The sequence below is a fragment of the Lithobates pipiens genome, unplaced genomic scaffold (genome assembly GCF_037356315.1).
Source record: "Lithobates pipiens isolate NorthernLeopardFrog02 unplaced genomic scaffold, aLitPip1_a1.2 Scaffold_25, whole genome shotgun sequence".
NCBI classification, from domain to species: domain Eukaryota; kingdom Metazoa; phylum Chordata; class Amphibia; order Anura; family Ranidae; genus Lithobates; species Lithobates pipiens.
Genome location: NW_027507787.1, coordinates 186,051,845 through 186,196,023, shown reverse-complemented (window position 1 = coordinate 186,196,023; position 144,179 = coordinate 186,051,845). Strand labels below are relative to the sequence as shown.

The following is a 144,179-nucleotide window of genomic DNA, read 5'->3' as shown; positions in this document are numbered from 1 at the left end:
AAGAACGAGGAGAGGTATGTGTAAACAAACCTCTCCCCGTGCTTCCTACTGAGCCTGTCACTGATCGTCTGTTCCCTGTTATAGGAAAAGACGATCAGTGATGTCAGACGCCAAGCCACGCCCCCCCACAGTTAAAAAAAAAACACACACACTTAACCCCTCCCCGCCCCCTAGTGGTTAACTCCTTCACTGCCAGTGTCATTTACACAGGAATCAGTGCATTTAAATAGCACTGATTGCTGTATAAATAACAATGGTCCCAAAAATGTGTCAAAAATGTCCGATGTGTCCGCCATAATGTCGCAGTCACAATAAAAATCGCCGCCATTACAATTAAAAAAAAAATATTAATAAAAATGCTATAAAACTATCCCCTATTTTGTAAACGTTATAACTTTTGCGCAAACCAATCAATCGCTAATTGCAACTTTTTTTTTTTTATCAAAAATATGTAGAAGAATACGTATCGGCCTAAACTGAGGAAAAAAAAAATGTTTTATATCTTTTTTGGGGATATTTATTATAGCAAAAAGTAAAAAATATTGAATTTTTTTCAAAACTGTCGCTCTATTTTTATTTTGCAAAAAATAAAAACCGCAGAGGTGATCAAATACCACCGTAAGAAAGCTCTATTTGTGGGAGAAAAAGAACACCAATTTTGTCTGGGAGCCACGTCGCACGACCGCACAATTGTCAGTTAAAGCGACGCAGTGCCGAATCGCAAAAAGTGGCCTGGTCCTTTGGCTGCAAATTGGTCCGGGGCTTAAGTGGTTAAATACATTGTAATGATTATGAATTTAGATTATATATTTCTATTTTAGATTATATATTATATCTTTTTATTCAGTTTTTAGGAAAAACAAAGAGCAAAGATACAAAATCGCAAGCGAAAACAGTTTCTCATACATACATTTTGTAGAAACGGATCACATTCAGTGTAGCTTCCAGGGTCAAAGAGGGTCAGACACAAATGTGATTAACAAAACCCTAAGAGGGTAGTGTGAAAAACTAAAGAAAACTGGATACCCAGTCATGATGATAGTAAACTCATTATCGTCATCGTCCATACAATGATCGGTCTTTTTGGTTTCTAAATGAACTCCCAAACTTTTACAGTTAATACTGGTGCCCTGGTATAACCCAACAGCTAGTTCTGGAATTCTGGAGAATTCACGTAAGAAAGAGGCCAGGAAAAAAGAGATGAAAGAAAAGAATAGGACTGGAGCAGGTGTCTCGCATACCACCAAAGTGTATCAAATCCAAAATCCAAGGATCCCATGTCTTGTCGAACTTGGCTTGACTATTTTGGAAGGTGCATGTGAGTTTGTCATTGATCATAATCCAATTCAGTTTTTGTTTAACATAATTTAAATGCTGTTTTGAATTAAAAATATAATATTGCCAATGTGCAAAATTTTGTGATGGAAAAAGTTCAGTGCGTTTATGAATGTTAGGGGCTGCTATCCTCAAATGATATAAACCGTCCTCCCTGCCAGTGCCATCATGTCTTCTGATGGAAGCAGAATCCGAAGTTGCAAACTATCCCCCAGAAATACCTTCTTGATCCATTTAGATAACCAGACAATGGCATTGGATTGGAAAATTAGCCACTCTCTTACCCATAACTCCCTGTGGTCCAAAGCAAATTTGACATTCTAGCTATGACCTCTTATGCCCAATTTCTCAACATAATAAAGATAAATTCTGTTCAGGTTGCATTATTATGTATGGCAGGAATAAGACTATCTTAGACTAAGGTTGTCTTCAATCTCTGGGACCCTGGTGTGGAGATGCCTCCAACTTCAAAAACTGCAACAATCACTAAATAGAAATAGTGAGAAATATGAGTTTCTATTTCTGTCCTCCATCTGAAAATGCCAGTTGCATAGGCCTCCAATTTCAACATTTTGGGGATGATTTACTAAAACTGAAGAGTGCAAAATCTGGTGCAGCTGTGTATAGTAGCCAATTAGCTTCTAATTTCAGCTTGTTCAATTAACCGTTTCAGCCCCGGAAGATTTGGCTGCTGAATAACCAGGCAATTTTTTGAGATTCGGCACTGCGTCGCTTTAACTGACAATTGTGCAGTTGTGCGACGTTATACCCAAACAAAATTGACTTCCTTTTTTCCCACAAATAGAGCTTTTTTTTGGTGGTATTTTATCATCTCTGAGGTTTTCATTTTTTGCGCTATAAAATTTTTCCAATTTTGGAAAAAACACAATATTTTGTACTTTTTGCTATAATAAATAGCCCCTTTTTTTAAAAAGCAGATTTTTTCTCAGTTTAGGCTGATATGTAATGTATTCTTCTACATATTTTTGGTAATAAAAATTGCAATAAGTGTATATTGATTGGTTTGTGCAAAAGTTATAGCGTCTACAAAATAGGGGATAGATTTATAGCATTTTTATTATTATTATTTTTTTTTACTAGTAATGGCGGAAATCTGGGATTTTTATCTTGACTGCGACATTATGGTGGACACATCGGAGAATTTTGACACATTTTTGGGACCATTGGCATTTATACAGCGATCAGTGCTATAAAAATGCATTGATTACTGTACAAATGTCACTGGCAGTGAAGGGGTTAACACTAGGGGATGATCAAGGGGTTAACTGTGTTCCCTGCTATGTGTTCTAAATTGAGGGGGGGATGGGACTTGCTAGGGGAAGAGAGAGATCGTTGTTCATACTTTGTATTTACATGCAATCTGTCTCTTCTCCCCTCAGAGAACTGGGATCTCTGTGTTTAATTCTATGTGCTGGAAGCAAACCTCCCCTCCCACATTGTCTTTCTGGAATTGGTTAATCAATACAAATCTGCCTCTTTACTGAGCCACATATGCCAACAGAGGGTGCCCCCACAAATTCCAAAAAAATCTGGATACCTCCACTGCTGCAATGGTGACCAATTAATATACACTTATTGCGATTTTTATTACCAAAAATATGTAGAAGAATACATATCAGCCTACACTGAGAAAAAATGGTGACTGGGGTTGATTTACTAAAGGCAAACAGGCTGTGCATATCTATAGGGCTCCCTCTATAGGGTTGTTTTCTTGTTAAAGCGTTTGCTAACCCCAATTTAAAAAAAAAAATAGATCCTGTCCCTTTAAAGCATTTTATACAGCACAGTGCTTGTGATGTGTCGTTTGGCACCCTGTAACACGTGTAATACCTGCCAGATCCTGCCTGGCTATACCCTTCCCCCTGTAAACTGACCACAGTGTATCATGGCTGCTGAGCCCTGACACCGTGATCAGTTTACGTGCCTCCGTCAACCTATGTACTCCTCTGTCCTCCTTCCCTCCCTGCCTGTCTGCCCCCTGTCAATACCAACCCCCTCCACTCCTGCTGCGCTCATAACTTTTAAAATGTTGTATAAGTCCCTCTGTGTTCTAATAACAAGTTCTCCTGTCTGTGTGCTTTATTAAAAAAATGCCTCCTTTAACTTATATATCACAGTGGTTCCCTGCGATCACGTAGCGGCCGGCTCTTTTTCTCTCCTCTCCTCCTCATGTCTTGGCTGACATCAGTGGGGGAATCTTGGCCCGGCCCACTACATCTGTCAGCTGGGAAGAAAAAGACACAGCCGGTGATGTGATCACAGGGAACTGCTGTGAAACAAGGTAAAGGAGTCTTTTTAAAAATAAAACACACAGACAGGAGCACTTGTTATTGGAAAACAGAGGGGCTTATATAAAGTTATGGAAAGTGGGTTAACAACCACTTTAAAGCGGAGTTCCACCCAAAAATGGAACTTACGCTTTTCAGAATCCTCACCCCTTTGGTTTCACATTTGACACCTTTTAGGGTGAGGGGAGAGTAGATACCTGTATAATCTAGGTATTTTCTCCCACTTCCGGGCATAGATATCTGCAGGTATCCACGGATATCTATGCCATATCCAGTGCCCCCCCACCCCCTGTCTTCTGGGAGACACACAGGTCCCAGAAGACAGCAGGGACCTGTGGGATCGCGCAGCACAACTCGCGCATGCGCATTAGGGAACAGGGCTGTGAAGAAGCAAGGCTTCACTTCCTAATTCCCTTACCGAAGATGGTGGTGCCTCCACCCGAGAGCCGAGGGACAGATCGGCTTCGGGTGCCAACATTACGGGCGCCCTGGACAGGTAAGTGTCCATATTTTAAAAGTCAGCAGCTGCAGAAGTTGCAGCTGCTAACTTTTTAAAAAAAAAATTGTCAGGACCTCCACTTTAAGTTAGTTTGTTTGGTTGTTTGTGTATTGTTTTTTTTACTGTGGTCTCTTTAGTGGCTCTGGCCTTGTATGGGCGCTTTCGCAGAGTACATAGAAGAGGCCCACTAAACCTTCAAGATTTGAAGACTGTGTGAAACAATGGGCCAAAATCACACTCGAGCAATGCATTTGTTTCACTACTTTCTCACTACAGGATTCATCTTGAAGCTGTCATTACCAACAAAAGGATTTTGTACGAAGTAGTAAATACATTTCATTTGGCATGTTCAATACTTTTTCCCAGTGTCATTCCATTTTAATACGCATAACTTAATTTCTGAACGTATTTGTTTTGGTTTCTTTGGATCGCATGAGTTGTTACCGACATGTGATGAAAATGTGAATAGCACCTTTAGAAAAATATTTACCTAGAAAAGTGACGTGTTTAATACTTATTTTACCCACTATATATATATATATATATATATATATATATATATATATATATATATATATATATATAAATATAAATATATATATATATATATATATGCATACAGTATTCAGCATAAATGAGTACACCGCTTTTGAAAAGTAAGATTTTAATTAATATTTCAATGAACACAAGAACAATATCCACATTTTTGACAAAACTGAGTTTTATAGAATATTACATGAAAGAAAGGTTAATACTATAACTTGAATTACGAAATCTTCAGTTTTACACAAATTAGTTGATACAAAAATGAATATACCCCACAACAACAACTATTACATCTAGTATTTTGTATGACCTCCATGATTAGTAAGGACAGCACCAAGTCTTCTAGGCATGGAATGAACGAAGTTGGCGACATATTGCAACATCTATGTTATTCCGGTCTTCAAGAACAACCTCTTTTAGAGCCTGGATGATGGCTGGAGAGTGATGCTCAACTTTTCTCTTCAAAATTCCCCATAGGTGTTCGATTGGGTTCAGATCAGGAGACATACATGGCCGCTGAATCACTTTCACCCTGTTTTTGTTCAGAAATGCAACAGTAGCCTTAAGCCCCATACACACTATCAGATTTTCTGCTGATTGTTTCCTTCAGATTTACCAAAACCATATAATATGAGGTCAAACCTTAGGAGTTTCAATTTGTATGCAATCAGGCAGGCCCTACATGGTTTTGGTAAATCTGAAGGAAAAAAATCAGCAAAAAATCTGATAGTGTGTATGGGGCCTAAGATGTGTGTTTTGGATCATTGTCATGTTTGAAAAGTGCATGACGACCAAGGTCACGGAGTAATAGTAGCATTTTCTCTTTTAGTATAGAGCAGTACAGCTGTGAAATCATGATACCATCAATGAAATGCAGCTCCCTGACACCAGCAGCACCCATGTAGCCCCACAGAAGGACATTGCCACCACCAATAGGGTTGTCACCCCCATCCCTTTAAACCTGAACACATATTCATTACACAAGCTCTGAGACTAATTTAATGCAGATAAGGCACTAAGTAATTTAATTACCACCTTAATCAGCTACAGAACCTATATAATTAATATATGTTCGGGTTTAAAGGGATGAGGTGGCAACCCTAACCACCATGCATTTTTCTTTGTACTCCTCACCTTTGCAATGCCATACAGTTTTGAAGCCATTAGTTCCAAAAACATTTTATCTTGGTCTCGTCATCACTCCAGAGTACGGAGTCCCAGTAATCCTTGTTTTCAGCATGGGCCCTGGTAAATTCTAGACACGTTTTTTTGCGCGTGGGCTTTAGAAGTGGCTTCCTTTGTGGAGGACACCAATGCATGCCATTGCTCTGCAGTGTACACTGTATTGTGTCGTGGGAAACAATTACCCCAGTTTGGCTTTCTACTTTTTTAGCTAACTACAGTGAACTTGCATGGCGATTTTCTTCAACCCTTCTCATCAGAAGATGCTCCTGTAGAGCCAGGTCTCCTGTGAGAAGGTTGCAGTTCCATCCTTATTAAATGTTTGTGTCACTTTTGCTACAGTAATCTGACTGATAAGTAAAGTTTTGCTTATCTTCTTGTAGCCTTCACCTTTATTGTGTAAATAAATGATTTTCTTTATCGGGCCTTGTGACATTTCTCTTCCATGTGGTGCCATTGCCATTGCTGACAGCATGAAATGGGTAGGGGTTTTCTTTGTTAAGTAATGTCCTTTTACAAGCAACTGTTATCTGAGCACCTGTTTAATCACTTGCCACCCACCGTCAAATGACGGAGGGATGGTACAGCTCTCATTCTGGGAGGACTTCATATGATGGCTCCGCAAAACAGCTGCTGCCGCTCGCCGATTGTGGCTGCGCCGTGTTGCTAGGACACGGCATGACCCTAGCCTTTGTGAAGAGCTGCGGTCACAGCTCTTTAACCATGTGATTGGTTGTATCCAATCACAGCCAGTCACATGCAAATACATAAGTGCCGTGGGTCAGCTCTCCTCACCTCACACTGACAGAGTGTGTGGCGAGGAGTGCTGATCAGTGGCATCTCCTCTCAGGGGAGACATGGGCAGGTAATCAGGGCACTGATCAACAGCGCCCTGATTACAGAAAGCCCCAGCAGTCCCACCAATCAGTGCCCATAAGTGATGCCAGTCAGTGCAGCCTTTCAGTGCCTGCTCATCAGTGCCCAGCGCTGCCTATACATTCCGCCCATAAGTGCCGCCTCATCAGCGCCCATCAATGCAGCCTATCAGTGCCCATCAATGCAGCCTCATTAGCGCACATCAGTGAAGGAGAAAAATTACTTATTTACAAAATTTACTGACAGAAACTAAGACTTTTTTTTTATTTTTCAAAATTTTCGGTCTTTTTTCTTCTTTTTTTTTGTAAAAAATAAAAATCCCAGCAGTGATTAAATACCAGCAAAAGAAAGCTCTATTTGTGTGAAGAAAAGAATACATAAATGAATTTGGGCACAGTGTTATATGGCCGCGCAATTGTCATTTAATATGCGACAGCGCTGAAAGCTGAAAAATGGTCTGGGCAGGAAGGGGGTGAAAGTGCCTGGTATTGAGATGGTTCTAAAATGTAGCTTTGCTGCCAAGACTTTCATTGGGGTGTATTTATTTTTGCAACATGGTCTTGAATGAATTTGTTAGGTTAAATCCTTTTTTATGTGTGCAAATTAACAATTTTTTTTTTTGCAATCAATGGCCTGAATTTGGAAAGGAATTGGTATCTATGTATAAAAAGAAATAGGCCTACAATGGGCAGGTGAGCATTAGAACCAGACTCATTAAAGAACTAAAAGAAGTTAGCCCAATCTGATTAATTTAAAAATGCTTTGTGGAACACAACACCACAAATTATATGTGTTGAATTGGCCTCCAAATTCTCCAGATTTCAATCCAATCCAGCATCTGAAGTATGTGCTGGGAAAACAATTCTGATCTATGGAGGCCCCACCTTGCAATTTACAGAACTTAAAGTATCTGCTACTGTCTGCTTGGTGCAGTATACCATTGCATACCTTCAGAGGTCTAGTGAAATCTATGTCTTGATGGGTTATGGTGAGTGATCATAATGTTATGGCTGATAGGTCTATATATTTATTTATGCCTGCTCCAGTCTCAGCTTTACAAGTACAGAAACCTTGAAGATTTCTAATGTTTTGTTTTTGCTTGTTGATTTGTCTAGCTCTCCTACATCCAGCTGCAGCTTTCAAGGTCTTCAGACACATGATGATGTCAAGGTATTGCCACCATGATCCAAGGATCTGTTACATGTACTCCACGTACCACATTCAGCATCTGGCTATACACATTTACTACTGGTATATTTTTCAAAGCCAAAGAGCAATAGACAAAATTATGTGATTCTTAGCAGCCATTTAAAAGTCATCTGTCATTGTTTTGACTAATCTAAGCTGTTGAAGGATGAAATGTAATTTTCAGAGAGGCTCATATATTTGACCACTACTCCCAATCTAATGCCAAGTCACACATTTCCTACAGAATTTGGCTGAGGTTTCTGTCTTTTTCCATTTTGTTGCCAACTCTGTTAGGCTACTATGGCTGTGGACTTGTGGTCCCAAAGTGTCTTGAGATCTACAGCACTTATGAACTAAAATATTACATCCGTATACGGTATTCAGTACATTTATATATTGCATGTAATATTACTGTGATGACTTGCATCTTTCATAAACTCTCCTCTCCTGTCCTCTCCTGTCTCTGGCTGCCTGCTGTCTACTGGGATGGGCGTGCCGGCGACGCACACTACGGCTGAGCTGCAGGAGGCAGTCACGGTTACCTGAAGTCGGACGTCAAGTGTAATGGTCAGGTAGGTCAGTGCATGTCAGTGTGTGTCAGGTAGGTCAGTGTGGGTCTGGGTCATTGTAATGGTCAGTAAAGGTCAGTGTGTGTCGGGTAGGTCAGTGTGCATCAGGTGCATCAGGTAGGTCAGTGTAATGATCAGGTAGGTCAGTGTGCATCAGGTAGGTCAATGTAATGATCAGGTAGGTCTGTGTCGGTCGGTGTGCGTCAGGTAGGTCAGTGTAGTGTTCAGGTAGGTCAATGTAATGATTAGGTAGGTCAGTGTGAGTCAGGTAGGTCAGTGTGCATCAGGTAGGTCAATGTGAGTCAGGTAGGTCAGTGTAATGATCAGGTAGGTCAGTGTGCGTCAGGTAGGTCAATGTAATGATCAGATAGGCCAGTGTGGGTAAGTGTGTGTCAGGTAGGTCAGTGTAATGATCAGGTAGGTCAATTTAATGGTTAGGTAGGTCAGTGTGGATCAGGAAGGGAAGTGTGCATCAGATACAGTGTGGCAAAAAAGTATTTAGTCAGCCACCAATTGTGCAAGTTCTCCCACTTAAAAAGATGAGAGAGGCCTGTAATTGTCATCATAGGTATACCTCAACTATGAGAGATAAAATGTGGAAACAAATCCAGACAATCACATTGTCTGATTTGGAAAGAATTTATTTGCAAATTATGGTGGAAAATAAGTATTTTGTCAATATCAAAAGTTCACCTCAATACTTTGTTATATATCCTTTGTTGGCAATGATAGAGTTCAAACGTTTTCGATAAGTCTTCACAAGGTTGTCACACACTGTTGTTGGTCCATTCCTCCATGCAGATCTCCTCTAGAGCAGTGATGTTTTGGGGCTGTCGCTGGGTAACACTCCCTCCAAAGGTTTTCTATGGTGTTGAGATCTGGAGACTGGCTAGGCCACTCCAGGACTTTGAAATGTTTATTACGAAGCCACTCCTTCATTGCCCGGGCAGTGTGTTTGGGATCATTGTCATGCTGAAAGACCCAGCCACGTTTCATCTTCAATGCTCTTGCTGATGGGAGGAGGTTTGCACTCAAAATCTCACAATACATGGCCCCATTCATTCATTCTTTCACTAAATAAGTTTTTGCCCCACCGTAGATCAATGTAATGATCAGGTAGGTCAGTGTGGGTTAGGTAGGTCAGCGTGGGTCAGTGTGTGTCAGGTAGGTCAGTGTAATGGTCAGGTAGATCAGTGTGCGTCAGTGTGGGTTAGGTGGGTCAGTGTGGGTCAGGTAGGTCAGTTTTTAGTAGTCAGCATTGATGGGCACTGGTAAGCCAGGCAGCAACCAGCAAGTGAGCAATCTTTTGAAAAATAAATAAGTAAATTAATGCACATTTTTTGCAGGTATAAAATTTTTTTAATTTACAGTATATATTATTTTTTCCTAATTGTGGGAGCAGTCTCAGGCCCCTGCAGACTCTAAGCATAGTTGTCTGCCGCACTTCAAACAGGCAGGTAGGCAGTTAGTTGACAGCAGGAAGATCAGTGGGCTTGAAGATGCTCTCTAAAGCCCTTGTCATTCATTGAGAACTATGGGGGATTTTATTTATCCAGACATAGACTGGGCGGAGGGAACCATGCATTAGTCTAAGGCTCCCCAGTTTCTAAATGTCTTGCAGGACAATTTCATGGGTCAGATGGTAGACACACCAACTTTACTGGATCTACTGATTACCAAAAATACAGACCTGATCACGGATGTGGAAATACGGGGCAATTTAGGAAACAGTGATCACAGGTCAATTCACTTCAGTATAAATCACACAAATAGGAAACATAAGGGAAATACAAAGACACTGAATTTCAAAAAGAGCCAACTTCCCTAAACTACGAACCTTGCTAGAAGGCTTGAATTGGGATAAAATCTTAGGAACAAAGAAGACGGAGGAGAGATGGGTTTGCTTTAAGAGCATATTAAAAAAGGACATTAGCCAATGTATCCCATTGGGTAATAAATGTAACAAAAGTCCTGGATGGCTTAACTCCAATGTAAAAATGCATATAAAAGCAAAGGAGAAGGCCATCAAAAAATGCAAGGTTGAGGGATCTTCATCAGCATTCAGACTTTATAAACAATGCAACAAGAAATGTAAGGGTGCAATTAGGGCAGCTAAGATAGAACAGAAAAGACACATAGCGGAAAAGAGCTAAATAAATCCCAAGAAATTCTTTAAGTATTTAAACAGTAGAAAAAGGAGGACAGACTATATTGGCCTCATAAAAAATGATGAAGGACATCTGGTTACAAAGGATGGGGTGATGGCAAAGGTATTTAATTTATTCTTCTCCTCAGTCTTCATCAGTAACCAAAACTGTAGTGTTTATCCTCATGAAACATCACAGGAAGCACCTCTATGGTTATCAGAGGACAGAATTAAAATTAGACTTGGGAAACTTAAAGCGGAGGTCCACCCTAAAGTGGACCTTCCGCTCATCGGAACCCTCCCCCCCTCCGGCGCCACAATTGGCACATTTCAGGGGGGAGGGGGGTGCAGATACCTGTACAGTACAGGTATCTGCACCCACTTCCGGGATAGCTCTCTGCGGAAAGGGGCGTATATTACGCCCCTTTCCGCAAGTGCCCGCCCCTTTCCGCAAGTGCCCCGCTGCCTGCTGGGAAAACACACAGATCCCAGAGGCAGCGGGGACCGTCCTTATTGCGCAGCGCGGCTCGCGCATGCGCAGTAGGGTACCGGGAAATGAAGCCGAAAGGCTCCATTTCCTGATTCCCATACCCAAGATGGCGGCGGCAGCACCCGAGAAACGATCTACAGATCGGCTTCGGGTGCCGACATCGCGGGCGCGCTGGACAGGTAAGTGTCACTATTTTAAAAGTCAGCAGCTGCAGTATTTGTAGCTGCTGGCTTTTAAAAAAAAAAAAAAACGCGGAGTCCCGGCGGACTCCCGCTTTAACATTAATAAATCACCGGGACCAGATGGCTTGCAAAATACATCCCTAGGAATTACAGACCAGTTAGCTTAACATCAATAGTATGCAAGCTCTTGAAGGGGTGGATAAGGGACTATATACAAGATTTTAGTAATGAGAACAGTATCATTGACAGTAATCAGCATGGATTCATGAAGAATCGTACTTACCAAACCAATCTATTAACCTTCTATGAGGAGGTGAGTTGCAATCTAGATAAAGGAAGGCCCGTAGACGTGGTGTATCTGGATTTAGTAAAAGCATTTGACACAATTCCCCATAAAAGTTTACTGTAAAAAATAAGGTCCATTGGTATGGACCATAGGGTGAGTACATGGATTGAAAACTGACTACAAGGACAAGTTCAGAGGGTGGTGATAAACTGGGAGTACTCGGAATGGTCAGAGGTGGGTATTGGGTCCCCTAGGGTTCTGTGCTGGGACCAATCCTATTTAATTTGTTCATAAATGACCTGGAGTATGGGGTAAATAGTTCAATCTATGTATTTGTGGATGACACTAAGCTAAGCAGGGCAATAACTTCTCCGCAGGATGTGGAAACCTTGCAAAAAGATCTGAACAAATTAATGGGGTGGGCAACTACATGGCAAATGAGGTTTAATGTAGAAAAATGTAAAATAATGCATTTGGGTGGCAAAAAAATGAATTAAATCTATACATTGGGGGGGATAACCTTAGGGGGAATCTAGGATGGAAAATGACCTGGGGGTCTTAGATCCAAAGCCAAGCTGCTGCTAACAAAGCAAACAGAATATTGACATGCATTAAAAAGGGGATTAACTTCAGAGATAAAATGATAATTCTCCCGCTTTACAAGACTCTGGTCCAGCCACACCTGGAGTATGCTCTCCAGTTCTGGGCACCAGTCCTCCAGAAGGATGTACCGGAAATGGAGCGAGTACAAAGAAGGGCAATAAAGCTAATAAAGGATCTGGAGAATATTAGTTATGAGGAAAGGTTGTGAGCACTGAACATATTCTCTCTGGAGAAGAGACGCTTGAGAGGGGATATGATTTAAATTTTACAAATACCATACTGGTGACCCCACAATAGGAATAAAACTTTTTTACAGAAGGGAGTTTAACATGACACATGGCCACTCATTAAGATTAGAAGAAAAGAAGTTTAACCTTAAACTACATAGAGGGTTCTTTACTGTAATAGCAGCAAGGATGTGGAATTCCCTTCCACAGGCGGTGGTCTCAGCGGGGGTCATTGATAGTTTCAAAAAACTATTAGATAAGCACCTGAACGGCCACAAAATACAGGGATCTACAATGTAATACTGACATATAAACACACACATAGGTTGGACTTGTGTCTTTTTTTAACCTCACCTACTATGTAACTACAATCCATCAGCAGCAATTGCTGATGATACTTGTAGGCATTAATTCACAGGAAACTGTAAATGAATGACAAGGCCCTGTGGGCGGAGCCCCGCATTCCTGCGCTATTGCATGGCTTATACGTGTGTTGTTACCCAGTGCCCAGGAGCCGGCCATCATAGTATTTCTGCCTAAGCACTTTGGGTGGGTCTACAGTTGCCGCTATTAAGAATGGGACTCTGTTATAAGCCATAAGTTATCATATGTTACGACTATTCTAGTACTCCCACCCACTTATGTATCAGAAGCAATAAGCATGGAAAACTATTAACAGAGACATTAATGGTAACCATATGGCATTACTGTAGTATTTAATTGACTGCCGCGATTCAGTGTCACCTCATACTCAACCCACTATACTGTGCCAAGTGTTCCTACCTGAGATAGTATTGAGGGCTATTTTTACAGTTTTATCTTATATTGTCTCCATTTTAGGTCAGCCAATCAGAAGTGAGTAGTTGACTGGACATCAGTTTGCCTTTTCCGAATTTCGATTCTGGTAGGTTCAGGTAATGGTACTTTATTCATAGTACCTTCATCATCATGCAAAAGCCCTAATTTGAGCATGCATGCCCATGAGCCCCAGTCTATGATGTTTTGAGCTCTGGAAACCACATTTCGGGCCTGTGTAGTTCTTTTGATCTATGTGTGCAAGAGTGGGTCTGTAGGGCCTTGTGTTTGGCGCCATATGTGACAACGTTGTCATTTGTTTGTTTTTATGCTTGTGTGTGTCCTTGTGGGTGGTAACTTCCACCTTTTGGACATAATTTTTGCCAACATGTGAGTAAATTATACAATTTTTTCTATTTAAAGTTTTTTTCAATATTTGCACACTGTAGTTGTTCCTCCTTTTGCAACTCCTTACTAGAGTTACTAAAATGGTTCCTCATTGTGTTGTTCTTAGCTGACATGTATTAATTGTGGAGGTACCCCGTCCAATGGATAAATCAGTGGTCTGTTTACTAACATTCCCAGGTACTGAGTTCTAGGCCCCTTATTTGTCTTTAGTTTTATTTTTTCATCTGCAGCAGAGCTGCTCCTGTTTCTTGGTCTCAGAGTACACATATAGGCAGCAGCAAGAGCCATTTGCTGCTTGCAGTCCCCCCATGTGACCACAACAACTTGTCAGCAAAGATGCAGGACTCTGCCAGTGTGAAGGAATACAATGCAGGGCTTTGCTCTGCAATAAATGACACTCAGATCGGAGCATCATCTGTTGGCTGTCACTTTGAACATGCAGTAGTTAGTTGAATACCTGACTCTTTTTATTAGCATGACACTGCAGCACATTGCTGGAGTGTGTGGCCATTGTGTGTGAAAGCTGCATTTATTGCACACAAACAAGACAATCACATGCCCTGCTGTGTGCAATAGTAGTGTAGCTAAATGTACTCACAGTTGTACTGGAAAGAGTAGGCCTTGTATGCAGCCTGGGAGCCAAGGGGAGCCTGACACTGATATTGGCCCAAGGGTGGACTAAATTTCACTGCAAGTGACCACCAATGTGGTGGTGGTAGTGGGGGGGGTCATCAGTGCTGACACTAATGCTGGGGGTTATTATTGCGTACACTGACAACAATGTCGTGGGCTATTATTGCGTGCACTGACAACAATGTCGTGGGCTATTATTGTGTACACTGACAACAATGTCGTGGGCTATTATTGCGTATACTGACAACAATGTTAAGGGTTTATTATTGCGTCCATTGCCACCAATATCGGGATTAATATTACTGTCACTGACACCAATGCTAGGGGTTATTACTGTAGTCAAGGATACCACTGAAGGTGCTATTATTGTGTATCCACTGACACCAATGTCAAGGGCTATTGTGGCATACACTGACACCAATGTCAAGGGTTATTATTGCATCCACTGACACCAATGTAGAATGCTATTATTGCATCCACTGCCACCAATGTCAGGGTTATTATTACTGTCACTGACACCACCAATGCTGGGTGTTATTATTGCATACACTGACATTAATGTCAAGGGCAATTATTGCTTCTACTCATATAAATTTGGGGGTTAATATTGCATCCATTGACACCAATGTCGAGGGCTATTGTTGCATATACTGACACCAATGTCATGGGCTATTATTGCATCCATGAACACCAATATCAGGGACTATTATTGCATCTATTGACACCATGTTGGAAGTTATTATTGCATTCACTGACACCAATGTCGTGAGTTATTATTACTGTCACTAACACCAATGCTGGGGTTATTTTACTCCAACTTCTTTAGTGTGCATTGCACAGTGCTTCAAAACATGCAGCAGAACTGACATTTTTGGTCATCAGGTGCCTTATTACCCATTCAATTTGAACGGGCAAAAATGCACTGCTATTGTGGCCCTCTTTAAGTATCAGGGGCCACACTTCAGGTTGACCACCACTATACACCAATAAAGCCATACTACAGCTTTATAAATTTCCCCCTAAGTTGATGCTAATTTCCTGGACAAGACAGGCAGTGTTGTGACAGTAAAGGAAGATGTTATGTATGGTCATTTTTGACCAATAAGGTGTTTCATTCTGCCAACCTTTGCCTCCTGTCCTCCAAGACGTTCCTAGCAGGACGAGAGCTAATACCAGCCCTTTTTACCCCAAACATCATACACGGACAGGATGTGAGGTAAAATCCAAAGGAATGACTGTTTATTGAACAAAAATACAGGTTTTTTATACACTTGAAAAGTAGGTCAGTCACCACAAGAGCAATAAAACCAAATATTTACCCAAAACATCACACAGAGGTTTAGATAACGAGGTAGAGCTGACTCATGGCTAATCCTATCATAAAGCATCCTCCAAGAGTTAGTCTAATTATCCAACAGACAGAAACAATAGGCGAATGGGAATTCACACCTAGACAATGCTTTCATTAATCAGGAGTCCCAGACTGTCCGACAACAGAATTCAAGAATACCCATGACTGTCCAAATCTCATTAACCAGCTTTCTTTTCATATTCACAGAGTTTCCAGTTGGCAGAGACCATCATTGCTTCGTTGACTGTTAAATGTGGTAATGTCCTTTTGCGTTAGATAACAAAACATCTTCCTAAATACTTGTAGCTCCCTCAAATGCCAGGGCCCATAGTCAGTGGGTATTAGGCTTACCCCTAGTCCTCTCCAAAAGCCTCTGTCCTGGTTGGGTCTGTCACACACTAACTTTCAGTAATTGATGGAGGATTGTTATACTACCTGTTTCCCATATGTTGTGAAGATCCCAGATCTTCACATATACTTCATCCATTACAAGGGGGTTCAACTCTCCTGGATGTGTGATTCAGTTCAACTGAAATATTCTTTTGGGTGGACTGACCCTTTAACTGTACAGATGGCATTGGTATACAAATGAAAGGAGTATAAGAAATAAACAATCATAGAGATACCTGTGTAAGTTTAAGTGGTTGTAAACCCTCTCCTATACCCATGAAGTGATGAAACAAATCTCCCTACATAAGTTTTACATGTACAGTATCTCACAAAAGTGAGTACACCCCTTGCATTTATGTAAATATTTTACTATATCTTTTCATGTGACAGCACTGGAAAAATGACACTTGTAAAGTAGTGAGTGTATAACAGTGTAAATTTGCTTTCCCTTTAAAATAACTCAACACACAACCATTAATGTCTAAACCACTGGCAACAAAAGTGAGTACACCCCTAAGTGAAAATGTCTAACTTTGGCCCAAAGTGTCAATATTTTGTGTGGCCACCATTAATTTCAAGCACTGCCTTAACCCTCTTGGGCATGGAGTTCACCAGAGCTTAACAGGTTGCCACTGGAGTGCTCTTCTACTCCTCCATGACGACATCATGGAGCTGGTGGATGTTAGGCACCTTGTGCTCCTCCAACTTTCATTTGAGGATGCCCCACAGATGCTCAATAGGGATTAGATCTGGAGACATGCTTGACCAGTTCATCACCTTTACCCCCAGCTTCTTTAGCAAGGCAGTGGTCATCTTGTGTGTTTGGGGTTCTTATTATGTTAGAATACTGCCCTGCGGCGCAGTCTCTAAAGGGAAGGGATCATGCTCTGCTTCAATATGCCACAGTACATGTTGGCATTCATGGATTCCTCAATGAACTGTAGATCCCCAGTGTTGGTAGCACTTATGCAGCCCCAGACAATGACACTCCCACCACCATGCTTGACTGTAGGCAAGACACACTTCTTTGTACTCCTCACTTGGTTGCTGCCACACACTCTTGACACCATCTGAACCAAATAAGTTTATCTTGGTTTCATCAGACCACAGGACATGGTTCCAGTAATCTATGTTCTTAGTCTGCTTGTCTTCAGCAAACTGTTTGTGGGTTTTCTTGTGCATCATCTTTAGAAGAGGCTTCTTTCTGGGACAACAGCCATGCAAACCAATTTGATGCAGTGTGTGGCGTTAGGTCTGAGCACTGACAGGCTGACCCCCCCCCCCCACCCCTTCAACCTCCGCAGCAATGCTGGCAGCACTCATACATCTATTTCCTAAAGGTAACCTCTGGATATGACACTGAGCATGTGCACTCAACTTCTTTGGTTGACCATGGTGAGGCCTATGCTGAGTGGACCCTGGCCTGTCAAACAAAGGTATGGTCTTGGCCACAGTGCTTCAGCTCAGTTTCAGGGTCTTGGCTATCTTCTCATAGTGTAAGCCATCTTTACGTAGAGCAACAATTCTTTTTTTCAGATCCTCAGAGAGTTCTTTGCCATGAGGTGCCATGTTGAACTTACAGTGACCAGTATGAGAGAGTGAGAGTAATAACACCAAATTGAACGCACCTGCTTCCCACTCACACTTGAGACCTTGTAACACTAAAGAGTCACATGACTTAGGGGTGTACTCACTTTTGTTGCCAGCGGTTCAGACATTAATGGCTGTGTGTTGAGTTATTTTGAGGGGACGGCAAATTTACACTGTTATACAAGCTGTACACTCACTACTTTACATTGTAGTAAAGTGTAATTTCTTCAGTGTTGTCGCAGGAAAAGATATAATAAAATATTTTTAAAAATGTGAGGGGTGTACTCACTTTTGTGAGATACTGTATGTCTACTTTCTTGCCCTTTCTACACTCTTTGGAAAGTGCAGATCATGTAACAAATCTTGTTTCCTCATTCAGCAGTGGGTGTGGAGTCTGGGCATACACTGTGTGAGAGCAAATTGAAACAAAGGCACACACCCTCCCTCCACATAGGCAGAGGAATGAAGGGACATGCAGAGCTGCACTGTGAATAGACCAGCTCCCTGCTTATCTATCTGTAAGCTCCCTACCCAACACAAATTTACAGCTTCTGTTATCTCCTGTGTCAGAGAACTTGTCAGGGTTTACTTCCTCTTTAACAGGTTGCGATTTTGATGCGGTGTGGAATCCGCAGTGAATTTGCACCGCATTTTTTTTATTTTTTTATTTAACCACTTTCAGACCGGACCATTTTGCTGGTCAAAGACCAGACCACTTTTTGCGATTCGGCACTGCGTCGCTTTAACTGACAATTGCGCGGTCGTGCGACGTGGCTCCCAAACAAAATTGATGTCCTTTTTTTCCCACAAATAGAGCTTTCTTTTGGTGGTATTTGATCACCCCTTTGGTTTTTATTTTTTGCGCTATAAACAAAAATAGAGCGACAATTTTGAAAAAAACGCATTATTTTTTACTTTTTGTTATAATAAATATCCCCCAAAAATATATAAAAAAACATTTTTTCCCTCAATTTAGGCCGATACGTATTCTTCTACATATTTTTGGTAAAAAAAAATCGCGAAAAGCGATTATTGATTGGTTTGCGCAAAAGTTATAGCGTTTACAAAATAGGGATAGTTTTATAGCATTTTTATTAATAATTTTTTATTATTTATTTTTTTACTAGTAATGGCGGCGATCAGCGATTTTTATTGTGACTGCGACATTGTGGGGGACCCATCGGACATTTTTGACACATTTTTGGGACCATTGTCATTTATACAGTAATCACTGCTATATAAATGCAGTGATTCCTGTGTAAATGACACTGGCAGTGAAGGGGTTAACCAGTGGGTGGCAGTGTAGGGGTTAAGTGTTCCTAGGGGTGTGTTACTAACTGTGGGGGGGTTGGGCTTTCATTTAGTGAACACTGATCTCTACTCCAATCACATGGAGCAGAGATCAGCGTCACTAGTTGCTAGGCAGAATGGAGGAATGCTGTTTACACGGCATTTCCTCCATTCAGCCGTCCCGTGAGACGATTGCGGGGATGCCCGCGGCGTCGAGTCCGCGGGTCCCGCGACCGGACTCACGGGGGTCCCGACCGCCGCGGGAGCGCGCCGCCGGCGGCGCGCTCACGATGGCAGGGCGGCATTGAAGATTGGACGTACATGTACGCCAATATGCCTGCCCGTGCCATTCTGTCGACGTACATCGTCGCGCGCTGGTCGGGAAGTGGTTAAATAATCTTTATTCATTTTTTTCATAAGTACAATCTTTATATCATATTACATCAAATTTTGAACAATATAAGAGAACCAGCTAGATCACCAAGGGTACAGTCACTCCTTCATAGATTTAACGGTTATCTGACTTCACAGCGTTACTTCCCTTCCCAAAAAAAAATAAAAAAATTTGATCCTACAACGGATATCCCAACCTATCCATCCATGGCTTCCATATTTTTTCAAATTCCTTCAAATTTCCTCTTTTTATATATACTATCCTTTCCTTCCATATTGTTTCTGTTATTAATTTCGTCCATTCTATTACCGAGTGGGGGCTCTCTGCCTGCCACCTCTGTGCTATAAGCTTTCTTGCCTGAAACATACACCTCAGTATTGCTTTAGTTGTACAGGATGATCCTCCTATTCCCTCAACCAGACCCAGCACACATAGTCTGGGGTGTCCCCCTACTCCAACTCCGAATGTTTCATTCAGAGTGTGGATAATTTCTGCCAAGTATCGGAATAGTCTGGGACACCTCCAGAACATGTGTGCTAGGTCCCCAGTATCTTGACATCTTGGACACCTATCATCCTCTCTCTTCCCAAAACCCAACAATCGCTTGGGCGTATAATATGATCTATGCAACAGCATCAGGTGAGAGACCTTCTGCGCAGGCGAGATTGAGATAAAATGTCCTGCCTCCAATATCTTCCTCCATTGCTCATCCGAGAATACCCCAAATTCCTCCTCCCATTTCCCTCTGCATTTAAGTTTCTCTGGGTTTTCTATATTCCCTTCAGATATGTATGGGTATATTTCTGCTATAATTCCCCCTACCTTTTCTTGCGCGTTCAATCTGCCATAAAAAGGGGAGTTATTCCACACTGGCCCTTGTTTATTAAATTGTTTATCCAACGCATGCCGGATCTGCAAGTATTTATAGAAAGAATGTTTTGGTATGTCAGACTCTGCCCTCAATGCATTAAATGTTTTCAATATACCGTATTTATCGGGGTATAACATGCACCGGCGTATAACACGCACCCCAAGTTTAGGTGGGCATTTTAAGGTAAAAAATTTTAGGAGGGAAGTTTAAGGGAAAAAAAACGTACATTTAAATGCCCGTCAATGCAGCCTTATTAGTGTGCATCTGCAGCCTTGTCCATCATTGCAGAATGATCAGTGTCATTTGCAGCTTGCCCAGCGCTGTTTGCAGCCTTGCAGAGTGTCATTTCCAGCTTGCCCAGCGCCGTTTGCAGCCTTGCCCATGTTTAAATATCCCGCCGCCGAGACAGACCGAGCGAGCGCCGCCGAAAAAGACAGAGCGCCGCCGAAAAAGACCGAAGTGTATGTAATTTTCTTTGCTTGAATTAGTGCCTTACTGGTTCATGTGGTTTGTTGCCACCTTAGGGCCGGTTCACACAGCGATGCGATGCGAGGCGACACGGCTCGCCTCGCCTCGCTCCCGCAAGTCGCCCCCGTTCAGTACTATGGAACCGTTCTGAGAGGAGCGACTCGAGTCGCTCCGACTCAGAAAAAAGGTTCCTGTACTACTTCTGGGCGACTTCGGGGGCGACTTGCATTGACTTCTATACAGAAGTCCTCTGCAAGTCGCCGCTGAGATCCCCGCAGGTCGCGGCGAGGCAAGTCGGAGACGCCTCGCCGCGCCTCGCTGTGTGAACCGGCCCTAAGCGCCACAATTTTTTTTGTTTTAACTTCTTATAATAACAAACGTGTTCTACTTACCTAAATTGTGAAAAAAAACAATCAGCCCAGTATGGGTGGGACTGCAAGCCGAGCCGAGTACACAGTACAGTCGGCTCGGTCTTTTTCGGCAGTGCTCGCTCCAGAAACAGCAGGGACATTTCAAGAACTGTTAGATGTTCACTTGATGGACTATATATGTTAAATTAATTTTATTTACTTTAACCTTTTGTGTGCATGAGGTTCATGCACTCTTCCACCTGGAAGTAAGATCTCTTGATATATAACGGAATTTACACATATTTTCTTTTTTTGAAGTGTATGTAATTTTCTTTGCTTGAATTAGTGCCTTACTGGTTCATGTGGTTTGTTGCCACCTAAGCGCCACAATTTTTTTTGTTTTAACTTCTTATAATAACAAACATGTTCTACTTACCTAAATTGTGAAAAAAACAATCAGCCCAGTATGGGCGGGACTGCAAGCCGAGCCGAGTACACAGTACAGTCGGCTCGGTCTTTTTCGGCAGTGCTCGCTCCAGAAACAGCAGGGAGTCGGGACTACGAGCGGAGCCGAGCAGGCGGCTCGGTCTTTTTCGGCGGCGCTCAGTATTTTAGCCTCACAGACAGTGGGGATCGGCGTATAACAGGCACCCACAACTTTCCCCCGATTTTAAGGGGGAAAAAGTGCGTGTTATACGCCGCTAAATACGGTACTTCCTTCATATAATTGGGCCAATTTATCAATCCCCTTTATCTCCCAGGGTCTATATCTACCAATCAATTCCATTTCTGGCAAATTTAAATTGTTCCATAATGGGGTGTATTTAGTCAGGCCTCCCAGGCCTTTTATTGCCTTTACTGCCTTCCAGACTTTTAAAACCATTTTTATCGTGGGTATCCTATATTGAAATGAATTTGCCTCCAGAGCTTCCACTATTGTATTATGAGGGGACTCTGCTATCATCAATGCCTCATTTGTTCCTCCAGCCCCAGCTTTACTTGTCCCCAGATGCTGTAATTGAGCTGCTAAAAAGAATTTGCACCGCATTTAGTGTGAATCAAAGCTTAAGGATTTACTGAAGTTTTGAATGATTTGATCCTGTTCATTTCATTGTCCTGCTGGAATCTTCCAGCTTGCTCTACAGCCAGAGACCTTGATGTATTATCTAACTTGTAGGCGGTGGGAGAAAAAAAGTGATTGCTTTCTAGAAAGAAACAGTCCACAGCCTTGAAATGGTGAATTGTTACATAATTAAGTAACTTTTTATTGGGGAATTTGGCCATAGAAATAATTTCTATTCCAAGTATTTGTGTTTTTTATCATGCAAGGTCATGCACACATTGAGGTTGATTTACTAAAACTAGAGAGTGCAAACTCTGGTGCAGCTGTGCATGGTAACCAATTAGCTTCTAACTTCAGCTTGTTTAATTAAGCTGTGACAAAAAAAAAAACAAAAAAACAAAAAACTGAAAGCTGATTGGTTTCTATGCAGAGCTGCACCATTTTGCACGCTTCAGTTTAAATAAATCAAATCCAGTGCTGGTATGGACAGCAACAGACTGGCTTGGGTGGCTGAGAAGCTACTGATTGTAACTATAGTGGGATGACACCCCAGCTGTCAAGCTACATCAGAGCTGAACAAATGTACTTGCTGACACCTGCTGGCATTTGAACCGATCCTATCTCCCAAAAAGATGGATGGTGGATCCACTCCCTATCTGTCCGGCACACCAGACAATCAAGTGGAAACGTCCATCTGACTGCCCCATAGAGAACAGCAGGGCTGTGTCCACTTTGCATAGCGGAGCGGACACAGACTTGTCATCAGCCTGCTCAATGGGAATTAGCAGAAAAACCCCCTGCTAAGCAGGCAGATGCACTTTACAGAGTCCGCCCCATGTGAATGGGGCATTAAAAGGTCTACAAGGCTGGGTTTGCTTTAGAACCACTCTTTTCAAAGTGATTGGAAAGTCTTTTTTTTTTTTCTTCTTATAATAACGGTGTAAAAAAAAATTGGGGTGGACCCCCTTACAGACATCGCTACTTTCTGACTATGTTATTATGATTGAACCAAATGTGAGTGTAATTTTATTATTATTTTTTAATAAATTGGATGTTAAAACGGTATCACGCTATGCTAGTTTTCTACTTCCATGGTCTTTGATACCTGAGCCCCCTATTTTCGTGGGGTGAGCACTATAGGAGGATCACTACGGATGATTTCATGACCTGAAGACTTGCGGGAGATTACACACTAGATGTATGATTATCTGGTTTGCTAACCTACAGGCCCATATGACTCGAGAGGCGTAAGCCTTCCTCTGAGTCCACGTCATTTGGTAAGCCTCCTCTCCCCTTCTTTATCACGGTGGTGGTGGTATTATTCTACACATCAGAAGCAGAGGCGTACTAAGTAGGGGGCGGGGGGTGCGGCCCGCCCTGGGTGATGCACACTTGGGGGGGTGTCAGGCCGGCACCCCCCTCCGCGATTATAGTGGTGGCAGCGGCGCGCTGCGGACAGGGCCGCTGATAGGCCAGCCAGCGGGTCACGGCCAGCCATTCACAGTGCGTGCGGGTCACAGCCAGGCCAGCCAATCACAGTGCGTGCGTCTAGTAGTGCCGCCCCCCCGGCGCCGCGGAGTGATTCCTTCCTGCCTCTCCGCGTGTAGGAGCAGGAAGGCAGCGCCAGCGACTCACTACTCAGGCGAGCAGCGGATCTGGCTCTGTAGACTCTGAGGCATCGTCGGAATCTGTATTCTACAGTGCACACACAGGATCACAGGACACAGGACACACTCAGCATCGGGCGGCATCATCTGATCTGCACAGTGAGTGTACACAGTATGTAAGTTGAGTGTTATATAGGCTTTCCATCAACCCCCCCATTTGGCTACCAAAGTATAGGTTGGTCTAGAGCTATAACAAGATCTTTATATTATACAATAATACAGTTCACAAAGATAAATAGCCAGAAAGGATGCTTATGTACAAGAAAGTGACATTTTTTAAGCTAATTTGAAATTTACAGATACGTGCCAAAAAAAAATGCAACCCCCCCCCCCCCCCCCCAAAAAAAAAATCCTTCTCCTTAATGACAAATGATTATAATTACCGAACGTTGGTCGGATTTTCTTTAATGTACACCTGCTTGTAAGCCGCACAAATTCTATACAAAGCTCTATACCAGAGGCGTACTAAGTAGGGGGCGGGGGGTGCGGCCTGCCCCGGGTGATGCACACTTGGGGGGGGTGTCAGGCCGGCACCCCCCTCCGCGATTATAGTGGTGGCAGCGGCGCGCTGCGGACAGGGCCGCTGTCATCAGTGCCACATATTAGTGCCTTCTGTCATCAGTGCCAAGTATCAGTGCCATTTGTCATCAATGCCACCTGTCAGTGTCACGTGCCATGCCATATCAGTGTCACGTGTCATCAATGCCACGTATCAGTGCCATCTGTCATCAGTGTCACGTGTCATTGGTGCCACGTATTAGTGCCATCTGTCATCAGTGTCACGTGCCATCGGTGCCACGTATTAGTGCCATCTGTCATCAGTGCCACATATTAGTGACATCTGTCATCAGTGCCATATTAGTGTCACGTGTCATCAGTGCCCCGTATTAGTGCCATCTGTCATCAGTGCCATATCAGTGTCACGTGTCATCAGTGCCCCGTATTAGTGCCATCTGTCATCAGTGCCATATCAGTGTCACGTGTCATCAGTGCCCGTATTAGTGCCATCTGTCATCAGTGCCCCATATTAGTGCCATCTGTCATCAGTGCCATATCAGTGTCACGTGTCATCAGTGCCCGTATTAGTGCCATCTGTCATCAGTGCCCCATATTAGTGCCATCTGTCATCAGTGCCATATCAGGGTCACGTGTCATCAGTGACACATATTAGTGCCATCTGTCATCAGTGCCACGTATCAGTGCCATTTGTCATCAATGCCACCTGTCAGTGTCACGTGCCATCTGCCATCAGTGTCACATGTCATCGGTGCCACGTACTAGTGCCATCTGTCATCAGTGCCACGTATTAGTGACATCTGTCATCAGTGCCACGTATTAATGCCACGTGTCATCAGTGCCACGTATAAGTGCCATCTGTGCCACATATTAGTGCCATCTGTCATCAGTGTCACGTGTCATCAGTGCCCCATATTAGTGGCATCTGTCATCAGTGTCACGTGTCATCAGTGCCATATCGGTGTCACGTGTCATTGTCCTGGTGCTCCAGGGCCTTAAAAAGTGTAATAGTTAGTCAACAATTTAGATGTGTAATTTATGCTCCTAGAACATGTGATAGCGCTCCCTGCATGTTGGGCCTCTCTAAGTGGCCAGGCTGTGAAAAAGTCCCACACATGTGGTATCGTAATACTCAGGTGGAGTAGCAGAATTTATTTTGGGGTGTCATTTGTGGTATACACATGCCATGTGAGAGGAATGACCTATTACAATGACAATTTTGTGGAAAAAAAATCTTTATCATCTTTATCCGGCTCTTGGGACACTATTCCTCTCACTGACGCCAACAATGAATCACCATTCCTTCCATTGACACCAACAATAGGGCATGATTCCTCCTATTGACATAAATAATGGGGCACATTTCTTCCCACTGACATTAACGATGGGGCATTCCTACCACTAATACCAATGATGGGCGCTATTCCTCCCACTGACATCAATTATGGTGCACTATTCCTCCCACTGACACAACGTTTGGTGCCATTTCTTCCACTCACACCAACTACGAGGCACTATTCTTCACACTTATACTACTTATGAGGCACTATTCTTCCCACTTATACTACTTATGAGGCACTATTCTTCCCACTGACACCAGTTATGGGACACTATTCCTCCCACTAACACCAATGTTAGGAACTATTCTTTCCACGGACACCAATGATGGGACACTTTTTTCTCCCCACTAATACAATTGATGGGGCACTATTTATTTTCCTACTAACCATAGGTGCTACATATTTTTTTTTTTTTACTCCCAATGACCACCAAGCCTGAGGCACTGTTTACTCCCATTTTCTAACACCACTGGCCACAGCCCCTAAAGTCTGAAGGATAGTGAACCCTTCCTTTTCTTAGAAAGTTTAGAGACCCCCCTGCTCTACAGCATTCTACTGTGCTGGAAGTTTCTGATCCTATACAAACTTAAAGTGGAGTTCCACCCACTTTTCCAACTTTGTTTAAAGGAAAGACAACCCTTTAAAAATTTTAAAACATTGCCTATGGAGATTTTTAAGTACCGTCATTTGTCGCCATTCCATGAGTGTACGCAATTTTAAAGCGTGACATGTTTGGTATCCATTTACTCGGCGTAACATTATCTTTCATATTATTCAAAACAATTGGGCTAACTTTACTGTTTCGTTTTTTTATTTTTTATTCCTTGAAGTGTATTTTATTTTTTACACAAAATTTGCGTTTGAAAGACCGCTGCGCAAATATTGAGTGACATAAAATATTGCAATGACTGTCATTTGCTTAAAATATATATATGTTTGGGGGTTCTAAGTAATTTTTTTGGTATAAATACACTTAGAAGGATATTGTAAATTTAAGCTACTGTGGACCCACTTATTAAGTTAAGAGGGTTATGGAGGTCTGGAGAGTGCACAATTTGAGTATAAGCACCAAAAGTGCATGGGATTTTGTATTAAGAGAAGGAGTTATTTTCTAGTCCACCATGCACAGTTTGCTGGTGCACAACTGCACATGTTGAGATTTGGAAGAAGAAGCACTGGACTTTTTAGAGACATGTATTTGTGCTTACGTTCAAAGTATATTTTTCAGAAAACACCAATATGAAGCGAAATCGACCTAGTGGGTTTCAGCAACGAAAGATGAAGAAGGCAAAAGAACAGTCAGCTGAGGCAATGTCTGGATCCATTTTAAAATATGTCACACCTTCAACATCTACTGCAGTAGGAGAAAGTGCTGAAGGCATTCAGACTTTTGAATTCGAGAGAGAAATACCAGAAGTATCTTCTCAAGAGCATTCATATATAAAAAGGCAAGAATTGGAGAAGATCGACTTATCTTCAAGCAGTGAGAGTGATGTTGCGGAAGGAGATGCCAGAAGAAGCCTCCCCCAGCAAGACTCTGATGAAGAAGCAGAGCAGACTGATAAACTATCAGTTTATTCTGATGTTGCTGCTTGGCCAGTTCCAGTTCCAGATGAGTTAAGAGTGGACCTTATTAAGAGGGGAAGTGAACCTTTCCAAAATAGAGATGGGCCTTTCAGTGCTGTTGAAAGACGAGGAGAGAAATCGAAAGGGAAAAGTCGACAGCTCACCACTGCATGGTTCTATAAGGCTCTTCCAAATGGTGAGACAATTCTTAGAACCTGGATGGTGTACTCTCCATCAAAACAAAGTTTGTTTTGTTTTTGCTGCAGACTTTTTGCGCTTGATGAAAAACTAACTGTAACATCCAGTTTTGTTACCGGGTTTCAGTTGTGGTGGAAGCTGAATCCAAAGGTATCTGATCATGAAGCTTCTGAACAGCATCTTACATGCTTGGAGATATGGAAGACCTTGAGAACAGGACTGAGGCTACAAAAATGTATTGATCATGTCCACCAAACAACAGTGGACAATGAGAAAAAGAAATGGAGGGATATTTTGCATCGCCTCTTGGATATAACCTTGTTTTTGGCTCACCAGAATCTTCCTTTTCGTGGTCATAGAGAGATCATGTCATCAGTAAATAAAGGAAACTTCCTGGAATTGGCAGATTATTTCTCGCCAAAAATTCAAAATGAATTTATTTGTCTTCTGGGGAATCAAGTGAAAAAGAAAATAGTGGCTGACATCAAGAAAGCAAAGTACTTTGGGATTCTTTTTGACAGTACCCCTGATGTGTCACACATTGATCAGATGTGTGAAGTGATCAGATATGTTCATATTGAAGGTGATAATGTTGAAGTAAAAGAATCATTCTTGGGCTTCTTTCCTATTGCTGGAAAGACTGCTGCTGAGCTCACAGACAATATCCTGCAACATCTGGAGGAAGCTGGACTGGACATAAGCCTTTGCCGTGGTCAAGGATATGACAATGCTGCAACTATGGCAGGGATTCATGGTGGTGTTCAGGCAAAGATAAAAGAGATAAATCCCAAGGCTTTGTTTATCCCATGTGCAAACCATTCTCTGAACCTTTGTGGGGTGCACTCTTTTGGAAGTGTTGCTTCCTGTGTTACTTTTTTTGGAACATTGGAGAAAGTGTATTTGTTCTTTTCAGTTTCTACACATCGTTGGGAATTGCTGATGGAGAATGTAGGTGTGACAGTGAAAAGACTTTCCCAAACAAGATAGAGCGCTCATTATGATGCTGTGAAGCCAGTGAGGGCAAATTTTGAAAAACTTACTTCAGCCCTTTAAAAGCTGTGTGATCCCAAAGAAAATGTGGACACAAGAGGATCTGCTCAGATGTTGCTGCCTGCTGTATGCGATTTTACTTTTTTGTGTTATCTTTCTTTCTGGTGTGACGTTCTGGGAGAAGTTAATATCACACAGAAGTATTTGCAAACAGTGGGACTCACTCTTGAAAAGTGCATTGTGAAGCTACAAGCTCTAAAAGCATTTCTTGCAGGTCAACGAAATGAAATTGTGGAAAAGGCAATTCATTATGCAACTACCATGTGTGAGGAAATGGGCATTTCAATGGAGAGAAGAGGGCGAGTAAAGCTCCGGAAAACAATGCCAGGAGAGAAGGCAAAGGATGCTGGCCTCACATTGCCAGAGGAAATTTAAAAGGGCTATGTTTGAGTGCCTTGATCGGTTTTACCAGGAGTTGGAAATTCGCACTAAGGCAATTGAAAATATCCTCTCAATGTTTGCTGTTATTCAGCCAAACACTCTGGTTGTTGCAACCGAAAAAGATCTACAGAATTATACTTCAAAATTGACTGAGGTTTTTGATGAATTCTCGAATGAAGACATCTATGTGGAGATTGAACGCCTTCGGAGGCATTTGGAAGCTGCCAAGATCAGTATTGAAGAGGCAAAGAAATGGACGGTTTTGCAATTCCTGCAGTTCATTATTAAATGGGATTTTTGTGACTCTTTGCCTAACTTGTCTCTGTGTTTTAGATTCTTTTTGACTCTCTGTGTGAGCATTGCTTCATGTGAAAGAAGTTTTTCAAAATTAAAGTTAATAAAAAACGACTTCCGCTCTACCATGAGTGAGACAAGGCTGACAAATCTGGCCATACTTTCAATCGAACACGAATATGCAAAGACGATTAACTTTGATGCAGTCATTGATGAATTTGCAGAACTGAAGGCTCGAAGGCAGAGGATGTGAATGACTCCTTTCAATATAGACTGAGCGGTCACTTTGGAGTTTGGATCTGTTTGCTTAAAATAATCAGTATTATCTGTTCAGTAAATGTTATAAATAATTGAAATAAGTTTAAGTAAGTTAATAAGTTATTTTACAAAATTTTTTTTTTTTTAAGTTGATGGAACGTTTACAAATTTGTGCAATAAATATTCTCGAGAAAATGAAAAAAAGTTGTGGGTGTTTTTTCATTTAAAAGTTGGGGGGGGGGGTGACAGGTGTAGGATCCGCCCCGGGTGCCAAACGCTCTAGGTACGCCCCTGATCAGAAGTTGAATTTCACCTTTTTTTTACGTCACCTCAAGTTTGGAATTGTGATTGATATTACTCATTTCGAGGACTGTTATGCCGCGTACACACGAGCGGACTTTTCAACATCCAAAGTCCGACGGACTGAGTCCGTCAGACTATTCGATCGTGTGTGGGCTGCAACGGACTTTTGACTCGCCAAAGTCCGAAGGACTTTAGAATATGGAACATGCTTCAAATTTTTCCGAAGGAACTCCGCCGGACCCGGTCCCTTCGAAAAATTCGCTCGTGTGTATGCTACTCCGACGGACTAAAACCGACGCTAGGGCAGCTATTGGCTACTGGCTATGAACTTCCTTATTCGAATCCAGTCGTACGTCATCACGTTCGAATCCGTCGGAGTTTAGTGTGATCGTGTGTGGCCAAGTCCGCTCAGCCGAAAAGTCTGTCAGAACTCCGTCGGAATTCCAGCAGAACTCCGACGGAACTCCTTCGGAAGTCTGTCGGACATAAGTCCTCTCGTGTGTACGGGGCTTGAGATGTTCACTTGATGGACTATATATGTTAAATTCATTTTATTTACTTTAACCTTTTGTGTGCATGAGGTTCATGCACTCTTCCACCTGAGAGTAAGATCTCTTGATATATAACGGAATTTACACATATTTTCTTTTTTTGAGGTGTATGTAATTTTCTTTGCTTGAATTGGTGCCTTACTGGTTCATGTGGTTTGTTGCCACCTAAGCGCCACACTTTTTTGTTTTAACTTCTTATAATAACAAACGTGTTCTACTTACCTAAATTGTGAAAAAAAAACAATCAGCGCCAAAATAAATTACTTCCTCCTATTACAGGGTAAACGTGTGAAATCACCAATATATGTGATTGCACAGCTACTGAACACGTACAGTGATACGCCACACCAAATTCAGTATTGTTTTCTAAATAGTGCAGTGCTGTGTCTCTTTAAATAATAATATACATAAATGTACGTGTACGTGGAAGCATTGACACAGATGAACAGTTTTTTTCTATTTTTTGGCATCTTCAGTGTTTTTTTTTTATCATGAAATGTTTAATATAAATTTTGTATGCACATTATTTAAAGAATATCTAAAAGAGGACTTCTGCGCTACTATGATAACTAAATAACAAAAAAATGTGGAAATGCTGCAAAATCCAATGGTGATCACAAATCACATAGAAACATAAAAAAATAATATACATAAATGTACGTGACTCAGCGCATAACCTCAGTGATCAATCTGCTTCACAAAATATAAAGGTAATAAAATAAACAAATATTACTATAACCATATGTGAACCAAAAACATTACTTCAAACGTGTCTAGTAAATTAAGTGCATCAAATAAATAAAGTGCATCCATTAGTCCAGTATATAAAGTGCACTCCGCTAATAGCAGTACTAAAGTGGCAATCAAATAGTTATGTGCAAAATACAGAACTAATTAAAGTGCCAAATGGAAGATCCAAGATTTGTGTCCTTTCACACCCAAATCCAGTAGTGAGGGATGCGCTGTGAATCCAATAAAGTGCCCTTACCTAGCGCTCTAATAAATTACCGATCTTGTCCCCACTTCCATGTATATAGGTCAGTCAGTTCGCAGTAACAGTTAGGTATGGTAGATGAATATCAGCTTACACTCCATAATTGGATCCGCGTGTAAAAATAAATGTGTCTCCAATAGACTCAAAGTCCCTGATGAAGTCACAAGGTATGCAGCGTGACGTAATGCGTAGGAGGCAAAACCGGAAGTAAACACCACGAGGCGGAAGTCGCTACGACGGACTGGAAGTGGATGCCGCGGACCGGAAATAACGTACGAAGTGGCGCGGAAAGCCATTGTACTTTGAGTCTGGCCTAGTTTTCAGCTACTTACATGTAAGCAGCCATTTTTATTAATAAAATTAATGTTATTTGGGTAATGCACTATTGGAGACCCATTTGTTTTTACACGCCGATCCAATTATGAAGTGTAAGCTGATATTCATCTCCCATACATGTTACTGCCGAACTGACTGACCTATATACATGGAAGTGGGGACAAGATTGGTGTAATTTATTAGAGAGCTTTTCCCACACCTATGAGGTAAGGGCATTGAGAGCACTTTATTGGATTCACAGCGCATCCCTCACTACTGGATTTGGGTGTGAAAGGACACAAATCTTGGATCCTCCATTTGGCACTGAACTTTTTTGCACTTTAATTAGTTCTGTATTTTGCACATAACTGTTTGATTGGCACTTTAGTACTGCTATTAGCGGAGTGCACTATATGACTTCACTTCATCACTGGACTACATTGGATGCACTTTAGTATTGCTATTAGCGGAGTGCACTTTATATACTGGACTATTGGATGCACTTTATTTATTTATTTGATGCACTTTATTTACTGGACAGGTTTGAAGTAATGTTTTTTATTCACATATGGTTATAGTAATATTTGTTTATTTTATTACCTTTATATTTTGTGAAGCAGATTGATCACTGAGGTTATGCGCTGAGTCACGTACATTTATGTATATTATTTTTTTATGTTTCTATGTGATTTGTGATCACCATTGGATTTTGCAGCATTTCCACATTTTTTTGTTATTTAGTTATCATAGTAGCGCAGAAGTGCTCTTTTAGATATTCTTTAAATAATGTGCATACAAAATTTATATTAAACATTTCATGATAAAAAAAAACTGAAGATGTCAAAAAATAGAAAAAAACTGTTCGTCTGTGTCAATGCTTCCAAAACAATCACCGCTGTGTGTGTTCGTCCTCAAAAGGACCAATATCCAGTGCACACCTCCACCAGCTAAAGTGCCTGCTCACCTCAAAGATAAATGTAAAAGCATAGACAAATCACTCCTCGTGTCCACCACAATGGATCAACTTTCACTCTCCAATGGTAATCCTACAGTCTCCAGACTGCTCCTCTGTGTGGGTAATCAGCGTTTGTATTGCCGCCAGATGAACCTTCCTTCACTTTCTCATAAGTGCTCAATCACATTATTACTTCCGTAGGTTATAGACATGGAACAACAAACACAAGTGCCATCAGTGGCGGTGCATCCATAGAGGGCGCAGGAGCGCCGCCCCCTCTCTCCTGCACCGCTCTATCACCAATAGATAGATTCATGCATTGCATGAATCTATCTATTGTCACTGCTGTCACTCCCTATTCAGGTGTCCGGCCCCTTGTCGGGTGCCGAGCATCTGATTTACAGCGACGGGGGTGTTTTTGCAAGTGCCTGATTAGAGCTGTCGGCTCTAATAGGCATCCTGATTAGAGCCGTGGGCTCTAATAGGCTTCCAAATTGGTAAACAGAGGGCGCAATGCTGTGCGTTCGCTGTTTACACAGTGTTGTGTTAGAGAAGTGAATACATTGCTTCCATAACACTGACCCGCCTCTCAGCCAATCAGGTTGTCGGGTCTGTGTTACCTGTCACCTGATTGGCTGAAATCACAGGCACTGTGATTGGACTCCTACCAGGCGTCCAATCATTGCAGAAGACGAGATGATGAGCAGGCAGGAGAAGACATCGGGGTCGGGATGAAGTGGAGGACACCGCTCGCCACCTGCCGCCTTCACCCGCTGCCCACCCGAGACAAGGTAAGTGCTGGGCAGACGACGGGCAGGGGGCACAGTGGCAAAATTTGGGGTACAGTGGCAGCACTTGGGGCACAGTGGCAACATTTAATGGGCACAGTGGCAACATTTGGGGCACAGTGGCAGCGTTCGATGGGAACAGTGGCAGCATTTGGGGCATAGTGGCAGCATTTAATGGGCACAGTTATAGTATTTAATGGGCACAGTGGCAGCATTTGGGGCACAGTGGCAGCATTCGATGGGAACAGTTCCAGCATTTGGGGCACCGTGGCTGCGTTTGATGGGCAAAGTGGCTGCGTTTGATGGCACAGTGAGGCTGCAATTGATGGGGTTTTTTTTCAGAATTTTTCAGTTTGTTTGAGCCCCCCCAAAAATTTGGAGCACCAGCTGCCACTGAGTGCCATAGTGTACCCCCAAAACACTCTAAGAGGGTAGGTACTGAATCTGTGAAGCTTCGTGAGTGTAGATTTTCGGTGAATGAAGTGATGATTTGAGACATGCTGTTTTAAAGTTTTTATCTTGTAAGTGGATGTGTTTTGGGGGCTTTAAATAAACAGGCAAACAGAGTACACTATGGCCCTTGTGTTTGTTGTTTCATGTCTATGAAAGTAATAGTGTGATTGAGCACTTATGAGAAAGTGAAGGAAGGTTTGTCTGGCGGCGATACAAACGCTGATTACCCACACAGAGGAGCAGTCTGGAGACTGTAGGATTACCATTGGAGAGTGAAAGTTGATCCATTGTGGTGGACACGAGGAGTGATTTGTCTATACTTTTACATTCATCTTTGAGGTGAGCAGGCACTTTAGCTGGTGGAGGTGTGCACTGGATATTGGTCCTTTTGAGGACGAACACACACAGCGGTGATTGTTTTGGAAACATTGACACAGATGAACAGTTTTTTTCTATTTTTTGACATTTTCAGTTTTTTTTTATCATGAAATGTTTAATATAAATTTTATATGCACATTATTTAATGAGACACAGCGCTACACTATTTAGAAAACAATTTTCTACTTACCTGCTCTATGGAGGGGATTTGCACAGAGCGGCCCCTATCCTCCTTTGCTGGGTTCCCCTGGTGGCGCTCCTGGCTCCTCCTCTTCATTAAGTGCCCCTACGGAGAGCCGCTTTCCATAGGGACACTCATGCGGGCCCGCTCCTGAGTCCTGCTGCTGCATCCATTGACGGAAACAGCAGGATTCGGCTCTGGCCCCTGGATCATTGGATTTGATTGACAGCAGAGGGAGCCAATGGCTCCTGCTGCTGTCAGTCTTCTCCAGTGAGGACCCGAGACAGCGGCTGGAGCTTTTGGGCTTGTTCTAATCGCTGGAACGATTGGGCTTAGGTAAAAAAGAAGGGGGGAGGGGGTGGTGTGACACCTCTTCAAGCTCCTTGATAACTCTGTGAAGGAAAAGGGTGGAGTTATTTATAACGGAGGAGTCACGGGCTATAGTACTGAAAGGCAGTTTGATGCAAATGTCACTATTGATGTAACCCACTGTAGATTTTAATGTAATTATGTGAAAAATATTATGATTATTAGTATAATTTCTAAAACCATGGCACAATGGAATCAAGTATTTAGAAAAAAGGAGGGCGCACCAACCTAGTGCATTACCAAAAATATATTTATTCCAAATAAAAGACAGCAATGGTTGTACTCACAAACAAACATAATGTATAGACATATCACATCATAGGCCAGTGGTGGCGAACCATGGCACCCCAGATGTTTTGGAACTACATTTCCCATGAGGCTTAACTACAGTGCAGAGTGCATGAGCATCATGGGAAATGTAGTTCTAAAACATCTGGGGTGCCAAGGTTCGCCATCACTGGCATAGGCAGATGCGAAAAATCTCTCTCAGTTCTGTTGCAAAGAAAATGAATCAATGGAATCAAGTGCCAGCTTCAAATGTGCTTTTACATAGAAATATAGAAGAGATGACAGAAAAAGACAAGTAGATCATCAAGTTTGCCCCTTTTTTATATGGTCTTTTTTATATGAGTATGTCGTTTCTTCAGAGCGCATGTGCCAGTGATGTCACTGACGGCTTTGCAAGTAAATGTCTACTAAATGGTGCACGTTTAGGAGATATTTACTGTACCTATAAGGTAAGACTTGCCTATATAGGTATAGACATACCTATAAGTAAAAATCAAGCAAGAGTTTATGCCCAGTTTAAGAAATATTAAAATAAAATAAAATATTATTTACTAATGCTAGCAGCATAACAATCAATAATAGTTAATGTTGTTTGGGAGAGTTTAGTTTTTTTTTTTTTTTTTAAAGTCCCCTAAAAATGCTAAATTAATTTACCTAATAAAAGTAAATTAGCAATTTCTATCTAAGACCAAAATAGAACTGGAAAGTCCAAATATGTAATTATGTTATCTTTAAAGTTAGGGCAATGATAAAACTCTCTGTTTATCGAGGATGATATATAGAACTTGTTGTACAAAGCATGTTAGAAGGGAATGTTCCTTGTACAAATGCAGTCTTGTTCTTTTCTTAATCTGACCTTGTTTGATGATAAAGACTGGTCCACTAAAGGACAAACTGTCTTTTTTTTTTTTTTTTTTTAACCAAAAAAATCTAGAATTGTATTTAAAGGTATAAACAAGGCAAACCAAAGTCCCCTTCACGCAGTCTTATCTTGTGTGTTAATAGGAAAATGCATTAAAGAGACCTTGTTACCTTGACCATTAACAGCAAAGTGACAGGGTCTCTTTAAATTTCGCCCCCCAACCCGGTTATACTCACCTTCATTGTGCCTCCCAATGCTCTTGCTTCTGAAGCATCCACTTAGGGGAAGGAAGGAGCAGCAGCGGAGCTCTGTAAAAGTAAGCATAAGTTGGATCACATGATCATGGTGGTAGAGTTACTTTTTTAAGGTTATGCAATAATTGTAGTCATTCATATTTATTTCCAAATAAAGGGTGTCCTAGTAATGTGCCATGTCCGTGCCATGTCTGTTCCCATTCATTGCTAACTATATAATATCATGAATGCATGATCAGGACATGCACTACTGGATTCAATTATTTCCTCAATGGTAAAGCCATATGTCTGTTTTTATTGTAATATTTCTACTTACAAAATATTTATTGAAAAATGTTCAAATAGTAAAACAAGCGTCAGTACAAAAGAACCACTGTCAGCGGAACAAGTGAAGAAAACATATGCAATACACAAAATATTAATACCCACAAGGTCAATCTCAAAACAATAACGATATTGGCACTCTATATAGGGGCCAGTACCTCATCACCTGATACATCTTGCAGAAGAGTACATACCCCATGAAGACTACCCCGAGATCAAAGTGCTGAACATTTTGGGTGCTAGTTTAGAAACTGCTGGGTAGGCAAACGTACAATAGAATAAAAGTGAAAGAAAAGGTAAAGAACAGTATAAGAAAAAGCAAATTGCAGAGAAGAGTGGTCTGGATCAGAGTCGAGGGGGATAAAAATAGTCCCTAAAACCAAAGAGATGTTATAAGTTAACGTACCAGAGAGAGATGTGCATTTTATTGTAATTTTACAAGTGTTCTGAATAAGGTTTTGTAAAAAATGTTTTATATATCAGAGTACCATATGCAGGGCAGGACTTAGGGTGGTGGGGGCCCCTGGGCTTGAGTCTCTTTCGGGCCCTACCTTCTATACATCACCGTATTTATCGGCGTATAACACGCACCCCAAGTTTAGGAGGGAATTTTAAGGAAAAAACTTTTAGGAAGGAAGTTTAAGGAAAAAACTTACATTTAAATGCCCATCAATGCAGCCTTATCAGTGTCCATCTGCAGCCTTGCCCATCCATCTGCAGCCTTGTCCAGTGTCATTTGCAGCCTTATCAGTGTAGCCTTGTCATTTGCAGCCTTGTCATTGCAGTCTTGAATTTTAAAAATGGCACCGCCGAGATACAGAGTCCTGTGTATCTCGGCGGCTCTCGGGTCCTCTCGTTGGTGTAACAAATTCGGCGACCCATCGCAGTTTGCTACGGAAGTGACATTCCATCGCCACCATCTTGGTACACCCCACACTCGTCCACAGTAAGGATACACTAAGAAGGGGTAAAGTGGACATGTTGTTACACCCACTGGAGTTTTTCATTTTACACGTATTTATAACAGTAAAGTCAGTTTATATAGTGAAATACAGGACTTAGAACTCCGTCTGACTACTTAGATCTTGAATTTTAAAAGCAGCGGCAACCCTGCTCATCTCACAGGTTTGCTAATCTGCCAGAAGTTTGCTGCTTTTAAAATTCAACACCTAAGTAGTCAGACGGAGTTGTAAGTACTGTATTTCACTATATACTAACTTTAATGTTAAAAATACGTCTAAAATGCAAAACTCCGGTGGGTGTAACATGTCCCCTTCTTAGTGTATCCTTACTGTGGACAAGTGTGGGGTGTAGCAAGATGGCGGCAACGGAACGTCACTTCCCTAGCAAACTGCGATAGGTCGCCGAATATGTCGTTACAGTGGCTCTTGGGTCCTCTAGCAGTCCAGAACGGAGCCGAGAGTAGCCAAGTGTACTCGGCTCGGCTCACAGTCACGCCCAGTCCCTGTGTTATGTTCATCATAGGGCAGGACTGGGCGCAACTGTGAGCGGAGTCGAGCCGAGTACACTCGGCTATGTATCTTGGCGGGGCCCCCTATTGGGAGGGGCCCATGGGCTTGAGCCCAGTCAAGCCTAATGTTAAGTCCGGCCCTGACCATATGGTGTTTACGTTTAAAGTCCCAGGGGAATTGCTATTTGCCTGCATTAAATCCAGATACTTTTGTGTAACAGAACAATGCCCTAAGCACTTATTTGGCCGCGGTAGTAGGGGTGACCTTTTTGGACTATTTTTTGTTTTTCAAAGCTCTGAAAATTTATTACTAAACACAAGGCAAGAGTTGTCTTGATTTGTTTTTTTGTATAGATACATAAATACGTTTTATGGGATGTGTGTGTCAGAAACCATGAATCAGACCGAGACAGAAGTACAATTAAATCACACTTGTTTATTAAATAAATATAAAAAGGTAAATAGAGTAAGCATATTCAAAGCATAGCCAGAGTCCAGTAACCGGATCGAGTAGTCAGTCAGGCCAGAGTTCAATAACCACATCAGGTAATCAGCCAGGCCAGAAGTCAGGGATCCAATTGGATCAACAGCAAGCAGGATAAGGAGCCAGAAGGGATGTCAGCAAACCAGTCTTTAAACAGAACCGCAGGAGATGGTTTCTTGTGATGTGACCAAGGCGAAGGCAGAGATGAAGTGAGCTGGACAGCTTTAAGTAGGCAGGTCAGACGAGCAGGATTAGGAACAGCTGGGTAACTGGGGAGAGAGATGAGAGCTGGCAAGTAGCCGACAGCTGAGCAGCCAGCCCAGAGAAGGAAGGGCCAAGCCAGCCCTAACAGTGTGTGACCTTTTAGTGTTCAGAAATTAAGAAATCTCCTAATCTCTTTTTCCGATAGATTATGGCCCAAACTTGTCTTGCATACATGGTCACACAAAGTTGTCGGAAAATCCGATCATTCTGAACGCGGTAACGTAGAACATGTACAACAGGACTATAAACGGACCAGTAGCCAATAGCTTTCGTCTCGTAATTCATTCTGAGCATGCGTGGCACTTTGTCCGTCGGAATTCTCGACACACGATCGGACTTTGCGTGTCCGAAATTCCGACGGAAAAAGTCCGATGACACACGATCGGATTTTCCGACAACACAATCCGATCGCACATTTTCCATTGGAAAGTCCGACCGTGTGTACAGGGCATAGCTGGGTCATGTAGACTCGTTTTTTCTAGGTGTGAATAGTCCCTTTTGTTAGGCCCGGAAACACATTGGAGAGAAAAAAGCAGAGTTCATCTGGAAACACACTGAATGGAAAATGTTGTTTGTCTCTTTAAAACATAATCTTTTATAAGAGGGCCCCCAGATCCCGGCCCCCCACCCTATGTGAATGAGTATTGGGGTACCATGTACCCCTACCCATACATCTGTGAAAAAAAGTGTAAAAATAAAACACAACACATGTTTTTAAAATGATTTATTGCACAGCTCCGGTGGTCTTCTTCCGTCTTGGGGGGTCTTCTCGCCGGACTCCTCCGCTATCTTCTGCTCTTTTACTGCTCTTTCACTAGCGGAGGAGCCCGGCTTTCTTCTTCGCCGCCGCCGTCCAGGGGTCTTCTCCCCTCTTCAGTTCTTCTGGCCGGGCCTCCGCTCCTTCTTCCAGCTCTTTTACTAGAGGTGCCCCAGTCTTCTGTCATCGCCGCCTTCTGTTCTTCTGTTCTTCTCTTCTTCTTCCTTGAGATGTTGACTCGACGCTGTCTCTGGCTGTAATGACAGGGACGTGTTGTGCAGCGACTTATATAGGGACAATGGGTGGGGGTCACCTGGTGATGTCCCCGCCCATTATGATGTCACAGTCCCAGAGGACATGTCGCAGTCTGGTGGACAATTTTTGAGTCAAAACTACTTTCTAAGTCCGCCGGACATTTTGGAAAAAAAAGTCCGCCGGAGCCCACCTCCGTGTGCGGGAAAGTCCGTTCATTTCAAAAGTCCGGCGGACTAGCACACACACGGGCGGATTGTCTGGCGGACTCTGGTCCACCGGACAGCTTGATCGTGTGTACGCATTAGGTGTGGAATATCTGTATGTCATATTCTTTATTGTACAGGCCAGTATAGCTGACTTTTCTATGATGTCGTGTTATATATTATTGCCTATTTAATAAAGTATAATTTAAAAAAAAAAGCTAGCTCCCTCATCGCACCTGTTTTTTGGGTTTTTTTTTGCCCCTCAAGCATGACACAAACATGACAATGTGAAACAAGGCTAGAAGATAGAGTGCCTTAAAGTATTCATACCCCTTGAAATTTTCCACATTTTGTCATGTTACAACCAAAAACATAAATGTATATTATTGGGATTTTATGTGATAGACCAACACAAATTGGCACATAATTGTAATGTGGAAGGAAAATGATAAATGATTTCCAAATTTTTTACAAATAAATATCTGAAAAGTGTGGCGTGCATTTGTATTCAGCTCAGTCAATAGAAACACCTTTCGCTGCAATTACAGCTGCAAGACTTTTTGTGACTGTCTCTACCAGCTTTGCACATCTAGAGAGTGAAATTTTTTCCCATTCTTTTTTGCGAAATAGCTCAAGCTCTGTCAGATTGGATGGAGAGTGTCTGTGAACAGCAATTTTCAAGTCTTGCCACAGATTCTCAATTAGATTTAGGTCTGTACTTTGACTGGGCCATTCTAACACATGAATATGCTTTGATCAAACCATTCCATTGTAGCTCTGGCTGTATGTTTTAAGGTTGTTGTCCTGCTGGAAGGTGAACCTCTGTCCCAGTCTCAAGTAGTTTGCAGACTCTAATGCCACGTACACACAAGCGGAATGTCCGACAGAAAAAGTCAGATTGAAGCTTTTCATTGTATATTCTGATCGTGTGTATGTCTCATCGGACATTTTTTTTTTTTTAAATTCTGACGGACCTAGAAATAAAACATGTTCTAAATATTTCTGACGGAACCGTTTCCTATCGGGAAAACTGCTTGTCTGTATGCTGTTCCAACAGACCAAAAACGACGCATGCTCTGAAGCAAGTACAAGATTGGCTACTGGCTATTGAACTTCCTTTTTCTAGACCCGTTGTACCTGCTATATACGTCACCGTGTTCTTGGCAATCGGACTTTTGATGTGCTCGTGTCTACGCAAGACAGTTTCAGCGGAATTCTGTCGGAACTCCGTCAGAAAAACCTTCAGAGTTCATTCCGACAGGAAAACCGGTCGTGTGTACGCGGCATAACAGGTTTTCTTCTAAGAGTGACCTGTATTTGGCTCCATCCATTTTCCCATCAACTCTGACTAGCTTCCCTGTCCCTGCTGAAGAAAAGCATCCCACAACATGATGCTGCCACCACCATGCTTCACAGTGGGGATTGTGTATTCAGGGTGGTGTGTAGTGTTAGTTTTCTCCCACACATAAACTTTTTGGCCTAAAAGCAAAACGCTAATTTTGTTCTCATCTGACCAGAGCACCTTCTTCCACATGTTTGCTGTGTCCCCAACATGGGTTCTCATGAACTGCTTTTTTATTCCAATATGATTATTAGGGATGAACGTGTGAACACACCGTCCCTGGCTGATTGATCCCTCCTGTGTATGCCTATATGATCTCTGTAACCTGAGATCCCACAGATCTGGTAAGTGGCCCTTTGGTCTTTAAAATCACTTTTTTGGCTGTTGTCTGGCTACCCTTTTTGCGGGGTGAATAGAGCAATTGTTACACCTTCTGAAGAGTCCAATTTCAACAGATTTACATGGATTGATATCTGTTATGGACTATTAACTATATTGTGGCGCTATTTGTGTTTTTTTTTTTTTTTCATTCCTACACCTATGTGGTTTTTATACATTTTATTTATATTATTTTGGTTGCACATCTAAATTTGTTACACATATCAATTAGCTGAATATTTAGGTTTTCTAGTTGCAGCACCACTTTCTTCCTTTTTAATGTTTTTTATCAACAAATATACTTAATTTTGTTTCACCGCTTTTTAACAACACATATATTTTAAATATAAGTATATGCACATATGTTATAGGGTTTAGCGCAGATATTCCACCATATATAATGTATAGAGCCATGACAGGTCCTTTTTTTTTTTTTTACTCGTACATACATGTAGAGAGCCATGACAGGTCCTCTTTATACTCGTACATACATGTATAGTGCCATCACGTCCTCTTTATACTCCTATGAATGTATAGGGCCTAGACAAGTTATCTTTCTACCTCTATATACATGTATAGAGCAATGACAGGTCCTCTTTATACTTCTACATACACGTAAAATGCCATGAGCAGTCCTCTTTATACTTCTATATACATGTATAGAGCCATGACAGGTCCTCTTTATACTTCTATATAAAGCCATAACAGGTCCTCTTTATACTTCTATATATATGTATATAGCCATGACAGGTCCTCTTTATACACGTAAAATGCCATGACTGGTCCTCTTTATACTCCTATACATGAATAGAGCCATGACAGGTCCTCTTTATATTTCTACATACATCAAACAGATGGTGTTGCGCTACCTGAACTAGATATAAATATGAAGAGCCTAATACTGGAAGAAATAAAATCTAGCTATAAATCAACTAGCCTATCTTAAATATAAATTAAAGTGCCTTGTGCTATGAAAAATAGTAACCAGTGTATTAAAAACTTAAATTCCAGAAATCATGTGTTTATATATCAACATAAGTAACTCTAAGTAAAAGGGGAAAAATATTCCATAAAGTGCAAATGTCTTATATTAAAACGTGCAATTCATAGTGCATGATTACAAAAAGTTGGTAAAATACAGTCTTTAGTGAAATTAAATAAAGTGCCAGTGATTATTAGTTCCGTAATCTTCTTAATAATAAAAAAAAATTAAATATTCTTAATAATAAGAAAAAATTAGAAAAAATTAAATATGTATATAAGACAGTCTATATATAAGCTGAAATAAGTGCTCAGTGACTTGTTCAGTGCTTCTCAAAAAGAAAGACAGGTGCCAGCAATCGTGTTGTAATTTCTGTGTCTCCAGTATACACGGCACACTAGGTAAAATGGCCCCTTACAAAGAGATAATTGGAGACCCCCACAAAGGGATAATCGGATGAATGATGGAAATGGGTATAGGGACAATTGGCGCCCCCCACAAAGAGACAATGGCACAAATGATCAGAATCCGATAGCATTGTACAACCATTATGCCCCACTAAGAGATTATTATGATGACGAAAGAGACGGAGGAATGCAAAACTATTATCAAGACCCACACCAGAGGAGGGCTTTTTTAGAGAGAGGGATGGAGAATCATCCCCCAAAATGGGCGTTGGAACCAAGAGACCCACGGAGAAGCCCAGGAAGAAGAGAGGAAAGAGAGCCGGAAAGAGATCGCAGGCCAAGAAGAAATTAAAAGGTGAAGGTATTTTTAATATAAGTGGCAAATCCCTATCCCACGAAGAAATTGGAGTACTGGATAAGGGTCTGAAATATGCACCGACAAAAAACCTAGACAAATTTGAGACCTATATACAGATCCAAAAATACATCAGAACCTTAAACATCAAAAAATACATAGCTAGCAACCCCTCTAAAAGACGACCGCCTGTAGAAAACCAAGAAATAGTCCATAGTGAATTAAGAAACAAATCTGTTTTTAATCCAGTTTTAAATAATAATAAACATATAGATGTTTTTAAAAAAGTAGTATTGCAAGATCTAAAGGAAATGAAAGTCAAAAAATTAGAAGGACCGAAATTCATAAAAAATGGCATAAGTAAACTGATAAAGAGAAAGGACATTGTCATCCGCCCGGCAGATAAAGGGGGAGGAATTGTAGTCCAATCTAAAACACAATACAAAGAGACCATGAAGAAGCTACTGGAAGATAAAGACACATACAAAGTACTGCCGAGCAATCCGGTATTTAGATGCAGAAAGGAATTAGAGCAGATTGTACATCTAGGCTTAAAGAGAAATATTCTCAACAAAAAGGAAGCTAAGTTCTTGATCCCTGAGTCGTGCAGGACTCCTGTTATTTATTCAGTACCTAAGATACATAAAGATAGCACAAACCCCCCACCGAGACCTATAGTCAATGGAATCGATTCCTTGACCTCAAGAATAGGACAATATCTGGATAATTACTTACAACCAGTGGTCAAACAAACTAGAGCCTACTTGAGAGACACTAAACAAGTACTGCAACTAATAGAGGAGACCCCCAAAGGAGAAACGCCGTGGATACTGGCAACTGCCGATGTGGCTTCCTTGTACACAATTATCCAACACCATCAGGCATGTGAAGCCACAAAATGGGGCCTAAGAAAATTCTCGACCTTGCCATGCTTCCAAAGAAAATTTTTAATTAAAAGTTTAGATTTCTGTTTGAAAAGCAGCTATTTTTGGTATGACCGAAATTATTATCATCAAAAAGTGGGTGTAGCGATGGGCACAAAATTTGCGCCCAGTGTGGCATGTCTCTTCATGTCACAATGGGAGGAGGAGACGATTTTTAAGAACCCCCCTGAAGAGCTAGTGACCTATAAAAGGTACATAGATGATATACTAATATTGTGGAAAGGGGAAAAAAACAAACTAATCGCCTTCCTAGAAGGATTAAATAAGAACGACAGGAACATTAATTTAATGTGGGAGATAAGTGACGAGACCATTACGTTCCTGGACCTAGAAATAAAACAAGAAGAGAAATCATTGTACACTAAAACTCATTTCAAAAATGTGGACAGGAACAGCTATTTGCCCACTGATAGTTGCCACCATTGGAACTGGTTGAGCAATATCCCGAAAGGACAAATGATCCGGCTACGAAGGAACTGCTCCCACCCAAGAGATTTTGTGACACAAGCAGAGAAAATTGGAAATAGATTTATCCATAAAGGCTACAAGAGTGAAGATATCAAGACAAACATCACAGAAATAGAAAATATGGATAGAGCAACACTAATAAAGGATAAACCACCCACTATGAACAAAAGTGATGGAGTACCAATAATATTGAATTATAATATGCAACATAAGAAGATCGAGAAAATGATTAAAAAGCATTGGCACATACTAAGGTCAGATATACACCTGCAGGAAATCCTACCCCAATATCCACGATTTATTTATAAAAGAGCACCAACCCTAAGGGATAAGATAGTAAAAAACATCCCCGATCCCCCCTATAATGGTTTAACTTTCTTTACAGGCAAGGGATTTTTTCCCTGTAGACGCTGTTATGCGTGCACAAGAGTAAAAAAGCCGGTCGAAAAGAAATTTAACTTCACCTCTACAAGTACTGGAAACACGTATAATATTAAGGATTTCATATGCTGCAACACCAAGGGAGCTGTTTATGCCTTACAGTGTAGTTGCGGCTTACAATATGTTGGGCGAACCAAAAGACCGCTGAGAGTAAGAATAAAAGAACATGTAAAGAACATTATTAGCGGCTTTGATAAGCATAGTGTATCCAGACACTTCAGTACCCACCACAATAAAGACCCTACTCATTTGACTTTTTGGGGTATAGAACCATATAAGAAACACTGGAGGGGGGGCCACAAAGTTAGGACACTCAGCCAAGCAGAATCTAAGTGGATTTTTATTTTGGATACATTTACCCCCCAAGGCTTGAACATTGATTTCGACTTAAACTGTTTTATCAGCGATTTCTAAAAAATATATATTTTTTATGTATTTTTATGTCTTTTAACTTGGTTTTAGATTTGATACTTGTTTTAATGTAATGATCTTGCAATACTCATTTTATATAATATATTTAATTCACATGTTTGTAAAACTATTTTATGTATTGTGATAGTATAAATGAACCAGTTTGGGTCCATCTTGAACGCCATTTCCGGTTCCTGACAAAACGACAATAATGGGAAAATTTTCCACTTCCCATATTATCCTAATTTGGTCTTAGATCCCCAAAAAAACAGGATAAATAACATATATATATGGCTATATTGAACTAGCTCTGGACCACTAGTCCATATTACCTTAATCCGGTTTTGGACACCCTAATATTTAAAACTACAGGATAAATACAAATAATGGATCAGTTGGGGTTTGGCGAACTAGTTAAGGGGCATTACATTTAGGGGGAATATAGTGCTAATATATACCAACCATGAGATAAAATGTTACCTCACCATTTGTCTTATAAATTCATATAGACTAATTTTAAAGAACAGTTTTAGATATTTTTTAGTGTAAAATATGGGGTTATAATGCTAAACGTGATCTATGACATTTGATAAATAACCTTTGTATAGGTTGATACCTAATATCGAGTTCACTTATATCTCCTATAATTCCCCTCCCATCTCTTTCCCCCCCCCCCCCCACCTTCCTCCCCCCCCTTCTCCTTCCCCCCTCCCCCCCCCCTTCCTCTCCCCCGCTGTCCCCCGATAGAAATTTGATGTGAACCAATAGAACTGCGAACAAATTTGTATATGACATTTAATGGAATAAAAGAATCTGATAGAAACTCCCACCATTATATATAAAAAACATCACTGCAGATATAATCCATGGGCGAGCTATGGGGAAATGGCTGCTAACCGGGACCAACGAAAAATGGCCGCGGGTGTAGCTTAGATATGTGGAAAATTGATGCTGGGTGTAGATTGACTCCTAAAAGATGGCTGCACCATGTTAGCTTATGGAAGACTCCAAAAAGATGGCTGTGCCAATGTTATCTTATGGGAGACTTCAGTAAAATGGCCGCCATACACGTACATATAAAAGACACTTCCGTGCTAGAGTATCCCATTCCCTGATGAAGTCACGTGACTAGTGACAATACGCGTCGGAACGAGGATACCGGAAGTGACGTTCGCATACACGAGCGGAATGCTCGTCCGTTTTTAAAGCTGTATTTTATCGTATGTTTGTGAGTACCTCTTCTTATATATCGTTATAATAAATTTTACGAACGTACTTCACCATCCGAGTGTACCTCTATCTTTCCTATGAGACCTCTGGGAGCTATACTGAAGCCAAAGATCTATATGGAAACTATCTGAGAGAAAAATACCTACCTGAGGGGACCAATATCCACCTGCTAGGAATTGGGATAGAATCCCTGGACCCTTGTTTTTGCTGCTTGATTTGCTGTTTACCTTACAGCAGTAAGGTAAGGGGCCATTTTACCTAGTGTGCCGTGTATACTGGAGACACAGAAATTACAACACGATTGCTGGCACCTGTCTTTCTTTTTGAGAAGCACTGAACAAGTCACTGAGCACTTATTTCAGCTTATATATAGACTGTCTTATATACATATTTAATTTTTTCTAATTTTTTCTTATTATTAAGAATATTTAATTTTTTTATTATTATTAAGAAGATTACGGAACTAATAATCACTGGCACTTTATTTAATTTCACTAAAGACTGTATTTTACCAACTTTTTGTAATCATGCACTATGAATTGCACGTTTTAATATAAGACATTTGCACTTTATGGAATATTTTTCCCCTTTTACTTAGAGTTACTTATGTTGATATATAAACACATGATTTCTGGAATTTAAGTTTTTAATACACTGGTTACTATTTTTCATAGCACAAGGCACTTTAATTTATATTTAAGATAGGCTAGTTGATTTATAGCTAGATTTTATTTCTTCCAGTATTAGGCTCTTCATATTTATATCTAGTTCAGGTAGCGCAACACCATCTGTTTGATTTTCACTTTTATTATCTGGGGGTTAGGGTTCATACCCCTGTCGGTAGTTTGCTGCAACCTATCCTTTTAAATAGCTTAGGCCCTTGACGACAGCGCGGGGATACCTTAACCCAAATTTCTACATACGGTACATGTATTGAGCCATGACACGACCTTTTACACTCCTATACATATGTATAGAGCCATGACAAGTCCTCTTTATACTCCAACATACATGTATAGAGCGATGACAGGTCCTCTTTATACTCCTATACATGTAAACAACCATGACAGGTCCTCTTTATACTCCTATATACATGTATAGAGCCATGACAGGTCCTCTTTATACGTGTATATATACAAGTATAGTGCCATAACAGGTCCTCTTTATACCCCTATACATGAATAGAGCCATAACAGGTCCTTTTTATACTCCTATACATGTAAACAGCCATAACCGGTCTTATTTATACTCCTATATACATGTATAGAGCCGTGACAGGTCCTCTTTATACTCAATTACATGTATAGAGCCATGTCAGGTTCTCTTAATCCTTATATATACAAGTATAGTGCCATGACAGGTCCCCTTTATACCCTTATATATGAATAGAGCCATAACAGGTCCCTTTTTTTATAATTCTATACATGTAAATAACCATAACAGGTCTTCTTTATACTCTTATATACATGTATAGAGCCATGACAGGTCCACTTTAGTTATCATGATATAAAATAATGAATGTGGGGGAATTTTGGTGGGCGTGATTTTATTTTTGGGGGGGGGGGGGGCAGCATTTCATTTTTGGTACCAGGCAGCACAATGTCTTGGGCTGGCACTGGGCAGCACTGATGATGAGGCACTGATTGACAGTACTCATTGGCACTGATAGGTGGCAGAGGTAGGTGACAGAGATGAGGCGGCAGTGGCTCTAACTGTTTGGGACCGATATCCCTCTGACAGAAGCTGATGATCGTTTTTTTTTTTTTTTTCCTCCTCATGCTGTCAGAGTGAGGAAAAAAAAATTATCCGATTACTGGCTCTGTTTACATCACGTGATCAGCTGATCACATGATAAGGGTCAGGATGAGACTCTTACTCCGATGTTTGAGCAGCCAAGTCTCATAGAGTCGCTGATCATGGAGCGTTCCCCGCAGGGGGCACGGAGGCAGCGCATGCACTGGAGGACGTACATGGATGCCCTCCTAGCAATTTAGGCCCGCGTTGTAGCTGTCTTTTGGCTATAGTGCGGGCGTGAATTGTACCGTTTTTTCCCTCAGAACGTTGTGTGTTATTTTACCGCATACTCGGATGTGGTAAAATATTGCATGGTGAATTGTGCCCAATATGAGCTTTACAGGAAGGGAGCTTTCACACTCTTGTTGCCCTTGTATTGTCACATATTGCGACCCATAACATTTGGCTACCCGCTGGACTGCTCATGTGCGACGCCGCCATATGTGTTCCACCCCTGAGTCCAAGTTCAAGCCCCACCATCCAAATGGACAGCTAGATTATAATTATGCTGAGCAAAACAATTCTGTGCCCGAAGTGTGGCGAGCAGCCCTGTGTTGGAACGCATATGGCGGTGTCCCGCATGCGCACTCCAGTGGGTAGCAAAATGTGATGGGTAGCCGAATTTGACGTGACGCCCTATCACCAGACGTGAACGTGAAAGAAAATTTCTAATTTTGAGTTATCACTGGAACAGTAATAGAGGAGGAATCTTCCAATGGGGACACAAGTTCTGGTGACACCCAGGGATAACCTCGCTTTGGAGGAGTTTCTTCTCACTTTCTGTTTTGGCTATGGGACAGGAAGTGAAGTGAAATCTCGACCATAAGAAACACATTGCAAAAATAAAAATAAACTGTCAAAGGTTATTAGTCTCCTTTATAGTAACCAAACTGAAAAAAAGTTCTGCCTTTAGTTCTATTTAAGGATAAGTATAGTTATGTACAGACTTTAAAGGGAAATTTTTATAACTGAACAAGTCCCGTGCTTGCATTAGATTGTGTTACTGAGAGAGGTTTTACGAGATGTTCCCCTCAGCACAGATCTCCCCCCATCCTTTTCAGCACTACACTTCCCGGCATCCCTCAGAATCAGGAGAAGCGCAAGGCATGCCGGGATGACACTCTTCAGCCCCGACTTCTCTGGACAGACTGTACTTCCCGGTGTTCGGCCAGCTCAGGACGGAGCATGCGTACTGCTGTACCGAAAAGAAAGTACCGCCGCCGTGTGCCGGTGTCCGGCGCCGGGATGGTGAAGTGTGAGGAGGAGGAAAAGCCGGTGACAGCCCCGAGTCTGCGGTATATGACGGGGAGTGAGGTGAGGCGGGAGGACACCGGCTGTACGGGCGACGGTCCCTGTGCTGCTCCGGTGACATCTGAGCGCATGGAGTGTGCACCGGTGACATCTGAGCGCATGGAGTGTGCACCGGTGACATCTGAGCGCATGGAGTGTGCACCGGTGACATCTGAGCGCATGGAGTGTGCACCGGTGACATCTGAGCGCATGGAGTGTGCACCGGTGACATCTGAGCGCATGGAGTGTGCACCGGTGACTTCTGAGCGCATGGAGTGTGCACCGGTGACTTCTGAGCGCATGGAGTGTGCACCGGTGACATCTGAGCGCATGGAGTGTGCACCGGTGACATCTGAGCGCATGGAGTGTGCACCGGTGACATCTGAGCGCATGGAGTGTGCACCGGTGACATCTGAGCGCATGGAGTGTGCACCGGTGACATCTGAGCGCATGGAGTGTGCACCGGTGACATCTGAGCGCATGGAGTGTGCACCGGTGACATCTGAGCGCATGGAGTGTGCACCGGTGACATCTGAGCGCATGGAGTGTGCACCGGTGACTTCTGAGCGCATGGAGTGTGCACCGGTCACATCTGAGCGCCTGGAGTGTGCACCATTCACTTGGAGTGTGCTCTTTACGCATGGAGTGTGCACCAGTCACATCTGAGCGCATGGAGTGTGCACCGGTCGCTTGGAATGTTCACCGGTTGCATCTGAGCTCATGGAGTGTGCAGCAGTCACTTGGAGTGTGCTCTTTGTGCATGGAGTGTGCACCAGTCGCATCTGAGCAGATGGAGTGTGCAGCAGTCACTTAGAGTGGGCTCTGATCGCATGGAGTGTGCACCAGTCACATCTGAGCGCATTGAGTGTGCTTTGAGCACGTGGAGTGTGCACCAGTCACATCTGAGCATATGGAGTGTGCAGCGGTTGCATCTGAGCGCATTGGGTGTGCAGCGGTCACTTGGAGTGTGCAGCAGTCACTTGGAGTGTGCTCTTTGCGCATGGAGTGTGCACCAGTCACATCTGAGTGCATGGAGTGTGCAGCGGTAACTTGGCGTGTACGCACATGGTGTATGCACCGGAGTGGATGGAGTGTGCAGCAGTCACTTGGAGTGGGCTCTGAGCGCATGGAGTGCGCACCAGTTGCATCTGAGGGCATGGAGTGTGCAACAGTCACTTGGAGCGTGCTCTTTGCGCATGGAGTGTGCGCCAGTGACATCTGAGCGCATGGAGTGTGTGCCAGTGACATCTGAGCGCATGGAGTGTGTGCCAGTGACATCTGAGCGCATGGAGTGTGTGCCAGTGACATCTGAGCGCATGGCGTTTGCAGTGGTTGCTTGGAGTGTGCTCTTTGCGCATGGAGTGTGCACCAGTCAAATCTGATCGCATGGAGTGTGCACCGGTAACTTGGAGTGTACGCGCATGGAGTATGTACTAGTCACATTTGAGCGCATGGAGTGTGCATCGGTCACTTGGAGTGTGCATGGAGTGCTCACCGGTTGCATCTGTGCAACAGTCACTTGGAGCGTGCTCTTTGCGCATGGAGTGTGCACCAGTCACATCTGAGCGCATGGAGTGTGCAGCAGTCACTTGCTGTGTGCTCTGAGCGCATTGAGTGTGCACCGGTTGCTTGGATTGTGCACCGGTCACATCTGAGCGCATAGTGTGCAGCGGTCACTTGGAGGGTGTCTGAGCGCATGGCGTGTGCACTGGTCGCATCTGAGCGCATGGCGTGTGCACTGGTCGCATCTGAGCGCATGGAGTGTGCACTGGTCGCATCTGAGCGCATGGGGTGTGCACTGGTCGCATCTGAGCGCATGGGGTGTGCACTGGTCGCATCTGAGCGCATGGGGTGTGCACTGGTCGCATCTGAGCGCATGGGGTGTGCACTGGTCGCATCTGAGCGCATGGGGTGTGCACTGGTCGCATCTGAGCGCATGGGGTGTGCACTGGTCGCATCTGAGCGCATGGGGTGTGCACTGGTCGCATCTGAGCGCATGGGGTGTGCACTGGTCGCATCTGAGCGCATGGGGTGTGCACTGGTCGCATCTGAGCGCATGGGGTGTGCACTGGTCGCATCTGAGCGCATGGGGTGTGCACTGGTCGCATCTGAGCGCATGGGGTGTGCACTGGTCGCATCTGAGCGCATGGGGTGTGCACTGGTCGCATCTGAGCGCATGGGGTGAGCACTGGTCGCATCTGAGCGCATGGGGTGTGCACTGGTCGCATCTGAGCGCATGGGGTGTGCACTGGTCGCATCTGAGCGCATGGGGTGTGCACTGGTCGCATCTGAGCGCATGGGGTGTGCACTGGTCGCATCTGAGCGCATGGGGTGTGCACTGGTCGCATCTGAGCGCATGGGGTGTGCACTGGTCGCATCTGAGCGCATGGGGTGTGCACTGGTCGCATCTGAGCGCATGGGGTGTGCACTGTTCGCATCTGAGCGCATGGGGTGTGCACTGTTCGCATCTGAGCGCATGGGGCGTGCACTGTTCGCATCTGAGCGCATGGGGCGTGCACTGTTCGCATCTGAGCGCATGGGGCGTGCACTGTTCGCATCTGAGCGCATGGGGCGTGCACTGTTCGCATCTGAGCGCATGGGGCGTGCACTGTTCGCATCTGAGCGCATGGGGCGTGCACTGTTCGCATCTGAGCGCATGGGGCGTGCACTGTTCGCATCTGAGCGCATGGGGCGTGCACTGTTCGCATCTGAGCGCATGGGGCGTGCACTGGTCGCATCTGAGCGCATGGGGCGTGCACTGTTCGCATCTGAGCGCATGGAGTGTGCAACGGTCGCATCTGAGCGCATGGAGTGTACTGCAGTCACTTGGAGTGTGCTCTGAGCGAATTTTGTTCACCAGTCACAGAGCGCATTGAGTGTGCAGTGGTCACTTGGATTGTGCACCAGTTGCATGAAGTGTGCAGTGGTCGCATCTGAGCACATAGATTGAGCAGCGGTCACTTGGAAGGTGCTCTGAGCGCATGAAGTGTGCACTGTTTACATTTGAGCTCATTGGGTGTGCACCGGTTGCATTAAGTTTGCACTGGCTGCATGGAGTGTGCTCTGAGCAAATGAGACACGCAACAGTCACATCTGAGCACTTGGAGTGTGCAAAGGTCACATCTGAGTTCATTGGGTGTGCACCAGTCACATCTGAACGCATTGGATGTTCACTGGTCGCATGGAGTGTGCAGTGGTCACTTGGCGTGTGCACTGAGCGCATAGAGTGTGCACCAGTTGCATGGGGTGTACCGGTCACATTCGAGTGCATGGAGTGTGTCGTGAGTATGAAGTTTGCAGCAGTCACTTGGAGTATGCTCCGAGCGCATGGAGTGTGCAGCAGTCGCATTTGAGCGCATGGAGTGTGCAGCGGTCGCATCTGAGCATGAAGTGTGCACCGAGCGCATGGTGTGTAGCGGTCACTTGGCGTGTTTACTGAACGATTGGAGTGTTCACTAAGCGCCTGGAGTGTGCACCGGTCGCATTGGAGTGTACCGGTTATATCTGAGCGCATAGGGTGTGCAGCGGTCACATGGAGTGCGCACTGAGTGCATAAAGTGTGCACTGGTTGCATGGAGAGCGCGTTTGGGCACATGGAGTGTACTGTCACAGCTGAGTGCATGTAGTGTGCAGCGGTCATTTGGAGTGTGCTCTGAGCGTAGGTGGTGTACACATGAAGCATGCGCAGGTCACTTGGAGTGTGCTCTGTACGCATAGAGTGTGCACTGGTCATTTGGGGTGTGTTGCGAGTGGATGGGGTGTGCATATTGGTCACATCTGAGCACAGGGAGTGTGCACTGAGCGCATGAAGTGTACAACGATCAATCGGAGTGTGCATTGGTCGCATGGAGTGTGCACTGAGCGCATGAAGCGTGCACAGGTCATTTGGCGTGTGCTCTGAGTGCATGGAGTATGCACTGGTCACTTGGGATGTGCAGCGAGCACATGGGGAGTGCATCAGTAACATCTGAGCGCAGGGAGTGTGCACTGAACGGATGGAGTGTACAGCGAGTGCATGGGGTGTGCATCGTCACATCTGAGAGTAGGGAGTGTGTAGCGGGCGCAGGGAGTATGCAGCAGTCAATTGGAGTGTTTTCTGAGCACATGGAGTGTTCACCGGTCGCATGGAGCCTGCACTGTTCACATGGATTGTGCCCTGGACGCATGGAGTGCATTACTGTGAAAGGCTCATACAGGGACATGTATTTCCTCATCCATCCCTCTTTGTAGGATTGGTCTATAGATGTACACACACATGGAAGATAAACACACAGCTTACTACCAAATGTCCAGCTTGGTGGAGAATTGCCCTTGTATGGTTGCTTTTTGGCTATAACTCTGTTCTGTGTATACCACTGAAAGAGAAGTGTGCTTATTTGCTTTGCCATCATTATATGTATTGACTGTAACCGCATCAATGTATTGTTTTAGTTCTGCACTTGAACCTTCTGTTTTTAACTTTTACTAATAAAAACCTTTTTGACTTTTTATGAATAATAATTCTACTTTTCTTGAGCTCATGCCCTAAAAAATCCCATTAGAGGGTCTTTTTGGTACATTGTAGAATTGGGGATGTGGGCATCCTCTCCTATACCTTCTACCAGCAAGCAATACATTTTGCATGGAGTCAGGGAGGGGAACTCCATTGGGGAGTTTTCTTTATCGTACATCACGGGACACAGAGCACCATAGTAATCACTATGTGGGTATATAGGCACCTTCAGATGATGAACACTGGTATGCCCAGTACAGGAAGTCTACTCCCTATATAACCCCTCCTCCTACCATGAGTACCTCAGTTTTTTCACCAGTGTCCGTCATAAGTGAAGATGCGCTCTGAGGAGCTCCAGGAGGGATCCTTGCTGGGTTTAAATAGCCTCCACAGACCGGATCCATCCAAAGTGCCACTGAGGCCAGGGTGGATGGTACCCGGGCCTCGTATATGAAGCACAAGGTTTTGCCTGTAATGCCTCTCCAAGGGAGGGACCCAGGGCTTTGGTCATGCTTACATTACCTAAACTTCTTCCTGGTGGGGTGCTATTACAGGTCCAAGGGAGTGGAACCCCAATTAAAAAGGGACAGGTCCTTGAAGGTTTGCTAAAGTGTGGTGAAGTTTGAATCTGTCTGTTAATTCAGCAGAATCCTGCAGTGAGAATAACGCAAGGGAAGAAGCCTAGGAACTATAAAAGTCCACCTATGGTTTTTTTCTTTAAGGAAAAATGTTGTCATGCCTTAATGCTCCACTAGAGGGAGTATGTACTATGTAGTACTAGAGCTGCACAGTTAATCGTTAAAAAATTGAGATCTTGATTCACCCCCTCTGCAGAGGTTGCAGATTCTTTCATATAAACAAGTGGAGAAACTAGCTGCTCACTCAGCTGTCAAAAGAAAACATTGGGGCAGTCTGCCAAGTTTTTTAACTTGCAACATTGTAACTAAGCTTCCTTCTTAGATCAAAGGGATAGAACTTCTGTGTAAATAAATAATCCAGGCAGACTGCCAAGTTTTCAACAACCTGTAAATGCAGGAAGTTTAACCACTTAAAGTCTAAATATTTTTCTGACACTTGTTTCTTAAGTTAACTTAAAATCACAATTTTTTTTGCTCGAAAATTACTTGGAACCCCCAAACATATATAGTTTAGTAGAGACCCTAGGGAATAAAATGGCAATTGCTGCAATATTTTGTCACAATGTATTTTCCCAGCGGTCTTTCAAATGCAATTTTTTGGGGAAAAAATTCACTTCAATGAAAAAAACTAAAAAACGCCCAATTATTTTTGTTTTGATATGAAAGATGTTACGCCATGAGAATAGTGATCTATCTTCTAAGCAAAAAAAAAAAACTTGATTTTCATTTTAGCCAGAATGGTGCAGGTCTAATGTGCACATACCTTAATCTGTTGCCTTCATTTCAGCTCAGTGTCATTCTGTGTGTGGCCGCAGCAGCTTGCAGGGGGATTCCTCTTGAGGTAAGAGATCTGCCATGCTTTTCTCCCCCCTCAAGGGACCAGGAGGGTTAGGGAATCTTGCAATCCCCCCTCCAGCTCCACATGTTTTTTCCACATGTCTTTTCCTGCTTGCTTGCATCATGGCTCTGCCACCAAGGATTCCACCTCCAGGTGCTGGGAACTCAGTCATTCCTAAACACTGCCATCCTCGCCTGAAATACCAGTTGGGGTAAGCCAGGGTGAGTATTTGGAACAAATTGGTGGTGCAGAAGCTTCTCACAACTCAGTCCCTGTATACGTGACTGAAGATGCCCTTTCCTTCGGCCCTGCAGGGCCTAGACGGAAGATCAGCAACTTTAATCGCATCCTCCATCCAAAGGGATAGAAAGCTTGTTAGATCCCCCTCCCTCACCTTAGACCCTTTGCAAGGGGAACAGTGGCTGCAGGATGAGGTGTTACCCTCAGGCGATCAGGAGAAAAAAATCTAACCGATTACTCCTCTGTGTAGTAAACAACGGTAGATGAACCCTTTTCAGCCTCGCAATCAGAAATTGTTAGTACAATCTCTTACAAAATGGCTCGTTCCTCTTTCATGCTACCCCTAACGGAGTCTGTTGAAAGTTTGGTTTCTTCCTTGGGTTCCGTAAAACCTTCACAGCCTTTGCATGCGTTTCCTTTCCAAGCATTACTTGAAAAGCTTATATATGCTGAATAGGATCATGCGGATAAGCATTTTCTCCCTCCAAAGGGCTTCTCAGTTCTCTATCCCATGGAGGAGAAATTCACAAAAAATGGAATGCACCTGCAGTTGACGATGCACAAATGCTTAAGGATCCAACAGATAAAAGGTTGGAATTCCTGCTAAGATCCTCCTTTTTTTTTTTTTTTTTTCTTTGGCAGGTGCCGTTACTCAGCCTGCAGTCGCTGCAATGGGCATCTGTCAATCCCTAAAGGACCAATTTAGCCAGGCCCTTAAAGAACTTCCTGTACAGCAAGCCCGGGATTTGGCTAAGCTGCCAAGAGCATTATGTTTTGCCATAGACGCCATTAAAGATTCTTTTCACCAGGCGTCCCGTCTTGCTCTTGCGCTAGTACACATTCATAGAAACCTTTGGTTAAAAAGTTAGTCAGCTGAAGCACCATGCAAAACGCTCCTGACTGGTTTTCCTTTTCATGAGGATCGGCTATTTGGGGATGATTTGGACAGATACATCCAAACAATTTCCAGTGGGGAAAAGTAAGCGCCCTTCATTTAAGCGGACTCTTTCTCCTGCGCCAGAGCCATCCGTCTCTAGGCAGTGGCGACGGCCTCTGCCATCAGAATCTAGAGGAAAACCACAGGGTCAGGCCCTGCATATCCGAATTCTAGTCTCATTGTGAAGGGGCGCCCCCCCCCCCCCTCGCCAGGGTGGGGGGGAGACTTCTGCAGTTCTCAGAAGTCTGGCAAGAGGAAATTCAGGACAGATGGGTTATCTCCACAGTACTTCTAGGGTACAAACTGGGACTTTGCACCATCTCGTTTTCTGAGGTCAAATGTTCCCAAAGATCCAGGGAAAAGGCAATCTCTGTTTCAGGCATTAGACCGATTAATGACTCAGGGGGTGATCATACAAATCCCCACAGAAGAGCAAGGTTTGGGGTTTTATTCAAACCTCTTTACAGTACCAAAACCGAATGGATATGTCAGACCCATTGTAGAGCTTAAAACAGCTCCTGAAGATCCGCTCCTTTCGCATGGAGTGGTTTTTATCCTACAAGGAGGAGAACTTCTGGCATCTATTGACATCAGGGATACATATCTCCATGTTCCTATACTTCCCACTCACCAAAAGTTTTTGCGGTTCGAGGTAGAACAGCAGCATTTCCAGTTTGTAGCCTTGCCCTTCGGGCTAGCCACAGCACCCTGTGAGTTCACCAGAGTGCTGGCCCCACCTCTAGCTAGGTTAAGGGCACAGGGCATAACAGTCCTGGCGTACCTAGACAATGTATTGCTAATAGGTGGCTCGTTTTGGAGCAAAGCGTGCGCATTACAACCAGTTACCTGGAAAGTCTAGGTTGGAGTCTCAACCTAGAGAAGTCTTCCTTTAAACCTGCTAAAAAGGCTGGAGTACTTGGGTCTGATCATAGACACAGCCCAGAAAAAGGTGTTCTTGCCTCAGGCAAAGATCAATTCCATAAGCGAGCTGGTGCGGATGGTCAGGTCGCAAGGAGATCCCTCCATTCGCCATTGCATGAGGTTGTTAGGAAAGATGGTGGCTTCATTCAAAGAGGTTCTCTATGCCCAGTTCCATTCGAGACTGTTGCAAAACAGTATCCTGTCTGCTTGGAACAAAACGATTCAAGCTTTAGACTTGCCAATGTGGCTGTCCCCAAGGGTGTCCCAAAGCCTCGGTTACTAATCCAGAATCTATTGAAAGGAAAATCTTTCAGATCAGTTATCTGGAAAGTGGTAACGACGGATACCAGCCTTTCAGGCTGGAGAGCAGTGCTAGAGAAGACAACTGTCCAGGGACAATGGTCAAGAACTGAAAGAGCCTTGTGCTATCAACATCCTAGAGATTCGGGCAGTGCGTCTGGCTCTGAAGGCCTGGACTTTCAGGTTACGGGATTGTCCTGTCAGGATCCAATCCAACAATGCAACATCTGTGGCCTATATCAATCACCAAGTGGGCACCAAGAGTCTCGCAGAGAGAGGTGAACCATATTCCAACTTGGGCAGAAAGTAATGTTCCGTGCCTATTGGCAGTCTTCATTCTGGGAATAGAGAATTTGCAGGCAGACTACTTGAGTCGCCAGCATTTATTCCTGGGGGTCCCTTCACCCTGACGTTTTTCAGGCTGTTTGCCAAAGATGGGGGACTCCGGAAGTAGATCTTCTGGCGTCCAGATTCAACATGAAATTGGTCAACTTTGTGTCCAAGACAAAGGACCCACTCACATGCGGAATGGATGTGTTGGTGACCCCGTGGGATCAGTTCTCACTTATTTATGCATTCCCCCTATTCAGTTGTTGCCACAACTTCTTTGCAGGATCATGCTGGAAAGAAAGCCGGTGATTCTGGTAGCCCCAGCATGGCCCAGAAGGTCCTAGTATACAGATGTAAAGATGGAGGTGGAGGATCCATGGTCCCTTCCACTATGGCCAGACCTACTCTCGCAGGGGCCGATATTCCATCCTACCTTACAAACGCTAATTTTAACGGCTTGACTATTGAAACCCACATTCTGAAGAAACGTGTGCTTTCCGGGTCAGTTATCTCTACCTTGATTAATACAAGGAAACCAGCTTCCAGAACTATATATTGTAGAGTCTGGAGGGCTTATGTTTCCTGGTGTGAATCCAAAGGTTGGCACCCTCAAAAGTATATCATGGGCAGAATTCTTGCCCTTTTACAATTAGGGCTAGAGATGAAATTGGCCTTGAGTACTATTAAGGGCCAAGTCTCAGCTTTATCGGTCTTATTTAAAAGACTGCTTGCGTCACATTCTTTAGTTCGGGGTTTTATGCAAGGGGTGATACAGCTTAATCCGCCAGTTAGATCTCCTTTTGAACCCCTGGGACCTGAACTTAGTTTTGTCAGTGTTACAAAAACGGCCATTTGAACCAATGCAGCATATTCTCTTAGTCCTTCTGACAAGGAAGTTAGTGTTCTTGGTTGCTATATCCTCAGCAAGGAGGGTTTTGGAATTGGCTGCTCTTTCTTGTAAAGAGCTATAATTGATTATTCACGAGGACAGAGTGGTGTTGTGCCCTCGTCCAGGTTTTCTGCCAAAAGGTGGTCTCAGGTTTTCACCAGAACCAAGATATTGTCCTGCCATCGTTTTTTTTTCCAAAACCATGTTCCAGGGAAGAGAAGTCACTACATTGTCTTGATGTGGTGAGAGCAGTCAAATTCTATTTAAAGATGACTGCTCAGATCCGGAAGACTGATGTTTTATTTGTACTGCCAGAGGGTCCTAAGAAAGGACAGGCAGCTTCAAAATCCACTGTTGCTAAGTGGATTCAGCAAGTTATAATTCAGACTTATGATTTAAGGGGCAAGATTCCACTTTTTAAAGTCAAAGCGCACTCTACCAGGGCGGTTAGTGCTTCTTGGGCAGTGCGTGACCAGGCCTCCATGGCTCAGATTTGTAAGGATGGAACTTGGTTTTCAGTACATACATTCACCAAGCTTTATCAGGTGGATGTAAGAAGGCGTGAGGTTATTACCTTTGGGTGCAGTGTGCTGCAGACAGCAGTATAGGTCCTCAAGTCTGGGGGTGCCCTAGGGTTGTCTCCCTCCCCTCAAATAGCATTGCTATGGCTTGTCCCACATAGTGATTACTATGGTGCACTGTGTCCCATGATGTACGATAAAGAAAAATTATTATTATTTTTTTTTTATAACTGCTTGCCTGTAAAATCCTTTTCTTGGAGTACATAACCTCTTTCTGGGGTATAGATATATTGCTTTGCTGCAAAATATGAGGTAGAGGAGGAGGGGTTGTATAAACTTCCTGTATTGGGTATACCAGTGTCCATCACCTGAAGGTGCCTATATACCCACATAGAGATCACTATGGTGCTCTGTATCCTGTGATGTACTCCAAAAAAAAAAAAAAGGATTTTACAGGTAAGCTGTTAAAAAAAAAAAAAAAAAACAGGATCTGCAGTGCCCACATCGCTGCTCACCGAAAATTAACCCCTCAATACCCTGCCATTACTCTGCAATACCCTGCCATTACTCTGCAATACCCTGCCATTACTCTGCAATACCCTGCCATTACTCTGCAATACCCTGCATTACCCTGCAATAGTCTGCATTACACTGCAATACTCTGCAATACCCTGCCATTACCCTGCAATGCTCTGCAACGCTCTGCAACACTCTGCAATGCTCTGCAACACCCACCAATACCCTGCAACACCCGCCAATACCGTGCAATGCTCTGCAACACCCTCCAATATCCTGCAACGCTCTGCAACACCCGCCAATACCCTGCAACACTCTGCAATGCTCTGCAACACCCACCAATACCCTGCAACACTCTGCAATGCTCTGCAACACCCGCCAATACCGTGCAACACTCTGCAATGCTCTGCAACACCCTCCAATATCCTGCAATGCTCTGCAACGCAATACTCTGCAACGCCATACTCTGAGATACCCAGCCATACTCTGATATACCCAGCCATACCCAGCCATAGTCGGTGATACCCTGCAATACCCAGCCATAGACACCCCCCCCCCCCCCCCCCGCCGCCCTCTGGTGCTTCTACCGACTCGCCAATACTATCAAATCCAGAATCTTTTTTTTTTTTTTTTTTTTTTCAGGCTTCCCAGCTTAGAGGTGAGATGCGGGGTCTTATTGACCCCACATCTCACTGTAAAGAGGACCTGTTATGCCATATTCCTATTACAAGGGATGTTTACATTCCTTGTAATAGGAATAAAAGTGATCAAAAAATTTATTTTTGGGGAAAAAAATGTCAAACTAAAATAAATAAAGTAAAATGAACAATAACATTTTTTATTTTTTTTTTAAAGCGCCCCTGTCCCCATGTGCTCGCATGCAGAAGCGAACGCATACGTAAGTCCCGCCCACATATGAAAATGGTGTTCAAACCACACATGTGAGGTATCGCTGCGTACGTTAGAGCGAGAGCAATAATTCTAGCCCTAGACCTCCTCTGTAACTCAAAACATATAACCAGTAAAAAAAAAAATTAAATCGTCACCTATGGGAATTTTTAAGTAGCGACGTTTGGCGCCATTCCACGAGCCTGTGCAATTTTGAAGAGTGACATGTTAGGTATCGATTTACTCGGTGTAACTTCATCTTTCACATTATGCAAAAATTGGGCTAACTTTACTGTGTTTTTTTTTTTTTTTAAGCACAAAACAGTTTTTTTTCCAAAAAAAAGCATTCGAAAAATTGCTGCGCAAATACCGTGCGAGATAAAAAGTTGCAACGACCACCATTGTATTCTCCAGGGTGTTTGCTAAAAAAACATATATAATGTTTTGGGATTCGATGTAATTTTCTAGCAAATAAATGATGATTTTTACATGTAGGAGAGAAATGTCAGAATTGTCCTGGGTGCTCCAGAACGCCTGATGGCGCTCCCTGCATGTTGGGCCTCTGTATGTGGCCGCACTGTGTAAAAGTCTCACACATGTGATATCGCTGTACACGGGAGTAATAGCAGAATGTGTTTTGGGGTGTAATTTGTGGTATGCATATGCTGTGTGAGAAATAAACTGATAATATGACAATTTTGTGAAAAAAAAAAAGTAAAAAAAATCTTGATTTTGCAAAGAATTGTGGGAAAAAATGACAACTTCAAAAAACTCATCATGCCTCTTACTAAATACCTTGGAATGTCTTCTTTCCAAAAAGGGGTCATTTGGGGGGTATTTGTACTTTTCTGGCATGTTAGGGTCTCAAGAATTGAAATAGGCCGTCAGTACTTCAGGTGTGATCAATTTTCAGATATTGGCACCATAGCTTGTGGACTCTATAACTTTCACAAAGACCAAATAATATCCACCAATTTGTACTTATTTTTACCAAAGATATGTAGTAGTATAAATTTTGGCCAAAATTTATGAAGAAAAAATTACTAATCTGCTAAATTTTATAACAGAAATGAAGAAAAATTCTTTTTTTTACAGAATTTTCTGTATTTTTTCTTTTATAGCACAAAAAATAAAAAACCCAGCGGTGATTAAATACCACCAAAAGAAAGCTCCATTTGTGTGAAAAAAAGGACAAAAATTTCATATAGGTCCAGTGTTGCATGACTGAGTAATTGTCATTCAAAATGTGAGAGCACCGAAAGCTGAAAATTGGTCTGGTTATTAAGGGTGTTTAAGTGCCCAGTGGTTAAGTGAAAATTTAAAAACAAAAATTCTTTTATTCAGCGACTGTACAAAGATTTTTCATCTGAATATTCTCACCTGAAAATTGATTCGTGAGGCCAGTATAAGGCTCGGTACACACCTATGCAGTTTTAGCTTTTGATCTGTTTCTGCAGTGCTTTTTGCTGTGCGTTTAGATTTTTGTGCATGCGATTTTACTGCAATTTGTGTGTTTTTTTTAATCTGCCAAAAAAAACACAAATTGCTGCAAAACGCATTACATTCTTTTCTGCAGCTTCTCCATTGAAGTATATTGAACCAAAAAGCACAGTTTTTTGCGTTTAAAAGTTCCTGATCCTTTCCAAATATGCAGCGGCTGAAAAAAGCAGATATGAACGTGTCCCATAGGAAACCATGTAAATGAACTGTAGTGCGTTTCTGCAAAAAGCATCAATAAACATATAGATGTGAACCAGGCCTAAGACGTTTAGTAACATAATGAGGTTAAAAAGACTGGGGTTGGCCCTTTATAGTACAAAAAAGCAGATAATCACTACTAGAAGGGGTTAATTTTTTTTTACTGTAAGACAGTGAAAGTAATGTTTACAGTGGTGGTTATATTTTTGCCCTATAGTGGGCTAATTTTTTTTTTTTTTTTTTTTTAACCCCATTATGTTACTGGCCAATTAATCAATTCATTTCATAATTGATTAGTTGTTTCAGCCCTAGATCATTGTGTGTAGTGACTCCTTTGCACTGCTGTCTCTCTTTGAGGAGGGATTTGCGGTGGAATGCTTATCGGAGAGCGGTACAGGTGCAGCCAACGGGTTCAGGAGGGGACTGTCATCTCTAAATGCTTTCTTTTGGGGGGGGGGGGGGGGGCTTGTGACACGGCCCCATTTACGTGAATAGAAAGTACCATTTGGCGGTAGTACTGCCTGCCATACAAAAAACGGGTGTTTTTTTTTTTTTTTTTGCTGCAGTGCACCACAGAAGGTGGACCACAGCATCTGCACCACAGCATCTGCACCTCTGTGTATCCAGGGCTGTCAGGTCATAATTAAGATATGTGGTAGGAGAGCTTTAATACAGCTTCTCGGCCACGCTATTTCAATCAGTGTCATCTCAGTCTAAGGCCCGTTTACATCTCACGTGGTGGAAATGATCGTTCTCGCTCACAATTTCACAATTTTATATACATTTCTGTTAGGGGTATACCGAAAATGAAAAATACACTAGGCCGAAAACCGAAACCGATACCGAAACAGCACCGATACCGAAAATGACTGTTTTAAAAAAATATTTTTATACAGGAGGTGGTCAGAGACTGGGGACATGGTACAGGAGGTGGTCAGAGACTGGGGACATGGTACAGGAGGTGGTCAGAGACTGGGGACATGGTACAGGAGGTGGTCAGAGACTGGGGACATGGTACAGGAGGTGATCAGAGACTGGGGACATGGTACAGGAGGTGGTCAGAGACTGGGGACATGGTACAGGAGGTGGTCAGAGACTGCATGCATGGTACAGGAGGTGGTCAGAGACTGCATGCATGGTACAGGAGGTGGTCAGAGACTGCATGCATGGTACAGGAGGTGGTCAGAGACTGCATGCATGGTACAGGAGGTGGTCAGAGACTGCATGCATGGTACAGGAGGTGGTCAGAGACTGCATGCATGGTACAGGAGGTGGTCAGAGACTGCATGCATGGTACAGGAGGTGGTCAGAGACTGCATGCATGGTACAGGAGGTGGTCAGAGACTGCATGCATGGTACAGGAGGTGGTCAGAGACTGGGGACACGGTACATGAAATGGTCAGACTGGGGACACGGTATAGGAGATGGTCAGAGACTGGGGACACGGTACAGGAGATGGTCAGAGACTGGGGACGTGGTACAGGAGATGGTCAGAGACTGGGGACGTGGTACCGAAGATGGTCAGACTGGGGACATGGTACAGGAGATGGTCAGAGACAGAGGACGTGGTACAGGAGGCATCCCCCATTGCAGCCAGTGTGTCCCCATTGCAGCCAGTGTGCCATTTTGCAGCCAGCCTGTGCACTGTGTGCAGGGAAGAGAGCCGCCTCCGCCGCCTGTTTGATAACAGCGCCGGGAACATCACAGCTTTCATTTCAATTGCTGTGTGTTCCCGGCCGTGCGCCGTCACACGCAGCCCCTCCCCCTTGTCCGGGCACTTTGATAGACAGATCATCCGTCCAATCCTGCGGATGATCTGTCTATCTAAGTGCCCGGACAAGGGGGAGGGGCTGCGTGTGACGGCGCACGGCCGGGAACACACAGCAATTGAAATGAAAGCTGTGATGTTCCCGGCGCTGTTATCAAAAAGGCGGCGGAGGTGGCTCTCTTGCGCTATGATGGGCGTCACCAGGGGCGGGGGACGGAGCCCCGTCCCCACCCAGGCCACGCCCCATTTTCGGCTCCATTATCGGACGTTTTTCTCTTTCGGCAAATTGCCGAAAAGGGCATTTTCGGCCGATATGTTTCGGCGGCCGAAATTTCGGTGCATCACTAATTTCTGTGTGTCACACATAGGGCAGCCTATTCATGTCAATGGGCTCTCATGTGTGTGTTTGTCTTCCACAAGAAGATCTTGCTCCTTTTTGGGTTACAAGCTTTTCACCATTTTTAAAGGCACATTTTTACTGTGATTTCAGTGTGACAGTAACATCAAATTTGCACCATGTCTGAATGGCAGCCAAAGGCGCTTCACACATTTTACCAGAATCGTGACAACTCTGCCAACGATCCCAAATAGCAAAGATGTGTAATGAATGCATGTATTTATATGTAAATTATCGCTAGTATCTTTTACACTAGAGATATTACATATAAATCATAAGCAAAGCAGGTAGGATACAAAAATAAGAGCCTAGGTAGAATATCAGTTTATAACTACATCCAAAAGCTAAACATTCTGGGGAGGGTAATGCCAAAAAGGGGGGGAACTGATGGAGGAGGAGCAGAAGAGAGGAAAAGGGAAGAGGGGAAATAAAGGGGGGAGGGGCATAAAGGTAAGTCCAACAACTCAGGGTTAGGATAATGAATATATAAAAGGAACAAATAAGTCATTTATGCCATGTGCATCAATCAAGCTGCTCCAAATTTTACCAAATTTCGAGGGCCGGTTCCTACTCGCATCAGTCATTTTGTAGAAAGGAAGAGATTCGGCAACCGCTGCCTTCCATCCAGACACTGTGGGAGGAGCCGACGGTTTCCATCCAAGTCAAATTTCTCATCTAGAATAATATGAGGGAAGCTAGTATCTTTTATAACATGTTTTCTGTCTGTCACTTTTCAGTGCCTGGTTAACCTGACTGAACTGAATCCCTACATCCTCTGCTCAATCTGCAAAGGTTATTTTGTTGATGCCACGACCATAACAGAATGTCTTCATACATGTGAGTACACGCATGCAAGAAATCCAGAGAAAAAATTTGATTAAAGTGGAACTAAAGGGAGGAATACTCACCATTCCTCCAACGGTCCCTGATGACATCATCTTTGTGCCAGTTTTCAGCCATCTTAATTGGCCGCTGCAGGATAACGTCACTCTTGCCCAAGTGCAGAAGATAATCATCCCAGCACATAAGGGATAGAATGGCAGCTGTAAGCTGAGCTTCACAGGCTGGGGATTGCTGTGTGCAGGCAGATAGATGTGTTTTATTGCAGAAGAGACATTGAATGACTCTTCTTGCTCACCGTGAATAACAGTGGCACTTTGGTTCTGCTTTAACCCCTTGGTGATGGGCTCGCGCAGATATGCGGCCTCTCGGCGGGTGGGCCTTGGCACCAAACAGTCGGATATTTGCGTTCATTATTGTTAATATAGCTGTGCCGAGAGTGTGCTCCTGGCACAGTTACCGGCAGGTATTGGAAAGCTCCTGATCACTACTTGCGATCGGGAGCTTTCTCATCATGACAGCCAATCACATGATCATAAACCCCTCCTCCTGGCATCTTAAACCCCTTAAAAGACCAGAAGACGTGGGCTCCAAGGGATTAAGGTTTAAAAGCTAAAATTATATAGAATGTCCTGTGAGCCTCCACTAACCATAATAAACCAATAAATCCTCTTTAAATCAGCTGCAAGCGGTAAACATGTCTCATAAACCATGTAAAAAAACTAAAATCGCATTAAAGATGCTGCACTATCAAAGGTATAAGCATAAAGCCTCTGAACTGGTAAAAATATGTCCTCTACACTGCGGTAATAATGTATAAAATATAAGATGTAAAGTACATAAAATAACAAGTACTTAATATCCAAATAATAAAGTGACGATGTGCATTCATATAGTGATGAAAAATATTAAAGCAAATAGGTCCGTGGAAGTCTAAATAGATCCAAATACTGGAATTATAAAGTAGTGCACTGTGCAAAGTTCAAATTGATCCAATTTGCAGGTGCTCCACTCTCCATACGATTCAGTATGCTGTGAAAGTGATGCGATAATCAGACACTGTGCTCTCACTCAGTTGCTCCCCCACCCCCCATGTAATGAAGGCTCACCTTAAGGTGTGTGACCTTGCTGTTAAGCTTGGTCAATACATGCCTTGGAACCACTACAGGGTTCAACGGTGCATCCGAGATCCTGGATCAATCGCCAATATCCAGGCACTTCAGTGCGCCATTCTACATCAAGTAAAAAACGAATGGTTGAAACTGGCCAGTAACGGAATGGTACGTTGATCGTTCCTAACAGCTGATCTGCTAAGCGTGACGTCCTGTCCCCTTCCCCTACATGTTTCCATACAAGGGAATTTCGTATCTTTCTCAGGAAGTGATCTTACGAAATTCCCTTGTATGGAAACATGTAGGGGAAGGGGACAGGACGGCACGCTTAGCAGATCAGCTGTTAGGAACGATCAGCATACCATCCCGTCGCTGGCCAGTTTCAACCATTCGTTTTTTGCTTGATGTAGAATTCATTACATGTGGGGGGGCGCGCACCTGAGTGAGACCACAGTGTCTCGTTATCTCATCACTTTCACAGCATACTGAATCGCATGCAGTGTGGAGCACCTGTAAATTGGATCAATTTGAACTTTGCACAGTGCACTTAAGCACTTCTTTATAATTCCAATATTTGGATCTATTTAGACTTCCACAGACTTATTTGCTTTAATATTTTTCATCACAATATGAATGCACATGGTCACTTTATTATTTGGCTATTAAGCACTTAAGACGTAAAAGTATATATCAAATAACATTTTATACATTATTATTATTATTATTATTATTATCATGGTGTAGAGGACCTATTTTTACCAGTTCAGAGGTTTTATGCTTATACCTTTTTGATAGCGCAGTGTTTTTAATGCAATTTTAGAAGGTTTAAAAGCTAGCTTCACTTTTCACTTTTTTTTTTTTTTCTTCTTTTGGGAATAAACTATAAATAAAACTTGTTTCAATAGACTGCAAGCATGCTGATATCCGCGAGAACAGTCAATTGTTACTTCTGACACATATAATGAGGCACAGAGCTGTAGGCAGTGTCTGTGGGAGCCTGACATTTCACCCAATATCCACTGATTGTGGGTGCGCTGCAGGCTCCTGTTTAAAAAATTAAATAAATAAAATAAACGTCTATTGCTAATAAATATATAAAATTTTTTATTTATTTATTTTTTTATCAAAGGTGGACTTTGCCTTTACAATGATGCCAAACTATGGTATAGAATTCAAGTATGTAATCTTAAAGTAGTTTTAAACCCAAGAGGAAAAAATTATTGATTATAAGGCTGGGTTTACATTGCAGCGATGCGGGAACGCCGTGAATCCGAGGCGGGTTCCCGCATCGCATGCCTCCCGGCGGCAGTTCACACTGCTCTATGCGAACTGCTGGGAGTGTCAGTGAAATGTTAATGACACCCCCAGCTCAGTTCGCATATCGCAGTGCGATCTGCAAACTCGGACAGGAATCGGATCGCATGGTGTGAACACCCATGCGATCCGATTCTGCTGCAGACCAAAAAAAGGGTCCTGTGCGAGTTTGGGGCAGGTGCGATGCGAATTCAGCCATACTATCTGTATGGCTGATCTCGCATCGCACAGAGATCGGATGTGATTTGCACTGCAGTGTGGTGCGAATCACATCCGGTTCTCGTAGCCGCAGCGGTGTGAACCCAGCCTAATGCAGCTTACTAGTTCCTAGTTGTGGTGCATTAGTTTTAATTTTTGGGGTGATTCAACATCTATTATTTTTCTTTTTAACAGACCGAGCTGTCCACAAAAGGATGGAGGAATCCCTCCTGCTGAGCCTCTGTAATCTGATGGCAGGGAGACTTCCCCGACATCAGAATACACTGATCAGTGCTTATCAAGAGATTTTTTTTCACCATGCTGGTTGTAAACAAGCCGATCGATGGATTGATTTGTGTACAAACAGTTTGCCCATAATGTACATGGATCAACATTCGGCTGCTCCCCCACCACATTTAGGGTTTGGTACGTTACAATATATTACATTTTTGTTTATGGGTTAAATACCTGCTTTAACTCTACCTACTCCATATTTTGTTTTTGTTTTACGGCTGTGATCCATCTTTCTGTTAGAGGGTGGCTATGCTCGTTCTCCATTGTCACACTGTATGTTGGAACGTAGCCACCTTCTCTTGCTTAATCCTGAAATGAACTAAGGATTATGGACTGTGGGATAAGTAGTGTGAATAGGGCAATGCAGAGACCACAACAAACATGCACTGCTGCTTGTTTCAAACAAACAGAAGTGAGGGGGGGGGGGGGGTAAGGAGAGGTTCTGGAGCTAATAGTGGATGTTAAAAAGATGCAGAGAAACACATTAAGAAAGGGATTTCATGGCAAATGGTTTACAGGACTATTATAGTGTTACTCCAGAGTTTTTATGCATGATTTTCCTGTAAAGATGTTTGGAAATGTACCACGTTCTGGTTTTTATTTCTCCGTTTACCTGAAGATCTTGACCGCCCCCTGTCTTTTTGCAATCTGACCATGCTAAGCATTGAAGCAGATCCCTGCTAGCGTGTTCAGCTTGGGAAGCTGAGTTTTCTACAGGATTCCATGCCCAAATCTCCTATAGTCAATATAGCTGGTCACGCCAGTTACCAAGTGCTGGTGTGTCGAGTGGCAGGTCCCAGCAGGAGGAGGCAGGCTTCACTTTATTTTTAAATAAAAACGCAACTAAACGTATCTTTATTGTATATAACAGTGAGAACAATAGACATTTGTCATTTATTTACACTTTTATCTTATTTTAATTTTTTTCAGTTTGCAAAAGCTGCATAGTAAAGCATTTTTACTACAGCAACAGGTGTCCAAAGTGTAATGTTGTGGTCCATCAAACGCAGCCTCTGTATAATATCAGGTATGTAGTAATGTTATAAATAGAATCTTTTGCCAAAAAATTCCTTCTTTTTTACCATCTGCCTTGCATGTTTGTTTCACTCTCTGCTCTCTCACATATTTTGAACTTAGCAGTAAGGATACTTGCACACAGAACTGATGTTTGAACATTAGTATTTCTGGCTGACATTTCAGGCATTTATTTTGCGTGAATCTGGAGTCAACCCGTGCAAACTCCATGTTGATAGCATCCTGACCAGGATTGAATTGGGAGCCCTGGCACTGCAGAAGTGCTAATCACAAAGCCACTGTGCTGCCACACAGTATACATGAATTTGGTAAGGGCCCTTTCACACTAATGCCGCCCCACACACGATTGGAATTCCAGCCAGAAAAAGACAGATGAGAGCTTTTCATCGGAAAATGCGACCGTGTGTATGCGCCATCGGAATTTAGCTGTCCGAATTTCCACCAGCCAAAAATTGATAGCATGTTCTCAATTTTCCTGATGGAAAAACTATCTATTTATCCGATCGTGTGTATGCAATTCCGACACGGCAAAAATTACGCATGCTCAGATTCAACTACGAGACAGAAGCTATTCGCTACTGGCTATTGAACTTCCTTTTTCTAGTTCCGTCATAAGTGTTGTACGTCACCGCGTTCTAAACGATCGGAATTTGGTGTGATCATGTGTAAGACAGCTTGAGTGGAATTCCGTCGGGGAAAACCATCCGAGCTTCTTCCGACGAGAATTCCGATCGTGTTTATGCGGCATTATATGTTTTTCCTAAATTTTTAAAGAAAAATGTTTCCCTTTTAAATTGTATGGGACTCTTCACACCACCACGTTAGAGGTGTGGTGCATTTTGAAAAGTCCTGCATGCTGCATCAAAAACACAACTTCCTATTGAAATGAATGGAAATTGGGGTAAAAACGCACTGTGATTTGCGCTTTTGGTGTGTTTTTGAGTCACATGTCTATTTTTCACAGATACAGGAAACACATCTGAAATATGGCAAAATTCCGTACCACGGTTTTCCCTAATCGTCTTTCAGGACAGCCACTATGAGAGATAGACTCCTCCTCTTCCTCTGGAAACACTGCGCCAGCCCATAAATTCTTACTTCCCCTGCCGGACCTCAGTTATTAGTGTTTCCTCCGGCGGGGAGACACTGTGCAAGGAACCAGGCCGATCAGCTGGGGAGGCTGTGGCCATCTTGTCGTTAAAGGAACCCGGTTGAAAGAAGCAGGGGCTTCGTTTGGAGAAAGCTGGGTTCAAACCGTTCGAAACCAACGTCCGCGTGTCGGACGGGTCGAACGGTTTACTTACCTCACCAGGTACTGCCACCCCTTCCGAGTCGAGCGCGGCTTCAGGTCATGGGGGACTCCTATCGCGTCTACAGGGACGCAGCTGGCAAGCCGTTCGGAAGATTTCCCTGTACATGGGTACAGTCCGCCCCTTTTTTTCTTTGAACCGAGCGGGCCGAACGACGGGCGACGTCGTATCCGGCGGAAACGAAGGCTTGACCTCTAAATACGATCGACTTCCGGTTCCGGGTCGTGGAGCTGATAGGAGGGCCGGGCACAAGCTGGAGATGAGTTCAGAACGTGCACAGGCAACGTGGAACTCTGTAGTAAGCAGCCACCTGCAGTCATGTCGGAAGCTGAGGCTCAAACGACAGACTCTATCTCCAGCATTCCTAAGGTAAGAGCGCCCTGGGGAGGGGTACTCTCTATCTAGGATCCCCCCACCCCAATGTATGGTTCTATCATGGGTGGGGGGGCAGACCCCCTGGGTGGCCAGGGGGGAGGGGAGGCTCAGATCCCTTCGTTTTAAAAAAGGGTCTAGTGCACTCCCAGGGTTGTATCCCGAGCTTTTGATTGACTTTGTCTTTTCTGTTTTTTTCTTTTTTTTCCTTTTTTTTAGAAAGCTACGGAAAAAGCTAGGTCTACGCATAGCTCTAAAAAGAAGTGTGCCTCCTGTAGGGACATTTTAGGGGAATCTTGGACCAAAGTATTGTGCAAAGGCTGTATTGACTCCCTCGTTAGGGAAAGGGAATCTGAACAGGAGTCAGGACTAGCAGCTTCAGTCAAGGAGCTCTCGTCCACCTTCTCTTCTTTTAGGTCCCTTTTTGAAAAATGTCAGCTTCCCACGGGTCCATCTCCCCAGGATACAACCCCACCTCTAGCACAGAGTTCTGCTCCAGTCCAACCTGCTAGTACAGGGGGGACAGAGGTTGCAGGCCCTTCAGGGACAGGTAGGGAACTTCCAGACAGTTCCTCTTCCGATTCCCAGGAGGGTTCCGAGGGGGAGGACCAGGACGGGTCCAGGAAAGCCTCCAGATATAAGTTATCCCTTGATGAGGTAGAGGACCTCTTAAAGGCAATTTATGCAACCCTCGGTATCCAGACGGATAAAAAGCCCCTAACCCTGCATGACCAAATGTATTCAGGTTTAGGGGAGCCAAAAAGAAGGGTGTTTCCAGTACACGAAGTTTTAATGGAAACAGTTAAAAAAGAGTGGCAGGATCCGGAGAGAAAACCCTTTTTATCTAGATCCCTCAAAAGAAGGTTCCCATTTTCAGAGGACCCGGCATGCCTTTGGAATAAAAGTCCCAAATTGGATGCCGCGTTCTCCCAGGTCTCCAGACACACAGATTTGGCGTTTGAAGACATGGGGGCCTTGGCAGATGTCATGGACAAAAGGATTGACTCCCTGCTTAAAAAGACGTGGGACTCGGCTATCGGCAATTTAAAGCCTGAAATGGCAGTTACAGTTGTGGCTCGCAATTTAGAGCACTGGCTCTCACAGATCCAACAACATATTGAGGCAGGCACAGATAAGGAAACCATTCTGTCATCCTTCCCTACTATGCTGCGAGGGATCACTTACATAGCTGATGCCTCTGCTGAGTCCGTCCGCATGTCGGGCAGAACGGCGGCTCTAGCCAATTCGGCCAGAAGGGCCCTCTGGTTAAAAACATGGCCAGGGGATAATGCCTCCAAGGTAAAGCTATGTGGAATACCCCTGACGGGGGACCTCCTGTTTGGCCCAGGGCTAGAGATGGTTCTAGACCGGACAGCGGACAGGAAAAAGTCCTTTCCTCTCAAACGGAAAACCCCCGTACCAACAAAGGGGTTTCGCCCGCAGGGGCGTAGGGAAACCTCTAAACCAGAGGGGAAAAAGAAAACCTGGCCCCAAAAAGGCAGGGGCAGAGGAGGGGCGATTTTTCGCCCTCCTATCCAGCCCCGTAAAACCCAGTGACTTTCCAGCTACAGTGGGAGGAAGACTGGGGGCCTTTCTTCCACAGTGGGAGACAATATCCCCCAATCAATTTATTTTAGGGGTAATAAGAAGGGGGTACCTCTTGGAATTCCTAAGACCACCCCCTCAAAGGCTCCTTGTCACGCATCTACCCAGGTGCATGGTAAAGGCCGAGGCCTTGCTAGAAGCTCTGAGGGAATTGGAGAATCAGGATGTTATTCTCAGGGTCCCAAAAGCAGAAGAGGGAAGGGGGTTTTATTCTCACATCTTCATAGTGAAAAAACCCTCAGGGAAGTTCAGGTTGATTCTGAACTTAAAGCCCCTGAACGCTTCAGTGACATACAAAAGATTCCGCATGGAATCGATCTTTTCAGTAAAAGCGCTTCTCCCCCACAACTGCTTCATGGTATCTCTGGACTTGAGGGACGCGTATTTACACATCCCTATAGCGGAGGCCTCGCAGAAGTTTCTACGCCTTGCCATAGATCTGGGCGGAGAAACGGTACACTTTCAGTTTCAGGCCCTGCCATTCGGGCTATCCTCTGCACCCCGCATTTTTACCAAAGTCCTGGCAGAAGCCATGGCCTTTCTTCGGCTCCAGGGGGTATGTATAATTGCCTACCTGGACGACCTGCTTCTGTTTGCAGCATCCCCAACACGGTTGGTCAAGGATCTGGATCTAACCAAAAGGGTCCTTACAGACCTGGGGTGGCTTCTGAACTTGGAAAAGTCCAGCCTGATCCCCTCACAACAGATCTCCTATCTAGGTTTCCTGTTGGACTCAACACTGTTGAGAGTTTTTCTGCCAAGAGAAAAGGTACGAAAACTGGACAGTGCGGTGGCCTCTCTTCAGAGCAACCAGCTGGTTTCCATAAGGGTTCTGATGTCAGTACTGGGTCTTCTTACATCCACCCTTCCAGCAGTGCAGTGGGCAGGGTTACACTTTCGTCCCCTACAGACCTTCATCCTAGGGGTGTGGGACCACAGTCAGGAGGCCCTAGACACCCTAGTACATATTCCCCACCAGGTAAAGAGATCCCTCTGGTGGTGGAGAAAAGTGACAAATCTGTCGCAAGGTCGTCTGTGGCTCATCCCGGTTTCTCGGGTAGTAACCACAGATGCAAGTGGAAAAGGTTGGGGGGCACATTTGGGTTCCCTTCTAGCCCAGGGCACTTGGGAGGACGGCGAGGTGACTCGATCGTCCAATTGGAAAGAACTAAGGGCAGTGGGACTAGCCCTCAGATTCTTCAAAGAAGAGCTCCGGGGTCACCACATTCAGGTGCGGTCGGACAACTCTTCCGTAGTGGCCTATGTGAACAAACAGGGTGGCACCAGAAGCGGAGCCCTGTTGTCTTTAGCGACAGAGATTCTGTCCTGGGCCGAAACCTACACCCTTTCGCTCTCAGCCGTTTTCCTGAGGGGAGAGGAAAACGTAGTAGCAGATTTTCTCAGCCGAAAGAGGCTGAGGGAGGGCGATTGTGTTCTCAACCAGGAGGTCTTCAATCTCATAGTAAAGAGATGGGGGTCTCCAGAGGTGGACCTGTTCGCGTCCAAAAACAATGCAAAAACCCACTGTTTTTTCTCCCTAAAAAGGGGAGAGGGAGCTCTAGGGGTGGACGCTTTGAGCCAGAATTGGCATTTCAGAACTTGCTATGCCTTCCCACCTCCAGTGTTGTTGCCAGCAGTTCTGAGAAAGTTTCAGATGGAAAGCACATCTCTGATTCTGGTGGCTCCACATTGGCCAAAGAGAGCATGGTTCTCAGTGCTAAAGCAATTGGCGGTAGAACCTCCCCTGCTCTTGCCCCCTCGGGAGGATCTCCTCTCTCAGGGGCCAGTCCTATGCCCACAGGTACGCCAGTGGAAGTTAGCGGCCTGGCTACTGAGGAGGGTTTATTAAAATCTAAGGGATTTTCACAGAGACTAGTTTCTACCCTCCTGGACAGTAGGAAAAAGGAAACTCGCCAGATCTATGAAAAGGTCTGGTTGCGTTTCAACAAGTGGTGCGCAGAGAACTCTTTCCCAGTACGGAGCTCCTCCGCAGTGTTGGAATTTTTACAATGTGGGGCAGATAAGGGCTTATCCATTAGTACCCTTAGGGGTCAGGTATCAGCCCTCAGTGTTTATTTAGAGGATCATTTGGCTGCCAACCCATGGGTAGTCAGGTTCTTTAGAGCCCTGTCCAGACAGAGACCGGTCCAGGGTCTGTCCTTTCCCAAATGGGATTTATCTTTAGTTTTGCAGAGCTTAACTGGACCCCCCTTTGAGCCTTTAAAGGAGTGTTCTCTGAGAGAGCTTACTCTGAAGACAGTGTTCCTGGTAGCAGTGACAACTGCTAGGAGGGTCAATGAGATGGAGGCCTTATCAGTCAGGGCTCCCTTTTGTGTTATCTTTCCGGATCGGATAGTTTTAAAGACCGATCCAGCCTTTTTGCCGAAGGTGGCATCCAGCTTTCATAGAAGCCAGGAAATTGTTTTGCCCTCTTTTTGTCCCAATCCCTCCGGTGAGAAGGAACTAAAGTTTCATTATTTAGATGTTAGGAGATGTATCCTACACTATCTGGAACTGACCAAGGCATTCAGAAGGTCAGATTCCTTATTTGTTTTATTTTCCGGGGCCAGAAAAGGTTGTAAAGCGTCCCGGCGCACTATTGCTAGGTGGCTCAGAGTAGCCATTGAGCAGGCTTATTTAGTTGCAGGGAAAGAAATCCCAGTGGGTATTAAAGCACACTCCACTAGAGCTATGGCAGCCTCCCAGGCAGAAAGAGCGGGAGCAACGCCAGAGCAGATTTGCAGAGCAGCAACATGGTCCAGCTATTCCACTTTCGTAAAACACTACAGAGTGGATTTGGTGTCGGCAGGTGAGCAGACCTTTGGGCGAAAGGTTTTGCAAGCTGTAGTCCCACCCTAACTGGTAAGTGCTCGCTTATCCTCTCATAGTGGCTGTCCTGAAAGACGATTAGGGAAAATTAGAGTTACGCTTACCGGTAACGTCTTTTCCAGTAGTCTTTCAGGACAGCCCTAGTTCCCACCCGAAAATTGGGGGGGGGGGGGTCTTACAAAAGACCAGAGCGCAGCAAGATAATGGTATTTGATAAATATGTTATTAATGTGTTCTTGTGTCTCCCCAGCTGGCCGGAGGTATTCTCGATATAAACTGAGGTCCGGCAGGGGAAGTAAGAATTTATGGGCTGGCGCAGTGTTTCCAGAGGAAGAGGAGGAGTCTATCTCTCATAGTGGCTGTCCTGAAAGACTACTGGAAAAGACGTTACCGGTAAGCGTAACTCTAATTTTCCTACAGAGCAGTGTGAAAGGGAACTTAAGGTCAGTTTATGAAAAGTAAAGTGAGAGTCAAGAGCACTTTTGATTGATGCAGGAGACAGAGAGAGCATCCTGTACAGGAAGCTTCCATCGTGTGCTCATGAAAGAGCTGAGACATTCTCAAATAACTTCTTCATGAGAGGCCAGAGCTGTTGCAAACCTGCAAACAGTACAGTGATAGGGTGGAGGTGCAAAAACTCTTTTAGAATGTGTTTAGTGTTCTAACCCCAAATTTGGTAAGTGTGTGCAAGTAGTTTGATGTAAGCTGTGTTTTACTTTTACTTTTTTATTTTTATTTTATTTTTTTTATCCATATTCTGCTGTCTGTCTTTTCATGACTTTCATGTCTTTTTCATGACTGTGTGGATGAAATCTGTCTAAAAGAGGTGTTAGTAACAAAGTGAAATCAGGATCGCAGAGGCAACCCAAAAATATTTTTTTTTAAAGTCAGCAGCTACAAATACTGCAGTTTTTTCTCTTGTATTTACCGACCAACACAGCTGCTCTCTGTAACTAAATAGGTTTGTTAACCTGCCACTAGGAGAAACTAGGCAAAATTGTAACACAATACACAGAATTGTCAGTACCGCCAGGGGGCGGACCTTGTGCTAACAACCCTCCCTACTGCCCCAGCAGCTTCAGTTTTAATTTGCCTAGTGAAGGAGACCGACCTAGGAACCCTGCGGGCCCTTTGGTGATTTTTTTTGATGTAGGACTTATGATTTGCGCAAGATGAATGATGCTGAGATCTTCTATCAACTGCCGGCTGGGTGACAGGCTGGTTAAGTTATCCTTGTAGTTCCCCCAGTCCGGCCATCGAGCATGTGCACGTCGCAGCTACGGCCCGGCAGGCCACGATATACCTCAGCTCCAGAGGTGGTCGATGAGCTTCAATGCTCCGGGGTATACGTATGACTGGCCTACTGATGTCTGGATCACAGTATACCGAGGCCAGCAGCCATTTTGTAACTGCGCAGGAGTGGGTCTGTGATGGAATGTCTCCAAGCTCTTTAGGACTGGTAAGTACGGCTCTCCCTGCTTCGGTGGGGTGAGCAGCTGGGCATTCCCTGGGAGGTCGATTCGGGGGCCACCTCACCACCTCCTCTTCTCTCCCACGACCCTATCACCCCTCCTTCCCAACCCCCCCCCCCCCCAAGGGGCGGCTGCATGTGTCTGCTGTGCAGTGTGTACAGGGGGTCGCTGGGTCTCTCACATTTATGGGGTCTGTGCGGTTAGCGATGGTCCTGGTTCCAGTATGGGGGGTCCTAAAAAGGGTGCCTGTGGAGATATTTTGCTGTGTTTGAGGCAGCACTGTTCCTTTCACTGCATGACGCTGTCCGGCAGCTATTTTGGATGGGGGCAGAGCAGGTTCCCCTTGTGAGATTCAGCGGCCATTTTTCTATAGGTTTTCCCAATTCAGATCATTGGCGGCCATTTTCTTGAAGCCTTAGCGCTTTTTTTCACCGCAGCTCCCTAGTGACAGCATGCCATGTGCTATCACATGCTGTTTCCTGTGTATACAGGACGATGAGCAGCCATTCCCTGAACGCTGGTGCAAGCTCTGCAGATCGCTTCAGTGCTCTTTTGTACTGCTGCTGCCAACACAGCCTCTTCACTCTGCACTTGGGTAACCTCCTGGGGACTAAAGGCATGGCTAGGAACCGACACAGAATGCCTCAGGGTGGTGAGTCTGGCGCTAGGAGCCCCCCCCAGCCAGCAGCAGCAGGAGGGTGGGACCTTCACTGTCCTAAGTCCCCTTTCAGTTGGCAGACAGGGTAGGGTCAGCATGGCTTCAGAAACTGATGTTTCTTCCCCCAAAATTCAGGCTATTGCAACCGGGTCACCTGCGGATGGCGCTGTGCCCATGGACACCCTGATGTCGGTCCTTAAGACCCCTTTCACACCGCACCTTGCGTCAGCGGTAAAACACCGCTATTTTTAGCGGCGTTTTACCGCCAGATTTGCGGCGGATTAGCAGGGCGCTTTTACCCCCGATAGCGGCCGCGAAAGGGTTAAAACTGCCGGCAATACGCCGCAATAGCGGCGTTTTGCCGGCGGCATTACAGCGCTGCCCCATTGATTTCAATGGGCAGCAGCGGTGGAGGAGCGGTAAACACACCGCTCCTTCACCGCTCCAAAGAAGCTGCTGGCAGGACTTTTTTCTGACGTCCTGCCAGCGCACCGCTGTAGTGTGAAAGCCCTCTGGGCTTTTACACTACACACAATGGTGCAGCTTCATTAGGGCGTTTTGCAGTCGCTATTTCTAACGCTATAGCGCCTGCAAAACGCCCTGGTGTGAAAGGGGTCTAACTCATTTGTTCTACAAGGTAGACATCAGTGCATCGTCTGATGCCTGTTTTGGCCGCAAAGTTTTGCAGGCGGCCGTGTAGTTGCAGTTCTATATATGCAATTGAGATTTTTTCCTAGTTTTTCTATAAACGCGCAGTACTGTTTTGATAATGCACGGTTGCATTACTTCCGGTCTTGGGGATCACTACTGTTGAGGATACCCGGTTATATGGTGGTGGATTTTCCACACACTGCTGTTTTTTTGTGGGTTTAGTTTCACTAGTTCCCACTTGCCATGGTGCATGAAGTTCTTACGCTGTTTTTCCCACCCCTCGTTTGGCTCTGCTTGGGGATGTCCCATTTAGTTACAGAGAGGAGCTGTGTCGGTTGGTGAATATAAGAGAAAATAGGATTTTTGTACTCACCGTAAATACTTTTCTCTGTAATTCACCGACCGACACAGCATCCACCCCTCCTTTTCTCTACGTTGTACTGCTTGTTGACGTACTGAAGCTGCTGGGGCAGCAGGGAGGGTTGATGGCACAGGGTCCGTCCCCTGGGCGGTACTGACAATTCTGTGTGTTGTGTTTACAATTTTGCCTAGTTTCACCTAGTGGCAGGGTAACAAACCCATTTAGTTACAGAGAGGAGCTGTGTCGGTCTGTGAATTACAGAGAAAAGGATTTTATGGTGAGTACAAAAATCCTTCTTTTTTTTTTTTTTTTTTTTTTTTTTTTTTAAAGTCAGCTGCTACAAATACTGCAGCTGCTGACTTTTAAAATATAGACACTCACCTGTCCAGGGCGGCTACAATGTCCTCACCCAAATCTGTCCCTTGGCTCTCGAGTGGAGGCGCTGCCATCTTTGTTAAGGGAATCGAGAAGTAAAGCCTTGCGGCTTCACAGCCTTGTTCCCTACTGCGCATGTGCGAGTCATACTGCACGTCCTCACTGGTCTCTACAGTCTTCTGGGACCTGCGTGTCTCCCAGAAGACAGAAGGGGGATGGAGGAGGTGCCGGACATGGCGTAGATCTATGCCCGGAAATAAGACCTATTACCTGGATTATACAGGTATCTGCTCCCCCCTGAAGGTACCAAATGTGACACTGGAGGGAGGAGGGGAGGAATCCGATCAGCAGAAGTAAAATTTTTGGGTGGCACTCCGTTTTTTAACCATTTCAGCCCTGGAGGATTTGGCTGGCCAAAGACCAGACCACTTTTTGCGATTCAGGAATGCATCGCTTTTTAGGCTGGGTTCACACTGCTGCGGGGGGAGATCCGGATGTGATTCACACCGCACTGCAGTGCAAATCACATCCGATCTCCGTAGCGATGCGAGTTCAGCCATACAGATAGTATGGCTGAATTCGCATCGCTCCCGCAGCAAACTCGCACGGGACCCTTTTTTTGGTCCGCAACAGAATCGGATCGCATGGGGTGTTCACACCATGTGATACGATTCCTGTGCGAGTCGGCAGATCGCACTGCGATATGCGGACGGATCTGGGGGTGTCATTAACATATCATTGACACTCCCAGCCGTTCGCATAGGGCAGTGTGAACTGCCGGCGGGAGTAATGCGATGCGGGAAAACGCAGCGGATTCGCGGCGTTCCCGCATCTCTGTGGTGTGAACCCAGCCTTACTGACAAGTGCGTCGTCGTGCGACGTGGCTCCCAAACTAAATTGATGTCCTTTTTTTTCCCTACAAATAGAGCTTTCTTTTGGTGGTATTTTATCGCCTCTGCAGTTTTTATTTTTTGCGCTATAAACAAAAAAAGAGCAACAAATGTGAAAAATAAAACTTATTTTTTTACTTTTTTGCTATAATAAATATCCCCACAAAATATATATAAAAAAACTTCTTTTTTTTTTCCATAGTTTAGGCCGATAAGTATTCTTCTACATATTTTTGGTAAAAAAAAAATCGCAAAAAAAATTTGATTCGTTTGCGCAAAAGTAATCACGTCTACAAAATAGGGGATAGTTTTATGCAATTGTTTAATATTTTTTTTTTTTTTTTACTAGTAATGGTGGAGAGCTGCAATTTTTATCATGACTGTGACATTATGGCAGACAGATCGGATCATTTAGACACATTTTTGGGACCATTCACATTTATACAGCAAACAATGCGATTAAAATTGCATTGATTACTGTGTAAATGTGACTGGCAGTAAAGGGGTTAACACTAGGTGGCGCGGTAGGGGCTAAGTGTGTCCTGGGCAGTGATTCTAACTGTGGGGGGGGTGGGCTAGCTGTGACACATCACTGATCATAGCTCCCAATCACAGGGAGCTATGATTAGTGACACTGTCACTAGGCAGAACAGGGAAATGCTTGTTTACATTAGTATCTCCCCATTCTTCTGCTCCGTGAGATGATTGCGGTTATCCTTGCGGACCTCAAGTCTGCGGGACTCGCGCACGCCTGCTATGCAAGCCCCGTGAGATCACGTAGTATAACGTGATTTCACGCAGCGGAACAAAACTGCGGCGGCTGGTCCGCAAGCAGTTAAGATTTGAAAACTCCAATTTTTTTTTTTCTACAAATTATATTGCAGTTTGGCTCATTATACACTTTAACCCTATGCTATGTTCATATTGTATATGTATGATGTGGCAATAAGCCCTTTTTATATATGTAAGTTCTAATGTGATTTAAATTATTTGGTTTAAGTAATAGGAGTTGATTGTACTCTTTATTTTTTTCAGATTGGACAGACAGTTACAAGACATAGTCTACAAATTAGTTGTTAATTTGGAAGAACGTAAGTGATTTCACAATATGCAGTCCACATCAGCTGCTGATGTACACAGTTACTTTCTGACGAATGAGAGGACCAAAGTATCTTAAAATTACAGACCACTCCTCCCTAAAGTATACATTTTAGTCCAGGATCTTGCTCTCCATCCTTTGTGTAAATATACTGTAAAGTGCTCATATGGCAAACCCAGATCTGTGAAGACCAACTACTTAAACTGCAACTTCTTATGTATAAGTGTGATTCTGCCCTCGTTTAGTAATCGTTAAGTGATGGGCCGGACACCCCTTCCCCCCCCCCCCCCCCCCCAGTTTGATTCGCAAACATGACATGAACATGAACCTATTAAAGTCTATGGGACCCAAATTCAAAAAGTCCCCATTTTGAAGGCTTATGCCCTGTACACACGTTCAGACATTCCGACGACAACATGTTTACGACGGATTTTGGCCCAAACTTGTCTTGCATACACACGGTCGCACAAAGATGTCAGAAAATCCAATCTTTCTGAACGCAGTGACGTACAATGCATACGACTATAAACAGGCCAATAGCTTTCACCTCCGTAATTTATTCTGAGCATGCGTGCCACTTTGTACGTCGGAATTGTCTACACACGATCGGAAATTTAAACAATTGGATTTTGTTGTCGTAAAATTTTAGATCCAGCTCTCAAACTTTGTGTGTCGGAAATTCCAACGGAAAAAGTCAGATGGAACCCAAACACGATCGGATTTTCCGATAACATGATCCGATCGCACATTTTCCGTCGGAAAGTCCAACCGCGTGTACAGGGCATTACAGTTATTAAGTTATTGGCCAAAGATTGGATTTTTTTTTCTTTTGATGCATATGTGCATTTATTTCTGTAGGAGCATAGCATAAGGTCTTTGTACTTGCATACTAGGGACATTTTCTAAATTGGGGTTAGTCCTTGTTCACACCTGTGCAACTTATGTGATTCGATCAAATTGCATGACAAGTCGCACAATATTGCCGGCAATGGGAACTGTTCAAATCAGTGCAAAGCCGACTTTGCGGTGCCACATCGATTTGAAAAAGTAGTTCCCTACTTCTTTTGTCAATTTCAGGTTTGACTTGCACAGACATCTGTGCATGAAGTCTCAAGATGACAGCCAAGCCGCACTGACATGCGGCCTTCATTTCAAGTGACGTCACACGATTTCAAAACCGCATTAAGTATGAACCAGGGCTAAAGTTTTAATTTAAGAGGGTTCTCAGGTCTCTTGATGATGTTGTTTTGTTACGAATGTTGTCAGTTTTAAAGAAGTGCAGTTTTGGTGGAGTTTTCTAAACCTTAGTTTAGTTAGTTTTTCTCAGTGTTCCTGCCTCATGCCATTCCTTCTGCTTTTGGCACTTGGTCCATTCTGATGAACAGTCGGGGCCTGTACATAAGATGTATGGTCAGAGTCTGCTTAAGGTGTGTGTTTAAGCTCTAACAATACATTTCTCTTATTTGCTCCCTTTATGGTCTGTTTATATATGGTAATTAAAATCTTCTTTATATATATATATATATATATATATATATATATATATATATATATATATATATATATATATATATATATATATATATATATATTAAAAGTCCAAAAAACAAAACAAAATGTTGATCCAGCCAGAAATATTGTAAGCTGATAACCTCCCATATGATCTCCTGTGCGGACAGTTATCGGCATTTGTTTCCAGCTTATTCTGATTACAAAACACCTCCCATTTTCTATCTAAGGTAGCAGCACTGCTGCTCCTAGATAGAGTACCTTGGGACAGAAAGTGTGCCCTGGGCAAGTTTACCGGGCAAAGCGAAAGAAGAAAAAGTGTGAAAAAAGAAAGTGATTTCAGCCATTCAGAGCCCAGGGCTCCCACTGCCCACAGTGTGTCCTGTGAAAGCAGGGACTGAGGGGAGTGGTGCCACAGCCAAGACAGAGCTGGGGCCAGGTATGTGTTTAGGGACAAGGTGTTTTACTTTAATGCAGAGGTAAAAGAAACACTTTAAATTCAGAGTCATCTGTTCAGTAGACAGGGCACCAGACGCAGTAGGCGATGGGTAAGTACACACTCAGTAGGCCTGTTTAAATTCAGCCCTGGTCTTGTTAATGCAGGAAATGTCCTGTAAAAGTCTGCTCTTTTTATTGGCATTGATGGTTTGTATTACTTTTTTTTGCAGGTGAAAAAAAGCAAATGTGTGACTTTTACAGCGAAAGGGGCCTTGAAATTCCAAAGCCAAGTAAGTTAAAAATGTTATTGCTGTTGCCAGAAGTGTGTAACCTTTTACTTCTTTGAGACCCCTAATGTCAAATTCCAGCATAGAGTTCCTCTGGTGATTGCTGGGGGATCTTAAAATGGATCCATATGTAAATTTATTTTTAATTTTTATTTCTCCTAGAATAAAAACATGTTATACTTGCCTGCTCTGTGCAATGGCATTGTACAGAGCGGCTCCTTACTTGCTCTTTGGGGATCCCCCACTGGCCTACTTCTCTCCACCTCTTATGAGAGTGCTCCCTCTGCACACTGTGTGCAGAGGGGGGATTCATGCAGGCGCTCTCTCACCTGGCTATGTGTCAATAGATGCACACAGTGTGGCTCGGCCATGCCACTGGCTTCCTCCTCCATAGGATTTGATTGACAGTAGCAGGAGCCAATAGCTTCCACTGCTATCAAAGCCCTGTGTGAGAAGAGGAAGAGAGGAGCAACGCTGCTGTAGATGGGTTTGATTGGGATTGAGAGAGGACTCAGGTAAGTGTTTAGGAAGGCATGGGGGGAATAAGTAATGGGAAATCTTTTACCTAAATGCAAGGAACAAATAAATGTAAAAAGTCTTGACTTTTAAAACATTAAAGAAGACCTGTGCAACTGAACTTTAAAGTGTGACAAAAGAAAAGCCTAAACAGAGGTAAACACAAGTGAAAAAAAGATCAGTGAATGAGGAGATAAAGGAAGCTGAAGTTGTATGATAAGCTCTACTTGTCCTGTAAAAGTTTAAGCTGGCCATAACATGGCTGGACCTTGGGCCCTGTTCGCACCACTTGTCTTGACAAACTTCGATGAAAAATCAAAGGAGATGGTTGAAAATATTTTGGCCGAAGAGTAAATCGCAGTTTGGGTATTCAGAAAACCACAGCTGTTTGAATACAGTAGCCTGTATGGGAGATTCTCCTATCCACACTGTTTAGCATAGATGGAGGAATTCTATTAGAGTTCTCCTGTCTGATCCAAGTCTATGTCTTTTCTCAATGTGGCTCTGCCCCAAAACCTTCTGATTGTTCAGAATGTGTAAACCCAGGCACTAATAACTGGTGATCCTGTCATTAAGGATCTTGATGAAGCACTTGGTTTTTTAATGTGGCATTGCTCTGTCCCTGTCTTCCAACTGTGCTTCTGTCTTGTCACTTGGACCTCCAATAGAAACTACAAGTGGTCATTTCAGTACACCTTATACAGGTATAGTCCCCTGTCAGTATCAGGGGACATGCCCTGAGATATGCCACGCAGCCACTGCTGGAGTTATGTGTTCAGTATATAAACAGAAAGAGGCTTCAGGAGATCAACAACAATACATGTAAAAAAAACAAGTATTTTTGTTTAGCACTTGAAATGTCATGTGATTAGTATCCTCCATCCACTTTAAAGGACTAATAAGGAGTTTCCAAAACTTGGTTGGTAGCGCCAAGCTTTTTTTTTTTTTTTTTTTTACAGGAAATTTGGAGATATCCTGCAAGTTTAGCTGCTTGGACCTTTTGGATCGGCTGATCATTGATATATGATTTTCACTGCAGGCACCCTCTGCTCATGCATATTATTATTATTATTATTATTAATTTTTTTATCATGCTCAGTTTAAGATGCCACCATTTTTGTGACAGGTTTAATTTAACACTTATTAAAACTCTGCATCCATGAAATCTACAAAAAATACTTTTTTTTTTTTTTTTTGCGTAGGGCCTTGTTCCACCTTATCCAGTGTAGGAGGATGTGGTGTGGAGGGCTCTCAGATGTGAACACAGGCAGTGGTCATTACAGTGATCACAAGGCACAGAGCCGCTCTTTATGGCAATTTGCATTATGCTTGAGATCTGCACTAATTAATGACAGATCAGTCAGATAATCGAAGGACACAATGACTGCCTGTGCATGTCTCTGCAGCACCATTCAAAAGGAACCACCTACCTGTGTCTTTTTTTTTTAATATATATTATACAGGAGTTGTAGGGCGATTAATTTGGAAAACTACTTGAAGGATTTGTATATCAATATTGTTACCTACTTTTTTCTGTTGTGTTCCATGCATGCTGACCTAGTAATACCATGTTTGTTTTGATGTAGCAGTCCCACAACCAAACATCACCAATCGAGGAAGGCCTAGGAAATTGTTGGGACCCGTCTTTCGTATCCCTCCAGAGTTGGATGTATCGCTGCTTCTGGAGTTTATTGGGTCCGTAAATATCCTGCTCAAATCTAAGAGAATTATTATGTTAATAACCTTCATCCCTGTCCTCCCTTTCCACCAAAGTAAAATTTACGAGAACCTTAAGCTTGGTACGTACAGACTGATTTTCGGGAGGCATCAGCCGGTTCAATAGAAACTGGTCAACATTTGGCCAGTGTGTACTGCAGCCGGTCCAACAGAAGCCATCTTCTGCCGAAGGGGCATGACCAAAAAGGTCTGGCAATCAGCTCCCGATCAGCGCTCTTAGCCAGTTGCTGAGAGCACTAACTGGAGTGTTCTGGCGAGAAGGGGGAATTAAAGTCCTCCTGGCTGTTGGTGTATGTCTAGGGAAACCTTTACAGTAGTTTACGTGTCTGATCTCAGCTTCTGCATGCTCCTTCGTACTCCTAGATGGTGTCCGTGCAGCCTCTTTGCCCCTATGCTGTGGTGGTCAATGTCCTCAAGATTGATGCAGGGCCCATTGAACATAAGGACGCTCAAGGACAGTTCACTGTTGGAGTGTAGGGAAGGGCTGTCTGCTGGGGCTGCACTTCACAGAAGGACTTTAAGTTTTCCTGGAGTTGGGCTACAAGGGCTTGACATATTCACTACTTGCACATGGTACTGATGTATAAACATCAGATTCCTGGCAGAAAGTCCTGCGTAAAAAAGGGGGGGGGGGGGGATGAGCAGTATAGTAAAAAAATGTTTATCCATGTACACACAGGTGAAAATTATTTTAGCTTTTCTTGGGATGTGTCGCACATATGTACACTTATATAATACTTTTTTACTTCTCTATATGATGCGTAGATTTATGTGCTTGTATGTATAGGGCCATTAAAAACAATAGACTGCATTTAGATCAAAAAATATAAATGCTTATGTGCCTAACTGTTTTGTTGCATCTGTGTGCAAGAGGCCATCGGGTGAATCTGTTCATATAAACCTAATGTAGGTGTTTTAGCCCTGGTTCACACTTGAGTGATTGGACATGTCAAATCTGCGTCAATTGGCGTCAATGGCACAGTCCTAATTGGTGCAGCACGGCATCTGCAAAAACTGCTCTGCTGAAATTTGATTGTTTTACAATACTGTGCAAATGTTTTAGACAGGTGTGAAGAAATGCTGTAAGGCAAGAATGCTTTTAAAGATATTTTATTTTTATTTTCTCAATTCACTAAATACAAAGTGAGCAAACAGAACAAAAAATCTAAATCGAGTCATTATTTTGTGTAATTACCCTTTGGCTTCAAACCAGCATCCATTCTTACACTTGTGCACTTGCACAAAGGCATTAGGATTAGAGTCAGGTGTATTATTAACCAATTATACCAAGAAGGTGGCAATGATCATCAATTTCATATGTAGGTTGAAACAGTCATTACCTGAAACAGAAACAGCTGTGTAAGCGTATTGCAAACTGTATGGGGAACAGCCAAACTCTGCTACTAGGGTGAGGTTGTGGAAGACAGTTTCATGTCACAGGTCATACAGAATGCCATGGCTGAGCACAGAAACAAGACACATAGGGGTTTATTTACTAAAGACAAATCCACTTTTGCACTATAAGTGCAGCCGCTTTAGACCTGAGGGGAAGATCTAAAATGAGGGGAAGCTCTGATGATTTTATCATCCAATCATGTAGAAGCAAAAATGCTGTTTATTTTCCTTGCATGTTCCCCTCAGATCTACAGCGACTGCATTTAGTAGCCTTTAGTAAATCAACCCCATAGTTGCACTGCATCAGTAAAGTCTCTCCCAGGCAAGGATTTCAAAGCAGACGGGTTTCAAGGTGTGCTGTTAAAGATTTTTTGAAGAACAGACAATGTTGAGGAGTGTAGACACAGTGGTCGGCTAGGGAAACTTGGTATGTGCTCTGGACTGATGAGTCAAGACTGTAGCAAGAATCTGTTCGCCAAAGGGCTGGAGAATGGTAAATAATGAGTGTTTTCAGACAACAGTAAAGCATCCTTGCAAGTTTAGGACTGTATTTTTGCAAATGGAGTTGGAGATTTGGTCAGGATCAACGTTGTCTTCAGTGCTGAGAAATATATTCAGATACTTATCCATCATGCCATGCCATCAGTAAAGCATGTGATTTGGCCCCAAATTTATTGTGCAGTAGGATAATGACTCCAAACATACAACCAGTGTCATTTAAGAACTATCTTCAGTGTAAAGAAGCACAAGGAGTCCTTAAAGTGGTGGCTTGGCCACCACAGAGCCTAAATCTGAACATCGAGTCTGCCTGGGATTACATGAAGAGACTGAAAGATCTGAGGCAGCCTACATCCACAGAAGATCTGTGGTTGCTTATCCAAGATCTTTGGAACAACTTGCCTGCGAGTTCCTTCAAAACCTGTGTGCAGGTGTACCTAGAAGAAATGATGCTGTTATGAAGGCAAAAGGGGGGTCACCCCAAATATTGATTTGATTTGAATTTCTCTTCTGTTCATTTACTTTCCATTTTTTGTTCATTGACTAATATAAACTATTAACACTTTTATTTCTGAAAGCATTCTTAATTTACAGCATTTTTTTCACACCTGCCTAAAACTTTGCACAGTAGTATAAATGTAAATAAAAGGAATACCTGCGTCTAGGGGCTGTTTAGGAAAATTAAAAGCATAAGCATTAAAGGAGAAGTCTAGCCAAAGCTTGTTTGGCTGTACTTCTCCTATAGATCACAGGAGTGCAATTTGTTTTGCACTCCTGTGACCCATTTTCAGCAGAGAGCAGGATGAAGTCTGCTTTCTGCTGTTGTCAAGTCAGTCCAGGCACCACGTCGTCACGACAAAATCTGGATCTGCCAGGTGCCTGGACTGATACCTGGACTGATACCCTGCCGAGAGACTGAGCCGGACGCTCCACCCCCTCCACAGCCCAGCACCAGACTGATCCTGCATCCACCTACGTAAGTATGATTTGGGGGGGGGGGGGGTGTTCAACCTTTACTACTTTATTTAAAGTGGACCTTTCCTAAAGCACTTTCAATCTTTTGAACCCCCTCTACAATCTTAAAAGCCAACTTGGTCCAATTTGCGCCCCTTCCCCTCTCCAGCAGCCTCCTGAAATATCCATGTCTGCTTATAGAGAGCAGCTAGAGTAGAGGGGGACAGACCCGACCGCACGTCTTCAGGAGCATGCTGCTAAAATCCTGAAGAGAATAGGAGCGGGTCAGGGGGATAGAGGAATGCTTTGGTGCAGTGGGGAACTGGCCATGATATGGTATCCTTATAGGGGTACACAAGGGGTCTATTATTCTTGAGACATCCAGGGTACAAGAACACCATCCACTCCACTACATCTTGGCATGTTCCATTTCTGGTGTGACCAGAGGGGGTGAGGGGGTGAACATATTCTGGTACTGAGATATACAAGTGAACTTTTTTTTTTTTTTTTGTATTCTTGTTCTAAATGGGCCTCCCTATGAGAAACAAAAATTGCATCAAACACAGCTTCTTCTGAGCTTTGTGATCAGTTGGGAAGTTGTTGTGGGTTACAATATGTACTGGTATTAGAGATGTTGTTTCAACCACTAGATGGCAATGAAACCCTTATTAGATTTTTTTTCAGCGATGGTTTAGGTGGGTTTTTTCTTCATTGCATAAATGTCTTTGGAAAGGCAATTTTATTTCTTGCATGTACATTTTATTTCCTTCACTTACGGCATATGCAACGGAGAGTTAAGTAAACGCTTCTAGAGTGAAAACCCCCATTCCTTGTGTGCATGAGACCCACACAAAAGCTGTACTCCAGGAAAGCCACTTCCATATATTATAATTTATATTTATAGAACTGAGATATACTGTACATGCTTTATTATAATGAAATATAGGATGAAATTCCATGTGTCAAATGAATGGCTTTATCGGTTAATATGGATTCCGTTACCCTGATGTATTGAGGTTGACAAAAAGAACTCCAAGGGATGTAATTGCATTGCCTTGATATGTATCTTGTGACATCCTACCTTGTTCTGTCTTTGAAAATGAAAGCTTCAATTCACTAGACTGTAGTGGAGCTTGAAGTGTTTTATGTCCGCATATCCCACCAGCTCCTGCATTATTTATTGCAGTGTAATGGTTCTTAAAGTGCATTAGGATGATAATGAAAAGGCACATCCCACATCAATAAAAGTCCAGAATGGATTCATTACAGGCTATATTGTATGCATTGCATGGCTCTAGTTTAATTTTAGATTTTAATATTTTTATTTATTTTTTGCAGGGCTCAGGAGGGCACAGGAAGTTATAAGGTAATTGAGCATTATTTTGATTTACTACCAGGCAATCTGGTATATTTTGACCACGTGTGGTCAGATGCTAGAGAGTTTCTTTTCCCCAGTGCCAATATCATTGGTGGGCAATTCATTTGACAGTACATAGCAAACACAAATCTCCTGCACTTGAAAGTGGGCCCAAAAATTGGTTGTTTTGTCCTGGCTTGCTTGGATATGCCTCGCCTTACTGCCTGCAGAAAGATTGGAGGAAGTCTGTATGTACTGAAATCACAAAACAGGGTGCATGGGCCTAGTGCATTATCCTCAATATTAGGCTTTAATAGGTTAAAAAAAAGTAAGTTTTCCCAAGGGGCCATATAAAAAAACAGGACTGTTGCGCAGGGAGGAACTTAAAGGGTAATTCCACTTTTGTGTAGAAAAAAATAGTGTGTACAATCTGGATACAAGTCATATTGTAATTGAATATTATTAAATATTATCTTTCCTTTTTCAGTCTGCAGCAATTTTCTATAAATGCAATGCAATATGGCTACATAGAGTTGTTCTGTACTCGGAATGTGTACTGACCACTCCCCAGAAACATAATTTCCTGTTTGTGTGATTGGCTCACCAATTTCCCTCGAAGTCTGCCTAAGGCTGGGTTCACCTTACTTCGATGCGGGAACGCCCGCATCGCATACCTCCCGGCGGCAGTTTACACTGCCCTATGCAAACTGCTGGGAGTGTCAGTGAAACGTTAATGACACCCCCAGATCAGTTCGCATATCGCAGTGTGATCTGCAAACTCTGACAGGAATCTGATCGCATGGTGTGAACACCCCATGCGATCCGATTCTGCTGCGGACCAAAAAAAGGGTCCTGTGCAAGTTTGGGCCGCGTGCGATGCGAATTCAGCCATACTATCTGTATGGCTGAACTCGCATCGCACAGAGATCGGATGTGATTTGCACTGCAGTGCGGTGCGAATCACATCCGTTCTCCTAAACCGCTGCAGTGTGAACCCAGCCTAAGATGCAAGTCAGATTTCAGGCATCCCTTTCAATCTTTTGGTGAGATATTTCCAATAGGAGCATGTCTAAAGGGATGCAGGGCCAGCAGCTTTCCTCATTAGTACTTTGCAGCTGCCACAGCTGACAATTATGAAACCGCTCCAATTAGTCACTCAGCTCAGAGGCCCAGACAAACACCATTTCTTCAGAATAACAAAAAGGTAGGAATCTGCAACAAAGGTTGTTATAATCCCTGTAATGTACATAGGAGTTGGGGGGGTTCTCCGCAAAAGTAGAGTTGTGCTTTAATTTTGCTCACTTTTCATTTTGGAACTGAAGCCTGTAGCGATGTAAACATGTAGAAGACATAAACATGGCACACAGAGTAATGGGTACAACTACTCATAAAATCGATCTCTTTCAGATGGGTGTTTAAAACGGGTAGCTGTGCCATGGTTTTAGTGGCTTACAGCTGCCCACCTGAGCTGTAAGATAATAGCCAGTCGGGGTGCTCATATACTACGGTCGCTGCATTTTTAACTTAGGTTGCAGAGTTTGACAGACTTGCCCATTGAGTACAGTGCCTGCCACAACCACATACAATGTGCGTCACTACAGCATGGTAGTCCAGCATTATAGAGTTAAACCAGATGCTGAGGAGGCCTCCTCGCTGCCTGTGAAATGCTCTCTGAAAATAACTGTAATGCCCCATACACACGAGCAGAATTTCCATCCGAAAAATCTCGAATGGTTTTTCTGATGGAATTCCGCTCAAGCTTGGCTTGCATACACACGGTCGCACGAAATTTCTCTGAACTTTCAACCGTCAATAACGCGGTGACATACAACACTATGACAAGCCTAGAAAATGAAGTTCAATGCTTCTGAGCATGCGTAGGAATTTTGCACGTCGGAATTGTTACAGACTGGAATTTCTGACCGTTAACTTTTTCCGACTGAAAAATGAAGAATCTGCTCTCAATCTTTTCCGGCAGGAATTCTGCCGTATGTATCTTTTGATGCCCGAATTTCCAATCTTGTGTATGGGGCATTACTGGAAGGAGAGACCCTGAGATTGGTCGAGCAGGGTTTCCTGCAGATCCTGATCTGGAGTGAAGAACAGATGCACAGCTCCTGGGGTATGCAGTGTGTGGGTGCTGACGCAGGAAGAACTTGTGAGAGAGCATTGGAACATTTCTTAGGCAACAATCTCCTACTAGAGCTGAGCCTCCCCACTATGCTGATCAGATCCTCGGGCTCTCTCCCAGTTTTTGCAGCTCTCTACGTGAAAACCTGTTTGGGGGCCTCTCTGAGCCTGTTGGCTTCCTCAATGGCAGCCTCAAAGAGGTATAAACCTAGTGCATGTGACATGCGAAAAATACCGCCTTTGAAGCGATTGTACGATAATCTGATCATTCTTACACCGTTTTTCGAGAGCCAATCAGGACAGGTTGTGCAAAATTATCCAACGTGACAAGCATGAAAATGTTTCTTGGATACCGGATCATACAATTTTAATTTAATCAGTGCGGTTTTTGTTTGAAAATGCAATAAGTTACATCAGGGCTCAACATTTCAAGTCCTGAGCTTCTAGCCAGGCCTTAGGAGTTACTCGCCACCAGTTGCCCCACCTAACCCTTACCCTGCCCCACCCCTAAACATGCTCTCCTAAATTATCTCATGAAATTACACTGTTAAATATTTTATGCAGAATTAACTTATAAAAATAAATATTACCAACTTTAAAGTGGCTGTAAACCCACTCTCATCAGGATGTCAGTAGATTCCCCGCCCATCTATACACTCCCTTTATCAACATGCATTTTCTCCTTTGTATTTTTTACACTGAACTTCTGCTATGATCACTAACATCCAGTCAAAACCCACAAAAGTCCCCACATGACTTCAGCATGCCAAATCATGCTGAGGCGTGGAACAGCCAATCCTTGCCGAGCAGCAGATGAAAGGATTGGGAGGGAATTAAAAAATAATGCATGTCTCTTAGGCTAGTGCATGAGATCTGTAAATCACCTGTCATTCACAGCAAGGGGGAGGATTTGACAAAGTTTTTCTCTGTTTTTGTCAAGATTTATCTCACTAATCAATAAAAAAAGATTGCTCAGAGCTGGATTAACTCTTTGTGGCAAGACTGGGCTCAAATGATAGGAAATCATTATGACATCAAAAACAATTTTTTTTTTTTTTCGTGTTTACATCCACTTTAACAATATCAACCTAAAGCATATCAGTGCAGCTTATCAGTGCCACCTCATCAGTGGCCATCATTGCTGCCTCATCAGTGCCCATCAATGCAGCGGAGGTCACAGGGAGGATTCCCGGCTGGATCACACAGAGCAGGCATCTCCCGTTATGACACAGCTTGTATATGAAATGCCAGCTGCTGTCAAAGTCTCGCCTCCTAGACTGACATTAGACCAGTGTGCTCTCTATCATAGGAGACGGTCCAGTAGGCGGAACTTTGACAGCGGCCGGCGTTTCATATAAAATTGTCACAGCGGGAGATCCCTGCTTAGTTTGATCCGTTTAGCGGATCTAAACTGGTTCAGTTGGGTATTAAAGCAAAACTGTAGACAAAACTTTTGTTCCTTTTTTGGAGAGTGTAAAGGAGGCTTGCATCCCCTTTTTGCCATGGTGTCCCTTTTAGGAAGATTTCTCTTCACTTTCTATCCTGTAGACCCAACATGAATTGAGAGGAAACTTCTCCAAAGTGAGGAAAAACCCTGATAGTCAATAAGCCCACTAGAACTGATGTCCCCATTGGAAGATTTCCTTCTATTCCTGTTCTGATGACCACCAAAAATACGTTTTTTGTTTTTGTTTTTTAACACTGTGATAAGTGGCCAGGACAAATAGAGGGGGTGAATCTTCCTAACAGAGACACCGCAATACAAACCTGACAGGTGTTCTGATCTCTCCTCATTCTATATAAAACTCTAAGGCCCCTTTCGCACTGGGGCGGTGCGGGTGTTGGCGGTAGAGCGCTTTAGCGGCGGTATGCGGCCGCTAGCGGGGCAGTTTTAACCCCTGCTAGCAGCCGAAAAAGGGTTCAAAGCGCCGCTGCAGCGGTACTTTGCCGGCGGTATATCCTCACTCCAAAGATGTGGCTAGCAGGACTTTTTTCAGCGTCCTGCCAGCACACCGCTCCAGTGTGAAAGTCCTTCGGCTTTCGCATTGGAGTGAAAGGGGCCGTTTTTTTTAGGCGCTATTTTTAGCGCTGTAGTGCCTGAAAACCGCCCCAGTGTGAAAGGGGCCTAAGTGTTGGCTTCAGTTATATTTTGTTTATGATGATGTTTTGGGTGGTCTTTTATAATTTTTGTTTTACACATACAATATTTGTTTTACAAGTAAACATGTAAAGCTGAACTCCTTTAACTGATGCTACTACAGTATGATACAGCACTCACAGCTGCCCAATAACTTAGCTTGGCCCAAACAAATTATTTCCCTTTACTATTAAGTGAAAGGAAACCTATGCTTTGGGTTTAAAGATTCAGCAGGGAGAGTAACTGGTGTAATGGATTTAAGAATTTGGGTGCAGAGATCTCTCTGCTGCAGTCCTCAATGTTAGAAAATTGGTGGTTAACTTGAAAATTATAGAGCGCCACAAGTGCGGCCCCTAACGCTGACTAAGGGCCGAATGCCATTGGGACATTTTCGTGCATTGAGGTTTACTGTGTCAAGTTAGACAGTGCATTCAAAATGAATGATCTCTACAGGGGTGCCCAAACTTTTTTCAAAGAGGGCCAGATTTGATGAAGCAAACGTGAGGGCCGACCATTTTTCCTGGGTATAGCAGAATATAGAGGATTTGTGCATGAAGTGGAATGACTTTTGCCATTCAACTAAAGTGAGCTCCCTTCCCAAGTTCGTGGACCACCTCCTGGTGTAAGAGGGGGGTTGATCTTGCAGCAATGAGTGTTGTAATTTGTAGATAGTAGAGAGCAAGTGTCTGGGTGTTTCTGAAAGAGAGCACAGCTTTTCATAACCTGTCAAGGTTCTATGAATTTTGGGTGGTGGAGAATAGATCAGAGCAGGAGGATATACGAAGGGCCATGAGCCAGTTACTATAGTCCCTTGGCACAACATGGGTATCTGAGATGGAATATTCAAACGAGTCTGCTGCAGGCCAGGTAGAATGTGCATATGAGCCTACCACATTGGACCCCATAACTCTGAGGCAGCATGGGGTGGTCAAACAATGATGTGAGGGGTATGTGGATACCATAAATATAAGGCAGTGGTGGTTAAGGGGGAGGAGGAGGAGGAGGAGGAAAGGAAATGCAGCTATTGTCCGTAGCCCCATAATGGGGCCCATAGGTCAAAGGTGGAGAGATCCTGTTCTACCATGGTGGATGCTTTAGGGAAGGGGCAAGGGAACCATTCCAATATCTTAGACAGCAGAGCCGCCCTATGGTATAGTTCGAAGTCTGGGAGGCCCACACCCCCTCAAGTTTTGGGGTACATGCTCCAGCAGCAGTTTAGAAAACAGTCTTGACTGAAAAAAAAAAGGAATTAAAATTGCTAGGAAAAAATGAAATAAATAAAATTACTGAAAACACCTTAACTGCGATAAGGCCTCTTGTACACAGGAGCAAAAAAAGTCACTTTTTTTAAGGATTTGAATTCAGATACATTGTGGTCTATGGAACCTTGCACACAGCTCAGTAAAGATCAGCAATATATCGTCACATACAGAGCAGTAAAACAAAAAGAGAAAATTTTACATTTGAGCGCAGTAATTTACTCGCACACTCATCTATATCATGTGTACGTGTGTATAAATGAGTACCGTATATACTCGAGTATAAGCCGAGATTTTCAGCCTCTTTTTTGAGGCTGAAAGTGCCCCCCTCGGCTTATACTCGAGTCATCGCTGTCTGCCCGCTCGATCAGCGTGTCGAGCAGACAGACAGCGGCCATTCTATTCAAAAGCCGCGTCTCCGGCTCCGCCTTCGCCTGTGATAGGCGGAACACTGAATTTCCCAGCAGCCTGTGTTCCGCCTATCACGGACATCGTATCATCCTCGTACTACGGACGAGGATGATACGACGTCTGTGATAGGCGGAACACAGGCTGCTGGGAAATTCAGTGTTCCGCCTATCACAGGCGAAGGCGGCGGCGCAGCTTTTGAACTTTACAATGGCCGCCGACGAAGAGGGCACGGGACGGAGGCAAGGGAAGGCACGGGACGGGACGGGACGGCGGCGGCAAGGCAAGGCAAGGCACGACACGGGACGGATGCAAGGAGGCAAGTCACGGCACGGGACGGAGGCAAGGAGGCAAGGCACGGGACGGAGGCTCGGGACAAAGGTAGGCTGGACACACACACACACACACACACACACACACACACACACACACACACACACACACACACACACACACACACACACACACACACACACACACACACACACACACACACACACATGGAGACACACACAGGGATGGATGGATGGAGACACACACACACACAGGGATGGATGGATGGATGGATGGAGACACACACACACAGGGATGGATGGATGGATGGATGGATGGAGACACACACACACAGGGATGGATGGATGGATGGACACACACACACACAGGGATGGATGGACGGACACACAGGGATGGACGGACACACAGGGATGGACGGACACACACACAGGGATGGACAGGCATGTCTCACCCTCGGCTTATACACGAGTCAATAAGTTTGCCAGTTTTTTTGGGGGTAAATTGGGGGCCTCGGCTTATATTCGGGTCGGCCTATACTCGAGTATATACGGTATATTACAATACTGGCAATGAAGAATTTTACTTGTCTATACTCATCAACATTACTCGGGTCTTTACACACAGTTTTTTTCTGTCAACAAGTTGCTGAGTAAACATCAGTAAATTATTACGCCCATATGCAACTGGCCTAAAAATATCCTGAGGCTTTACAAAATGGGTTCTGTGTATGCTTTGTTCATTAATAAAACTTCTGTTATAAAAATAAAAAATATCCTGAGGCAAAGAAAATACAGCTTTTACCATTCCAATATTTCTAAAACTACACATGGGGGGGAAAAAACCTTTGCATTGGTGTATAGCCCCTCTCCAATCACACTGGTTGGGCTTCCTCCCATCATAAGTATTACAACAAGGCAGTATTGGGATGAAAACAAATCTGCGGCATCATTAGCAATTCACATGGCAATTTTTAGGCAATCTCAACCAGTATTTGGTCATACAAACCGACAGACAATCATATGAACCGTATACCTTTTTAAATAGTTTGACAGAGTTCATAAAACTGTTGACGGTAGGTGGCCTTGATTCATTTGGTTATTTTTGTGATTGAAAGCTAGTTAATACTGTCTGAAAATTGCCTATACCCGTTAAACGTCCCACAAGTGTTCCCTGTTCTGTGTAATCCCTTGTCAACATACACAAAGGAGTGCTGGGATTGAGCACACAAGTAATCAGGTGCGGGTATTTATATTAGCTTCTTTCCCAACAAAATAATGATAAGTAACAATTTAACATGCATTGAGCTAATGAAATCTGTGGTTCTTCATTAGTCTGGGTTCACATATATGTTATGCAGGAACCAGCGCAATCTCCCTATTTTGGAAAACTACCACCACCCCCCCCCCTTTGTCTTTGTGAGTCTCAGTGGTCAATGACATCATGCGTATGGAAGAGATGCTAGCCCTAGACAATGAAACATATGAAAAATGTAAGCCCCTATGGCTCATTTGGACTGTCTTTTCTACCTCATGCTGGCACCTCATGGCCAACATGGAAACGCATCCTGATTCCATCACACAGGTCTACTTCACTAAGGTTTGCTCAATTCCCCTCTGATCCCCTCTCCTCTTGCTCTATATCTGAACTCCCCCCCCCTTCTTTCTTTCTTTCTTTCTTTCTTTCTTTCTTTCTTTCTTTCTTTCTTTCTTTCTTTTTTTCTTTCTTTCTTTCTTTCTTTCTTTCTTTCTTTTTTTCTTTCTTTCTTTCTTTCTTTCTTTCTTTCACTTTCTCTCACTTTCTCTCACTTTCTCTCCTTTCTCTTTTCTATTTTTATGTATCCTCACCCCAAATCCAAATGTTCTATTCCTCAACTTGAATGTGTTTTCCTTCGAGACGTAAGGGTTTTAGCCTCTTGATATTGCAAGCTACCTATATGATTGTACTTCACTTTGGCTTATGTTTCATGTTGCATTGTACAATTTTCTGTAATGAACATTTGGTAATTTATGTTCTTCTATTTTGTTAAACATAATAAAAACATATTTGACTCTAAACTGCTGCTGAAGGTTTCCCTTCAGGTTTGCAGCTACCTGGTGTGGATTTTGGCCTGTACTGCATCCGAATCACGCTACTCTGAAAGTGACATTCTGGCAGTTCTTGTTCAGTTGGCTTCGGAGCCCTTTTCAGGTTCAAAGCTACTGCCATTGCCTTTGTGCTTGCCCTTTTTCTGAAAACGTATTTAGCGAGCTGGCCAGTTGTACTGAGCATTGGGAGCACCTTCATTTTTATTGATCATTCTGTGCTCTTATTTCCAGTTTCCTGCCAATTTCACTTTGGAAAGAGTCGTCACTGCTGAGAAATGCAGACTGGAGTTGTCCTATGCTGTTGGAGTCTCATTCCTCCTCAGGATCCTCCTTGCCTCTTTTGGGTGTGGCTGCGTTCTCCATCCTCTCAGCCTTTGCAGCTTTCGGCTTTTTGTTCTCAATGAACTACCAGGATGCTGTTGAACGCTGCCAGTCTGCTGCACTGCTTACACTGACAGCCCTGCATGGGACCCACGATCTGCTGATCACAGATACAATGCTTTTCAGGCTCCTACAAAAACATTGTAAATGCACATTTTTTTTAACTGCAAAAAATGTGCATTTATTATTTATTTATTTTTTGTGAAATTATTATCCTTTAAAGCTCATCCTCAAGAAAATATTTCCCCTGTCCTCTCCTGCATTTATTTTTATTTTTTCTTCCCTCCTTTTCTTATGTTGTGAAGAAAGATCTACTCGCCTTTCCACTTCCCTCGTCAGCGCTGTTTCTAGGTGCAAGAGACCACTAATCTAGTGCTGCAGATGAGCCTGTTTTAGCTGGTCCGCGACTGTCCCCTCATGCTGATGTCACAGCTGCAGGCTATACCTCTGGATCCTGAGAGGACCATCTCCACTGGACAACCAATATGAAGTGTCCAAGTCAGGCGGGCAGTGACAGAAACACCTGAAGTAGGACCTTACCTCCTGTAAACAAGAGACTACCAGCTGTGGAGTATGTGGACCTGGGAAAATGGTCTTTGCACCTGAAGGTATTCCAGGACCTGTACCACAGGTAGAGGACAAATAATGAAATGGACCGGTTTGTTCCAAGGTGCGAGGACCTACAAAGTTATTGTTCCTTTTCTGCTCTGCAAGATTGAGATGGAGGGCATTTTGGCGATCCTCATTGCCCTCTGTTGGCCTGGTAAAACCTCTAGCAGAAGCATCGCAGGCCCTATCAGACCATCCAGATTTGTTCCAAGGGCTGAATTATCACCCCCCTTAATTGCTGATTTTAATGCCATTGCTATTGAAGCCCAGGATCTAAGGGCAAAGGACATCTTTTTGTGTCTGATTCCTACAATGCTCAAAGCCAGCCATAGAAGGTTTGAATCTCGGCTGGTTCATTGGGAACTTGCCCAGATTTAAACCATATATGGGCGGCTGAATGTACCCAACAACCAGCCTGTCTAATTTTATATGCTGTTATAGTCCCTAGCAATAATCACTGCGTTTCTCCCAACAGGAATGGCTTCCCCAGTACCAATGCCCCCCCGGGCTTAAGGCTTGGAAATCTGTATATCTCAAGGTCTATCATTGGACATGGAAACCATACTTGTTTTACCGCCTGAAGCTTATTTGTAGGGCAAAACCTCTCCTTCCTGCATTTGAGTCTGGAACAACATTTGAGAGTCTTGGTGTTCTCAAAGGTCTTTACTGCACTTTCTAGGCTTCGGGAAAAACTGTTTAACCCTATTAGGGCTCATGCACACAGGTGTATTGTCGGGCGTATAGCCATACAGTTTAAAATAGAAAATTGGCCTGTATTTTGTGGCACCCAGCAGCCACATCTGCTGCATAATTCTGCCCATAGAAATGCAGTACAGAGTACGCTACATGTGTGTATTTGCATGTAAACGCCGATTCTTACACTGGTATTCTGGAATTCATTTCTGTGGCACGTGATTTCTGGGTGCTGCAAATACAGCTTATTTTGTGTGCATGAGTCCTTAAAAATATAGCTTTAAAAGTTTTTGTTCTTGCATAGGAAAACTATGGGCTTGAGGTGCCTAATGCTCTGCCTTTTACATTAACCAGGGCTTTGTTCTCCTGTCCCATTGTGTGCTGCTGGATGTGCTTCTGGCTGGAGGTTTCTGCCTGATCTGATGCCAGCTTCAAGTGTTAAGCCCCATACACAGATTTTCTGCTGATTTTTGTCTTAAGATTTACCAAAACCATGTAGTGCAGGGCCTACCTGATTGTATACACATTGAAACTCCTAAGGTTTTACCTCATATTACATGGTTTTGGGAAATCTCATAGTGTGTATGGGGCTTAAGGTCTTTTTGAGCAGCGGACAGTTTTAATTTTCTCTTGGCCCTGTTAGTGATTGTTTGCCGTGTTTTTCCGTTTGACTGCTTTCTTAATCGTACATAACTGGAAACCGAGCCATAGTAGTTTCTGTGTGGGTTATATAGGCCACCTTTAGGTGATGGACACTGGCACACCCTGAACAGGAAGTTCAACTCCCTACGTAACCCTTTCCCCTACAGGGAGTACCACGGTTTTTTCGCCAGTGTCTTAGGTGTTGGTCATGAGTGAAGATGTGCTGTGCTGAGCTCTGCTGTAAAATTCCTTTCTGGAACAAGCCATGCATCTTGATCGATTCAAAGTGTCTTTTCCAGGCCGAATTGAATGGTACCCAGGACTCGTGTCTGAAGAAACAAGGTTTTACCTGTAACACTTCTCTTTTTAGAAAGCTGGACCCCAGGATCCAGTATTTGTTTTTTTTCGCTGCGGATCTCCCCGCTAAAAAGGGGACCCCTGAAGGTTCTTCTAAACGGAACCCACCGTGAGAGGTGAAGATTGGGTAAGGTAAGGGAGATTCCTAAGGATAATTTCAGCCCCTTTATATATTACTCAGGAGGTTTTTTTTCCCCTCAGCCGTGAGTGGATTAGAGGAAAAATTAGTGACCTTAATTGCAAGGAAGAAAATGTATTACGGCCTCTCTATCACCCAGGACTCTCAAACAGAGAAACTCTGGGAGAAGGAAGATGATTCCCCCCAGGGGACCGGGAAGAGACTGATGACTCCTCTCCTGAGGAATCAAGTGGGGGAAGACCTTCTTCAGCTTCACAGGCTGAGAAATTGCTGGTGCAATATCTTACTGAAATGGTCCGCTCCTCATTTACGTTACAAGTAACTGAGTCAGTTGAAAAGCCCACTTCTGGTTTGGGTTCACTGAAGCCTCCTCCAAGCTGTGCATGCCTTTCCTGTTCATTCATTGCTGGGAATGCTTATTTATTCTGAGTAGGATCACCCAGATAGGTATTCTATCCCTCACAAAAAAGTTTTCAACACTTTATCCTATGGAGGGAAACAATTTACTAAGAGGTGAAGTATACCGACAATTGGCGCTGCTATATCCTTCTGTGAATTAAAATTTGACTTCTCCGGTTGACAGTGCTCAAATGCTTAGGAATCCATCTGATGAAAAATTGGAATTCCCGTTAAACATTTTCTCTTTGGCAGGTTCAGTTGCTCAACCTGCAGTGTCGGCAATTGGGGTATGTCAGTCCCGGAGAGACCATTTACTCAAGGTTTTCCCTGAACAGCAAGCCCAGGATTTAGCCAAGCTGCCAGGGGCTTGGTATTTTGCAGTTGATGCAATCAGATTCTATTCTGCAAACCTCTTGCTTTATGCTTGGTTTGGGGCATACCCGTAGAATCTTATGGTTGAAAAGTGGTCAGCCGAAGCGCCATGCATAAGCTCCTGGCTGTTGTTCATTTCCGCGTTGAAAGGCTGTTGGATGGGAAAAGGTACCCTTTAGCCATTTAAGAAAAGGAGTAAAATGTCCCTCATTTAAATGGGCTCTTTTCTGTAGTGCCAGGGGCGTCGGCCTTCAGGCAGTCGAGACAGCTTCCGCCATCGGGACAGAACGCTAAAGCCCCTTATGAAGAGGCTTCCCCCGCTTGTTCAATTGGGGGGGGGGGGGCAGACTTCTGCAGTTCTCAAGGGTCTGGCAGGAGGAGTTTGGAGATGGATGGCCTCCATAATAGGCCACAAACTTGAGTTCCGAGATTTTCCGTCTCCTCGTTTTTTCTCAGGGCAAAAGCAAAAGGGTCATTGGTTCAAATCCTGACCACGACACCATCTGTCTGGAGGTTTCATGTTCTCCCTGTGCCTGCGTGGGTTTCCTCCAGGTACTCCGGTTTCCTCTCACACTCCAAAGACATGCTGGTAGGTTAATTGGATCCTGTCTATAATCCCATAGATCCAGAGAAAAGTCTCCCCCTTTTTTTTTTTTTTTTTTTTTTTTAAAGCATTAGTCCAACTTTTGTCTCAAAAAGGATCATGGCCATCCACGCGATGGAGCAGGGGTTAGGGTTTTTTTTTTTTTTTTAAACCTTTTCACGGTGCCAAAGATGAGGATGTCAGACCCATGCTAGATCTCAGGGATCTAAACCGGTTCCTGAATCAATTTAATTTGTTGTCTCCATCCTATAAGGAGAACTTCTGGCATCATTCGACATCAGGGATATATACCTGCATGTGCCTATTTTTCCCCACTCATCAAAAATATCTGCATTTTTGAAGTAGAAAAACTTCACTTTCAGTTGTAGCATTGCCTTTTTCGGTCTAGCTACTGCATACCTAGATGACCTGCTCTGAGTAGACAGGTCGGTTGCCCACTTAGGCCAAAGCATTGTCTCCACAATCGGCTACCTGGAATACCTAGGTTGGGTCCTCAACCTAGAGAGATCTTCTTTAAAAGAAGACTAAGAATACTTGGGTCTAGTTATAGGTACAGCCCAGAAGAGAGTGGCTTTTACCCCAGGCAAAGATCAGTTCTGTATAGGAGCTGGTTCAGGTGGTCAGGGCAAAGAAGGGTGGTCCTTCTATTCGCCTTTGTATAAGGTTGTTGGGAAAGATGGTGGCTTCATTAAAAGCAATACCCTATGCTCAGCCTCATTCAAGACTACTGTAAAACCGTATCCTGTCTACCTGGAACAAGAAGGTCCAAGCGCTAGTTGATGGAAGATATCCAAGAATCTGCAGAAGGGGAAATCCTTCTTACCAGTTACCTGGAAGATGGTAACAGCTGCCAGCCTTTCGGGTTGGGGAACAGTCCTGGAAGAGACGACTGTTCAAGAGAAATAGTCCAAAATTGAAAGGACCTTGTCCATCAACATTCTAAAGATTCAGGTAGCTCACCTAGACCTAAGGGCCTGAAAGGTAAAAAGAAAACTTCTGCATGCAGTGCCCCCCAGACAAGCGGCTTGCTATGGTGGTACTCGGCAGGAAAGAGGAACCCACAACGCCATTGGGGGAACCAGAGATGAGGAGGATCAGGGCTGCTCTGTGCAAAATCATTGGCAAATATGACATGTTTGGTGTTTTTTAATAGCCTTTACAAATATTTTAAGCCATCAAATCATACATAAGAGGCCTGTACAGTGAGGTTTTATTTGCATTCTGAAAGAACCGTTGACTTATCTCCTCAGTAGTCCAACCATGACACTACCTTCCTGGAGTTTGCATGTTCTCCCTGTGCCTGTGTGGGTTTCCTCCGTGTACTCTGGTTTCCTTCCACACTCCAAAGACATGCTGGTAGGTTAATTGGCTTCTGTCTAAATTGCCCCTAGTACAGGAATGTGAGTTGGGGACCTTAGATTGTAAGCTCCTTGAAGGGTAGGCACTGATGTGAATGTACAATGTATTTGTAAAGCGCTGCGTAAATTGACGGCGCTATAGAAGTAACTTTTAATAATAATAATAGTCCAGTGGCAAAGTGCTGGAAAAGAAATGTAACGCCTGTGAGAAAGTGCTGTCTCACTGTCTTCATTGGTGTTTTTTCTTTCCCCACTGCTGTGCTTGCAATACGTTCATGCATGTTTAATGTCTCTCATTATTCATATCCAAGTCCTGAAATGTCTGAAAAAACAGTGCTGGAGGAAAACAGTTGTCATGTTCATAATTAGTGAGACTGTGTCATTAAATGTGACATGCGCTGCCTTTTAAAGAGTCTGTTGTGTGCAAGATATCAAACGAGTAGCTTGCAGATTTTGTGTTTATTGAACTTTTCATGAACTCTGCTTTTTCTCCTCTTGTTTTAAAGTCTTAGGGAAAACCTGTCATGATAGAAATACATAGACTGCCATTTGCTGAAATTTGCTGTCGCGCTGATTTTCCTGGCTTAGCTATTTTTTTGAAACGCTGATCAAAAGTCTTCATTATGACTTTATTTTCTGCCTACTTTCTTTGAGGATAAGTGACTCAAAGAATGAAAGCTACTAGATCCATATTACAACGTTTTGAGGAGGTTGACGCTAGGTCCATGTGTTTATCCCATGGTATGTCCCCTCTAAAGGCACACTGTTGGACTACATGTATACTAATAATTGTGTCTCTTTAGGATATTTGTACTTGAATTACCAGTACTACCTTCAGTAAATGAAATCTTTTGTTTTCTTGAGGAGGTTGCCAAAAGAAGCCAGTATATTCCTCCTGGCATGTCTCCTTTAAAGGGACAGTGTTGTTTGTATACATGTATTCTTATGACAGTCCCTCTACCATTGCTGGACGATGGAATCCCTTTCTCCCTCATTAAGCTAGAAATGCTGAAAAAACCTTTAGCAACTGACACGTCCGGTGATTCAGACACCAGCCAGCACATCACCATTGTGTCCCTGCAGCTCTAAAGGTAACGCTCTGTATTTCGTTATTAAAACAAGCCCACTGTCTGATATTTTAGCCTCTGGAGAAGAAGTTTGTACGTGTGTCTGGCGAAGCAACCATTGGACACGTGGAGAAATTCCTTAGACGGAAAATGGAGCTCACTGCAATGTGTCAAGTAAGTAATAGACTGTGCGCTGTTAAGGAACGCATTGTGAATAATGTTTACATTTATTGCAATGTTAGTGATCCATCAAATATTATTATTATTTTTTTTATGCAGTAAATATGGACTGAATATTATAAACTCAATGATAATCTGTAAAACCAGACTAAAAGAACCTTCTCTGCAGATAATGTGCAGGTGGTCATGCTTTTTAAGTTACTAGCTCATTGTTCCACACAGCACTAGATTTCCAACTGCTAAGGGGATAAGAGACGCCGCTATGGTAGTGAAGGTTCCAGTCGCAACACTCTCCTCTCTCTCCTTGCCCATTTACAAAAAGTTTTGTATTTTTTCACAGAATACAGGGTGCTCTGTGAATAGAGAAGGAGAGATCACGTGGCATACTCTCACCTCCTCTCCCTTCCCCCTTCTCTTTTCCTCACCCTGTATTCTGTGAAAAAAAATGTTGTGAATGTTTGAGGACGGGCATGTTAGTTACCGGCCAACTTGATTGCTAGTGCTCGCCAGTAACTCTCCTGATTTAGAAATTGGCTTTTCTTCACATGAACGCTCTTTGAACACTTTTGAGTCCATTTAAGATCCTTATTTTAACTGAAGTTCTGAGGGGGAGTGTCTCTGACCCCCCAAAACACATTGGCTGTTTTATTAGTAGAAACTAATGAATGAATTTGGACTCTTTTACTCTTGAGTCTGGTGCTCCTTCCATTTGTCCCTTACCTCTTCTTCTTTAGCAGTCCCCCGGCGACACTGTCTGCTCCTCTGGGTGCCTCCTCCGCAAGCTGGGTGCTAAGGAAGTGCACATGCTTAGAGCCTAGCTGTGTGCTTCCATAGGCATACACAGTGCCAGTAAACCACGCCCCATGCTCCCTCCCCACAGGAGTTTGACAGCAGCAGGAGCCAGTAGTGTCTCCTGTGAGACCAGGAAGTCAGAGGAGCGGTGGTAGGCATCAGGTAAGCGTTTATGGATGAGGGGGGTAGGACAAGTAGTGGGGTGTTTTTGTATTTTTTTTTTTTTTTTTTTTACCTTAACCACTTCTCGACAGCTATATAGCAAAATGACAGGCGCAAAGTGGTTGTATTATCTTGACTGGACGTCCTATAACATCCAGCAGGATAAGCCACTAACGCGCCCCTGTGCAGCTTGGTGTACGTTAGTGTGGTGTGTCAGTCTTGACACACTGCATCTCCGGTCTAGGTAAAGAGCCTATGACATAAGCTCTTTAACATGTGATCAGCTGTGTCCACTCACAGCTCATCACATGGTAACCAGGAAGTGACGCTTATCGGCCTTTTCTCTATTCACACCGATAGGCGTGAGTAGAGGAGAGCCCATTGGCTGCTGTCCTGACAAGGGGGTCTATGTTGATAATCAGCGCATTGATTATCAGTGCAGATCCACCGAGGAACCATGGATGCCCATCAGTGCCTATTAGGGATCGCAATCTATGCCCATCAGTGCTGCATATAAGTACTGCCTCATCAGTGCCTGTCAGTGCAGCCTAATCAGTGAAGGAGAAAGCGTACTTTTCTTTATCGTACATCATGGGACACAGAGCCTTAAGTAATTACTTAATGGGTTATAGGCTACCTTCAGACGTTGACACTGGTAAACCCAATCAAGGAAGTTTACTCCCTATATAAACCCTCATCCTTCCAGGAGCACATCAGTTTTTTCGCCAGTATCTAAAGATGTGTTCTGAGGAGCTCCAGGAGGGATCCATGCTGGATTTAAATAGCCTCCATACACCAACTCCATCGAAAGTGCCATTTAGGTCTTAAAGGATGGTACCTAGGGCCTCCTATCCAAAGCACGAGGTTTTGCCTGTAACGCTTCTCTTTGTAGGGCTGGACCCCAGGAACCCAGGGCTTAAGTCTTGTTACATTACCTAAACTTTCTGATGGGGTGCTTTACAGGTCCAGGGCAGTTGGAACCCCGTTTTAGGGACCCAGTCCCTGAAGGTTTGCTATGCAGCCTGCCGTGATGGGTGAAGGTTGGATTGTTAATTCAGCAAATCCTGCGCCGAGGATAAGGTAAAGGAAGAAATTTGGGTATTTAAAAATATCTATGTATTTCTTCCATTAAAGGAAAAAATGTTGTCATGCTTTAAAATCTCCACTAGATTGAGTCCATGCACATGCCTTACTCTGCTGTCTTCACTGTTAGCTCAGTCCATGCCTGGTTACACAGCATGTGGAGGGAGACTTGCAAGGTCAAAAATAGAAATCTGCAAAAAATGTATTTTTCTCCCCCTGATGGGACCAGAGGGTTAGAGGGGACAGCAGCGCTGCACCCGCTTACATTACCCCCCCCCCGCCATGGGGGATGTGGAGGTCCTGTTATTTTACTGCTAAAGGTTTGTCTTTACTGTGGCTGTATTTTTCAAGTCTGTGCCTCTCCTGCATTACTTTCTGCCTCCACTCCCTCCCCCTCGTGTTGGGTCTGGACCCGAAAAACGCCACACTAAGGCACGGGAAACATTTTAAATAAAAAAGGGGGCAGAATTTTTTCTTGGAGGGGGCAAGCCTAAACGCGGTGTCCACGAGGACGCACGGCAGGCTAAAAAACAGATAATTAACACCGCTGTGACAGTCTCTCCTCAGCTTATGAGGAAGAGACAAGCAGCCTGCAGCACAAGGACACAAGTTGTGGGACGTGTATGAATTGCAAAACTGGCATTCCTAATACAGGAACGATATTTTCCAGCACTAGGCTGAACTGTATAGCGGCTTTAAAAGGTAAGACTATTTTCAGCAATTAAGTGCAAATTTGTATAGTGCCTCTGTTTTTGTACTTAGGACTATGCCTGTCAAAAAGACACCACAAAAACCAAAAATAAACGAAAGGCTTCACCCCCAGACATTAGGATCTTGATTCGCATTTCCACGCTGTTATCCTCGCCTGAATTGCCAGTTATGGCAACCCAGGGTGAGCCATTGGAAGAAATTGATGGTACAGTGGCTTCTTACATCTCAGCCCCTGTATACGTGACTGAAGATGTCCTTTCCTCCTCCCTGCAGGGTCTGGAAAGAAGATTATAGGCTTTAATTGCATCCTCCATTCAAATGAATAGGAAGCATGCTAGATCCCCTTCCCCCACTTCAGAACCTTTGCAAGGGGAACAGTGGGCACAGGATGAGGTGTTACCCTCAATCAGGAGGAAAAACAAACTGATGATTCCTCTGTGGAGGAAACAGAAGATGAACCTTTTTCAGCATCTCAATCTAAGAAATTGCTAATACAAACTCTTACGGAGATGGTTCGCTCTACTTTCATGCTACCCCTAACGGAGTCTCTTGAAAGCTCAGATTCTTCCTTGGGTTCCTTGAAACCTTCTCATCATTTGCATGCGTTTCCTGTACATGCATTACTAGAAAAGCTTATTTTTGCTGAATGGGATCACCCGGATAAGCATTTTCTCCCTCCTAAGAGATTTTCAATTCTCTATCCTCTGGAGGAGAAATTTTCCCAAAAAATGGAAAGTACCAGCAATTGATGCTGCGATTTCCAATGCGAATAATAGCCTATCTTGTCCTGTAGACAATGCACAGATGCTTAAGGATTCAACAGATAAAAAGTTGAAATCCCTGCTAAAGTTTGCCTTTTCCTTTGCAGGCTGAGTAATGGCACCTGCCGTCGCTGCGATAGGCGCCTGCCAATCCCTAAAGGACCAATTTAAACAGGTCTTTAGAGAGCTTCCTGCACAACAAGCTCAACTACCAAAGGCATTATGCTTTGTCATAGATGCCATCAAAGATTCAATTCACCAGACGTCACTTATGCTTGTGCATATGCGTAGAATCCTGTGGTTAAAAAATTGGTCAGCTGAAGCACGATGTAAAAACATCGTAAATCGCTCCCCCTTTCATGGGGAGCAATTTATTTGGAGAAGACTTGGATAAATATATCCAAACTATTTCTAGTGGGAAAAGTACACTTTTGCCAGTCAAAAGAAAGTATAAACGCCCTTCATTTAAATGGGCTCTTTCCCCTGCACCAGGGGCTTCCGCCTCTAGGCAGTGGCGACTCTAGAGGAAGACCTCATGGTCAGACCCAGGCTCAAAAGTCCTGGGGACGGAGACCTGCAAAGCAGAATCCAAAAGCCTCATCATGAAGAAGCAACCCCCCTCACCAAGGTGGGGGGGAAGACTTCTGCAGTTTTCAGAAGTCTGGAAAAAGGAGATTCAGGACAGGATGGGTCATCTCCACGGTAACGCTGGGGTACAATCTGAAATTTCGGGACTTTCCACCGTCTCGCTTCCTGAGGTCAAGCATTCCCAAAGATCCAGAGAAGAGACCATCTCTGTTTCAGGCACTAGACCAATTAATATCTCAAAAGGTGATCATACGGATCCCCACAAAAGAGCAAGATCTGGGGTTTTATTCAAATCTTTTCATGGTACAAAAACCAAATGGAGACGTCGGACCCATTCTAGATCTAAGATCTAAATCAGTTCCTGAAGATCCACTCCTTTCGCATGGAGATGATCAGGTCAGTAGTTTCTATCCTTCTAGGAGGAGAATTTCTGTCATCAATCAACATCAGGGATGCATATCTGCATGTTCTTATATTTCCCGCTCATCAAAAGTTTCTGCGGTTCGAGTTAAAACAGCAGCATTTTTAATTTGTAGCTCTGCCCTTCGGGCTAGCCACAGCACCCCGGGTGTTCACCAAAGTGCTGCCGCCACCTCTAGCCAAGTTAAGGGCACAGGGCACAATAGTCGTAGAGTACCTAGACAATTTATTGCTAATAGAACAGTCGGTGGCTCGTTTGGAGCAAAGCAAACACACTACAACCAACTATCTGAAACGTTTGGGTTGGATTCTCAACCTAGAGAAATCTTCCGCTAAAGAGACTGGATTACTTGGGTCTGATCATAGATGCAGCCCAGCAAAGGTTGTTCTTACTTCTGGTAAAGATCAACCCCATAAAGGAGATGGTGCAGATGGTCAGGTCAAAGGGCGACCCCCTCCATTTGCCTTTGCATGAAGTTACTAGGAACCATGGTGGCTTCATTCGAAGCAGTTCCCTATGCCCAGTTTCATTCAAAACTGTTGCAAAACCGTATCCTGTCTGCTTGGAACAAAACTAACCCATAATCTACTGAAAGGAAAATCTTTCAGACCAGTTATCTGGAAAGTGGTAACGACTGAGCAGTACTAGAAAAGACAACTGTCCAGGGACAGTGGCCAAGAACCAAAAGAACCTTGCCCATCAATATCCTAGAGATTCAGGCAGTACGTCTGGCCTGGACTTTCAGATTACGGGATTGTCCTGTCAGGATTCAGTCCGACAATGTCACAGCTGTGGCCTACATCAATCGCCAAGGGGGCACCCAAAGTCTCTCAGCACAGAGAGGTGAACCATATTCTTACTTGGACAGCAAGGAATGTTCCGTGCTTTTCGGCAGTCTTCATCCCAGGAGTAGAGAATTGGCAGGAGGACTACTTGAGTCACCAGCAGTTATTCCCAGGGGAATGGTCTCTTCATCACAGCGTTGGTGACCCCATGGGATCAGTTCTCACTGATCTATGCATTCCCCCTATTCAGTTGCTGCCTCGACTTCTTTGCAGGATCAAGCTGGAATGAAAGCCAGTAATTCTGGTGGCACCAGCATGGCCCAGAAAGTCATTGTATGCAGAAATCTTAAAGATGGCAGTGGGGGGCCCATGGTCCCTCGCACTACGGCCAGATCTACTCTCTCAGTGACTGATATTCCATCCTTCCTTACGGTCTCTAAATTTTAACAGCTTGGCTATTTAAACCCACATTCTGAAGAGGCGTGGGCTTTCCGGGTCAGTTATCTCTACTCTGATTAATGCAAGAAAGCCAGCTTCCAGAACTATATATAGTAGCTAATATAGAGTCTGGAGGACTTGTTTCCTGGCAGAATACTTGCCTTTCCACAATTAGGGGTAGAATTTAACCAGTTCCTGGCCTGCTCCTGTAAATATACGTTGGCAGAATGGCACGGCTGGGCAAAATAACTTACTCGTGCGTTGCTTTGAATTTCCCGCCACGCGCACCGGCGGTGTCCTGTCGGATAGTGTCCGCTGTGTACTGCGCATGCGCAGGACAACCACATTCTGAAAATAGCCGAAGATGAACGCCGCCTGCGCCGTGAGTCCATGTTCTAGCCCCACCATCCAAGTGGACATAGTTAGAATAAAAAGAACCAAGCGCAGCGAGGCCGTGCCTGTAGCGTGGCAAGTAAAGCGAGCCTGCAAGGGGCCCTCTAATATGTGCAGCCCTATGTCCACTTGGATGATTGGGCTTGCACCTCGACTCACAGCGCAGGCGCCGTTCATCTTTGGAGATTTTTACGAATCTCCTTCTACTCTATACTGCGCAAGCGCTGCGCCTGCGCAGTATGGGGCGGACACTTTTAGATGGCCTGACTCTATATGTCAGAACACCGGCATAGAATAGAAGAATACATATCGGCCTAAACTGAGGGGAAAAAAATAGTTTTTTTATATATTTTTGGGGGATATTTATTATAGCAAAAAAGTTTAAAAAAAATTGTTTTTTTTTTCAAAATTGTCTCTTTTTTGTTTATAGCGCAAAAAATAAAAACCGCAGAGGTGATCAAATACCACCAAAAGAAAGCTCTATTTGTGGGGAAAAAAGAGACGGCAATTTTGTTTGGGAGTCATGTCGCATGTCCGCAATTGTCAGTTAAAGCGACGCAGTGCCAAATCACAAAAAACACTCTGGTCAGGAAGGGGTTAAATCCTTCCGGGGCTGAAGTGGTTAAATTGGCCTTGAGTACTATTAAAGGCCAAGTCTCGGCTTTATCTGTCTTATTTCATAGACCACTTGCTACTCATTCTTTAGTCCGGGGTTTTATGCAAGGGTTGATGCGGATTAATCCACCAGTTAAATCTCCTAAGCCCTTGGAACTTGAACTTGGTTTTGTCAGTGTTACGAAAATAGCCATTTGAACCGATACAGCATTATCCCTTAGTCCTGACAAGGAAGCTGGTGTTTTTGGTTGCTATATCCTCACCAAGGAGGGTTTGGAATTGGCTGCTCTTTCTTGTAAAGAACCATATTTGATTTTTCACGAGGACAGGGTGGTGTTACGCCCTCTTCTGTTTTTTTTTTTTTTTCTACCAAAAGTAGTCTCAAGTTTCCACCTGAACCAAGATATTGAACTGCCATCGTTTTTTCCAAAACCATGTTCCAGGGAAGAAAAGTCACTACATTGTCTTGATGTGGTGAGAGCAGCGAAAATCTATTTAAAAGCAACTGATCACATTCGTAAGACTGATGTCTTATTTATTCTGCCAGAAGGTCCTAAGAAGGGACAGGCAGCGTTGAAATCCACTGTTGCCAAGTGGATTCGGCAAGTGATAATTCAAACTTAAGATTTAAGGGGTAAGATTCCCCCTTTTCAAGTTAAGGCACACTCTACCAGGTCTGTTAGTGCTTCTTGGGCAGTGCGTCACCAGGCCTCCATGGCTCAGATCTGTAAGGCCACAACTTGGTCTTCAGTGTATACATTCACATTCGCAAGGTTTTATCGGGTGGATGTAAGGAGTTATCAGAATATCACCTTTGGGCGCAGTGGGCTGCAGGCAGCAGTATAAATCCTCAAGTCTGTGGGTACCCTGCGGGTTGACTCTCCCTCCCCTCAAGTAGCATTGCTATGGGACCTCCCATTAAGTAATTGCTGAAGGCTCTGTGTCCCGTGATGTACGATAAAGAAAATAGGATTTTTATTACAGCTTACTCGTAAAATCCTTTTCTTGGCGTGCATTATGGGACACAGAGGTCCCGCCCCTCTTTTGGGATTAAGTATATTACTTTGCTACAAAAACTGATGTGCTCCTGGAAGGAGGAGGAGTTATATAGAAAGTAAACTTCCTTGATTGGGTTTACCAGTGTCAACACCTGAAGGTAGACTATAAACCATTAAATAATTAAGGCTCTGTGTCCCATGATGTACTCAAAGAAAAGGATTTTACAGGTAAGCTGTAATAAAAATCGTATTATTTGCAAAGTTTTTTTTTTTTTTTTTTTTAAACAAGCAAAGAAAAACCTGTTCATTCAAAATGCGACCGCACTGAAAGCTGAAAATTGGCTTGTGCAGGAAGGGGTTGTGTTTTATTTTATTTTATTTTTTGGGTCTGTAGGACAGAGAACTAAACCTTCCTGGTCCAGATACCATATTTCTTTGCTCTTAGACTTATTGGAACAAGCTAGGTGAAACTACAAATAAAATAAACATCGATCGGTACAATTTTGCAAATAAAGGAACAATGCACTATAACACAGAATGAGATACCAAGAACTCACTTTTTAAGCTCGCTGAGGGGTAATGGTGAGATTGAAGAGAAACATGCCTTCCTGTCCCTGTAGATTCTTAAAATGGAAGCTGAGTCACTTCCTCTAGAGAATTCTCCCAGAATTCACTGGTTCCAAACAACTTTATTAACACATTCTAAGAGAATACAATATGTAGCTTCTACAAAAAGCAAAGCTATACCAGAAAGGGAACAGTAGGTAGCGCTTGCGCTCTGCAAATAACTAGCTTGGTGTAAATCAAGAAAACCAACATGTTATTTCCAGCACATAAACATAAGTGAACTGAATAGAAGCATGGTGGGCAGAACAGGGTGCCCTGTATTGAAGTGGTTAATGTTGGGGGTGTTTTAAATGACGTTTAGTATTCTTGAAACATTTCTAGTACTAAATGAAGGACATAAACCACGATTAAACTTGTGTTTTAAAGTATATTTGCCTTCTAGGTGGATATCATATGTGGAGACCATTTACTGGAGCACTATCAGACACTGAGGGAAATACTTTCTGCCATTGGAAAAAGTGCAGTTCAGGTATTCTCTAGTTCTTGCACAAACTGTTTGATGCCAATGAATGTTAAATTTGTAATTTCTTCATTTTTGTTTTGTACGTCTTGAATTTGGACAAGTGAACATTAACCCCTGTTAATATTTTTCTTTCATTTTATACTCCTGTGTTAGACTGTACAGTGGATATAAAAAAAAATCTACAAACCCCTGTTAAATGTCAGTTTTCTGTGATGTAAAAAAAAAAAGAGACAAAGCTAAATCATTTCTGAACTTTTTCCACCTTTTTAATGTGACCTATAAACTGGTACATCTCAATTGAAAAACAAACTGAAATCTTTTAAGGGGGGAGTAAATCTAAAAACTAAAATAATGTGGTTGCATAAGTCTGCACACCTTCTTATAACTGTGGCTGTAGCTGTGTTCAGAATTAAACAATCACATTCAAACTCATGTTAAGTATGCGTCAGTACACACCTGCCATCATTTTAAAGTGCCTCTGATTAACCCCAAATCAAGTTCAGCTGTTCTAGTAGGCCTTTCCTGATATTTTCTTAGCCACATGCTACGGAAAAAGCCATGGCACCAAGAGAGCTTCCAAAGCATCAGAGGGCTCTCATTGTTAAAAGGTATCAGTCAGGAGAAGGGTGCAAAAGAATTTCCAAGGCATTAGGTATACCATGGAACACAGTAAAGACAGTCATCAAGTGGAGAAAATATGGCACAACTGTGACTTACCAAGAACCGGATGTCCCTCCAAATCTGATGAAACGACGAGAAGAAAACTGCTCAGGGAGGCTGCCAAGAGGCCTACTGCAACATTAAAGGAGCTGCAGGAATATCTGGCCAGTACTGGCTGTGTGGCACATGTGACAACAATCTCCTGTATTCTTCATATGTCTGGGCTGTGGGGTAGAGTGGCAATACGGAAGCCTTTTTTGTACAAAGAAAAACATCCAAGCCCGGCTAAATTTTGCAAAAAACATATCTGAAGTCTTACAAAAGCATGTGGGGAAAATGTGTTATGGTCTGATGAAACCAAGGATGAACATTTTTGCCATAATTCCAAAAGATATGTTTAGTGTAAAAAAAACACTGCACATCACCAAAAAACACCATACCCACAGTGAAGCATGGTAGTGGCAGCATCATGCTTTGGGGCTGTTTTTCTTCAGCTGGAACAGGGGCCTTAGTCAAGGTAGAGGGAAATATGAACAGTTCCAAATACCAGTTGTCGATATTGGCACAAAACCTTCAGGCTTCTGCTAGAAAGCTGAACATGAAGAGGAACTTCATCTTTCAGCATGACAACGCCCCAAATCATACATCCAAACCAACAAAGGAATGGCTTCATCAGAAGATTAAAGTTTTGGAATGGCCCAGCCAGAGGCCAGACCTGAATCCCATTGAAAGCCTGTGGGGTGATCTGAATTGGGCTGTGCGCAGGAGATGCCCTTGCAATTAGACAGATTTGGAAGTGTTTTTGCAAAGAAGAGTGGGCAAATATTGCCAGGTCAAGAAGTGCTGTGCTGAGTACTGTAATAAAATCAAAAGGTGCTTCAACAAAGTATTCATTTAAGGGTGTGCACACTTATGCAACCATATTATTTTATTTTTACTTCCCTCCTCCTAAAAGATTTTAGTTTGTTCAACTCAGTTGTACAGTTTTATAGGTCACTTTTATAGGTGAAAAAAATTCTGAATTTATTTATCTTTGTCTCATTTTTTACGTCACAGAAAGCTGACATTTTAACAGAGGTGTGTAGACTTTTTATATCCACTGTATGTACGGTGCTCCCCAACCCATGTTATACTTCAGTCCTGCATTGTACTGGCTCCCTGCCACCTTCTCCGTGGCCCTTCCATTACAGCTCATGCACAGATGTGCCAAAGTGCCCTGTCTAGCTTTCGGGTGCTGGCAGGGACCTTTTGTGCATGTGTAGATAATTTCTTGACTTTCCCCTATTAGGTGTCTGGACCATACTTGTCCAGAAATGCCACAGGACTTGCTCGGACCTGAAGCCCTCTGGCACTTCTCATTCTAACTTAGTCGAGAAATGAGCAAGTGTTGCTTTGCAGCACAAATAAACATCCCCAGTTTTTAAAAAATTATGCCCAGCTGTAAGAGGGGGAAGGAGGCAGGGCAACATTACTTATACTGTAGGGCAGGGGTGCCCAACCTTTTGAAGAGCGAGGGCCACTTAAGCGACTTGGTAACCAGTCGCGGGCCACAATGAGCAGAGCGGGTGGACGAGATGTCCATGTCCACTCTGCATATACAGAGCGGACACAGCCCACTATACTCTATTTTTTAGCTGATGGGATTGGAGGTAGGACACAAGTCAGTTTACGTCTTCCACTCCTTAGAGGTGCATGGAGGGTCGAACTGGGTCGGAGTAACCGTGTGAAAGGGTCCCAAGGCTGCTTTCACACTGTTGCGCTGCGTTTTTTTTCTGCACCATGGGTGCAACGCAGTGTACCTTTTGGCTTTCCTGCACTTTGCAATAGACTTCTATTATATTCTGCAGGTTTGGTGCACTTTCAGAAAGCTCAAACTGGCCGATAATAACAGAAGTCTATGGCTCAGTGCAGGTAACCCGCAGGTGCACTTCTCTGCACCCGCAGATCAGTTTGTAAGCAGCCCAGTAACCACTGCAGAAGAGAGATGCCCATATAGACACTGATTTTAGTAATAAAATGACCTTTAATAACAGTATTCTATTCCATCCCAGAGCAGGAGGTCGCGGGCCACATCAGATGGCTCTGCGGGCCACATGTGGTCCCCGGGCCACTGGTTGGGCACCCCTGCTGTAGGGTGAAGGGCCACTTTTAAATACTTTTCTTCCCCTTCCAGCAATCTTAACAGTTCAACCCTGCCTGACACCACACCCCCACCAGCTCTACTATTTATTGTGCAGAGGCACTGCAGTCTTATTCATTCCTTTGGGTGAGCCATATTCCAGTGTTCCAACTGAATATATTCAATTTTAATTATAGAATTGGAAATTCTATTACATTATTCTGACATTCAGAGTCCTACTGTGCTGTTCTGCTATGTTGAAGTTTTCCCCAATGGTGCAATCTCTTATCTGCTGTATGCATGAATGTTGTTCTTTTGAATTAAAAGTTCTCCTATATACAACAAGGCTGTTACCTTGAGCATGCACGGGAGCATATCTGAATAAAAAAAAATCCTTGGTATCATGGCTGCTTTGCACTCTACTGAGGTGCAGCATTCCTAATGAAACAATGTGAAGGACCGTATAAGCTGTGAAAAGGATGCATTTTACTATACTGTAGCATTCCAGAGCCAAGCTTTGACCCCCGGTTTTCTATGGCAGTGGAGTAAAGCTAATGGCACTTTTTAAATTGGATCTTTCTATTCCTTATTTTATGGACAATCGTTGCAATAATGGCCATGGTACATGGGTGTCATCGGGGATTAGACGCCTTTCATGGCAATCTTTCTTCACACTGTAAATGAAGCAGCTTTGGCAAGCTGCATAGTAAGCAGTCATTTGATATATGTGACAGTTTTACTGCAAAACATGAGCTTCACTGGATCATAACCTCCATAAAAATGTGTTCTGTAGCTAATTGAAGGCGTTTTGCAGAGTAGATTTTCACTCTGAGTTACCTTCACCAGCCATAAAATGTGTGCCAGAAATTAACATATTATGCGGAAGTTTTGATCTACTGCAATGACCCAAAAAATTGAAGCATTCCAGCCGGCTTGGAATTTTTGATTTACACACAGGATCCCAGTCTGTAGATCTTTTATTTTTCCTCAGTAAATTTGGAATTCATGGAGACCTATTTGAACCTTAAACTGTAAAGGCATTAAAATAAAACTAGCGCAAGTGCTCCTTTTCACCCCTGCTGCTTGCCATAGCTATAGAGCCAGTTGCGGCTCTGTTGAGGATGGAACCTGCTGTCAACGGCTGTTGGATTAATAATTTGGAGGAAAAAAACCTCCCTCTATGCCGATGACATGCTTTTTTATTTAGCAGACACAGCAGTGTCCTTAACTGCAGCCTTAGATCTCATACCCCCATTTGGGGGCTTTTCAGAGTTCAAGATAAATTAGAATAAATCCCTTATTTTTCCCTTTAATGTGACGCATATATCCCTGTGATGTCCTGGACTGTCTCCCTACAGGTGGTTTCTAAAGATAGGTACCTGAGGATTGATGTACAACTGCCACTGATGACCTATGTGCCCAATAACCTTTCCCCACTTATAACTCGACTGAGCCCTGGTTCACATTGGTGCGATTTGACATGTTAAATCGCATATCAAATCGGTGGCAATTGCGCCGCACAGATTTCCAAAAGTAGTTTCTGTACTACTTTTTGGGATGTCGGGGTTCGATTTCCATTGACATCTGTGCATAAACCCGCACAGATGTCTGTGAAATCGCAGCCAAAATCACGACTGACATAAAGGAGTGAAATCGTGCGAGTTCATTTGAACTCGCGCGGCTTTATTCCTGTAGCTCAGTGTGAACCTGGTCTAAAGGATAATTTGCAAACCTGGTCCAAGTTGCCTTTGAACCTCCTGGGAAGAATTTCCCCTGAGAGATGCCTTCTGGGGGATTTTGTTGTAGAAGATCTAAGTAAATCGCAGAAAACTCCCTTACAACAGTTTTTTTTTGTTTTTTAATGCTAAAAAAAAGTCTTGGCCCTTAAAGGGGTTGTAGAGGTTCCTTTTTTTACCTTAATGCATCCTATGAAGTGTCAGTGACTCAAACTTGACCCACGGGGACGCGCTGTCTCTCTGCCTGGGGTTCTCTGCTGTTGCTTGGATATATTGATGAAAGCGCAGCCATTGGTTACTGCTGCTGTCAATCAAATCCAATGACTCTATGGACGCCGAATGCTGGACTCAGGAGCGTGGCCACAAGGTAACTCCCTCAGGGAAACGCTTCTCAGGGGGGGTTATGAGATGGGGGGGTAGGAGCTGCGTGGAGGTAAGTATGATGTTTGTTTACCTTTTACAATCCCTTTAAGTGGAAGGATGACCCCCCCCCCCCCCAATCTTTTTCTGGGACATTTTCTGGGTAGACTTAATGGTGCACTACAATTATATAAGTTGACATACTCTTCTAGGGGTTGCCCCAAAAAGTTTGAAAAGATTTGGACCGGCTGCCTTACCTTTTGGTGAAGTAAAAGTCTGATCAGTAATTGCCTTACTATGGTCATATGGAGCAATCGATGTGAGTTAAGCTATGCAGGCAAATCTATGGTGTGGATTGCACTAGTATCCCATTGGTGCGGCAATAATTGCCCAGGTGTTTTGGGCTTTTCAACATACACCTTTTGGGTATGCTGGTTCTTGCAACCCCACCACACTTTTTTTTTTTTTTTTTTTTTTAGAGGGCAAGAGAAAAAAAGACGACAATGACAGTACTCTTTACTGTATATCTTTTATTATTGACACAACATCACATCAATATTATACAGATCATTGACTGATTGGATAATATATCATTTGTGTACTGCAATATTCTTTCTGCTTTACAGCTATACGATCATTTGCTGTTCACTTTTTGACGTTCAATAAAATATATAAAAAATAAAACTAGCACATACTGTATAACCTGAATATGATTATGCAGATAAATGCAAAATGACGGCTATTTTTAAAGGAATGCCTAAGTACCTGGGTCTGTCTTGGTATAAGCCTTTTGTTGTCCCTTGAACAGCAGCACTATGAGCTAACTGAGCTCAGCTGCATAATCATGGTGACGGGGAACATTCTGATGGGTGGAAAAAGCGGATATGATGCTTTATGATGCTCCAAGTCAGAGGGGAGGGGGGTGGCTTTTTTAACAAGTCAATGTGTAGAACAAGGGGCTACCTGATTGGGTATATCATGAATAGATTTATGAAGGTTGACTCTTACACTACATTATTGTACTACGTTGTTGGAAGTTAGTTCATCAAACTTTAGATAGCTGTTATATTCTGTATATGCAATCCAATCGCCAAATGATTGGTTTGTAACAATTTGTGTTAATGTCTATGCACTACTTGGAAATTATTGCTGGCTTCTGCCTCACCACCACACATCAAAACTCAGAAGATTGCATTTATAGACACCAGGGATCTAACCCTAACCTCTCTATCCCTGTAAAGAAAAAATTAGTATACATAACACTTTTTTTTTTCTTTTTCTTTTTTTGGAAGTTGATCTGACCCGCTCTAAACCGATCTCCAGTGCCGGAAGCTCTGCAGAGGACAGGGATGACGACAGCTGTGAAATAAATGGGAAGAGACATCACCCATAGTTACTATGGGTCTTCCATTGTCCTCCGTCTCCTCTGCACCCTCCTACACAGGGAAGCCGTGGCTGACAGCTCAGCGTGGGATCCGGTCGGATCGGGCCAGATCGGCTTCCAAAAAGATACAGTGGTGTGAAAAAGTGTTTGCCCCCTTCCTGATTTCCTGTTCCTTTGCATGTTTGTCACACTTAAGTGTTTCGGAACATCAAACCAATTTAAACAATAGTCAAGGACAACACAAGTAAACACAAAATGCAATTTGTAAATGAAGGTGTTTATTATTAAAGGTGAAAAAAAATCCAAACCATCATGGCCCTGTGTGAAAAAGTGATTGCCCCCTAAACCTAATAACTAGTTGGGCCACCCTTAGCAGCAACAACTGCAACCAAGCGTTTGCGATAACGTGCAATGAGGCTTTTACAGCGTCCTGGAGGAATTTTGGCCAACTCATCTTTGCAGAATTGTCCTAATTCAGTTACATTAGAGGGTTTTCGAGCATGAACGGCCTTTTTAAGGTCATACCACAACATCTCAATAGGATTCAGGTCAGGACTTTGGCTAGGCCACTCCAAAGTCTTCATTTTGTTTTTCTTCAGCCATTCGGTGGTGGACTTGCTGGTGTGTTTAGGATCATTGTCCTGCTGCAGAACCCAAGTTCGTTTCAGCTTGAGTACACGAACAGATGGTCGGACATTCTCCTTCAGGATCTCTTGGTAGACAGCAGAATTCATAGTTCCTTTTATCACGGCAAGTCTTCCAGGTCCTGAAGCAGCAAAAGAGCCCCAGACCATCACACTACCACCACCATATTTTACTGTTGGTATAATGTTCTTTTTATGAAATGCAGTGTTCCTTCTACGCCAGATATACTTGGACACACACCTTCCAAAGAGTTCCACTTTTGTCTCATCGGTCCAAAGAATGTTGTCCCAAAAGTCTTGGGGATCATCAAGATGTGTTGTGGAGAAATTGAGACGAGCTTTGATGTTCTTTTTGCTCAGCAGTGGTTTTCTCCTTGGAACTCTGCCATGCAGGCCATTTTTGCCCAGTCTTTTCCTGATGGTGGAGGCATGAACGCTGACCTTAACTGAGGCAAGTGAGGCCTGCAGTTCCTTGGACGTTGTTGTGGGGTCTTTTGTGACCTCTTGGATGAGTCGTCGCTGCGCTCTTGGGGTAATTTTGGGCGGCCGGCCACTCCTGGGAAGGTTCACCACTGTTCCATGTCTTCGCCATTTGTGGATAATGACTCTCACTGTGGTTCGCTGGATTCCCAAAGCTTTGGAAATGGCTTTATAACCCTTTCCAGACTGATAGATCTCAATTACTTTCTTTCTCAATTGTTCCTGAATTTCTTTGGGTCTCGGCATGATGTGTAGCTTTTAAGGATCTTCTGGTGGACCTTACTGTGTCAAGCAGCTCCTATTTAAGTGATGCCTTGATTGTGAACAGGTGTGGCAATAATCAGGCCTGGGTGTGGCTAGAGAAATTGAACTCAGGTGTGGACAACCACAGTTATAGTATGTTTTAACAAGGGGGGCAATCACTTTTTCACACAGGGCCATGATGGTTTGGATTTTTTTTCACCTTTAATAATAAACACCTTCATTTACAAATTGCATTTTGTGTTTACTTGTGTTGTCCTTGACTATTGCTTAAATTGGTTTGATGTTCCGAAACACTTAAGTGTGACAAACATGCAAAGGAACAGGAAATGAGGAAGGGGGCAAACACTTTTTTCACACCACTGTATGTATACTTGTTTTTCTTTACAGGGATAGAGAGGTTAGTGTTAGATTCCCGGTGTCTGTAGATGAAGGGATTTTAGATTTTGCATGGACTTCCACTTTAAAGCTACATGTGTGTGTTACGTACTTCGCTTTGAACATGGGACCTATTCCAGGCAGTCAGTGCCAGTCCTTGAGGAAAATCTATTGAATATATGCGTGCCCCATACCATAATTCCTGAGTGTATCATCCAGCCATGATCTCCCCCTTATCTTTCAAATAGGCTACTTTTTAGCACAGACACTACCTGAGCCCTAATGCATTAATCATTTGTAGACTTGTAAACTGGAATTGCCTTAAAATGAAACTTCAGTTAGAAAATCAAGTCCTGCTGTACCACTCTATGCTGGCCTTTTTTGCAGGTATAGCTATATAAAACATAAAAAAAAATAGGTGCCTATACTGTAAAAAAATAGTCTCACCCTGCTCTGTATTTGTTCAGTTGTGCTCCGTTTCTCTGCACTACAGAAAATCAGGGCCACTGGAGGCCAATCTGCTGACGACAAGATTTACTGCTGCTCTGGGCTCCAGCAAGAAGAAACGAACAATGCTGGATGCAATTTACAGCACACACAAATTTTGATAGCATAATAATTCATGTAGAACAGTGGTTGCAACTTATGAGCTAAAGGAGCCTCAAATGCGGCCCCTGACATTGCCAAAGGGCTGCACATAATGTTCGATTATATGTAATGCTGGACAGAGCACTCTGCAGACTTAATAGAGGAAACAAGGGTCAGAGAGTATGGACAATGCTAAGTTTTTGTGCCTGATTTTGTACGTTTGCCCACTGTCAAAGAAATGATCAGTCAATAATTTTAATGGTAGGTTTATTTTAACAGTGAGAGACAGAATAATAACAAAAATATCCAGAAAATAGCATTTTAAAAAAATGATAAATTGATTTGCATTTTAATAAGTGAAATAAGTATTTGATCCCCTATCAGTCAGCAAGATTCCATGCTCCCAGGTGTCTTTATATACAGATAACGAGCTGAGATTAGGAGCACTCTCTTTAACCAGTTCCCGACCGTAGCACGCCGATGTACATTGGCAGAATGGCACGGGCAGGCATATTGGCATACAGGTACGTCCATTTTTATATGCTGCCCTGCCAGTGCGTGTGCGCCACCGGCGGCACACTCGCGTGTTGGTCGGGGACCCCCGTCAGTCCAGTTGCGGGTACCGCAGACTCGATCGCCGCGGGGATACCTGCGATTGTCTCACGGGGAGGCTGAACGGGGAGATGCCGTTGTGCCTAGCAACAAGTGATGCTGATCTCTGCTCCATGTGATTGGAGCAGAGATCAGTGTTCACTAACACAAAGCCCAGCCCCCCACACTTGGTAACACGCCCCTAGGAACACTTAACCCCTACACTGCCACCCCCTGGTTAACTCCTTCACTGCCAGTGTCATTTACACAGGAATTACTGCATTTGTATAGCACTGATTGCTGTATAAATGACAATGGTCCCAAAAATGTGTCAAAAGTGTCCGATGTGTCCGCCATAATGTCGCAATCACAATAAAAATCGCTGATCGCTGTCATTACTAGTAAAAAAAAAATATTCGTTTATTGCGATTTTTATTTATTTTTTTCTACCAAAAATATGTAGAAGAATATGTATCGGCCTAAACTGAGGGAAAAAAAGTTTTTATATATTTTTACGGGATATTTATTATAACAAAAAGTAAAAAATAATGCGTTTTTTTTTTTTTTCAAAATTGTCGCTCTATTTTTGTTTATAGCGAAAAAAAATAAAAACCTCAGGGGTGATCAAATACCACCAAAATAAAGCTCTATTTGTGGGAAAAAAAGGACGTCAATTTTGTTTGGGAGCCACGTCGCACGACCGTGCAATTGTCCGTTAAAGCGATGCACTGCAGAATCTCAAAAAGTGGTCTGGTCTTAAGCCAGCAAAATGGTCCGGTCTGAAAGTGGTTGGTTAAAGGGAGTGCTCCTAATTCAGCTTGCTACCTGTATAAAAGACACTTGTCCACAGAAGCAATCAATCAGATTCAAATCTCTCCACCATGGCCAAGACCAAAGAGCTGTCCAAGGATGTCAGAGACAAGAATGTACACCTACACAAGGCTGAAATGGGCTAAAAGACCATCGTCAAGCAACTTTGTGAGATGGTGACAACAGTTGTCAATCTCCCTCGGTCTGGGGCTCCATGCAAGATCTCACCTCGTGGAGTTTCAATAATCATGAGAACAGTGAGGAATCGGCCCAGAACTACACGGGAGAATATTGTCAATGATCTCAAGGCAGCTGTCGCCAAGAAAACAATTGGTAACGCACTACGCCTGGAAGGACTGAAATCCTGAAGCATCCACAAGGTCCTGCTCAAGAAATTCTAATGAACATCTGAATGATTCAGATGAGAACTGGGTGAAAGTGTTGTGGTCAGATGAGACCAAAACCAAGCTCTTTGCCATCAACTCAACTTGCCACATTTGGAGGAGGAATGCTGCCTATGACTCCAAGGACACCATCCCCACCGTCAAACATGGAGGCGGAAACCTTATGCTTTGGGGATGTTTTTCTGCTAAGGGGACAGGACAACTTCACCACGTCACAGGGATGTAATCTAATCTTGGATGAGGACCTCCTTCCCCCATCCAGGGCATTGAAATGGGTAGTGGTTGGGTATTCTAGCATGATAATGACCCAAAACACACGGCCAAGGCAACAAAGGAGTGGCCCAAGAAGAAGCATGTTGGCCTAGCCAGTCTCCAGACCTTAATCACATATAAAATATGTGGAGGAAGCTGAAGGGTTGCGTTACCAAATGTCAGCCTCCAAACCTTAATGACTTTGATTGCCAACAAGGGTTTAGCTACCAAGTACCAAGTCATGTTTTGCGAAGGGGTCAAATACTTATTTCACTCATTAAAATGCAAATCAATTTATAACTTCTTTAAAATGCAGTTTTTTGTTGTTCTGTCTCCCTGTTAAAATAAACCTACCATTAAAATTATAGACTGATCATTTCCTGCTTAGTGGGCAAATGTACAAAATCAGCAGATGATCAGATACTTTTTTGCCCTCACTGTATATATTCCACAGCGCTGTCACTTTAAATCATCTCTTTGCTGTTTGAACTGCTGTCGTTCACCAAGTGCCCGCAAACTAGCCCTTGTGTAGTAATATGCTACATTTTTGGATATGTTACACAAGGTAATGCAAAACTGTGAACATGTTACATGAGGCTAGTAGAGCTCAATGCTATTGCCCTAAACGTATCATTTTGCAGACTGCTGAGGTCTAAAGGCTGCACATCATATACAAAGGATTGCAGGTTGGGCACCAGGGATGTAGAATGTATGTTTCTTGCTAAAGAACAATATATATATATATATATATATATATATATATATATATATATATATATATATATATATATATATATATATATATATATATATATATATAATTTTTTTTATTAAGTTATGGATAAAGTTTTGCTTTAACCACTTAAGCCCCGGACCATTTGGCTGGCCAAGGACCAAAGCACTTTTTGAGTTTCGGCACTGCGTCGCTTTAACTGACAATTGCGCGGTCGTGCGATGTGGCTCCTAAACAAAATTGGCGTCCTTTTTTTTCCCCACAACTAAAGATTTCTTTTGGTGGTATTTGATCACCTCTGCAGTTTTTATTTTTTGACTATAAACCCAAAAATAGCGACAATTTTGAAAAAAAGCATTATTTTTTACATTTTGCTATAATATCAAAAAATATCTATATTTTCCTTAGTTTAGGCCGATACGTATTCTTCTACATATTTTTGGTAAAAAAAAAAAAATCACAATAAGCGCTTGGTTTGCGCAAAAGTTATAGCGCCTACAAAATAGGGGATAGTTTTATGGCATTTTTATTAAATAATTTTTTTTTTTTTACTAGTAATGGCATTGATTATCGTGACTGCGACATTATGCTGGACAGATCGGGCGCGATTTTGGGACCATTCACATTTATGCAGCAATCAGTGCAATTAAAAATGCACAGATTACTGTGTAAATGTGACTGGCAGTGAAGGGGTCAACCACTAGGTGGCATTGTAGGGGTTAAGTGTGTCCTAGGGAGTGATCCTAACTGTGGAGGGGAGGGGCTGTGTGTGTGACACGACACTGATCACTGCTCCCAATTACAGGAAGCTGTGATCAGTGTCAGTAGGCAGAACTAAGTAATGCTTGTTTACATTAGCATTTCCCCATTCTTCCTCTCCGTGAGATGATCAAGGGTATGCCCGCGGACATAGAGTCCGCAGGACCCACGATCACACTCATGAAGCTTGTGGTGGGCACGTACAGGTACGTGATTCTGCCTGTACGCGCCCTTCTACCGCAATATATGTGCAGGAAGAGGTTAATTCTGATCCCAAGAAGTGTCCTTATCATAAAAGATTGGCATATTTCCCTATTTATATTGCAGACTGTACAAGAAGTTTTTTTCACTTTTTTATATTTAAAAAAGAAAGAGAAGTATGGGTTAACCAAAAAAAAATAATTCTACTCACCTTGGTGGATGCAGCATCTATCCCCTGCCAGCTCTAAGACTGGGAATCGATCACTCAGCTCTCGGTCCTCAGCCTACAGAGAGCGGTGACTGTCAGTCTCCACCTCTCTGCTCTGCCCCTGCTGTGGAGCTGCTGGCTCAGACTCTCAGGAACTCACTGATCGACTGAGCCTAGACCGGCTCTGTGACATCAGGCGGCAGTGGACTTTAGCCCGCTGTGGGCTGACAACCGGTCACAGGAGTGAAGATTTTGTGATCCCCAGGAGAAGTATAGCCAAAAGAGCTTTGGCTGTACTTCTTTTCTGTTTCAATCTTTTTATTCAATTTTCAGAATTACAGTAAAATATAATGTAATACAAAAGAGCGCAAAATGGCTCTGTCAATATAAAAAGTGAACAAGAAGTCATCAATTGTGACATGTTTTAAGGGTAAGGATGAGCTCCGGCGTGTTCGCACACACCACGTACAGAGCCCGCCAGGAAGTCGGCGCTGCGCTAATCACAGGCAGTGAGAAATTTCCCGATCTCTACAGCCGCGAATCGGGACAATGTCTCGCTGCCTGTAATTACAGTAGCACAGTGCCGAATTCTTGCCGGGCTCTGCACGTGGGGTCTGCGAACACGCCGGAGTTCATCCTTAGTAAGGAGTTGAGACATAAATCCATGGAGATCCACCAATGGGCATTAGGAACTGTGACAGAGTGGTCAACTATAAGAAGACTGGTATTGAGAAACAGATTTGTTTGTCGTCCACAAATATGTCAAACAACCCATAGGCCTTACATCAGGCCAACTTTACACATTCGGCAGAGGGGTCAAGCAGGACAGCACCTACCCACTCAACCACTGAGGCAGGCTATTGACAAAATAATGGAATTTTTACAAACATAGTGACCATTGTGTCATTTAACACTAGACTTATTTGTCCTACCCTAAAAAAATATATATTCTTAGAAAAATTAGATATAGCCGCAACTTATCCTTTGAGGGATATCGTTGCATACAAAACCTAGATGGAAACCCCAAAGTCAAGACAAACGGTCCGACTAGAGGGCCTATCTTGCCCTGAGTAAAGAAATAGAAAAGAGCGAGAAAGAAAAGAAAAGTAAGCGAGTCAGAGAAGATGGCAAAGAAGCGAGGACCACACCTGTCCAGGAGTCTGACCCGGCACTGATCCAGTGACAATCCCGTGTTTGTACTTCTCCTTTTAATAACCTTCTGAATGTGTTTTTTTTTTTTCTAATTACTGTAAAAAGATAGTGCTCATAACTTTGACTGCTTTTGCATTGTCGATTCTAATCAACAAGCTTAAATATGTAAATGTATTTTTCTGCAGGGCACATCCAAGGTCGATACAAATCCATTCTATTTTTTTATTTTTTTTGCCACAAAGCTTTCTTAAAAAGTAATGCCGCGTACACACGACCGGACTTTTCGACGGACTAGGTCCGACGGTCTTACCGTCGGACTTTCGGCAGAGGTCCTACGGACTTTCTGAACGAGTGGACTTGGCCACACACGACCGGACTAAGTCCGTTCGCTTTGAATGTGATGACGTAAACAGGACTAAACAAGGAAGTTCAATAGCCAGTAGTCAATAGCTGCCCTTGTGTCGTATTTGGTCTGTCGGAGTAGCACACAGACGCGGCATTAGTAAACCCTCTCTAAACAAAAAAACCCCCCCCTGCATAGCATACTAGCTCATTATGAATTACTTACCTGAGATCGAAGCCCCCGCAGAAGTCCTCAGTCACCTCCTCCGTCCCCGCCGCCATGATACCCCTTAGTGACTTCTATGTATCGCCGCTCCATGCTGTGACTGGCCGGAGCCACGATGACGTGCGTGCGGGAGTCGGTGGCGGCTCGATCCCATTCATTAAATGGCACGCTTGGTGTGCCTGCACCGCTGTCTACTGCGTGCATGCGCTGTAGACATCAGTGGTGTCTTTCTTGCAAATATCTCCTTAACCGTGTAGGTTAAAGGGATATTTCTTGCACCTACAGTTAAGCCTTAATCTAGGCTTACCTGTAGGTCAAAGTGGCCTGTAAGGGTTTACAACCACTTTAAGCAAGACAAATAAATTCTATTACATAGTTATGTCATAGCCAAAGCTTTTGTGCGATCAAAAAAAAAAAAAGATTAAAAAGGTTTTTAACTTTTTTTTTTTTTTTTTTTTTTTTTTTAACTTAAACAAAAGGTATCAGAGAAACTGTTGAAATCCACAGGAAAAAACCTGCATTGAAGAATAGATTTAAATTTTAAGCCAGGCAATGGCCTGCAGAGGTCATCTAGCTGGAGGGAATGACCAAGAATGTTATCAGAATCTTGAGCTACCCTTACAAAACTACAGCTTTGGTGGTCATTCCGCTGTCGCCTGAGGATGCATGAATCAGTTATGCAAAATGAAAAATCCAATCCTGTAATCCTTAACCACTTCAGCCCCGGAAGGTTTTACCCCCTTACTGACCAGAGCACTTTTTACAATTTGGCACGGTGCTGCTTTAACTGTTAATTGCACGGTCATGCAATGCTGTACCCAAACTAAATTTGCATCTTTTTTTTCACACAAATAGAGCTTTCTTTTGGTGCTATTTGATCACCTCTGCGGTTTTTATTTTTTGCAATATAAACAAAAAAGACAGAAAATTTAGGAAAAAAAAGATTCTACTTTTTGTTATGAAAAAAAAAATAAACTCCAGTTTTAGTCATACATTTAGGCCAAAATGTATTCAGCCACATGTCTCAGGCAAAAAAAAAAATAAGCGTATATTTATTGGTTTGCACAAAAGTTATAGCGTCAACAAACTAGGGTACAGTTTCTGTAATATACGTAGCTTTTAGTTTGACTGCCTATCTAATTTCATGAGCTGCTAAAACGACAGGGCAGTACAAAAGTACAAAGTAGACACCCCAAGCTATTTGCTGAGAGGCAGAGTATGTCACAAAGTTTTGAAAATTGTAAGAATAAAATACATTTTCCTTTTCTTTCTTCATTTCCAAAAACAAATGAGAGCTGCAAAATTCTCACCATGCCTCTTGGCCAATACTTTGGGGTGTCTATTTTCCAAAATGGGGTCATTTTGGGGGGGGGGGGGGGTTGTACTATCTGAACATTTCAGGGCCTCCATAACTATGATAGATAGTGAGTTAGAAATACTGAAGGCGGTGATTGGTTTTCAGGGTCCTGAACGTAGCTAGGCTCCCAAAAAGTCCCACATGTGGTATCCTCATACTCAGGAAGAGCAGCAGAATGTACTTTGGGGTGTAATCTCACATGTGCCTATGGCATGATTGAGAAATATATCATTTAGTGACAACTTTGTGAAAAAATGTATTATAATTTGCCCGAATCTTGTGGCTAAATATAATAGTCCATGGACTCAACATGCCTATCAGAAAATAGATTGGGGTGTCTACTTTCCAAAAAGGATCATGGGGGGGGGGGGTGGGTGATTTGGCCTGTCCTGGTATTTTATGCACAACAGAAGCTTATGCCACACATCACCCACTCTTCAAACCACTTGAAGACAAAGCCCTTTCTGACACTTTTTGTTTACATGAAAAAAAAATTACTTTGAAACGGTGAGTGTTGCAATTATTTTTTTTTTCAAACACATTATTTTTTTTGGAAAATAAACTTTTTTTTATTTTAATGCAGTAAAACACACTATATTTCCCAAATGTTTGGTAAAATATTAAAGATGATCTTACGCCGAGTACATAGATACCAAACAAGAATAGAAAATTGAGGAATGCCAGTGCGTGTATAACCTGGTCCTTTCAATCCAATGGACAAACAGACAAAGCCTAGTGCTCATGAGTACAGCATACCCCTCAGGATTTTTGAACAGACCAGGAAAGTATTTAAAAAATATTGTTTGTTATAGAAAAATTGGTTTTAAATATAGTAATGGAACAGTAGAAACTTGAAAATCAATTTCTGTGCAGAGATACAAACATAACTGTATCTGCCCTCTAGTATGATGGACTAGTTGAAGGTAGCTGTTAGAGATGACGCCTGACATGTATGATTCAGACTCCTACGTCAATGTATGTTTCAGGCTCAATGTCATCTAAAGCATACATGTTCTACAATATAAACACATTTAAACATTAGTAGAGTAATACAATCTCATTATAACTTTTTAGTGGAATTAGAGACCCATATGCATAATGGACTTGGCAAAGGAGACTATACTCACATGCATGAGCTGATCACTACTGAATACAGAGGGGAGGGTCGGCAGTGTGGTTTTAGCCTGCACTACTACTGCCTCGTGGTTGGGAACAGATGGTATCTGGCTGAGATAATGAACCAACAGCATGGAAAGGTGGGGGCTACGCAACCGCAATATGACTGCGAGAACTCCCGCTGATTGGAGTGGCCATTCCTTTCAGCATAAGGTCGGCCAAAAAATACCAAATTTGAGCTTATGGATTTCCGTCTGTTAAAAGACAAAAAGGCAAAAGCATAATGATAAGCATGTAATAGTCTTAATTAGATGACTGGTAACAAGTGTAATAAAGTAAAAGAGTAAGAGCGAGCGAATAGGTCTCGTATCTCTGGCAAGGGTCAGCTGGGGATTAGCGGTGATGAATTGATCAGCATACAAATAGCTTTGGTCCACAATAGATCTTCCGTGAAAAACAGCGAATAAAAATCAAGTGACATAAAATCAACTGTTTCCACCTGAATTCTAGGTTCACCAGTGAATGGGGGAAGTACGGGTGCTGCAGAAGTGGTGGGCTCCCAATTCGGATTGGCAAATGCAGCAGGAAGGGCACTATGGGCTCGACTGGCCTGTCTTTGTCGTCTTGGTGGCAGTGGAACACTACTTGTGCTAGCCACCTCACCAGCTTGAACTGCACTTATGGGACTCACCACTTCACCACGTGTTACTGCAGTGCTGGATATACGACCAGGATGTATTATCCCGCTGGTGCTTGCCAGTTCACCAGAAGGATGAGCGGCACTAGTACTGGCTCTATGCTCCATACGAGAGCCCTTCGGTTCTTGCAGCTCAACAACACCAGAAGAACGGGGTTGGGTAGGCCTGACCTTGGCAAGGACCAATACTCCGTCGCCAGAGCTATCTGTCAGGGTGCCGGTGCTGTCTACAGGATCGTATTCTGAGCCTGAATCTGACAGATGGGTGACTTCCTCTTCACTCTCATCTGTCGTGCTCAGAAACGTGTAGGCCTCTTTACTAGTGTATCTTCGATTGGACATTTTGGCCTCTAAATTTACTGGTACAACTAGTGAGACTCACAGGAAAAAAGAGCACCTGACTGTCAGTGGCTGCTTTAAATACTACCAAAAAAACTGTTAGCGTTGACAGGGATCAGGCCTGACTGCGATCGCTGCAGTTATGTGTTTAGTGTTTTGGAAGTGACAGTGATCGATTGATACTCCACTTGGGTGGGCTGGGCTGGGCTGAGCGGAGAGGGGCTAAACGCAGGTGCTAGCAGGTATCTAGGCTGATCCCGCTAACACTGCATTTTTGGAAACCCTAAACTACTGGGGATGCTAGTATAGATCTGATCATATTAGATATTGATCCGTTCAGACTACTAAGGGGGGTGCATGCATGGGTGTTAGCACTACTGGCACTAATCTGACACTGCCTGGGGGGTGACACCGACCCTAACTAAAGCTAAAACCTAACTGATATCACCCGCCGAGTGATCGGGGTTAAACCTTTATTTAGGTAATATACGGCGGGTACCCTGACGCTATCAAAAAATATCTAACCAGCTTCACCCGTAACACTAATATGGTGATCACTGGTGACGGGGTGATTAAGGGGTTAAACCTTTTTTTTAGGGGGTACGCTAAAGCTACCTGGGCCTACCACCAACTGCCCTAACGCTGATTAATGTCACAAATGACACCAGTACCGTGATCAATGAAAACTCTGACAACTGCACTGGGTGACACTGTGAGAGGGAGTGAAGGGGTTAACCGGGGGGGGGGGAGGGGCGCTCAGGGTGACAAATGTACCTACCTGTACTAGTGCAACTTGCTGTGAGATGTTCTCTCTCCCCTCTCTGGAACGGAAAGAGTTCCACGGGGGAGATGACATCACTTCCCCTGCCTGTGGACCGGAGGGATGGGTCGAGGTATGAGGAGGCAGGTATAGTGGTGAGAATATTTTCAAACTGCTATTGTTCGTTTGAGCCTGTTGATCAGCTGTGGACTGACAACTTCAACTCCCCCTGCTTTAATCCTCCCTCCCCATCCTCCATTAGATGGATCAGTGAACTTTCTAAAGGATATACCACTTAAGAAGTTCTACCCCTCGCAGCCCGTACCTTCCGGGCATTGTAGCTTGCATAATATAGCCAATATTTTTCCTCTTTTATGTAAATGAGAGCCCCTAGTCCCAAGTACCCTTGATCAACTCTGGACTGTAATTTTGGATTAATGACATAGGATGGCCCATGCGGTACCTACCTGTTCAAATGTATGCATCCATATTAAAATCAGCTATATATCCTCTTATGTGTCAGCTACAAATTATTGCTTAACTAGGAAGTTGGACTTCAGTATATGTAGTCTATTGTAAACCAATACTTCAACCACTCCTAATCCTTGAAGCTGCTTGTATGGATGTATGCGCAGCTGCGATTTTCCTCCCAGTCTGTTCAATGACATCTTGGAAGTTATTATTAGCGATCATAGTAATATTTTTGCTATATTCAGTATCGTGGTGTATTTTTTTCTACAATAAAATTTTATGAAATTGACCGTAGTGTCCAGTCACTGTGACCTTCTTGGAAGGCCTTTTTCCTTCCTCCTTTTTCATAGGATTTCATTTGCCAGAACCGATCAGCAGGTCCAGGCAATAAACCATTGGCCTGGACCTGAAGTTTGATCGGTTCTGAAATTAATCCGATGGTCACAAGCGTGGCTCCCCGTACAGGTACAGGATTTCACACAGCAGTGTCAGTGTGCCGCAGTAAATGTACACGACACAGTCGGCAAGTGGTTAAAATGTTTAAGATTCTGGTCCCTTAAAGCAGATTGCACAGCACAGCACTTGTGCTGTGTAATCTGCCCCCCTCTAAACTGTAAAAAAAAAAAAACAAACAAAAAATCTACCACTTCTTGTATGCCCTCTCCACTGATGACTGTGGTCAAAGCGCCTCCCTCTGTGGTGGGCTGCCTGCTTCACTCTCCTCTCTCCCCCCCTCCTTCCTGCCTGTCATTCCCCTCTGTGTCTGTCCCCAGCCCAGCCCCGCCCTTCGCTGCTATTGTAAAATAAATTAGCAAAATTGTCACTTCTAGCCTCTCTATTAGAGGCTGGCATAGCACGCTATGTCATTTGTTTTTAAAAATGAGTAGTATAAATGCCTAATTTCAGCTGTCTTCAGGCCAGTCCTGAGACTCACGGCCGATTTACAGTTAGGATACATTTCTTCTGGAAAGTAGACGAGCGGCCGCGTTATTTCCCTGGTTGACGTCAGAGGTAGATCACGGCCCCTCTCTCAGAAGCAATGTATTGGAGCTGGAATGCGGCCGCGAGTGATGTAACCGGCCTGGAGACAGCTGATATTGGGTATTTACAGTGCTCGTTTTTTAAAACTAATGACACATTTGGGGGTTATTTACGAAAGGCAAATCCACTTGGCACTGCAAGTGCACTTGAAAGTGCATTTGGAAGTAAAGTCGCTGTACATCCGAGGGGGGCATGCAGGGAAGATTTCAAAACAGCATTTTAGCTTGCACATGATTGGATGATAAAATCAGCAGAGCTTCCACTCATTTTAGATCTACCTCTTAGATATAGAGCGACTGCAGTGCAAAGTGGATTTGCCTTTCGTAAATAACCCCCAGGGTGCTATGCCAGCCTCTAATAGAGGGGCTGGCATAGACTTGTATAGATGGGTTAACAAACCCTTTAAATAGAGAGCTATAGGTTTAGGAATAAAAAAAAATTTGTTGCAGCTTTGTAGGCTGCTTAAAATGTAATTTCATTCAACTGTATGTAAACAGTCTTTGTTAATCTAAGCTATTTCTGTTTGGGTAGTTACACAAAAAAAAAAAAAAAAAGTGATACAGGGCGGAGCACAGTGCAGTAAATGAAAAACACCAAACAAACGCAGGATCACCAGAAGGCATCGACGTTGAAATAATAGGCATATAATATGATAGTAACCTGACAATTGCAGTGTAACCAACACATACCCATATCAACCCACTTGGATATCTTCTCAGCTGTCTCATGCTGGGGTTTACTGGGAGAAGGAAGAGGCAACAAAGGCCTCAAACTGAGGGAGGGGCAAGCGGTGTGATGGGGTTCTATAACCTAGATCACAAGAAAATTTGAAAGCATAGATCCACCAAAATGTCCTCATTTATCATTGTGGACTGAAATGTGATTGTTGTGGTTTAATACACTTGCCACAGTTGTGCATTGAACTGCTTAACCAAATCAGCCCGACTATGTTCTTACTCTAACAAATACTGTATTTCTTGCATTTAAATCCAACCTATGACCTACAACTTTTTTTACCTTCATTCTTATTCTACAGGATGGTTTACTCGTTCTTCACTTTGGCCTGGTCCTGTCTCCATTGTCCTTTACCTGAAGGTATTCATGCAAAATGATGGATGTGGACATCTCTCTTAAGGTTGACTTCAGTCAGTCATGGTGCAGAGAAGGTGGATATTCTGTAAGGAAAGTCTCGACTACAAGATGTGACTAAGCTCAATATGAGCTCGGTAAACTGTATCGCTGGCTTGAGCATCCATCGGGAATGTGTAGATGGCCGTTTAGAAGACTTATGCCTAAGAGCATCAAAAAGTTTCTCCCTTTTTTTTCTAGAAATGAAATCTGCAAATTGCTCTTTCTACAGAATTTTTACATAAATATTACCAAAAGCTCATAATATAGAGCATAGGAATTTTATAATCCAAAAACAAAAGATTTGCCTTAATATTGGACTTTTGTTGACCAAAATCTACCTAAAGCACTGGACAATGAAATGTAAATGTATCTTTCCTATGACCACATATTTTTCTTAAATGTAGCAACCAATGTCATGTAAATAGGATGCTTTTGAAATTTTTTTTGTTTTCTGGAAACAGGTTTGTTTATGGTAAAACGCTGCCGGTCAATGCTGCAATGTAGGAGAGGTTTACACTTCAGCACACTGTGTAACAATAAAGCCATTTTATCAGCAGTGGTGTTATTAGTCTGTTTACAATGAACCTATGCTGCATTAAGAAAAACTCCACAAAAATACAAATAATATTGAATAATATAAATATGTTTTTCTTATGTCTGTGGCATCAGTACCTCCTAGGGCTCTCTTACATGGGTGCTGTGGCCTATACAGTGTGAAAGCACCTTGTTTATGTGGCTGAAGGTGCATGCAGGCTGCATACAGTACATTGGAAAAGTATTCATACCCCCTTGAAATTTTCCACATTTTGTAATGTTATAACCAAAATGTATTTTATCGATAGACCAACAAAACTGAAAATAAATGCATGCCACGCTTTTCAGATGTTTATTTGTAAAAAAATAAATAAAAATGTAAAACCATTTATCATTTTCAATCTACTTTACAATTATGTTTGACTTTGTGCTGGTCTACCACATAAAATCCCAATAAAATACATTTACGTTTTTGGTTGTAACAGGACACAGTGTGGAATATTTCAAGGGATATAAATAATTTTTCAAAGCACTATATGTGTGGCTGTGGCGGCTCAGTGGCTGTGCAGACACATGTCCAAATGTGAGGCATCCAGGGGTAGGTAAGTGAAAATCTATAAAGTGCAAAATCATGCTCACTTCTGCATAGAAACACAATCAGTTTCTAACCTCAGCTTGTTTAATTAAGCTTTGGCAATACAACCTGGAAGCTGATTGGTTTCTATGCAGAAGTGAGACTCTTCAGCTTTAGTAAGTAAACCCTTATGTGTGTTCAGGGCTACTCACCCACCCTTGCACACCTTTCACATTGTGTGTCCCCCATAGAGCTACATGGGCTGCTGGCTTACAGCTCCCCGATGATGGCAGAAATACCATCTCTAACCAGTAGCATGTGTTTAAAGGTAAACTCCACCCAAATATCTTAACCACTTCAATACAGGGCACTCCCCCCCCCCCCCCACCCCCCTACCTGCCCAGGACAATTTTCATCTTTCAGCGCTGTAGCCTTTTAAATGACAATTGCGCGGTCATGCAACACTGCCCAAAAATGTTTTATCATTTTGTTCCCACAAATAGAGCTTTCTTTTGGTGGTATTTGATCCCCACTGGGTTTTTTATTTTTTACTAAACAAAAGTTTTGAAAAAAATATATATTTTTTCTTTGTTTTCTTTTATAAATAAGTGTGTTTTCTCCTTCACTGACGGGCACTGATGAGGCTGCACTAAGGGGTACTGATGGGGTGGCACTGATGAAGAGACACTAATATGCAGCACTGATGGTCACTGATAGGCAGAACTGAGATGCAGCACTGATGGAAACTCAGAGGTGGCACTGATGGGGAGGCACTGGCATGCATTATTGATGGTCACTAATTGGCACCTCTAATGCCCACTTATTTGCATCCCTATTGGGCATGTGTGCGCATTCTTGGTGGGTCTACACTGATGATCAATGTACTGAATATCAGTGCAGAAACCCCCCCCCCAATCCAGGAGAGCAGCCGCTTGTTTCTCCTCTACCCGTACCTTATCAGAGCAAGTAGAGGAAAAGATGATAAACAGCACCTCCTGTTTACGATGTGACCAGCTGTGATTTGATCAGCTGTGTTCAATGGTAAAGAGCCTACATCATAGGCTCTTTACCAAGATCATAGATGCGACAATCGCCCCCCCCGGCTTATCCTGCTGGACTTCATGTGACATCCAGTAAGGATAGTGAAACCACTTTGCGGCCAATTATATTGCTATATGGTGGACAGGAAGTGGTTAAACAGTTGAAATCCAGTATGTAGATGATTTTATCGGTCAAATATTTTGTAATTTTGGCCAGATGATATTGCGTTCTCTGATCGATTAGTCTGGACTCCTCTCCCACACCCCAACCAACAGTGTCTTGCTTTTTTTTTTTCTCTCTCTCTCTCTCTCTCTCTCTCTCTCTCTCTCTCTCCCCCCCCCCCCCCATCCTCGTGGTCACATACCATGCTAGTCATTCTTCCTCCTCTCCAGCCCAGGGTGGTCCTCCACTGATGCAGACAGCAGCGCTAAAGTGGTTAGTGTTGCTATCATATTTAATATACTTTTCAGGGCACAGTGGCATAAATCTCCACAATATCACTAAAGGGCACAGTGTTGACTCCCCCGGACCATTCATTCATTGTTGGTATAGTCTCAGTCTTCAGGATTTGAGTAATGCCACTGTGACAACACCTCTCAATGCTGCATAATAGTATGTGCTTGTTCTTCAGAACAGAAGGCTGGTTCTCCCAATGGTCTGGCACGCTTCCTCCTGGTGCTGCTCATGAAGAAATGAGCATTGCTGGGTGGAACCCTGGGCAAGAAGTGTGTTGGGCTGCTTGAGATCAGGGAAATTGTACTTTGTGTTGCAAAACTCAGTTGCTGGGCTACCAGGACAGTGTTGGGGAAGCCTGTTTCCTGAGGACGGGTGGGGAGGAAGGCCGTTTGAAATCCAAATCAAAAGAGCAGCCTTGGGTGGCAATGCAGCTCTATTCTAGATACTGAGGTTATCACTCTAGAACAGGTGGGTTTTTTACCGACAGGATTAACTGGTAAAAAAAAATAAAGGAAAAAGCCTGGAAAAAAAGAAAAACGGACACCACTTTTATGGTTAAATGCAATAATTCAGCATTTTTATTCTTGGGTTTACATACACATTGATCTGTTTGTATATTCAACACTTAATAGCCTTTGATAAATATTATATCAGTGTATGCAAGGCGAGAATTGTATATTTGCTTTATGAGGTCTAAACTGTGCGGTAACCTTGCTCTTTGTGTTCCAGACAGAGGATGTATCGCAGGAGGCTGTTTGGTCCACTCATTAGTTAAATCTCCTCATGGATAGCAGCAAGGACACATCCAGTATCATTATCCTTAATGGCAACATTACTAATACCTTTTCTAATTAACACCTGTGCTCAGCTTTTCTTCTTTTTTTTTTATCTTGATGCTACATAAAATTAGTTTGATTAAAATCTCTAGCAAAAAAATAAAAATACTCAACTGTGCTATAGCTTTAAGCAACAAGGCAGCAACTTAATTTATATGTTTACAGCTAGTGCAGCAAGAAACAGGACCATTGCACTTGAGTATTTAAAAATAGTATAAAACCTTCACAGTCCTTATTAATTTAATATTGCAGACATTTTATTTTAATTTCAGCCTGCTATCAACTTAAACTGTTAGGGTTCCTACTTATCTGCTTTTTCTTGTTCAGCAATGGCAACAGTACTTTGAAAAAAAGGTGTCCCCAGAATTTTTATTGGTCCAATTTTACATTTGGCTTGTTTTTCTTCCAATTGTGAGATGCATTTGAAAGCATTTATGGTAAGTGTCCTTGGGTATACTGTACTACACAGTGTATCCTTTATCAAAAAGTCTGAAGGAGCCAGATTGGTTGTCATTCTCCCTTACTGTACAGGTATATGCAAAACAGAATGATCTTCAAATATGGATTCAATGTAAAATTGTATGAAATATTTACCATTAATTTTCTTTTCCTGGTGCCGATCCATGGCAGCATACATGTGGTAGTAGCCCTGTCTGCCCATAGGACCAGCGCTAAGCCATAAAATCTTGATACCCACACAATAGCCCATTGCCAGTACAATACTAGGAATTAACTGGGTGGGTTTAGTATGCTACCATGGTTTGATGCCATGGAAAGAAAATTACGGTATGCATTTGATATACTTTAAAGCTAATCTCCAGCTTTTAGTGAAGTTTTAATAGTTTGTGTGGACCAAAGCTCCCTGTGATTGGCTGAGGTGGAGATGCAGGCTGATGATGTCACGATTCCCAACTCAGCCAATCAAAGGAAGTTTTTATCCATTCATAAAATACAAAGCTTTCTGTGACAGGCTGAGCACTGCTCAGCCCAACTTAGTTTTGTTCCAGGAGTTGGGACTAAAATATCACAGCTGGAGCACAGCGCTGTATTTTGTATGTACTGTAGCTGAGGCCACATATAACTTATAAAGTGCATGCAGCCGCTGCATTTCTTAGCGAAGTAAGCCAGCTTGGTCGAAACAATTTAAACTTCACTATAAGCTGGAGATCAGCTTTAAGCAAATTCTATTTTTCAAGCAAGTGAGGAAAGGGTTGTTTGGGCATAAACAGCCTCTAGCTATGCATATGTATGCTTTACTTCAGTAAAAGAGGCTTAGCAGGCCTAAAAATATACACACTTTACTGGGTATTGCAGGTGAACTCTGTCTTATTCAGCATAGGTGACAACTACTGTTACTTTTACAGTTAATAAAATAAAAAACTGAGCTTTAATTAGCAATTATGCAGGAGTGCATGTGTTTCAGAGTCTTGAGCTGACAGTTTGTCATTTCTTTGAGAAATGGTGTTTAAGTTGTTCCCTTGCCTAGGATGGAAGATACCGCCAACGTATAATGAATAGCCCCATTGTGGCCAAATTACAGCAGTTGGATGGTGACATAGCAGATGGCTTCTTTTCCATCCAGCATTTTCAGCAGCTATGAAAAAGTGATGATACTATAATAGTTCATGAAATGTTTACTGCACCAAAATTAAAATGAACAAAGTTGTAACAATAGATAGCACTAGTCACGTGGTGCACTGCTGTGTTTTGGGACTGTGTGATTAGAGAATTGGGAATTGACCATCGCAAGTTGATGTGTAAATCCTCTTATGCAGCATAATCTTCTATGAAGTCAAGTTCAACTCAGATTAAGAAGAATGATTCTTGTATTGATTAATTTAAAGTGGTTGTAAACCCTTACAAACCACTTTGACCTACAGGTAAGCCTAGATTAAGGCTTACCTGTAGGTCCAAGAAATATCTCCTAAACCTATATGGTTTAGGAGATATTTGCCCGAAAACAGGCACTGCTGTCTAGGGCGCATGCGCCGTAGACAGCGGCGCACTGAGCGCGGCATTCTCAACGACGGAGCTGTCACGCGTGTCAGCTCCCGTGCGCATGCGCGGGAATGACGTCATCGGGGCTTCGCCGAATGACAGCGGCTGAGCTGCAAGACCCCACCAAGAAGATGGATGCGGCGGACTACAGGGGACAGCGGCGACTTCGCTGGCTCCTGTGTCAGGTAAGTCAGTGGTCATCAACCCTGTCCTCAAGGCCCACTAACAGGCCAGGTTTTATGTATTACCTTGGGGAGATGCAGACTAGAATACTGCAATCACTGAGCAGCAAATGATATCACCTGTGATGTATTTCAGTCATCTTGCAAACCTGGCCCGTTAGTGGGCCCCGAGGACAGGGTTGATGACCATTGAGGTAAGTGACACACCATTATGCTTTGCCTTTGCAGGAATGAAAGAGGAAGTAAACTCATCAGGGTTTACTTCCTCTTTAAGAATGTAAAAGATGTGTAAAGTGATTATTTTTTTTTCCTTAAACTGTATGTAAATTTTGGATAACACCCACCTTATATTTGTTGTGTTACCATTCACATAGCATAACTTAAACATCTTTCTCTCGGTATATTCAATAATATCAACAGAGATTTAAAGTGGGGGTAAACTCCCTTGTATGAGATTTACCTATAGGTAAGCCTATAATAAGGCTTACCTATAGGTACAGTAAATATCTCCTAAATGAGCACCATTTAGGCAATATTTACTTTAGATGCAGCCGGTGATGTCACTGCTGCATAACCTTGCCATTCCTTCAGAGCTGTGCAGTAAACAGGGACTCCCATGTACATACGCAGAAGTGAGGTCATCACCGGCTCGGCCGTTCATATCGCCAGAGCCTGCGAACCTGGAAGAAATAGGGGTAGCGCCTTCAGCGGTGACAGCGCGTCACTGGAGACCTGGAAGAAAGACTGGGTACCGGCTTTAGCATTAACAGTGCGCCACTGGAGGGCTTTGTTTTCAGGTAAGTATGTCATAATGTGCTAGTATGCGATGCACTGATTACTGTGTAAATGTCACTGGTATGGAAGGAGTTAAATGTGTTCCCTCATGTGTTTCCAATTGGGGGGGGGTGGGACTGACTGGAGGAGACGACATATTGCTGTTCATAATTACTATGGACAGCAGATCTGTCTCTCCTCTCCTGTTGGAGTGGTGATTTGTGTGTTTACATACAAACAAATCCCTGTTCTGGCTCCTGTGCCAGCGATCACAGGTGGCCGTCGGTTATCGGGTCCCCCCGCCGCGCAGCAGGCACGCGTGCACGCCTGCTGTGGCTCGTAAAGGAGCCAACGTACAGGTATGGCGATTCATGGGAAGGGGCCACTTTGCGACATATATGTATGTGAGAAAGTGCTTAACCCTGTTTGTACTCTGCTGGCATTTTTCATTATCTGAATAATGAATAGATTTGCAGGACTATGTGTCCTAACAAAAGATTAAGGGTTTCTAGACACTGAATGTTAATGCACTGTCTCATGGACTTGCCCCTAGCCTTTGCCTTTATCTCCACATGGCAGTGCCAGGAAACAGAGTGTCTTTGAGCGTCACCGGCCTCCCGCACCTCTGGCCACATGCGCTAATCGGCTTATTTCGATTAATTATAACGCACATACAGATCCAACTACTTTTTAGCTGATCTCCTTGCATTGCAACTCTGAATTAGTCAGTGGTAAATGTGGTATACACTATATACAATCAACCGACACTAGTTAGTTTCCACAATCTATGAATAAACTTCACAGTTCACACAAATACGTTTTAAATTCAAACTGTAGCACTGACGTAAGTCATTTTTTTTCCATAGTAGCGTGACAATCCCTCCACCTCCGGTCTAACTAATCGCTCTCACCATATGGCATGGACCCCTGTGCAAACAGGTGGTCATGCAAGCGGGTATCAAAATGCTTAACACAGACCATAAACTTCTCTCACGTTCCTTTAGATCTCAGCAAGGATGCCAGGTCATGGATAGAAAGAAAAGATCTAAGTGCTCACCGCTTAAGTATAAGATTTCATTTTTGTGTTCAGACACAAACTACTCATATAAAGATGATAAAAACACAGCATGTAAAGCCGACAATCGTGTTAGTTCTGTAGGGCAGCAGCGGGTGACGCCATGCGTAGTTCCTCCCTTATATGCAGTACGTTCAATCAGAATTTCAACATCACCAGACTCCTCCCTTCGTTAGCAGATGGAGGCACTTGGGGAAGGGGGAGGAGTTCAGTGACGTCGATGTCTGTGATGTCACCGGATCTGCGACGGAACTCCCTGAAGACCCGGAAGCCGGCGGAGAGGTGTGTACCGATCAAAAGAATTTTGATCGATCAAAAAAATGAATCGATTAATCAAGGAATTAATATTTGATTTCCACAGCCCTAACACACACACACACACACACACACACACCCCGGGTAAAATAAGTATTGAAGAAATCACCATTTTTCTAGGTAAATGGATTTCTAAAGGTGCTATTAACATGAAATGTTCACCACATGGTAACAACACATGCAATTCATACATACAAAAAAATCAAAACAAATAAGTTCAGAAATTAATTTATATGTAATAAAATTGATTGACACAGGGATAAAGGCTTGAACATGCTAACTAAAATGTATTTAGTACTTCATTCAAAAACCTTTGTTGATAATGACCGTTTCAAGACGTCTCCTGTATGGAAACAAGTCACATTCATTCCTCAGGTGTGATTTTGGCCCATTCTTCCACAGTCTTCAAATCGTGAAGGTTCTGCGAGCCTCTTCTTTGAACTGTGATCTTTAGTTCTTTCCATAGATTTTCTATTGGATTCAAGTCAGGTGATTGGCTGGGCTATTCTAGCAGCTTTATTTTCTCTCTTTGAAACCAATTGAGTTTCCTTAGCTTTGTGTTTGGGATCATGTTTTTGCTGAAATGTCCACCCTCGTTTCATCTTCATCATCCTGATAGATGGCAGCAGATTTTTATCAAGAATGTCTTGGTGCATTTTTGCCATTAACGTATGTTGAAAAACAGCCCCACACCATGATGTTCCCACCTCCAGCCTTCACTGTTGGTATGGCTGTGTTTTTGGGGTAATGTGCAGTGCTATTTGACCTCCAAATATGGTCTGTGTTACAACATCCAGAGAGTTCAATTTTGGTCTCATCTGCCCAGACTATATTCTCCCAGTATTTTAAAGGCTTGTCTAAATGTTGTGCAGCAGACTAAATGAGCTTCAACCTGCTTTTTCTTCGGGAGTGGAGTCTTGCGTGGTGAGCGTGCATACAGGCCATGGCGGTTGACAGGGCCGT

General features: G+C 43.3%; 2 protein-coding genes across 2 annotated transcripts; both read left to right on the top strand.

The window, feature by feature from the left end:
- Positions 1-26,446: 26,446 nt before the first annotated feature.
- LOC143929802 (zinc finger MYM-type protein 1-like) lies at positions 26,447-28,315 on the top strand. Its single transcript, XM_077453779.1, has one exon. It carries the CDS (start codon positions 26,804-26,806, stop codon positions 28,313-28,315), a length of 1,512 nt encoding a protein of 503 aa, XP_077309905.1. The 5' UTR covers positions 26,447-26,803.
- Positions 28,316-49,611: 21,296 nt separating this feature from the next.
- PCGF6 (polycomb group ring finger 6) lies at positions 49,612-135,987 on the top strand. The gene is made up of 10 exons (XM_077455287.1): positions 49,612-49,826; positions 65,913-66,012; positions 69,864-69,960; positions 81,527-81,582; positions 83,768-83,827; positions 85,927-86,035; positions 90,263-90,290; positions 105,290-105,388; positions 114,151-114,237; positions 135,337-135,987. Exons 1-10 carry the CDS (start codon positions 49,698-49,700, stop codon positions 135,391-135,393), a joined length of 822 nt encoding a protein of 273 aa, XP_077311413.1. The 5' UTR covers positions 49,612-49,697; the 3' UTR covers positions 135,394-135,987.
- The last annotated feature ends 8,192 nt before the right edge of the window (positions 135,988-144,179 follow it).

Excerpts from the sequence above, each read along its gene's own strand:
- LOC143929802 (XM_077453779.1), top strand. The coding sequence starts at position 26,804 with ATGAAGCGAAATCGACCTAGTGGGTTTCAGCAACGAAAGATGAAGAAG.
- PCGF6 (XM_077455287.1), top strand. The coding sequence starts at position 49,698 with ATGCGTACTGCTGTACCGAAAAGAAAGTACCGCCGCCGTGTGCCGGTG. Across the intron at positions 83,828-85,926 it reads CCTTGAAATTCCAAAGCCAA|CAGTCCCACAACCAAACATC; the intron begins GTAAGTTAAAAA and ends GTTTTGATGTAG. Across the intron at positions 90,291-105,289 it reads AGGGCACAGGAAGTTATAAG|CCTCTGGAGAAGAAGTTTGT; the intron begins GTAATTGAGCAT and ends CTGATATTTTAG.